Genomic DNA, 125,060 nt, shown 5'->3' with positions numbered 1-125,060 from the left:
TAGAGGCATCAATGAATGTTATTTAGCCTTGTCACGTCGTTATTACTGGCCTAAAATGAGGGAAGAAATTACTAAATACATAAATGAATGTACAATTTGCGGACAGACTAAATATGACAGAAATCCAATTAGACCACAGTTTAACGTAGTACCACCTGCAACAAAGCCCTTTGAGATAGTTCATATGGACCTATTCACAGCGCAAGCTGAAAATACCTTACCTTTGTAGATTCCTTCTCAAAATACGGCCAAGCATACCACTTACGAGATGGTACAGCTATAAGTATCATCCAAGGTCTATTAAATTTCAGCACTCATCATGGACTACCTTTGACTATTGTGACAGATAACGGGACTGAGTTCACTAATCAACTCTTTGCACAATTTGTTAGGCTACATAAAATTAATCATCATAGAACACTAGCTCATTCGCCTAATGACAACCAAATTATTGAAAGATTCCATTCCTCCTTACTAGAGCACCTTCGTATCCTTCACCTGAAAAATAAAGATGAGCCTGCAATAAATCAAATACCTTATGCAATCCTAGCTTATAACAGTTCAGTACATAGTTTCACCAAATGTAGACCACACGATATAATTAGAGGTCATTTTGATCCTAGAGACCCTTTAGATCTTAATTTAGCCGAACACCTTATGCAACAGTACATTATAACGCATAGAGACCAAATGAAGACAGTATATGAAATAATTAGTGAAGCTACAAATACTGACCGTACGAATTTAATGACTAATAGAAATAAAAGTCGCGAGCCAGAAACTGAATATGTACCCGATCAGCAAGTTTTTATTAAGAACCCCCTAGCTAGTAGACAGAAATTAGCACCGCGATACACTCACGACACAGTCCTTGCAGACCTTCCCATACACATTTACACTTCGAAAAAAAAGGGACCTATTGCTAAATGTCGTTTGAAACGAGTACCAAAGTCATCGAAATTGTTACAAGTACCGACTAATACTGGTACTGATTTAGGTAACTTTGGTTAAAGTTGATTGGTCCTTATTTGGTTAAAATAAAACTTCCTAATAATTCGTTGAGAAGAGGTGAAGATGGAATGTGGAATGTGTTTAATTTTTAAAAACTGTAGATTTATATACAAAAGTTATCCTACACTGGCCACTAGTGGTAACATGTGGTACCAAGATGCGAAGGGTGCGTAGACGATAAAATCGAGGCGCGGCAAAAAGTTGTCCTTTTCTGCGCGCAACCGTCGAAGCGTACGAACGTGTTCCTCTCAGAACAGTTCGATATCGTGGTCTAACGATGACGCAATTAACTGTTCTTTTCAGAACAAATTATTGTTTCATGACGATAACGTTTACAACTGTCCTTGTCAGGACACATCACTGTTTCATTACGACATGTACTAATCACCTACAGGATTCCCCCTCTAGCGAAGCGTACCGGCAGGCGTATAACGCGGCCTCGGCGAGTTGTTCTTGTAGGTATTGAGGTGTTCCCAGTGTCTTGTTGTTTCAGGTTGTTGTCATTTTGATGTTTCAGGTTGTTTGATGGTTCATGTAGTTCGCTCGCACTTGATGTGATTTGCTTGTTGCAGGTACTCGGTGTTGTATCAGTAGGCACATCTTGCTCGGCAATAGTGTAGGCAGGTTTGAGTCTGTCGATAGAGATATTCATTTCACGGTTAGGTAACTGCAGCGTGAATATCTTGCTGTCTCGTTTCAGCACGCGATAGGGTCCGTCGTAAGATGCTTGTAATGGCTTCTTTACGGCGTCTATGCGTACGAATACGTATTCACATGTTTGTAGGTCGCGGTGTACGAATATGGGTTTTGTGTTGCTGTGTGGTTGACTCGGCATTGGTTGCAAGTTACGTATTGCGTCGCGCAGCTGATCGATGTAGCCAGAGTCTATGATGACATCATTGCGGGTCGTTGATAAGAAATCACCGGGTAAGCGTATGTTGCATCCGTAGGTAAGTTGGGCGGCGCTTACGCCGGTGTCACTTCGCATAGCTGCGCGTAATCCGAGTAGGACGGTTGGTAGCTCGTTGATCCAGCTTCTTGCGGTCTATAGTCTTGTTTTTAATGCGGCTTTAAGGACACGGTGCCATCGTTCGATGATACCGTTACACTGTGCATGGTATGAAGTTGTACGCGTTTTTCGATCCCGAGTAAGCGAGAAAGAGATGCAAATACTCTGCTTTCGAATTGGCGTCCTTGGTCCGTTGTTATTGTTACAGGACAACCGAAACAGGAAATCCAACCTTCGTATACCGCTTTGGCGACGTCTTCAGCTGATATTTCGCATAGTGGGTATGCTTCGGTCCATCTCGTTGCTCTGTCGAGCATTGTCACGAGGTATCGATGACCGCTGGCCGCGGTAGGTAGCGGACCACCGATATCGATGTGAACGTGTTCGAATCGGATCGAATCGGTTGGTGAAAAAATTGATAATCGACTTGATGTGTGGCGTTGTATTTCGCGCTGACACTGTAGGCATACTTTTGCCCACTTGCCGACGTCTGCGTTCATTGAGGGCCAGAAGTAACGTTGCGTTATTAATTTTCTCGTAGTTTTTATTCCAGGGTGGCTAACGTTATGTACTGCGTTGAATGCGGTACGTCGGTATTCTTCTGGTAGGTACGGACGTAACTGTGAGCTTGAAGTTTGGCAGTGTAATTTGATGTTTGAGACGGGCAGGTTGACTTTCTTGAAACATAAGTTGGTTTGTAGACTGAGTGCTTTAATGGTATCGCTATCGCGTTCTTGAGCTTGTGCAAGTAGATTGTAGTCGATCGGCGATGGACAGGTGATTGCTTCGACACGTGATAATGCATCTGCGGCTGCATTTTGAGATCCACTGACGTGTCGTATATCAGTGGTAAATTCGCTGATATAAAGTAGCTGTCGGGTGCGTCTCGGTGATTCGCTGTTTGTATTTCTTTTTGTTTTTGTGTAAGCGAAAGTTAGCGGGTTGTGGTCGGTGAATATTATTATTTCTCGTCCCTCGAACATTTTGCGGAAATGTTTGACAGCCATGTAGATGGCGAGTAGCTCTCGATCGTAGGTACTGTAGCGAGTCTGTGCGTCGGTGAATTTCTTCGAGAAATAGCCGAGTGGTTGCCATGACTTGTTGATAAATTGGTTGAGTGCGGCACCAGCTGTTTTTTCGCTAGCGTCGCTGAATATAGCAAGTGTCGCCTGGTGAGACGAATGAGCAAGTAAAGCGGCGTTTTTTATGCTCTCTTTACATGCTTCATAAGCTTGCGATGATTCAGTGGTCCAGTCGATCTTAGTTTTGTCACGCTTCTTGACGTTGTGCAGGTAGGTATTTAAAGGCGCTTGTATGGTGGCGGCATCTTTGATATTTTCACGGTAAAAGTTTATCATACCGAGAAAACGTCGTAGTTCTTCTACGGTTTGTGGTTTTGGAAAGTCTGTAATAGCTTGTACCTTCTCTTGGGATGGCTGTATTCCTTCCGCTGTGACTTGGTGACCGAGGAATTTCACAGTTGGCTGGCCGAAAACACATTTTGATGGGTTGATGGTGATGGATTTTTCTAGTCGCTGTAATACGATGCGTAGATGTTTTCGGTGCTCTTCCTCGTCGATTGATGCTATAAGTAGATCATCAACGAAAGGGAATACGAAGTCGAGTTCGCGCAGTACTTCATGAATAAAGCGTTGGAAAGTCTGTCCGGCGTTCTTTAGACCAGGACACATGCGCGGGAACTCGAAAAGACCAAAAGGTGTGATGATGGCGGTTTTCTCCACATCTTGCTCGCTGACTGGCAGTTGTTGGTACGCGCGATTGAGGTCGAGTGTGGAGAAAATTTTCTTCCCTGCGAGTTGGTATGTGAAGTCACGTATACGTGGTATGGGATACCGATCGGGCTTGGTTATGGCGTTGAGCCTTCGGTAATCGCCACACACGCGCAGGTCTCCATTCTTCTTTGGCACGACGTGAAGAGGTGATGCCCAAGGGCTTTTGCTTGGTCTGCATAACCCTTGATCGATCATGTTTTGGAATTCTTTCCTGACCATTTCGTAACGATGCGGTGCAATGGACCGCTTGTTTCAATGAAGTGTTCAACGGAATGTTTGGGACTAAGCTTCATTGAAGTGATTCTGGTTGTGCCTGGGAAATCTGCTAGTATGCTGTGGTAATTTTGCTCAATATCAATACTACGAACTGTAGGTATGTCTGCAGTACTGAGTTGAGCGTTTGTTACCAGCTTTGTTTTCCCTTCGATCAATCTTCGGTTTTTGACATTGACAATGAGGTGGTCGTGCTGCAAGAAATCTGCTCCCAGGATTGCCTTAGACACATCTGCTACGACGAATTTCCATGTGTTTTTCCATCCTTCGGAGGTTAAGATCAAGTTGGAGTGACTTCTCTCCGTATGTTGGAATGACCGTGTTGTTGGCGGCGTAGAGTTGAAACGGCAGTGGTTTTTCGCGTGAGCCTTTTGTCTTTGGTAGCACGGAGATATTGGCTCCTGTGTCGACCAAAAAGGTAAGTTTCGTTACCCTGTCGGTAACGAAAAGGCGGTGTGATGATTCGGTAACGCCGGTTCCTGCCGCGGCCAGCGTTACTTTTAGTTTTCCGTCTGGTTTATGGGCTTGAAACTGCATGGTGGTGTGCATTTTTTCGCGTCCATACCGTAGCGATGATGGTAATAGCAGTACGGCATTGGAGATTTTTTCCGGCTTCGATCTTCCACCTGTGACTCTCGTCGGTTTTCGTTTTGATTTGTTGATGCGTTCCGCGAGCGTGATTGTAAATGGTGGCGAGAACGACTGTTGCGATAGTTGTCGCGAGGTTGTGCTCGTAGCTCGGCAACTTCCAAAGACAACCTTCTTATTTCACCGATGAGGGTGTCGATGGTTGGTTGTTCTGGAGGTGGTGGCGATGCTACAGGTACGTAAGGCGTTGCGACGGCAGCGATGTGTTGCGACGGCGTGTGGACTTCCATCATTTTGTCCGCGAGCAAGGTTAGGTCGTCAAACGTCGTTTTGATTTTAAACGCTTCGCTGACGGTTAGCACGGAACGAATGTGTGGCGGCAGATGCTCGAGCCACATCATTTTGATGGTGCTCTCGGGAAATTTGTCCTTGTTAAGCTGATTCATTTGCCTCATCAGCTGGCTGGGTTTCTGGTCTCCAAGCTGAACTTGCGACAGTAGCTTCTTCGTTTGTGCGCTGTTAGATTCTTCGTATAATGATATTAAACGGTCTTTAATGGCGTTGTAGTAATCTGTTTCCGGCGGCGAGCAAATGAGATCAGCGATGTTTTCGATATCTTGCTTTTCAAGCTCTGCGATGACCATCTGGGCGAGCTGGGCCTGGCTTCGTTTCAGATCGGCGGTTGCTGCTTCGAAACTGCAGAACCAGAGGAGCGGCTGGTCGCGCCAGAATGGTGGCAAACGGAGTGACAGTGAAATACCGGAGACTTCTTGGCTCGACGGTTGTGATGAAACTTGACGCTCTGCACCGGAATTTTCTGTGTTCGTCATCTTCAATTTTCTTGGTGTTCTTCTCGGGGTCACCACTTTAGGTGGTTTTGGTTTATGTTGATTGGTCCTTATTTGGTTAAAATAAAACTTCCTAATAATTCGTTGAGAAGAGGTGAAGATGGAATGTGGAATGTGTTTAATTTTTAAAAACTGTAGATTTATATACAAAAGTTATCCTACACTGGCCACTAGTGGTAACATGTGGTGGTGGTGTGGTGGTAGATGAAAAGGGTGCGTAGACGATAAAATCGAGGCGCGGCAAAAAGTTGTCCTTTTCTGCGCACAACCGTCAAAGCGTACGAACGTGTTCTTCTCAGAACAGTTCGATATCGTAGTCTAACGATGACGCAATTAACTGTTCTTTTCAGAACAAATTATTGTTTCATGACGATAACGTTTACAACTGTCCTTGTCAGGACACATCACTGTTTCATTACGACACGTACTAATCACCTACACTGACAATGACGAAGGCAGCAGACATAAAACTTGAGACTCTTGACAATGGACCTGGACTTTTACCTTTTAAACTTGGTCAAGCTAAGTTAATATCCCATCATCATACCTTTATATAATATTTAGAACTTTCGGAACTAGAAAATCGTATTAATTCTATAAATGAACAGTTAGACTATTTTAAAATTGAACTAGACAATACTACTTTGCCTATATATGAAATTCAGATTGATTATCTGTACGAGCCAAGGCTGTACATTTTGCTCACTCAGGCTTTCTTAGTTTATAAGCGTGATGATCCCTATGTACGTGCCAAGGTTCGTACATTCTTGCTCATTTACAAATTCCTATGTTTGTACGTGCCATGGCTGTACACATCGATCACTTATAAGCGTGACGATTTCGCAAATCGTCGGAGTTACGTCCCGAGAGTATAGCCCGACGCAAGCACTCTCTTCTACATTCGTTCATAGCAAACTAAATCATGGGAGTTACACCCCGAGAGCATAGCCAGACGTAGGCACTCTCTTTGACTGTTAAATTGTATTCATTCGGTATATAGCAATTAGCACGTCATTATTTCGCTCATATTCTATTGTAACACGCGAGTGGTAAATATAGAGTAAATCAATAAATCTCTATTATTTGAAGCATCCCGTTGACCCAGGAACCGTACATTTTGGTCCTTCGAGCTATCCGGGAATAGCGGGTCTTTCGCGTTCAGTTGATCGCGTTCGCGTTTTTCTCCGTTTTCCTGAAGATCGGCGCCGTGGAAAAACATCCCACTGCTGGTTCGTTGGGTCATCAAGCAAATCAAATACCATCATCCGCATCATTAGAAAAGAGGAGAGCAACGTATTCAAGGATCCAGACTAGTCCAAATATATCGGCGTCCTTTCAACCTAGAACAAGGCGACGGACGTCAATCTTCAATGAAGAGAGGTAAACTGCAGTAAGCCCTCTCCCAAATTTTTTCAAGAATCCAGACGGGTCAAAATATATCGGCGTCCTTTCAACCGAGAACAAGGCGACGGACGTCAAGCTCAACATATAGAGGCAAGCGACAGCGCTCGATACAGTAAGTCCTCTCCAATCGTTTAAAGCACAGAATGTATCCTGGAGGTACAAGCATTTACAGAGGAGCGTAGCAGAGAAGCAAGCAAAAGGTCTAAGAGGTCCCTTTAAAAGATAATAAACAATCCCGTATCCGTCAACACGGTGTGGCGGAAGACTTCGGGTACTAATCTACACGCAACATAACAAGAAGAGGAAAGCAGCCATTGCAGTAGGTAAGTCCTTTCCATTTGTTTTGAGCACTATAATTCTGAGAATTATCTCATTTATTCTGAGCATTTTATCAGGCAGAAGCGTATGGTAAGGCATTGTTACTACGTATTTTATAAAACATTCGTTTAAGAATTTACTAAGTATATTATATATAAACTAGTTAATAATATATACCATAATGGAGAATTTGTTCCAAGCTTCTTTCACTGACAGCCTGAAATCCTTCAGGTATTCAAAAAAAAAAACCGAAGAGTTGCTTCGTAAACAAGCAGCTTTATTTAGGTCCTTTGATAGTATGTTAGAACTATCTAATGGATACTCGTCATCGGATAAATATGATCTTGAAGAAGCCCTAGAAATATTAAAATTCCGATGGGGGTTAATCTTTAAAACCCATATCGAAATAGATGCTGATCTTGGAGGCTCCAACACGGAGTATCAGAATAAATTTTACGAGCAGGAAGCTATATATAGGCACCATAGAAGAGAGATAAATCTCAAATTACATTCTAAAAGCCTACAGAAGAATTTTCTAGAAATTCATATGGAATCACCGGTACTTAGGGATTCACATAATTCAAAAAATTCATTATATGCCTTGGAAATGGCTAATAATTAAACCGGACAAGATTTAATTGCAAAACAACAGCGACCTTCATCAAAATGTAGCATCAGCAAAAAATCGCAACAATATTGTCAATTATGCAACTTATCTAACCATGGCCTGTTTAATTGTCAATCATTTTTAGCAAAACATTTTAATGACAGGGTTGATACAATTTTAAGATTGCAGCTTTGCACAAATTGTTTACTTAAACATGAAGTGGAAGTTTGCTTCTCGCATAAAAGATGCATGATTTGTTCTCAAAAACATAACACGATCCTGCACGATGCACTATTTAATTTAAATTTAAATTATTCTACTACGCAAGAAGAGCAATCATTTCATTATAAAATGGAAAAGAAAAATTATTCGTCTTCGGCAAGGGTGGAAGAAATAGCAGGAAATGGTGACAAGCACAGTACTTATGCAGATATTGGCCAAGGAGGAGAATTATCCAAGTTAGTAAGGAGCGTAGTACAATCGTTATCTTCAGAGAGCATAGAACATCACAGCTTCATTTCCGGGGAAGGAGAGACCTTTCACAAAAGTACGGATCAAATTACGCTACTCTCTACTAAGGAAAAAACTGGTAGTAAATTACCTATGGATAAGCACAGTACTTATGCAGATATTGGTCAAGGAGGAGAATTATCCAAATTAGTAAAGAGCGTAGTACAATCGTTAACGTCAGATAGCATGGAGCATCATGGCATCATTTCCGGGGCAGAAGGGGGTTCCTTACAACATAATACAGGTCAAGTTACAATGACCAGTTGTTCAGTTCATAATAATAACCTCAATGTGAATACTAAAAAGAAAATTGATAGTAAATTATACATTGAATCCATTAGCAAGCCGACATGGCAACCCATAGAGCAGCAAACGCAACTTGATTGTAAAGTAAGCGGAGAAGATAAATCACATCGCGTTAATGTGGGTATCAAGAGAATGAAATGCTTACAAGTCAAACAAGAAACAGAAGATAATCAAAACTTGTCTTCGTCCATGTCTTCTAAGAATAATAAAAACCTAAATCGCAGCTTAGTATTCTCTAAACCTTTGTCAGAAGCACCGATTCAATTGCATACGCGACCGCATTTGCAACGCAACTTAACACAAGGATCCGACAAAGTTGTAAGAAACAATAGAATCATAACTAGAAACAGTAATAGGAAACGTTCGCATGGATCAGAAAAGGTGGTACACAAATTAAATGTTTTGCCTATCAATAAAGGCAAGAAATATATTAAGCAACAAGCATTCGTGAAAAAGCAGAAGGTTCGAAGTAAAAAAGGAGTTAAAAATAGAAAGGAAATTACAGGAAGGTCAAAAAGAAAGGTCAGAAAGAGTGATATCTTTCGTAAAAGGGGAAGATTGCGAAGCGTTATCGCTCCGCACTATCGCAGGTTCACCGATTCAGGATTTCATAAAAGTAACATACAGCAAACTTATTCAGTAATGCAATCCTATGAGTCCAATATGAGTAACCAAAGGAAAAGAAAGAAAAGCACCATCTATAAAATTATACTTAAAATTCCTTTAAGCATAAATAAATACAGTTCCATTTATGTATAACATACATCGTCGAAACTTTACATTCAATATTGAGTGAAAGTTATTATTAGAGATATAACTATTCATATTTAATTTTATAACGTGAAAAAGGATGATTAATATAATATCATAAACAATACATGGAATGCCAGTTCAGCAAAATATCATATGTTAGCTAGTGGATTGACCTACTGTGAAAGACGTCAAATACAATGAATAATATTATGTAGATATCAAATTACCGAGGTACGGTTGCATTTTATAACAATCATATTTAACCTAGGTCATGGTTTCATTCAACAAAACAGTAATGTACTTTTTATGCTCATGATAGTTCTCAGAATGTGCTCAAGACAGGTAGTGGATAGGACATTACGATCATATAAAGATCAAGAGACGTCATGGAGCAGTAGGTGTAGCATCAGCTGAAACAGCAACCGGTTTCGCAGTGGCGTCAGGGAGACCCACCCGGGACCGGACTTCGATATTTCTTAGTGTTAGTGATAGTGCCGTGGAATAGTATAAGAAGTGTTAACATAAGTTTAGAGACTTAAACATTTCCTTAAGTTAAGCATATAATGGATTCATCTTGTAAAGCACTACATATTCATCTTGCACTTTTTGCCTGGGGGAGTATGTACGAGCCAAGGCTATACATTTTGCTCACTCAGGCTTTCTTAGTTTATAAGCGTGATGATCCCTATGTACGTGCCAAGGTTCGTACATTCTTGCTCATTTACAAGCTTGACAAATTCCTATGTTTGTACGTGCCATGGCTGTACACATCGATCACTTATAAGCGTGACGATTTCCCAAATCGTCGGAGTTACGTCCCGAGAGTATAGCCCGACGCAGGCACTCTCTTCTACATTCGTTCATAGCTAACTAAATCATGGGAGTTACACCCCGAGAGCATAGCCAGACGTAGGCACTCTCTTTGACTGTTAAATTGTATTCATTCGGTATATAGCAATTAGCACATCATTATTTCGCTCATATTCTATTGTAACACGCGAGTGGTAAATATAGAGTAAATCAATAAATCTCTATTATTTGAAGCATCCCGTTGACCCAGGAACCGTACATTATCTTTATACTAAATTGTCAAAAATAGATTCTCAATTAAAAACTTTGGAACCTTCCAGTGTAAAAAGAGGATTACTGGAGGTTAATGGATTAGGATCACTAATTAAAGGTCTTACAGGAAACTTGGATCATGACTTACTTTTACTTGACTTAATGTCCTATAACCCCTAGGTGGGGCAGAAGGCGTCACTGTCTCCATCGCGTTCGGTCTTGAGCCTCGTGTTTCACCTCGCTCCAAGTCTTTCCGGCTCTCTTTGCCTCGTCCGCAACTGTTCGGCGCCAGGTTTGTTTGGGACGGCCACGCTTCCGCTTTCCTTGCGGATTCCAATCAAGCGCCTGCTTGGGATTATGATTGAGATCCCTTCGGAGTGTATGGCCTATGCAATTCCATTTGCGTCGCTTGATCTGCTGGCTGATCGGGGTTTCTCGACAGCGCTCCCAAAGTTGCTCGTTAGAAATCTTTTCAGGCCAGTAGATGTTCAGAATACGGCGAATACAGCGGTTAACGAAGACTTGGAGTCGGTGCGAGATTTGTTTGGTGACCTTCCACGTTTCACACCCATAGAGCAGCACAGATTTGACGTTGGATCCGAATATTTTAACCTTGATTCGACGCGTCAACATCCGTGACTGCCATATAGGCCGAAGTTGTGCAAAGGTTGCTCTGGCCTTGGCAATGCGCGAAGTGATGTCCTCTTCTGTACCTCCAGTTTCAGACACGACGCTTCCGAGGTAAACAAATTGTTGAACGCTTTCTATGTCCTCTGCACCCACCCGCATTGGGGTGCGATTCTCAATTCCAACACGCATTTCTTTCGTTTTCCGGGTGTTGATTTTGAGTCCCGCAAATCCCGCCTCGCGTTCCAGGTCGTCCAACTTAGATTGCATGTCGCGGTGCATGTGACTCAGCAGACAGAGGTCATCGGCATAATCCAAATCTTCTAAGATGTTGGTTAATCCCCACTCTATTCCGCGACGCTGGTTCTGATGTATGCGATCCATAATCCCGTCGAGAACAACCAGGAAAAGTAGTGGCGAGAGTAAGCAGCCTTGCCGGACGCCTGCGTGCACTTGAATATCGTCTGAGACGAGACCATCGTGAATCACATCTACAAGAATAGGTCCTATAGCTGGCCTTAACTAGGTTAATTATCTTTGGCGGGACACCAATATTAGAAAGTCGCGACCATATACTGCTCCATCTCAACGTATCGAAAGCTTTTTCGAAGTCAACAAAGGTAAGATAAATCTCTCTCTGCCATTCTGATGCCTGTTCGAGAATGATACGAAGAGTGTTAATTTGGTCGGTACACGAGCGGTTAGGCCGAAAGCCAGCTTGTTCTATGCGAAGGAGAGGCTCGACGGCTGCAGACAACCTGTCCAAGATAATTCTGCAGAAAACCTTGGAAGGGTCCGCTTTTAACATTTCTGCGGCTATTAAATCAAGCCCTGGTGCTTTACCAGTCTTAAGACCCATGACCGCTCTCTCCACTTCATCACGTGTAGGTGGTTCGATATCGATGTCTAGTGGCCTGGGTGGTGGAAATGTGTCTTGCATGCCTCCATGCGTAGCTGTGGGACGAAAGGTTTCCTCGAAGTGTTCACGCCAGCGTCGTAGTTGCCCTTCTGCTGTTACGATAAGTTGACCGTCTTTTGATTTTAGAGGCTTTTTATGCTGACTTATCTTTCCTGCCAAGATTTTAGTCGCTTTATACAGTTCTCCCATGTTGCAGGTGTTAGCGGCAATTTGAGCGTGGTCAGCAATACAGTCAACCCACAACCTTCTGTCCTTTCGCGAGCTGCGATAGATTTTCTTACGAATCTCCCGATACTGCTGTCTGAGGTCAGCTTGTAGTAGTTCGTCGTTGGTTCCTAGCAGTTTTAAGTGGAGTTCCCTACGATCGTTTATCAGTTGCCAAGTAGCTTGTGACATCCAATCCACGCGCGAGTGCTTAGTATGACCTAAGACAGAAGAGCTGGTCTGGTGTAGGCCACTTTGATGCGTTTCCACTCTCCGTCTATTGAGTCATCGTTGGCGTGAAGTCCGGTGAAGCGGTTACGAAGTTCAAGCCTGAACCTGTTCAAAATTTCAGGATCTCGCAGTTTAGTGACGTCAAACCTTCTTCCAGCTCTACCAGGGGCACCAGCTAGTCGCGCAACTGCAATCTTGAGTCGCATTTCGGCTACAACCAGATGGTGGTCGCTGTCAATATCAGCGACTCTTCGGTTTCGGACATCGAGGGGTGACGAGCGCCACTTCGAACTGATCGCAAGGTGGTCAATTTGGTTTTTCGTGGAGCCATCAGGGGAGTCCCATGTGTACTTATATACATCTCTATGAATAAAAAGTGTCCCACCGATGGTCAGGTCATGGTGTTGGCAAAACTCTATAAACCGTTCACCATTCTCGTTCCGTACTCCGAGTCCATGTTTGCCCATGTTGCGCTCACAGTTACTGTTTTCGCTTCCCACTTTTGCGTTAAGGTCTCTCATGACGATCACAATATCTTGTTTCTTAATACCTTTAAGTGTGGCATTTAGAGCGTTGTAATAGTCATCCTTGATGTCCTCCGCAGACGTGTTGGTGGGAGCGTAACACTGCACAATGGAGATCTTCCGTGCTCTTGAGTTGAAGTGGGCCCAAATGATTCGGTCTGAGATCGGTTTCCAGTCCAAAAGACTTTTCTTTGCGGAGTTAGAGAGGAGGAAAGCGACGCCATATTCAAGGTCGTCATCCTCATTTTCCTTCCCGGAGTATAGAAGAGTTAGGCCTTTGGACGTTCTCAGTTCGCCAAAACCATTTCTACGCACTTCACTTAAACCAAGTATTTGTAGATTATATCTTATCATTTCTGCTTGTGCTTGTGCTAGTCGAGTGTCGTTACTTAGCGTTTTTATATTCCAAAAAGCAATTCGTGTCCGTGATTTAATGCCAAAGGTCGTCGGTAAAAGATCGGTCCGGTTTCTCACTGTTTCGGTTTCTTGAATCGTTGGTTTTTCAGGCAAGCAGGAGATTAACCCACTGTGCCCTAGTCTGATAGTGGGGCTGCCACTTTAGAGCATCCAGACATGCTCGGTTTAATACGGGTTACCTCCCTAGTGAGTGGATTCTGTTTTAAGGCGCAGAATATTCGCCTTTTGCCCTGCATCCTCAGCTCATCTGCAGCTCTAGGTAGTGGGCACGCGTGAGCGTGGCTGCAGTAGGTCCCAGGGTGGACGACTAGGACGTGGATGACTCGGACTGGTCGGGGTTCTGCTTATACTAGTGTTCCACTACGTAACACAGCAGAAGGTTTTTTTTGGCTTTTTCTAGGCAATGCTGACCTCACTCCATCAGCGATTCCCACCAACACCAACCCCAACTTCCCACCCCGAGAGATAATCAGAATAGAGAATATCTTAGGATTTATACGTGCAGCGAGCACGCATCATAGTATGATAAGCATAGATAACTTAGAATATATGATTAGTAGATTAAGAGAAATATATAGTAATAATGAAATTTTAGATATTGATTTGAGAGAATATTATAATCTTATAAAACCAGGTAGTTATTTTATAGGTAAGAGAATTGTTATAATTTTTAGAATTCCTATAATATCTAAAGATAGTTACGACTTATTTAGGCTTTCCATTGTTCCTAATAAATTCCACCAGACCTTTATACCTATACATCCTTTCATAGCAACCAATGGGAAATTTTTCATGTACTTGCAAACCGAATGCCCGAAGATTGGCGAATACCTTCTCTGTGAGGAAAGTTCAAATTATTATCAGCCACGAGAGCACGCAGATTGTATCCAGAGTATCATCATTCATCAATCTTTAGATAAATCATGTAGCCCCACTGAAGTCTCCATCACAAGACAAGCTATGGAACAACTAGATGATAGACACTATACTATTGTCTTCCCAAAGCCTACGAAAGTCGAACTTCGATGTGAACGGCGCGAATATGTATCTTTATCAGGCAGCTACCTAGCAACCATTCCCCATGAATGTTCAACACGGACAGATATCTTTAAGATAACCAATAGTGAAGATGAAGTCAACGGACAGCCGCTGAAGATTACCGAGATACAAAGTAATTTCACTGAAATTCAAAATGATGAGATTCCACATATTACTCTAAATTCTTTAAATCTCGATAAATTACATCACCTGGAAAATAGAATTATGCTACAGAATCCCATACGTTTTACCCGCTTTGATTCTTCACTATACCATACAACGTTGCCTCTCTATGCACTTGTATCTGGTATAGTTATAAATTTTCCTTGTCTATATTCTCCGACGATACCTACGAAAGAACCTTACTACACCAGAAGGAGAACCAAGAAGCAACCCTATATATGCTTGTTCCTGATTGTTCTGAAAACCCTGGAGTACCAGCAACTTTTTCCCTCAAAGTGCTCAAATAGTTGCTGTTCTGAGGATGGAGGAATTACATACGGTACCCTAAAGAAGATCGCTGACGTCGCGGCACGTGTATGATCAATGTGCCGGCTTCGAGGAATCATTCTGCTGTTTCAACATTTACCGCATTTTATAAATTATAATTCAATAAAATATGTTAGCATTATATTCGTATCTAGCATCGATAACGGATGTAGTTTTTGTAACCTAATTATAACTTAATTAATAAAGTAGTTATATAATTATTGGTTTTTTTTTGGAGTCCGGGCTGTCGAATTCGTAATTGGCGTTAAAGGAATTGTAATTATTATTTTATGCATAGAAAACACTAAACATTATACAAATCTCCTGTATTGTATGTTTTTCCCCCATATTTTTTACGATTGTTTCACTTTAATATTGCCATAGAAATAAAGAAAAGACTAAATAGAGTATAAATTATGTTTTATTGAACATTTTCACAGAGTGACATTAATCGACAGGTGCAATGAAGAGTGCGGCTGCGTGCAAAATGGCGTTCTGCGGCGTGAAGTTAGGCGCGAGCGGTGCGCTCACTTCGCACACTAGCGCGTCCCGCGTCGCACTCGCGTACATTGCCAAGGTCACGCGACTAGTGCGGGACGCTCGACTCTGCAATTGAAAATCTTTCATTCTTTCATTTAGTTTTGCTACAAAAACTTCAACGTGGCGACTTTCCTCTCTTAGCGTACAGTTTACGTGAAATAAGTTTAATTCCGTAAGGAACACTGTTCAAGTATGAATTGTTTAATATGTAATTTTGAAGAAAAATGATTTTTTCATCAGAACGAAACGCTGCAAGATATTAGTGATAAATTATTTTTAATCACCTGTAATTCATCATCTCTCGGTACATATGTAAGTGACAGAGGCGGTGCAGGTAAGAAAGGAGGCGCGTGCGCATCGACCGGACACAGGCCCGACACGTCCCAACGACACCCGCTTAGCGACAGGCCGGTCACTTTCACGCTGTTTGAGCGCTCTTCATATTCTTAATAAATTAATTTAACTTTACGTAAACATCAATTAGCTAATTAAGATAAATAAACACAAAATATTAAAAACAAATGCTATGAATGATAATAAATTGAAAGCAAAATTATGGATAAAATGCTGCTAAAACGTGAATAAGTATAATAAACGCTTGGCATGCGGCTGTCAGTTGTCAAAATGTCAAAGTGGATTCGTTATAATCTGTGATTTTCAAGTTATTTGTATTTGTACCACTGACACTATAAAATCTATAAAGGGATGTAAATCCAAAATGTCCTGTAAATAAACCCCAACAATTATAATAACATTACAACGATAAATCAGTAAAAGACAATAAATTTGAGTAAGAAATACAAATTCTTCTTCGCTATTGGGGGGGTATTTACCAAATGAATATGAATACCTCTGTGGTCCCACTGGACGTCCAACCGCAAAGAGTGCGGTGCACAGCCGAGCGTCGCCGCGGCATTCGCCTGAACAGCCCGCAAGGCGCGGGCCGGGAATAGCAGGGAGCGAAGGTCCAAGTCTGTCGAAATCATTATTTAAGACAATTTACCTCTTCTTTGCATGTAGGTCAACCATAGTTATGATACAATAAAAGTAATCACTAAGAATTAAATTATTAGCTTTAAACATGAATTTAAGAAACTCATCCCCGATTTCGTGGATCCGATCCCCGGCTGAGCCCCAGACCTGTGAGAATAAGCTTGTAGCGCCGCGGCTGTGCACTGTGTGTGTGTGTGTGTGAAGGAAAACATTGTGAGTAAAGCCGGTTTACTTAGACCCAAAAAGTCGACGGCGTGCGTCAGGCTGGAGGCTGATCATCTACCTGCCTATAAAATTATACTAACGTTTAGGCATAAAGTTGTCTGCGACTATCTCGGTGAGTCGATTGGCGGACGCCCGCGCTCGGAAACAGAACTCCCGGATGTACTCGTCCGGCTTATCCGGCCCGGACCATAACATTTGCCATTCTTCTGGTACCTATGGACATTAATCAAAATTTACACGATATTCTCATTTTATTTAGAGTTTTCTGGTTCCTTCAACACCAGACTAGACATTTTATACGTAAAAATCACATTTCATTGAATATACAGTCGACTCTCGATAACTTTTTTTGCTGGTCCCTTGAGAAAGCTGATCCTTTGAAGTTGAAGGAAAATCTTCTTGCTGACCAATATGCAATAATTTGAAGTTTGGGTTACCCTACCCCTCTATAATTTGAAAAGTTTGTCACACTCACACCTGTCAATTGTATATACGTACATAATTGATATATGCGTACTGTCGCAGTCCAGTCTTCTGGTTTATTTGTAAAATCAAGTCTTTAAGAGCAAAATAACGTCTTAACGTTTACGTTATTGAAATAGCGTCATTCCATTGTATATAGAGTAACTTAGTAAAGCGTAGCACATATGTTGTATTGTAACTGCAGTCAGCCAGAAATGTCATCAAAAATATAAAGCGTAAAAAAAAAGTATTTCAATTTATTTTCTCCGTAAAAGTTGTGAGATCTAAACAGAGCGCACCAATACATGAGAACTTGGAGAAATTGATCGTGGTCGGTAACAGCTAAATAAAGCTTCTAACTCCTCTAGAAGTGCCTTTGAATTTGGATGATCGGTCAGTCAGTGACAAAACTTTAACAAGTTATAATCCTGAAACTACTGGTTCAATTTGAAACATAGCGTGTTTATACTGTTACGAGCTAAGGGGTCGGATAGAAAATGCCGTAGATTTATTCAAGGGTTTATTTCTTGGTAAATCAATGAGGAATTTATGGGCACAAATTAACCGCAGAGATGCACTAATTACACACACAAAACAATCACTAATTACTTCACTTATGCACTCTTTACACTGTAATTTATCACTTGTATTCACTTTGTTCGCACTTTATCGCTTCGGTGTTTTGCTCTAGTTATCGCATTCCAAACTAAAGGCGACTAGTCGCGTTTCGGCTCGCTTATATATCCCTGGGAATAATTCTAAACAATATTCGAGAACTTTCTAGGCGGGCTTGCTACTGAGTAGCGATTGCACAATTCTAGAACGTCCGCACTCTTTGTCTCTTTCGCACGTTGCTCCGTCCTTGTCGTACGGGGTTCTAGAGTGCTCAGTCTAGTTTCGAGAAAGTTCTGATTTTCTCTCTCTCTCTCTCGTATCATTTCGTCCTTGTCTCACACCTAGAAAGTTTGGTCTAGAATATTCCTTCATCAAAGGGGTATACCTAGGCCTGAAAACGCCTGAAAACGGGTCTCCTGAAAACTGCACCACTCTACTACACATGTACTGAAACCGACTGAAAAGAGGTTTCAGCTTCCTGAAAACTAGGGTAATATTATGGAAATTACAATTTTCTAATATGTGATTGACCCTCTCCTGAAATCATATTACAGCCTGCTGAAAAGTTCTCTAACTAGTGGAAAAATCTAGAAACATTGAAGTCGACCCGTCTCCGTAACAATACAATCACAAGAAAAGAAAAAGAAATGGAAAATTCAAGCCTCTAGTTTTATCGATAACGATGTTACAGGGGTTGGAAAATGTCCTGAACTGCTTCGAGAAAAGCATGGCACGGCCGTGTCGCCTTTCGCTCGACTTGGCCCCCAAACATATCATCCCTCAGTGACTCAACATACAATAGACATACACAATGTATATATATACACTTAACCGCTAACTGAAATTACATATAAGGCGCTTCTAAATCACAATAAATTACGTACGATATGCAAGTGAGTGTCGGTATGCAGTCGATGCGCATACGCAGCCAGCGTATGATGGATGACTCTTGCACTTCGCTTCGCGTCACTAGATTCACCTGCGCACACGCACGTCCACCAGTCGCTGCCACGCTGCGGACATTTTTATTACCGGTTACAAGAACACTCTGGGAAACTTTACCATATTGTCTAATATGTATTGTTATAAAATGTCTTTTTTTAAAGAACAGGGCGTAACCCGACAGGAGGCTAATCTGATGCCAAGTGATACCGCCTCCTATGAACACTCAATGCCAGAGGGCTCGCGAGTGAGTTGCCGGTCTTTTAGGAGTTGCTACGCTCTTTTTTGACGGAGCCCAAGTCGAATTGGTACATAGTGGAACGTCATTGTATTCTGCATCGACGTTCCATGATAAAATAATTTAATATTTCAAACAAAAGAAATTAGTTCAAACCACGCGACCTTACAACTCTAGTCTAGAGGAAAAGCAATATTTTATAAAAACAAATACTCTACCATTTCCACGGAGAAGTCCGGTTTAAGAAGAGGATTCCCAGTCATAAGTTTCTTCCACAGCACCAGAAGTGATTTTATTGGTGCTGTGCTTGTGTTTCTCTTTGAAACAGTCGAATTCATTTCTAAAAAATTTCATCAAAAATTAGTATACGTTGATCGTTACACAACATATTTATTATTAATAAGAGTTTAAGAAATCTTCCTACCTCTGAGACCCGAGACAATATTCTCAGCAGCCTTCCTCTCCCAGGCGAGGCGACAGTTCTTAGCCAAACCCAGAAGTTCAGGAGAATCCAGTTCCGGCAAGTTCTCAAGCGCCGTTATGTAATCCTGAACAGTGACTCTCATAAGACTTTCAAGTTCAGTTCGCCATTACTCATTTGTGAAATTGACATTTCAATATCTTGAATAGATGTTAAAACTTAAGTAATTAAACAAATAAAAACAATGTATTATTTTTCAAATTTTAATTTTTAAGTTAGAGATGTATTCAGCTGAAGCCGAGATCTACTTTCTGGCCTTTTCAAGAGAGCGTCCGTTTTCAGGCGTTTTCAGGCATTTTCAGGACTAGTTTTACCGCTTTTGATGAGGGAATATTCTAGAGCGAAGATTAGGATTAATTAAGATTATTACGGAGTTTTCGATCCGATCCTCTAGCTCGTAACAATGTCATTTTGAAGTTATTGACTGACAAAAAAAAAATAAATAACAAAAACAAACCTTTAGCCTCCACGGGCAACTGAAAAAGTTTATGTTTAACAATATGAAACGTACCTGCAAACTGTCTGCGTAGGGCAAAGGCGCATTCAGCCCGGGCAACGTATACGTATTCGCCTGAGACGAGTCCCCCAAGCTCGAAGCCACCAGAGCTCGAAGCACGCGTCTGTCGGGTGCCGTCGGGACGCGAGCCGAGTACACGGCCTCGCACAGCGAGCGCGACGTGTCCGTACTTTGGGATACGCACGCGCGCACAAGAGACACTTCGCCCCAACCCCACTCGTAGTAACGGCTCCAACCTTGATCATTGCAACGTGCAATAACAATATAAACTTAAGAGCTGCGATCGACAGTTAAAAGCTGAAATAACTCTCATCTATGGTATGGAATTAAAGACATTTCTCCTACAATTAAGTCCACACCCATATCTCGAAAACTATTGTACTGATTTCGATGAAACTTGGACTGTTGTCTAAGCCGAATCGCCTTTACGTACGTTTAACGTATAACTGTACGTTTACCTAACGGCACGTACGCCCTCCGTTCCAACACCAAAGCGTGCAATATCGCAAGGTTGACCAGACGCCTCGTCATGGCCGCGTTTTGTGAATTACTCCAGGTGCTCAATACGCTGCATACATTATGTTTCACACCCTCTGCAGCCTACAATTTAATGAATTACAAATAAGTCTATTTTTGTGAATTTTTTTGTTTGAGATTAAGATTTATAAATTTAGCTTTTGATATAAATTAACATACAAAAAGGCCATTGGTACGCACCTCAAGTAACACATTGACACAGGAACCGGATATCGCAGCCGGAACTTCGCGATCTTCGGCGACAATCCACACGCGGACGTCACTATTAAAATCTTCGACCTGAAATGCATCGACATTGTTAATCGGTTCATAAGAATATTTTCCGAACTTCGAAAAAATTATCATCAATACTGAGAACGATTTATCAGATCTATTATTTTTAATAAGCTGCTGTGGTCTCTGGCAGAATGACCAGCGCTGTGGAACAGTCTGCTCCTCAGCATAATGCTGAGCCAGGGCCAATTACAACCTCAGCACACACGCATTGCACAATTAAAAAACATAACTTGTTCTTAAAAAAAAAAATATCGCTCATTTTTTACTTTTTTATCTTTGACTATTGTTATTTTGTATGTTTCTGTGTGTATTTGTGTGTATTGTGTGTGTATTTTGTGCGTTTGTGTGTTTCTGTGTGTGTATTTAGTGTGTTTCTGTGTGTGTATTTTGTTAGTTATAAATGTTATGTCTATGTCTAATAAATCGTAGAGATTTCTTAAACAGAATGAAGATAATTCTGAGCCAAATTGTTATATTAATGTTTGCACGTTGCGTTTGAATATTCTTTAAACAACAGATTATACCGGTCGATTCTTCAGGTCATTTAGGAACTCCCTAAGAGCCCTGGAGAAGGGCGAAGCTCCGACGATGATGGCCAGCCAACCTCCTTCGCGAATGCTTTCGAGAGCTCCTTCCCACGCTTGACGCCCCTCGTCTATTCCCAACTGAAATTCATGTTCTTCACTTATTAAAACCAAATGTTAAACAGATAAAAGAGTACCTGACGAAGTAGGTCGAACACGTATGGGTGACATTACAGGATGCCTTGGTCTCAACGGCTGCTAAATTATGTGGAGTCGTTAAGAGTTAGAACATGGAGAAAGAAGCAAGAAAGGCAGTAAGCGAGAATAAGATCGTCTGTTTAAATTAAAATCGTATACACACGGCCCTACAATCAGTGCCGATACCGGAACAACGGTGATGGGGATGAGTCCGGTTCGTAGGTAGCGATCCAGGGTGCTCCCCACCACTTCTCCGACATTGCCTCTGATTAAGGCTTGCACGGCCCTAAAGTCCAATCCCGATTTATGCAATTGAATAATGTAATACGTATCTAAAAATCTCAGCAAGTGGTATCGTAAGATCTACAAAATGAAAGAGTTGTTTGCGTTTAAATGTTGACCTGTATAAAGCGGCGTGGATAAGCGTGTGCCTGCAACTGATCGGCCGCGTGAGTCCCCAGAAGTAGGACACAGCGCTGCGGTGATGACCAACGATGAACTTTGCGGATCTCATCACCGCCGCTCATCACACCGGCTCCTATAAAATTAATGAAATTACTCGAATCGGTTACCATGGAAATGTAGTAAATTAATGAAAAACTTGGGCATATTTGGAACACGTGTAGTAAACTGTGTCGGTGAAGTTAGCAGAGCACACAAAAATTAGAGTTCTGGCAGCAAACACGATAGTTCTAGAGTTCCTGATAGTTTTTAGAAAGAGTTCTGCACTTTTAAGTACAGAAAATATTTTTTTTAAAAATCGTGAAATGCTCTGCCAGCTTCCCGGGCACAGCAGAGCATTTCTTATCGATTTCGATTAATAAAGGTCTCACTAAAACAACAAATTTAATTTTAATAGTTCCTTATCATTTAAATACAAAAATAAAAAGGTTTAATTATAAAAAAAATAAAGAAGAGTGAGAAGAAGAAGGATTAAAAAAAACCATGTTGTCTAGACATGGTTTCTATTAGATCTTTTAGATGTCTAGGCAAAGCAATTGAAGCCTAGGCCAGAACTCTTCGTTTTCTCTCAGCAGAGCATACCTCTATGACGAAAATTGGCAATTTATCACTAATTTTAGAAAAATTAAAAAAAAAACACTTTAATACCAAAAGTTAATACTTTTTGAATTTTTCTGGTTTAAAAGAACTTTTGAACTCAGAATTCAAAGATGGGAAGAATTTTTTTTTATAAAAAACCATATATTTTAAAGACTTTTGTTGTTTGTGCTGTTCCGATCTGTTAATCTGACTTATCAGAAATATACTTTTGACGATTGAGTTACGATCGTACGTCTCACCTAACATTTGATCCACCAACAGGATCACGGCGCGGTACAAGCTGTTCGGCCTCAGAGCGGACACTGCCACGACCGTCTCAAATATTGTCAGCCCCAACTTGTTCATCAGTCTAAAGTCTCCGGACTTCATAAAGTCCAACCATAGCGTGTCATTTAACGAAAGCTTGTCAAATAACGCTTCGTCTTCCATCTGGAAATATAACTTATTGGACGCTTTCTATGTTAAATGTTCTTTTAAGTAAATTAGTTTGGACTGAAATTACTTATATGTAGGTAATGCATGAAAAATGTCTCAGGGAAGAGAAAATGTATTGAAAATATATATACTCAAAAATTTTACGTCGATTTGTATATTGGTATTGGATATTGAAATTTTTTATAGGACAGTGGAGACAAATCAGCCTACGGGACGCCCATAAGGGGCCTTCATCACAGCCCATAGATGTCCAAAAAACTATCATTCAGATCGAACAAATATCAAAAAGAAAATCAAGTAGAGTTAAAAAAAGGTCTCGTCTCGGACAAAGTCGGGACGCATCAAGATCTGGTGGTGGATGGTTATGGAAAATAATGGTAAATAACGTTGACAGCTCCTCAAAGTCAGTTTGATTGTCCTTTGCACTCACCTTAATGCTCGCAACTCTTTTAAGACAATCATCAGGAATCCAGTGGTGAACATTCTTAATTGCAGCAATTTCTCGATCGTCAATCGGTTCAAAGCTTCCTATAAACAATTGCCAGAGCTGAAACAAAATATACTTATAAGACCTCATGATGAAACGATTATTTCCAAGCAGCTTGATCCCTTGGTGTTGTGTAGAGAGCGAAGTGGAGTCTCTCTGCAACTTCCACCGCATTTACCACGGAGTGTTCCGAGGAGTTCGGAGTAATACCTGCTGCTAATTTCACCATGGGACGTCGAGGCAGAATACGAAATTCCAGACGTAACACGTCCATCGTTCCACAACTGTGTGGAACCGGCTTCAAAGTCAAAGTCAAAAATCATTTATTCATATATTTTCAAAAAAATAAATAAATATACATTAAATGCTTCTAATTTTACTTTTACTGCCAGTTCTCAAATCAAGGACGGAGAACGGAAGAGAAGAACTGGCAATAAACTTTCCGCCACTCTTTTCTTCTTACATAACGTTTATAAAGCAACCATTACACCATGTTCCACATGGAATCAGCAGGAGGCATGGTGAAATCGGAACACGCACTTACATTCTCGAGGGAACAACACGTAAATACCGGCTTCCCGCTGATATGCCGAACTTCGACTTAGGGTCCTTCAAGAAAAGAGCAAACCAATTCTTAAAAGGACATCAACGCACTCGCGATCCCTATGGCATTGAGTGTTCAGGGGCAGTGGTATCAATTAACTTCAGATGAGCCTTCAACTTCACAAACTTATTTATAAACACTGGAAGGAAGCAGGACAATCGCCCCAAAATTATCGTGATGATGCCCGATAGCTATGATATAATCCCACCACCTCCGACTCCGTCGATTGCCTTGGTGCAGACATCTAGTATTTATTAATTGATTCACCACACATACAACAGGTCACTGGGAAATTACACAATTCATAAGCCAACCTTTTCTGGTATCACTTCTTCAAACACTTGCTTCAGCAAATGCAATACGACACTATATTTGTCCTTTTTGTGCAAACTGAGAAGCACGCGCTCTACTGCTCTTCTCATCAGGTATTTTACGGCCTCGTTGCAGCTGATGTTCTTTACATCCTGGAAAAAGTTGCCTAAGTTTACTTTACGTTTTGGCTGATGAGTTTAAAGAAGCTGGTGGGAAAGAATGGCAGAAAAATGTGAGAGAGAGATGGAGCCGTTTGAAGGACGACTCTTTAAGAGGAAGAAAAATACAGCTGTTTGTATTAAATTAGTGGCGCGGAATAAATGTCGCTTAATTATTATTATTATTATAGTTTTTAACCTTTAATTGATTGGAATTCATCGCCACACGTGTTACCAAGAGTAGATTTCTTCTTGAATCAAAACTTGCAAATAAATTTAGGTTTTTGTCGCAAAACACACTGAACTAAGATTTTTTTATATATATTTACCACTTACAGTCCACTATGAGTCCCATATGTCAAAAACTTATTGGATTTTGATGATCAAAAGTCATATTCGACTCTAAAAGAGAGACTCCGGACACCCGACAGAAATGATAACTTAAATTAAACTACGTATAACTTGAGAAAAACTAATTTTACTAGAGTTTCCGGTAAGATAAAGGTAAGCTAGACTGACACGTAACGCGTTACGTAACGGTTTACCCTCCCATAAGAAGTTATAACTTATTCTTTGAATTTGTCCTAAATTAATGAACATACCGGGCTTCTTCGAACGGCGTCAACGTAAGCATCCAACATCGTGTCAATGGGCACTGAGACCAAAGGCTTTTTCGCAGCCAACTCCTTCACAGCGAGAAGCAAATGGGCCGCCTTCAGCGCGCTTTCTTCGAACACTTTGCACGAAGCTTTGAACTCTTCTTCAATACTTTGAGCTGCGCTCAGAGACTCCGATATAGTTATACTCGCGTCTCGGGTCTTGTTTAATGACGCTTTCAAGTTTGCGTCGTGTAATATGTCGCTGTTGCTCGACAGGTCTTTGAGAAGGTTTTCCTAATAAATATTTATATTTAATCTATATAATAATAATTTCACAATCATCCATATGAAAATAGTATGCAAATGTCACATTAATCCACCTTCCCTTTAAAATCTAATCACCTGTCGCTCGAAAGCCTTACTTGGCGGTGATCTTTAACTTCTGGGAAGGTGATTAAATAGTTTGATAGCAATGATGATGTAACATTTTTGTAAATACATCATGGTGCACCTACAGCCGTAATTACAAGCAAGTATCTTAATGTTTTGAATAATTTTGGATATTTCTTTACAGTCACAACCTCTTCTAGGATCTAAACTAGAAAACTCTTAAACTCTTTCCTCTCTTTCCATTTCATTGTATTTACTGCGCGATGAAAAGAGACAGATGAGTAGTTGTTTGACAACGTATTAAACATTGGCTCACCTGCAACTCGTGGAGTTGGTTTTGCAGCAAAGCCTTCTTTAACTTCATTTCTTTGATCTTCTCGTTCATTTCGGGATTTTGCTTTTGCATCGTATAATGTATTAATTGATCTACAAAAAAAGATTTAATTTATTTATTTTCAGTATTGAGAGGATTCGAAGCTTCGACCAAAAGATTGAAAAACCAACCGAACAACGCATGCAGCCTCGCAGTGAAATACAGAGGACTTAGAACCGCGAGCACGTACGCGGGCAGAGAGCGGACGAGCGTAGGATCGCGCGTCACCAGCAACACGTTTCCTTTCACCCCACCGCCCCACCACGAGGCGTGTACGCACTCCACGTCGTAAACCACCAGTGTACGGTTAAGTCTGTAATTTATATGTTAATAATAAACTTGGAATATTATTTCAGACAAAATCACTAAATTGCGGGAAATTCTGTGATTTTTAATACTTTTAATGAACTCCATCACCCAGGAACGTTGTTAGACAGACTATATGAATATTAATAAATTAGGTCCTTACATATGAAATTGGCGTTTTGTATGGGAGGAACAAAAAGACGAATATTTTTAAATATAATATATTTAATTAATCAAAGTATAAACCATTGTTTTCTATGCACTTTTGCCATCCCATAGGTAGTTCATTGATCCCTTTAATAAAAAAACCAGTCGGACGGGAATCAATAAAATCTGTGAAGGCGATTTGGACTGCCCCATCAGAGTTAAATTTTTTCCCTTGCAAGAAGTTGTCCAAATTTCGAAAAAAATGGTAATCTGTTGGAGCAAGGTCCGGGGAGTACGGAGGATGTATTAGACATTCCAATTGAAGCTCTTCAGTAATGTAACGCAGCAGTCGACGCGCGTTTGCCGGTTTGCTTCAGTCAATTCGTGAGGTACCCACCTTTCAAGCTTTTTAATATTCCCAATTTGCTTCAAGTGAATTAAAACAGTTTTATTTTTTAGTCCACGGGGCTTGTTCTGCAGGTCGAAATTTCCAGAACGAAAACGTTGGAACCAAAAACGAACTGTGTTTTTTTTTGTAACATGACCGCCATACACATCATTCACCCTTCGAGTCGTTTCCGCAGCACTTGTGCTACGGCAGAACTCGTACTCCTAAATAATGCGATACTTTAAGTTTTCCATTTTGTAAAACGAGTGACGCAAACAGAAAAAGACAAATGAATGACGGTCATCGAAGCACAAATACATGAGTAAATAGCTGTACAAATTTGAATTTGAAATTCCTAACCAAAGAGGAGGTATTTGAGGTCAAAGTGGTCAGTACGACAAAACGCCAATTTCATATGTAAGGACCTAATATTATTATAAGCAGACATTATGACATAATAAAGTACCTCTTTTAAATAAACAGTCTTATTCATTTATTAAAGTGTACCACATACATATTACAAACATGGTATATGTTACAAACTCTTTTATCTGAAAAAAAAAATAAAACAAAAAAAAATCCATCAAAACAACAAACACTTCTGTATTGCATCGAGGTAAGATTAGCTTTTTAGTTTTTTTTGTATTTTTTTTTGTGATTCTATAATTTATTTTTTTAAGATTTGGTTCTGCACTCATTGCACATTAGCCTTAATATTTTTTTTTTAGTTTTTTCCTTACTAGAGCTGCCTAGAAGAGATCGCATTGCATGACAATAATGTAAGTTATTTTAATGAAAAAACAGTTAAGTATAATTTAGTAAATTAACCTTCCACCATATTGGAATACTGAAAGCGAAATTACCTTATAGCATATTGCACAGCGGTCTGCAGCTTATCACTATTCTGCGAGACGAGCTCAAAGGTTGCTCCGTTGAGGGTCTTCTTGAGCCAGTTTATGGCTTCTCCGTCAGGGTCTATTATTAGTGGCGTAAGGCCACATTTACGCGAATCCAATATCTAAAAAGAGGTATGTCCACTGTTCAGTCAGTATTAAATTATTGTAAAACGGTTAGAATTCTCTATTTATGTGAAAATAAACCAAGATATTGCATTATAATGTATTCGTATAGAAAAAATAATAAAGTCTGATAAACATGCCTTAATTACCTGATCAATAAGTACGGCATTCTTGAGCGCAGACTGGTCCAAAGGCAATCCATCAGCTTCCCATTTCACCTGTTTCTCAGGACTAGACAGGAAGCTGATCACGGAGAAGCTTTTGGTTTCGTATCCTAGTAATTGGCACCATTTTTTCACTTGAACTCTGAAAGGTGTGTATTAAAGTGTATTTTTTAAAGAAACTTGGTAACAACTACTAAAAAACTGCAATGAAATTTTTGCTTTTAGAAATAGTTCTCGTCTATATTTAGAAAATGCTGGTGGGATGGAGTTGTCAAAGACCTCTAAACAATAGGGGTTCGCAATTGGACCCGGGAAGCACTGGATAGATGGCGATGGCGAAGTGTACTTGAGGAGGCTAAGGCCCACAAGGGGCTGCGTAACCATTGCTGATGATGATGATATTTAGAAAATAAATTACATTATTTGCGGCTTAAAAAATATTTATAGTTTTAAAAAAAATGTCCAGTGTTATAATGAAGCCGCAGTAGACTTTAAAAAATAGATTTTTTAAAGGCACAAGGTGATTCAATATAAATGAAAATGCGTAAAACGTAAAAAGAATAACAATTATATTAAATAAACTTACTCTGCTTGTGTCTCCGTGAGGTCAGGTAAAAATACCACGTATGCGGCCGCCAACAGCGATCTCTGATTTAGTTCCGATATCTCCCGAGATATATTTTGTAACTGTAATCAATATGTATAACTGTTATCATTAAGATTATGAGTCGAGTAGTTTAATCGAAGTACCTAACATCTCACATGGTAAAAACTCCTCTTCTGGCCTCGGCTAAGAGTAGATTCACGACAGAGCACCTCTTCTAAGAGTAGTTTCACGACAGAGTACCTCGGCTAAGAGTAGATTCACGACAGAGTACCTCGGCTAAGAGTAGATTCACGACAGAGTACCTCGGCTAAGAGTAGATTCACGACAGAGTACCTCTTCTAAGAGTAGTTTCACGACAGAGTACCTCGGCTAAGAGTAGATTCACGACAGAGTACCTCGGCTAAGAGTAGATTCACGACAGAGTACCTCGGCTAAGAGTAGATTCACGACAGAGTACCTCGGCTAAGAGTAGATTCACGACAGAGTACCTCGGCTAAGAGTAGATTCACGACAGAGTACCTCGGCTAAGAGTAGATTCACGACAGAGTACCTCTTCTAAGAGTAGTTTCACGTCAGAGTACCTCGGCTAAGAGTAGATTCACGACAGAGTACCTCGGCTAAGAGTAGATTCACGACAGAGTACCTCGGCTAAGAGTAGATTCACGACAGAGTACCTCTTCTAAGAGTAGTTTCACGACAGAGTACCTCGGCTAAGAGTAGATTCACGACAGAGTACCTCGGCTAAGAGTAGATTCACGACAGAGTACCTCGGCTAAGAGTAGATTCACGACAGAGTACCTCGGCTAAGAGTAGATTCACGACAGAGTACCTCGGCTAAGAGTATATTCACGACAGAGTACCTCGGCTAAGAGTAGATTCACGACAGAGTACCTCGGCTAAGAGTAGATTCACGACAGAGTACCTCGGCTAAGAGTAGATTCACGACAGAGTACCTCGGCTAAGAGTAGATTCACGACAGAGTACCTCGGCTAAGAGTAGATTCACGACAGAGTACCTCGGCTAAGAGTAGATTCACGACAGAGTACCTCAGCTAAGAGTAGATTCACGACAGAGTACCTCGGCTAAGAGTAGATTCACGACAGAGTACCTCAGCTAAGAGTAGATTCACGACAGAGTACCGCGGCTAAGAGTAGATTCACGACAGAGTACCTCAGCTAAGAGTAGATTCACGACAGAGTACCTCAGCTAAGAGTAGATTCACGACAGAGTACCTCGGCTAAGAGTAGATTCACGACAGAGTACCTCAGCTAAGAGTAGATTCACGACAGAGTACCTCGGCTAAGAGTAGATTCACGACAGAGTACCTCGGCTAAGAGTAGATTCACGACAGAGTACCTCGGCTAAGAGTAGATTCACGACAGAGTACCTCGGCTAAGAGTAGATTCACGACAGAGTACCTCGGCTAAGAGTAGATTCACGACAGAGTACCTCGGCTAAGAGTAGATTCACGACAGAGTACCTCTTCTAAGAGTAGTTTCACGACAGAGTACCTCGGCTAAGAGTAGATTCACGACAGAGTACCTCGGCTAAGAGTAGATTCACGACAGAGTACTGATAATTCAATCCCTAATTGTATGAGTTACTGCAATGTGTACTTAATTTCGCGTGGCAAGTGTTTGTCCTGATTTTGTGGTGTAAATAAAAAATATGGGAAGTCATTTCAAAATAAGGTTCGCTGTGTTTTAGGAGTTTAATATTTTTTTTAGAAACCCCGGTTAATAAGAGTCATTAAGTCACAAAATGAAAAATGAAAGGATACGAAGAGGTTATTGCTCTTTTCGTTTGCTCTGCGCCCTATTGCTTGCTTGATAAAATTAAATATATAATAATTAAATTTTAGATACATTTTCTTGACTTTCAAATCACGCTAAAGTGATGGACAAAAATGTTACCCACATCAGTCTCCCACGTCCGATACTCGTTCGCCAAATGTTGCAATAGGCCATTGGCGTGTTGGATGGTGTCAGTCACGGTTGTCAGTCGCATCTCAAGAGCTGCCGCGTCCCGCGTGTGCTGCCCGAGTTGCTCCTTAAGTGACATCACACGCTCCTCCACCGACGTCATTCCGCTCGACAGGACTTCGAGTTCGCTTTCCGCTTGTTGCAGGTTTCTGTAATGATAAAAGGTAAAATACATCGTAAATCCTATAAGGAAAATATACAAGAAAAAATAACACCGACTTGTGCAAGTGCCTCTGCTGCGCCTGCAGTGGCTTAACTCTGAGCAGCGCTTGCGCGTGCGCAAGGTTGGCGTGCACCCAGGCGGCCAGAGGGGCGCACGCGGCACTGGCCCGACGCGCAGTGGCCTGCTCGAAGGATGCTCCGCGCTTCTCCAACAGGCGCTGCACCGACTCTATCGCCTCGGGGCTTATGTGACTCGCGTCTAGGCATCTGCAGATGTTAATGTATTTATTTATTCACGTAATTACAAGCCAATACAATATTGTCGAGTAATATAATATTAAATACAAAAAATATATATCGCGACTGTGAACTCACTTTGCGATTTTGTCAGACACTATTCAGCATTCATTGGGCAAGACATTTTTTTATAGTTCTATAGAAATGCAATTTTGCCAAACTTAAAAAAAAACTAGCTATTACTAGAAACTGAATAACATTACCGTATATCCTCTTTGACGCCTCGCTTCGATAAGAAGCTCTTCATAGAATGCCAAGACGTATCGGCGATCCCCATCAGTCTCAACACCCCTTCCAGAACGTCTCGGACCACGTCTGGTGGCGCACGCAACGATCGCATCTGTACCAAAATTATTTATGTTATTTTTTGGTATTTTTTTGGTATTAAAACTATCTAATATGTTCATTAATAATAATCCAGTTCCGCTCCAGCCTTAAATGGGTCAAAGCCACGAGTCAAGTCAGCCACATGTCATCGATTGGATTTAGAGATGCCAAAGTTGGTGCATTTTAATCCGAGTCGTCGGGCAAGAAATGTCATTGACAGTACGAATGTACACGCCGCATGCAACCCGTTATCGAGCTAGCAAGCTCCTGCGCCTGCGCACGCACTCTGACTCCCGATTGGTCGTTACCAGTACGGGTTGACGTTTTTCTATAAAAATATGATTTTTCGTTATGACATTAATTACATTACTTACGTTTCGTTACGCACAAAGGTACGTACGTACATACGTACAAAGGAGAATTTATTTTCTAACGTGTAAGTGGGAGCGAGACAGACATAAATATGATTTATGACCCGAAGCCTCAGTTCATAATGCGTAGACTATAGATGGTTTGAAATGCGCAAATTTAAAGTCCATTGGTACACACCCAAGGATCAGACCTACGAGACCTCGGGGTTGATCGTTGCGGAATCCAAGCCAACACTGCTGCAATAGTTGTAGATAACCCTATACAAAATAGTTATTTCGATCAAATAACTTACTTCACTAAGAGATTCAGGTTTGATATCGCCCACGGCAGCTCGAGCAGCCGCAATCACAGGTTGTACTCCCGCTAACTCTTCTTCAATTTCTTGTTTACTGAAATTCACACACAAAGTTACCAAGCTTAATACAGATGTACACTTCTGTTTTATTGTATACATAATCAGAAAAGAATCTCATTTAGGCAGCCAAAAATTCAGTCGCATCGATTTAGGAAAAAACCACCCCTTTGGAAGGTTAAAACTGTTTTTTATGATAATAAGGATAACATGAAAATTAGTGTCGCTGGTAATCTATTTATTATTTAATTTAATTTACTTAACAACAGATAACAATTAAGAAATATATAGAATTTCGTATTTGATAACTATGTTGATTTTACGAAGTGAAACTTCTTTATGACATATATGCAACTTTACAGAAATTGGTTAAATAAAATTATAAAAAGTTTAACAAAAAGCTTTTATTATCATAGACACGAATATAAATAATACAATTATTTCAATTTACCTTATCACTACTAAGATTATTACAGAATTTCAATAAGTGTAATAGAATAATTACTATCATTAATGGCTTCGAATCTCTTCGAATCAACCGTGGTAGGGACAAGAAAAAGATGACGCGTAACGAAAAAATGTGACGCGTAACCCCAAAATGTGACGGTCAATTTTATTACACCGCCGATAAAGAAGTTTTACTTCAAAAAATATGTTGCAGTTTTTTGTCAAATATTTCAGTACAATTAGTATTCGTCTCTAGTAAATAATAAAGTAGTTTCCATAGTTTCTTCTGTTGCTTATTTATTTTAACACACCGTATTTGCAGCTTCTCATTCTCCGTCTCTATATTCTTCTTCAACGTCTGCATCTCCTCGTGCTTGTCCGTGTTGGCTCGCACCGTAGCGCCGATCTGCTCCAACGCTTTATTCGCTTTCTCCCTCTTATCGTTGAGTTCCAGCTCTTGTTCGGCCGCCTGCGCTTGGAGTGCGCCGACGTCGCTTCGGGCTCGACGTAGGGCTTCTACTCCGGCCTGACGAGATTATTTAACAAACAGACGAATATTTCAGAATTAAATTTATGGACGATCATTAAACTAAAAACTATTTCTATAGATCTAGTATTCTGTACGGATTAGACACTAGTCCAGATTTATAAATAAAGTAGAGAAGAAAAAAGACTCTACAACCATGACCGATCTGATTTGTGATAATCCGATCTTTTGGGTCTAAGGCATGCGCACAATGTCTTTTTATGAATGAACCTACACAAAGTATTGGTGTAATTCCGAGTTTCGGACCTAACACGTGAAGGATGAGAGTCTCACGCTGAAGCCGCAACATTTAAAAAAACTTACCGACAACATCCTTTGTCGTTGCACAAGTGTTGTCTTCTTTTTGGTGACAATATTATAGAATGCTTTAATGAAATGCATGTATCGATATGGACTCTTCAACTGCTCTTCTAAGCTATTGTAAATGCTGATCATTCCCTCCAATGGAATGTCAATTTGTTCGTCTCTCAATATACCTTCACCGTCTTCTTTAATCAACCTATAATACAGGAATATGAATTGAATCAGTGAGTGGGTGAATGAATGAATGTGCGAGTGAGTGGGTGAATGATGGAATATGGGTGTGGGTGGGTGAGAGAGACTCTAGAGACTAGATGAGTAGGGCACTAATGGTAGATGCCGACCAGGGCACTAATAGAAACGCCAAGGCATAAAAGGAACAGATGAAAAGATTCGAGTTGACTAATGAGAGGAATAGAAGAAAGTTTCCAAGGATAAAAAAAGCCAGTGGAGGATTATTGTGGATGAAAGCTAGACCCATATAAAGTTGCAGCGGCATTGAATGTATGATGTTTTTCAGATTTAGTAAGTAAATAAAAAGAAAATAGTGAATGCAAAGTACTCTACCTGATATGAAAAGGTGCTAAGTCACACTAGGTGCATGGTACAATGGGAAATACCTCTGAACAACCAAAGCCGGCATCTCTCTCAAAGTCGCCTCCGACCATCTCTCGAGCCATATTAACCTGCCCGTGTTAGACATAAATGGGAACTTTTCCAAAAGTTCCGATAAATTCTTTTGATCTTTGTGCAAACATATTAAAATGCCTAGGTTTTGTTTTATATCTGAAAATGACAATGCTATAGTTACACGTCATTTATGAGACCATTTGACAATTGACAATAATAATCAAACGATAAATGAAATCATGTACAAATGAAGAAGTCTTGACTTCAAATAAGGCTGTGAAACAAATCTAGGACCTTCAATTAGAGTATGGAAGAAGTCGACTCAATTAGAAAAATATTTTATTTTCATGACTTTATTTTGGTTATGAAATAGAAGGCAAACGGGCAGGAGGCCCACCTCATGTCGAGTGATAACACCGCCCATGGACACTCACATGGCGAGAAGGTTCACAAGTGCGTCGCCGGCCCTTTTTACTAGAATAGGTATCACGTTACTTCTACTACTACTACTTACTAATAAGCGTTTGTTCAGCATTCTGTCCAATAGATGGCATTACATTTGCCGGAAGTGAGTACACGGTTCCCGCGCGAATATAGGCTTCTATGATGGCCAAGTTATTTTCATCGGATGACCATTCCGTGATCATTAATAGAGTGTGGTTTCCTTCACTTGCAGACGTTAGAGACTGTATTATGAAGCGCGAAAGTAGGTACTTGTTACTATGGTTACCAATAGAATCGTAACCATGGCAACGAACACACGATTATAATAAAGCTAAATATATTTGATACTGTTTCCAATTGATATATCACAATTGAAAGCCAGAGATTACAGGTATAAGTCAATTGTCAAACGTCGAGAGGAGTTATGGTACGAGAGACACATTTGAGCAATGACATCCTGTCACAAAATATTATATATTTAGAATCAAAGAACAATTGATAGAATTCTTACGGCTTTAAAGTTGTTGGCAAACTGTGCAGGCAGCTCGGCAAGCACATAATTAGCAGACAGGGCTGCGCAAACAATACGAGCGGCTGCGCATGCGCCGGAGCCCGTCCCACTCACGCACGTTACCACGTTCCCATTAAGCTGGAAATAGATATGACAAATATTTTACTTCTAAAATACAAAATGATGCAAATTTTGGACTGGATTTCCACCTTCAAATATTTCTTTAAAGTCTTCGGTATGACTAAATTACTTACCGCCAGAGCAATTGAAGGACACAGCGTAGACAACTCCTTACAAATCTCCATGCCACCATCACCGAAGGCCTTTTCATCTTCAGTCACTGAAATATAAAAAATTTAACTACGTAAAAATAAATATGTATTATGTTTCCTAAGATGTCCGAGGTCCACTATGAGAGTACATGGTAACGATTTAGACATACGTCGCCCGAATAGGGGGTTGCGAGTGGAAGGGGGGGGGGGGGGTTTAATCAAAAGAATTCAAGAAAAAGTAGAGTATTGAATCTGCCAGAGTAATTTCAGTCAAAATCTACATTTTCGTAACACTGAAAATGTTTAGAAAATAAAAAAAAGCCTTTATGTAGAAAGTTGCCAATACTTATTGTTTTTACGGTCCAAAAAAAAAAAACAATTATTATCTAACCTAACCTAACAGGTTAGTATTTTTTTGCACGTTCACTTTGCAACAAAACCTTTTTTGACTGTTCGCTTAGCACTTAACACACAGTTCTATTCTCGGGTACATTAAGTTTAACATTTTAAGCAATTCCTGGCGATCAGTACGATTATTCCAGAAATATCAAATCTGCTCTCTTAGGTCTGGAAGGATTGAAGCTTTTTTGTAAGTTATACTCACAGCATTGGTTGATAAGGTTTAGTGTGTTCTGGTACCAAGCGGCGTAGTCTATGCCTTCTAAGTGGACTCCATCGCCTCTCAAAAGCATTTTGTAGTTCATATCTTTCTCCACATCAAGGTATTTATGGATTAAAGCATCAAAATCTGCTTTTTCCTCGTCTGTTAGGAGACGATCACGGAATATCATTTTCGCTTGAGAGTTGAGGGCCTGAAAAAACATTTAACCACGCTAAAACTCTCCTTTACAAATATGTAGTTTATGTCTTTTCAGTGTCAATGCATTTTGCCACAAAAAAAAATTTCTCACACTGACATCTTTTACTTAGAAAAGCTTCCTAAATATGACAATTGTAATGGTGGCCAGAAGGCTTGCGAGTGCGATGCCGGCCTTTAAAGAATTAATACTCTCTTTTTTTGAAGCTGGTTCCACCTAGTGGAGGTGCGTGGCAAAAACTGCATTAAGAAACGCTAAGTTGGGGAAACACGGACGTCGAGCTGATGAAGGTGGAATATCAAAAATTTTGCTATATAAATTACTCCGAACTCCTCTCAACGTTCACCGTGATAAAGCCGACGATGCAAAGAGATCTCACATCACTCGACCACTCTCTACCATTATTTGAGGATGATTCATTCGACTCTCTCTTATTCTAAAAATATTTCTTAAACACTCACTGCTACAAGATCTGCTGAAGTTGCGAGGCTGTACCACTTTATATTCTCACACAAAGTCTTCAAGTGGGAGGAGTTCCAGGTGTAATGTGGCTTCGCATCGAATTTCTCTGTTATCTGTGGGAAAATGTATCAAATATAAGGTGGAATTGCACCTGGCGAACTGCATGACAGAACTGCACTGCATTTGAACAATGCATGCTCCACTTACACATCCAGACGGCTCGCAATTGCGTTGCCGGGCTTTTACAGATTTGTTTTGTTTTATATAACAGGGACTAGCCGAGCTCACATTGCCAGTAAGCTCACACCCTTTGAATCTTTAATATCTTTTTGAAATGTAAAACGGGTCTTGTTAATATTTTTTTTTATCTCCAATTAGCTATAAATATATATAGTTAAATATTACTTCTTTAAACATTGACAGGATTTTCTTTGCCGACATCAACACGTCATCATCTCCAAAGTTCTTGGTCACATTTTCCTTCAAAGAACTTGTTACCAACTCCAACTGCTCTTCTTCCGTAGGTTCTCTGAAATGAATAATGATGTAAGTATTTAAATATTTATTTAATATACATTTAGAAATCCAACATCAAACTCTATTCAAAATGCCGATATTATTTCAGGTATCAATTTAATAAGTTTATTGTAATTGTTATACTTACGGTATATAAATATGCGCAAGCGCAGCCGCCAGTCTCGAGGCAATATTAGCGCGAGGTTCCGCTGTCGCGATGACGCTCACGCGCGTAATGCTATGCCATTGAGAACCATTTTCATCCGAGCTCCAGAATCCATTGCCTTGGATTAGCTGTAAATGTTAGGGTCAGACTGTGGTGACTGGACATGGACTTTTCTAGTTATGTTCGCGTTTAAGCTTGCTTGGTGAAGGAAATAATTGTGAAAAAAGGCATTGGACTGAAAAACAATGGCGTGTATCAAGCACTAAAGATCATCTTCATGTCGATTAAGAAGAAAATGCAGAAGTTGGAGCATGAAACCACATTGTAAATTTTATTGGTCAATAACATATATGTCGCAGATTCAACGCGATTAATAATTGCAAAATTGGTGTTACTACCGTCGTCCGACATTATAACACAGTCAGTGCGCACGTGCGGCGCAGGCGACGTTCGAAACTCAAGTGACTAAAGAATTCACTTACTGCCACGAAACAGTCGCGCCACTGACATTTGGTAGATCACACAGACTAGGCATTGTCAATTGTCAACGTTGACAGTCTTTATTTACATACCACACCGCATTCTACGACTAATTTCAGAGTGGCGGGAATTTTAAAATATTCATTCTCCGACATATATATTTAAAACTATAAAGACAAAACTGTTTTCATTTTATTATGTGACAGCTTAATTCCCGTGTTTTTCTCTAATAGTACGAGAATAGAAGATACCTGCAACAAGAAGGAATGGACAGGAGAAGAACCCCAAGCATCAACTCTAGCTCTGTGGAGAGCTCGAACCAGCACCACTACGCGGGAGTTTGAGCCACCCGCAGAGCGGACCACATTATTCTGTTAAAGTTTAATCATTATTACGTATTTTTAACAGTAATAGTCAGAAAATTTGTAATTGCAACTAAGCTTGTATGTAACGGCACTATAGGCAAACATTATATTCACTAAGGAGAAAGGAACAAAATAAAGAAAAATAGTAACTATGAATTTTAATATTTACGCCATTAAATTATTGTCTGAAAACACATAACAAATGCGTTGTTTTTAAACAATTATTTACTCTTAAAAAATTGCCTACTATGAGTTATTAGCCTTTAAAATTGTACAATTAAACAACATTTATTACGGTTTAACAACTATACTAATTTTATTATTAACGCCTTTTTATATTATTTTTTAAAATACACATTTTTTTACCGATTTTAAAAACCGGAAAAAGTGTTTCAATTCACCGTTGCCTTTCGTCTTCCTTTTAAAAAGATAGATCAGAAAATTTGTTTTATTAAAGTTGTTAATTAATGAACAATTGAATGATCTACATACTCGTTTTAGTTCAGAGATGATATCGGCCGGTTCCAATAACGGAGAACAGTCGATTGGCACAATCGTGGCATTTGTTTCCCTTAGGACGAATTCCGCCAAAGCGCTGCAAATTTCAGAGACGAATATTCCATATGAGAAATGCAATTTTTTGTTTAAAATTATGGACACTAGTCATTATATTTAAATTACGTAGTTAAATTGGTCAAATTTCTCAGATTATTAAAAAATATATAGTCACAATATATTAAAACGTATGTATAAACAAATGTAATCGAAGTAAACTCACTACTTAGCGCACGCCTCATATCCCATTATAACGGCGTGGGATCGTGCGTTGACAACTGCGCGTAAAGTCTGCGCGGGCGCATTTAAACGCGGCGACATTATCAAAACATCAGACACGCGCTCGCACAGGTGCGTAGTGGTCTGTGGTGGCGGACCCAAAATGTCCGACATCTGAAAGGAGTAAGACAACAACGACACTAACATCAAATCGCTTTTAACAAATAACAGAAGTGGTTTGACATAAAAAATGAACCAAACTTTATATGTTGAATTAAGGTTTAAGGTCAACATTCAAAAGGCAACTAAATTCACAACTTCCCCTTGAGTACTGTCAAATATGTCAAACTTTAGATAGACCAAAATGGCTGGACAGCTCCGAATTTTTTTTCCTGCCTTGATCAAGCAAAGCAATTATCAAATTAAGTAATGAAAAAATACGAAATAAACTTCTTTAATCCCTCACGCGCGTGAGCAGTGGTGGCCTAGTGGCTTCAGGGTGGGACTAACATTCCCTCGAACGGTGAAGACCAACATGACCGAGACCCAAAATAGGCCCAGACCTAATTGGCTGTAGTACCACCGCTTTTTAGTTATCACTCACACCTACGCAACGCCTGAGCTGATTTTGTACCAATAAATAAAAATTATAATGAAAGTGAAACGGAATTTCTAGACCAAGACCAGATGATTCAACCAGGTTTTAGAACAAGATGCAATAAATACTGTTACGAGCTAGGGGATCGGATAGAAATGCCGTAGATTTATTCAAGGGTTTATTTCTTGAAAAATCAATGAGGAATTTATGGGCACAAATTAATTGCAGAGATGCACTAATAACACACAAAAACACAGTCACTAATTACTTCACTTATGCACACTTCACACAGTACTTTATCACTTGTATTCACTTTATTCGCACTTTATCGCTTCGGTGTTTCGCTCTTGTTATCGCATTCAAAACTAAAGGCGACTAGTCGCGTTTCGGCTCGCATATATATCCCTGGGAATAATTCTAAACAATATTCGAGAACTTTCTAGGCGGGCTTGCTACTGAGTAGCGATTGCACAATTCTAGAACGTCCGCACTCTTTGTCTCTTTCGCACGTTGCTCCGTCCTTGTCGTACGGGGTTCTAGAGGGCTCAGTCTAGTTTCGAGAAAGTTCTGATTTTCTCTCTCTCTCTCTCTCGTATCATTTCGTCCTTGTCTCACACCTAGAAAGTTTGGTCTAGAATATTCCTTCATCAAAGGGTTATACCTAGGCCTGAAAACGCCTGAAAACGGGTCTCCTGAAAACTGCGCCACTCGACTATACATGTTCTGAAACTGACTGAAAAAAGGTTTCAGCTTCCTAAAAACTAGGGTAATATTATGGAAATTACAATTTTCTAATATGTGATTGACACTCTCCTGAAACGGTCAGAATTCATATTACAGCCTGCTGAAAAGTTCTCTAAGTAGTGGATAAATCTAGAAACATTGCAGTCGACCCGTCTCCGTAACAATACGCTAATGTATTAACTGACCTCTTCATGAAACACGTGAACAGCATTCTCCTTTAGCAGACCAATGACACTTTGCTGCAGAGATGAATATACCACTTCTTCCATTGAAAGATGTTTATTGTCAGTTTCTTGAGCTACGTATTCGAGTTGAGTGAAGATTTGTTGTACCTGTTTACAACATTATTTCATTATATTGGATTAAATAAAATTTTACAAAAGACAGAAATCTGTATGAACGCCATCTTTTGACAGTAACCAATTTTCTAATTATATTATATTAGACTGTTTCAATCTTCATTGTGAAGTACATATAACCCATATAATATATAGATATAAAAACAATTTTGTGTGTTCCATTATCAGCTATATTTTTATAAAATGAAATTTGTAATTTGAATAATAAAATTAATTAATCTTCTTACCATTGAGATTCTGTAAAATTGGAGCGTACTCGACTTGTGACTGTCAAACCATTTCAGACACCTTTGCACCACACTCTGTATCAATGCTGTGGCACCTTTTAACATTTCATCACTCTCAGCTTCCCTCATCCAATTTTGAAGAACTTCCTGCACACAGCATTCTTCCTCACTGACAACAAACAATGGGTTTCATCCACGATTTAACAAAACAAACTCTGACGGTAGATGGCGTTGTGCTCAATTAACCATTTTTTATGAAAAAAACTCAACTCAACATAAATGTTATTGAAAAGATCATTCTGTAATCACTTTCTTTGGTTCATTTCTATGATTAAAGGTATTTTTATAACTCTTTCTTGTGCTTTACCTTCATTTAACTGAAAGATTAGTAAACGAAGTTTAGTTAAAAAGACCTGCTCACCTCAACAAAATGATTCCCATCCGCGAAATGGTGGCCGGCGAAGCGTGTTCCAAGCTGTGCGTCTCAAAGATGAAGTTGACATTTTGTCCGAACTGGACTCTCCAACCGGAAGGCAGAGTCAACAACCTGTTGTCGTCCAGCACCGAGTTCAAGGCCTCTATCCACTCTGGGTCAATGTCGCCATCGCATACCACCCAGGAATGTACATCTGGAATATTTCATATATCATTTCTACCTAAATTTAAAGTAATAAATTTGTCTGCCTTTACACTCGTAGAGAGCACTGACCTGGAGGCTGCTGCGAGACCTGCAAGGCGATAGCGGATATGACTCCATCGGTCCACTGCCGTGTGTCGTGATCGACGTGCCCCAACAGACTCTCGCGATGAACCGCCTTTGGGTATATGACGTGCTCCATTACCGTCCGACCGCTCGATATCAGGGCCTGGAAATATTATTAATATTATATTTATTAGCTTAAGTAGATATATAGAAGTAGAAAACAGTCCAAGATCCATGTAAATCGGTTATGGAAATCTCAACAGTTTAAAAAATGGAGATAAGATTAATATTAACATTAAAATCAGTATTCCAAAGTATGTATTTACTTACATTTTTCAATAATTTTCTAATAGAAGTCTTCCCGGAGCCAGGCGGACCAACTATCACCACACCCATTCGTTGTTGCAGCTGCTCATACAGTTCCATACATTTCTCGGCCTGAGAGTTATTTTAAAAAATTGGTAAAGTGTTTTTTAATTGTAACAGTAACTTAATTTCACTGGGAACTACTATTAACTTTTAGTCAATAAACTTTTTAGTTTGTTAATATTGTGTCCCGGTATTTTGGTTTCTGTGATTATATGAAATGTGGTGTAAATCTTTAAAGCAAATAGCTTTTTGTATATATTCGTATTAATTAGTTTTTTTGGTTAGAATTTTCAGACAATTTTACCAAGAAAGATAAATTTAAATAAGACACAGAAGCTTAGGCCAGCCTGAAGTGAGAAAATGGGAAAGGGAGATTTCAAGTATTACGTAACGAATGGGGGGGGGGTTACCCTCTTGTAAAACGTTACGATGCGGGGCGGGTATTGAATAACGCATTATTGATAATATTATTTTCCACTTTACAGTACTTGACACCACATAATGGTAAGTTTTAGGTATAAAGAGTCACTGGGGGTGGTCACGAAACGTTTTACTATTGGATACAGAAAACGTTTCGGTGGCGTTTCATGGGGGGGGGGGTCAAGAATATCCAAAATTTGCGTGAGCCTAGTAGGACATTGGCAAACTTACACTCATCTTATAAAGGAATAAAAGTAAAACGAAACATGTCCATAGATTACAAAAAAATTGTAATTTTTATTTATTTTATTTTTTACCTGCAACTGATTATACACAATATACAGCGGTTCAAACGCAGACTGGACAGACACAGAGAAAGAGTTCTGGACCAGTTCCTCTTCAGGCACATCAGCGAACACCAACGATAGAATATTCTCGAATCTGAAAACGATGTAAAATATATTTGAATTTGAAAAAGGTTCAGCATTTGTTGTTTGGACTAACGTAACAGTTTGCTTTCTACGTGCAAACAGTCGTAATTGCTAAGAATCCTTTTATTGCAACTTAAAAGACTTACCTGTCGGCATCCGGCTTCGTCAATTTGGAGAGGTTGTTGAGTTTGAGCACTTTCCGCAAGATGGCGCGCTGTGCAAGTTCCTCCCGCACGCCTCGAGCCCTTAAGCCCTGCCCACAGCTGCCCACCGCCGCCTTCAGGGCACGCAGGCCCCAGTCGTAGTGACGCTGGCTGCTCAGGAGGTTACTGGTGGAAGTCATTTTCATTTATTTGCTGCCGTTTGACAATTAAAGCCAATAAAAAGGAAACAATTTTTTTGCCGGATTAAAGCTATTTGTATTATTATTAGTTTCGTATGCTCTACAACACGTCGTGACAAACCCGTCATCTTGTAGTCGATACCAACTCCGGGGAAATAAATACAGATAACACAACTTTCTCTACAGCTTTCATACTTTTGACATTCAACACCTTTTGTCTTCAGTCACCGTGACCACGCACGCATGATAGATGTTTTTTTAGCCTTTATTTAAATTTTTATCCTAAAGAATAATACTATCGTCGTAAAGGTACATAATTACACACAGATATAAATAACATTAGCTGCCTAAGAATAAATAAAACGATTTTTAACAAATGAATATCAAGAAAAACACTTTTTGAACGGATTAAAGCTATGTATTATTAATAAAACTTATAATTATTTACATAATCCTAATTTAAAAAAAAATTCTCTGACGTTTCGCGTGCTTTTCAGCGTGCGTGGTCACGGTGACTATCAATAATCTAGACCAACATATGTATATATATACCTTAACCAATCAAAACTAAATAAATAAACGTCTGGTTATCCATATACCAGGTTCTTACCTAGTTTGAAAACCAGTCTCCCAATACCTTCTCATTAGTAATCTTATTTATTCTTGTTATATGGGAGACAAAAAATAAAGTTAAAATTAAAAAAAAAAACTTAGGAACCTGGGCCACCGACTTGAGACACTGAATTTATTATTTTTAAATAAAAGAAATTACAAAATATATAAACCAACTTCAGATACCTGTCAAATTAACTTCTTCAAATCCCTTAACAGAAACTACTAAACCGATTTTATTATTACTAGAATATACGACATGACACACGTGCTTCAAAGCTTTATATAACTTGACAACACTTTTCGTAAGATGTAACACGAATAAGCTTTACACTATAGGACTCTACCTGGATAGAGTAAAAACGGAGGTCAAGTCAGCCGCCAGCCTGGTCGGGTGCGAAGCCCCATGGGCGGCCAAGAGGTGCGAGGCCAGGGGACCAGGAGTGGGTGTCGTAAGGGCCACGGGGCGAAGCACGCGCTGTAGGGCGGATGGCAATTCGCGACGACCCCCGTATCCACGACCCACTGGGTTCAGCGTCACCGCTATGCCGCACCAGGGTGACACGCAGACCTGTGATGTAAGAGAATATTTTCTCCAATGATGTTATAGCGGCCAAATAAAAATGGTAAGACTAAATACGTGATTCTCGGAAATTTGACAAGACGTTTGCTAATACAACCTAAATATTAGATATAAATGATAGTATATATACAATTTAAAAACAAAGTACCTAAAGATTATTAAACAACACAGTATTGATGAGAAACCATCACTGTCTTTATAAATAATTAAATGATATGGTTTTCTTTTACTGAGAAATAATCCACGACTGTAATCTCTCCTTTAACACGGAAGATTCGTTCCGCGTTATATACAAATGATTCACGTTTATCTTTTCTCGTTAGAGTGGATTTAAATCGAATATAAAGAGAAAACTATGTTACGAACGAAATATGTGCGACAAATCATTATAAATGTCACACTATAGAAATATAACGTGTGAACTGACCGCGTTATATGGGAGTATACCCATGTTAAACGAGGAACTGAAATCGCGTAATATGAAAGTGCGTAATAAAAGTGCCGTCATCGTAATGGGGTTTACTGAATTTTCAAACTTTAAGTCAAAGTAAACTAACTTGTTTCCCGTTCAAAAGGGCATCTTTATCTTTCTCCAACATCGCAGCGAGTATGGAGGTGAACTGATGCGAGACGGAGGCTAATGTTGGCGACGAGAGCCTGTTGAATTCGTCAAAGCAGCCCCAAGCCCCGCTCAAAGCTAAGCCTGTTAATAAGCGTCCCATACACTCGCCGTCCATTGCCTGCAAATTAACTACTGTTATATATTTAAGCTGGTCATGCAACACGATACCTGGACAACAGATGGAGATTGAAGACAAAACAATGGAAGGAAAAAGAAGAGTGGGCAGGCCAAAAGGACTGATGATGACGATGAGACTGACGATGGGCTGACTTAATAGCTGGAAAAGGCTGGAAGACTATTGGCAAAGATAAAGCCATCTGGAACATTTACTACTAACAATACTACATTTGATATGTTAATTATGGATAAAACATGGCTGTATTACTATTTATTTAAACAAAATGTTTCAGGACATTGTCAATGCACCATGATATATTAAAATTTAAAGCATCCACAAGGATCTCAATGTGGATCCAGTCCTAAATACAGTGAAATGGTTTGCCTTAGCTCACTTAAAAGAGGTTAATCATGTGGACGCTGAGGCAATTCAACTTTAAGATTCACCGGAAACAAAACGCCTAAAGACAACTTAACCTTTTGAGTTAATAAACTTAGTGTTAATAAACATTACCATAGTTTAGGCTATTTATTAGTATTGTAGAAAATAAAGTCAACATAATATTAGTTATTAGCCATAATTATTGTATAGGCTAGATTGTAATTCATATAGTCACACTCTTTAGTGACCCTTATTGTAAAAAAAAATATATTTGAACAAAAATGATACGGAATAAAAGTCTCAATTTTAAATATAAATATAAAATTTGCGTTATATACGATTTATATTGGACGGATAATAGAGTAATTTAAATGAAACTAAGCACAAATATTATGTCCTAAACATCTTCTATGGCGATTACCATCGAAATCATTAATACAGAAGTTCACAAAGCCCGTTTTAATGGGAAAAATTATAATTGTACATCACCTCATCGCAGTTAAAAATCAAGACCAAGCGCCCGACTAATCCTCCCAAAGCTTTCACAGACTCCGTTTTTCCCGTTCCCGCTGGACCGAACGGATTACCGATAAAGCCAAAATGTAACGACTGGAAAATTAAATATGTGTAAATGAAATGTAAATTTAAAACGACTGCATCGAAACTATTTTTGCAAATAAATAGTGGAACAAAAGCTAAGGAGATATCTTTAAAAAAATTGCTGTAGGTATTATTCAAAATTTGTTAACAGAAATAAGTAGTGTTTAATCATCATAGTTATCCATACTATTTACGAAAGCTATACATATACATAAGTTACTTTATACCTCTGACGACAATATAGTCGGGGAATCAGCGAAAAATATAATTAAAAAAAATGTTGTTGAGTGTTCGGTATTGTAAATAGTTTTTTGTAAACTACAGGACGTTGCTTGTTAAAAATATTACCTGCGTCAATATAAGAAAACATTCCTCGGCCAACTCGGTTCGTACGAATTGGCCAGTTTGAATCCCCAAATACTCATATGAGTAGGGAATTTCAGCTAAGCCCATCCTTGCTACAACTTCACCTTTTATTAAATAAAATCTGTGAACAGAACGTTCAATCTACAATCTGTGAATCAGCTTATTCTTATATCCTAATAACTTTGATGATATTATTTATTAATTCAATTAATAAGGGGAATGAAGATCGTATGAAGTTGGTTTTTGGAAGCCGATGTCAAAACGTAACTATATATATCGAATTGGAAAACTCCGTAAGTTTATCCTTGTTTATTTATAATGTAATGTTAGCAGTTTTGGCCTAGTGACTTCAGCATGCTACTGTTAACCCTGAGGTCGTAGGTTCGATCCCCGTCTGTGCAACAACGGACATTCTATGTCCGTGTTTAACATTCGCTTAAACGGTGAAGGAAAACTTTTTAAATATTATATTTTTTTAGTTACAGTATACAATTAAATAGTGGTTGTCAGGAAGAGCTTTAAAGAGATAAGGCCGGCTTTTCATTTAATTATGTCCATTGTATTATATTTATGCAACGAAGTGTTCATTATTTATTTATGAATGATAGGCTTTGATTACTGAAGTCACTTTGCGTATTATAATTAAGTTTATGTAAAGGTTCGAAAGGAGTTAACGCACTGAAAAATAAATAATAACCAATAAAGAGACACGAATATTCCGATACAAATAGATGCAGCATAGTGTAAGTGAAGAAACTACACTTTGCTTTGGTATTTGCTAGACGCTAGTGTGTAACTGCTGTTAGGTTAGGTTTTATTAGATGCGTTAGCATCACTAAAATATTAGTCTAAAGCCACAATAAGGATTTTAACACGACTGGATTATTAGTACTAAACAATAAGCTAGAAGACTCTCACCGCAACTGTTTCTGCCACACCCAATCACTAGTCGACACGACATTATTTTCAATAAGAGCAGCAACCACCTCCTTATAGTACGCGCATTGGAGTATCATCGCTTGCTTCTTAAATTTCTCGGCCTCATCCTCGAAATCGCTTGCATAACTTTCGTTCTCCTTCTCAATATCATCTTTTAGAATTCGTAGTTCTTTACTTGTGATCGCCTTTTCAGTTTGTTCGGTGAATCTAATATTTTGCGCTAAGCACATTATCTGCGTTGGTAGCGAAAACAAATCGAGGCTCGTGTTCCCACTTATACAAGTCAACGTTAGACTTTTCAACGATGATCTTATTTCATTCTCGAGGTTTTTAAGCCAATTCTAAAATACAAAACATATGTAATATATGATTTTTTCAATAATAAACGCTTGCCAACGCTCGGCACTAATACATTTATACAAAAAAATAAAATACATGTTTTTAATGTGAAAGGCAAACATAACATAAGAAGAAATAAAATAAAATATGAAAACTAAACGAAAATCTATTTCAAAGTGAGGGGAGCAACTTTGGATACCACATTTCATAAAACTAAACATTATCACTCTACCCTCATTATACATATTGGAAATCTGTAAATTTGCCCATACACACAAAGAATTTTACACCACACGCGAAGACATACAGACAAGATATACACTTCGACACAAAAAACGCCTAAACCTACCATCTTCCCGATTACAAATACATGCATCAAGCCAACTAGTCATGTCAATCAAAATTTATAATAAACTACCTGAGACACTAAGAAATGAAAAAAAGATACATATATTTACAAACTAACTAAAAAAACTTCTTATACGTAAATGCTATTATAGCGTTAATGAGTACCTAGAAGATAAAAATATAGCTTAATTTCATGATTATTAATCCCTAAATATTCAAAATTAAATAAAAAAAAAAAAAAAATGTTATTCTATGAAATTGGTACTAGCCTGGAGTGTAATGCCTTCTTTTGCTGTGCCCTAACAGGGTCCATAATATTGTACCTAGCTTTAAGCCTCATAAACATCTTTTGTAACGTTATGGAATGCAAATAAATACATGAATACATGATATCCAGACCTAACTCGTTCATCATAATGATGAGTGTTTATTATTTAGATATTGTAGTGTTGCTAACACAAATTATTATATATAATAATCGTATATGTACTAAAGATATAGCCAAAGATGGAATTATATATACAAAAGGTTCAAACATTAACGAAAGGAAAACAAAACAGTAGAATTATTAAATACATTTAACTAAGTAATATCCTAATCCAGCTGTGATGCAGGTGATTTAGCGCTATGCATATTCTTAGTAAGCATTTATTATTTGTTATTTATATAAATACTTTAGTATTAATGTAAATAGCTTAATGTAATTCAATATGTAATTACATTTTGCGACTTCGTCACTGGATATTAAAAAAAAACTACCAGCATCGAACTTGCATACAGAAACAGTATCACTGTTGCAACTGCAAGTTACAGCGTATGCGCTCTAATACAATGTCAAGTAGTTTTCTTAGTAGCCCTTAACATTCTTCGATTACCGTACACTACATTCAAAGAAAACAGTAGTAAAACAAACACTTTTAGTAGACGCACACACACAGACTCGACTCGAATGTGTTTGAAGTCCTTTTCAGTAATGTCAACGGAAAGCCTATTGACATGCTACAATAACAATTTGGTTTTCTAGTAATATTCACATATTTAATTTTATAGTCACCTCAACAGCACAATCAATGTCGACTGGCCGATTTAGTTCAAATGTTTCGTCGTAATGGCTGCAGAGAGTTGTTATAGACACTCCATCAGGCCCCAATACCACCCCAGTGATCCCAGGGAATAGCTTCTTCAAGTGAGTTTGGAGCACGGCCTCCCTGCCTTCAGCGCCTGATCGAGCCTGACCGAGCAACTCTAGCAAATCGTCGTCACTTAGGAAATATAGACGAGGGAATATTGTACGTTTCTCCTGAAATAACCTAATTAATTTAGAAACAATGGAAGGATAATCAAGTGGTTCAAAATAGGTTATTAGTAAGATTTGTCAATCACAAAAATCTCAACATCAGATTTCGATAATACATATTACATCCTATTTATATATCAATTGTAGCATATTTTAATTAATGTAACTACGTTCCAAACGTATTAACTTGATGAGTGTGTGGGTGTGAATGAGTGAGTCAGGTATGTTAGGTCCCAGTAGCATCTCCCACTGTGCGTAAGGTGTGTTCAGAAACCAACTCTTAAACCGTTTTACTTTCTTTTTAGATACAGCCTAAGATCATTTTTTTTTAAATATTCATACTCACATCAATATATTGATTCAGGGCTGACTGACAAGCATTGAGTTGTTCCGATATAGAGTCTAACATGGGCTGAAGTCTCGAAGACTGAATTAACGCAGAAAGCCTGGGGTCAGTTTCAACAATCCGCGCAACGTGTTTAAATCCTAGATCCACTTTGCGAAATTTAACTCCCAAATCGCCTTCGTCGTACAGTAATATTGGCTCTAGGTAGAGCCACCTGCAATTAAAAACGACTCCCTAAATGCTTTGTATAACTGGGAACATTTACTAGATTCTTCATCAGCTATCTCACGAAACTCAGTGTCGTCGATTACTTAATTACATTTATGAATTCAGGTTCATATCCTAATTCGTATCACAGTCAAGTCCTGAGCGCTGTCAAATATGTTAAAATGTCATACAGAAAAAAATGTTACACAGCTCTTGAAACTTTAAACTAAGTTTCGAGACATAATATGAAGAGAATTGACGACTTAGAGTACCATTGTTTGACTTAACCTTGCTGTGTTTATGTAGAAGAATAACTGAATTTTAACTAATGTATACAAGTACAAAAGGAGAGGTTATCAGTTCGTATACATACGCTAGCAAAGTATCATTTAAGATTAAACTGTTTCACCAATGTTAAAGCATGGAACTGTACCACCAATTATAGAATGTGTATGTGTAGTAAACACGTGATATGTTAGTTATTCATAAAATATTTCTAACTATTAATAGTCTTATTATTATAATAGAGATATCCTGTGGAACGGTTAGATAAAAAAAATTACTGCTCTGAAGATATTTATTAATCTAAACGAAAAAGCATATGAAAATTGAGTTTATTTATTTCAATTCAATAATTATGTAATTTAGAGAATATAAAATATACCTAAAAATATTGAACTTATTAATAACAAAACAAAGTTCTTTAATGCAGATAATTTATATTACATACTGATTAACTAAGAGAAATTGAATTCCTCAGAGTTTTAAATAAAACAATAATGTCATAGAAAATGTTTTATTAACAAAGATGCATCTATCTACATTTAAGTATTTGTGCCTTATTTTAAATATAAGTTCTTGCCTCTTGTTATGCCTCTTTAATCTTAAACAAAACACTAATCAAGACATAGATACTTATTGCTATACACACAATATTATTACTAAGATTACACTATATGGAACATATACTTATAATATAATATATTGATTAGAATATAGTTTCAAGCTTCATAAAGGCAAAAATACTTATGCTAAATTATTTTTAGAACTGCATATTTGATTAATTACACACCAATACGCTAACTAAAATTACTCTTTGGACTGATAAATTGTTACAATTGCTTATACAAACAAAGTTAAGATTATTTTCGATTCAATTCATAATATTTACAGAGCATACTGCATAGCCAGAAACTATAATGTAAAATAACTTAAGTCCTAGTAAAATGCATTGGTAATATACATTTAAATGGCACTGAGTAAAACTTGTTGTAAACATCTTATGTTGTGCACGATCTGTAGTTGTCTGATCGCTTTGTTATTTCCGACAGGTAATAATTCATTTGGGAGTTCAGTTCGCCTATTTCTTTTTCCAAGGTATTAAGCTGTTCGTTATGGTCATTATAAAGCTCCTCCATGTTGGCAAGAAGTTTTAACTGTGTTTGTGTGTCACTTGCAAGTTTTGTAGCCCTATTGAGCAAAAGCTGAGCCCTTTCTCTTGAATTTGACGTTTGGTTTGCTCTCTCAGCGAGCGATGAGTTCGTAGTTTTAAAATCTTGTCGCAATTGCCTTGCTTTCTGTTCAGCGGCTTCAGCTCTATTTACGACATCATTTGCTTCTTGCTTTACCTGATCGGCGTCGCTTTCTATTTTAAGAATATTTTTCTGTAAATCTGACAGACGTGTGCGCAAGCCCTCTACTTCATCCATAGTCTCATTTGCTTTCTTCTGTGCCTGTTCTGTTTCAATAGCAATCGGTAAGAGATCTCCTTTTGCCGCTTCGATATCGTTATTTGCTTTTTCAATCGCATTTTCTGCAGCATTTTGGGCAGCTTGGGCCTCATTTAATGCTTCTAAAACCTTATTTGCCATTTCTAAGGTGAGATTTGCCTCTTTATTTACGATCGTTGCATTTTGTTTAAGCGCATTAGCTCTGTCAAGATCAGGCTTGGTTTCTGATATAATGTTTTCGATGTTTGTTAGTTGGGATACGGTAGAATTTATTCTTTGAGATAACTCAGTAATTTCCTTAGGCTCAATTCTGATAGATAAATTAAGTATATCTTTGGCTAAAGTCCTTACATCAGCGGGCGTATTGGAATTGTTGGATAAAAATTCTCTGAGTTCAGAAGTTAAGTCTACGCTATCATTGATAACCTTTTCTGCAGATAATTTAAAATCACCGGATCTATTGAATAAATCGCCTGCTCTAGATTTTACCAAAACAGTATCTTGCTTAACTTGAGTTACAGATCTAAACAAGTCCTCAGCGGAAAGTTCATGTTCCTTAATTCTATGTTCTGTTTTATTTGCAAAATCTAAAGCTTGTTCTGCTTTGGTTATTGCACCTTGATCACAAGATATTCCACCACATTTTCCACAACCAGCGCCACCACAAATATCGCAGGTGTCACTTTCTTGTCCACACATTATTTCGTTTAATTTAGGGAAGCCTTCGTCAAACTGCGACAAAATGTCATGCAATTCGTCTAGCTTCTTTTCATTTTCATTTTGGGTATTATTAAAATTGTTATATTGCATTTCTATCAGTCTATCAGTATTTTTAATTTGTCTGTCAGCGTTCGCAATTATAGTCTGTACACTCTCTGCATCGTCACTTGCTTTGATAGCCCTTTGTTTTGCTTCACGGGTCAGGTTAAGTGCACCCTCAAGGTTAGCCTCTTGTAATTTTGTTGCATTATTGCCTAGCTCCAATGTTTTACTCTTCAGTTTTTCAATACTAGATCTTAAACCATCTAAAGTAACATTTCCTAAGTTTATCTTTGATGTAATAGCTGTAAGATTATCATTACTTTCTTTAATTTTTTTATCTGCTTCATTGAGATGTTCTTGTAGACTCGATATATTAGAAACAAGCTCTTTAACGGTTGTTTGTCCTAATCTAGCACTCTGGAGAGAATTTTCGACATCTGTTAAGGTTTTGGTCATTTCTTCAAAGTCTCTGGTATATGCTCCTGTAGCTCCAATTACTTTTATTTTACTGGCATTGCCAATAGCATATTCCGTCTGAATGCGTAATTTTCCAATTAATTGATCCCAATTATCGAAACATTCACCACAGGCATAGCATTCCGGAGCTTCACCAAGATAACCTCTAGCACACAAGTCACATTTATATCCTCCTATTCCAGGCTTGCAAATACAGGATCCGTTTTCTCTCATACACTGCTGAGATACAGAACCATCAAGGTCGCATTCACATTCATAACATTCTATGTTAGGATCTCCCCAGTGATTTTCTTGACATTGATCACATTGCCTACCACCGTGACCTGGCTTACAATCACATTTTCCTATAAAAGGATTACATTGAGGTGACAATGATCCTATAGGATCACATTCACATGGATCACATCCTTTTCCTAGTGCGATTCGCCAATGATTTTCAGTACACTGATCACAATTTATGCCCATTACATTATTGAAACAGGGGCATTGCCCAGTGACACGGTCACAATTTCCACGGGTGAAATTTGTTCCTAATACGTCACAATTACATATGTCACATGATTGTTCTAAAGCATCGCCATAATAACCGTCTTTACACAACTCACAGTGATCTCCGGCAGTATTATGCAAGCATTGTAGACATTTTCCGGTGTAAGGATCACAATTTCCTGGTTTTGTTATATCAATATTACCGTTGCAATCGCATTTTTCACACGTTCCTTTAATGGGATCACCGAAATAGTTGTCAGCACAGACATCACAGAGTAAGCCTGCATAGCCTTCTTTACAATCACAAACAACATCTTTAGTTTCTGCATCCAACTCACACCTATCTGCATGACTGCTCTTGTTTGGATCACCTTTAACTCCAGGACATGGACAAAGGCGACACGGTATATCAATGCCTAAACGAGGGTCACCATAGTATCCTTCTATACACCTTTCACAGCGATGGCCTTCACTATAATCTCGACATTCTTTACAAGCACCTGTTTTATCATCACATTCAATGGCATGTCCATTACAATCACACTGTTGACAATTCGGGAAATTAAAATAGCCTGGTTGACATAAGTCGCATGCTCGCCCGTAGGTGTTTGGTCTACATTTACATTGTCCACTAGTAGCATCACAAAAGTTATCTAAAGATCCAATACTATTACAATCGCAACGTTTACAACCAAACTTGCTAAAACCGTAAGTGCCTGGAGCACACCTATCACATCGTGCACCTACAATATTATCAACACATTGGCAATATCCAGTGTAACGATCACATTGATGACTTTTCGAACCTGATGGGTCACACTGACAGGATTCTGAACCATTCCTTATGTAAAATCCGATACTAGCATGATAATTCTTACAAATTTCTGGTACGTTATCTCTATTTAAATCATAATAATATTTATCTCCACAATTGTAGCGTTCAAATTCTTCTTTTGCGTCGCTGTTATTTGCTAAAAATGGCAAATCATCGACAGAAGGAATTAGAACAATAGAATCTATCAACACGGACGCTCTGCTGCTTGAAGTCCGGCCATCTTGTCTTCCTAAATATATGCGAACTTCGGTTTCTTTGTCTTTCTCGAGACAAATAGCTGGTTCGACTAAAACACTACGTTGATTTGCTGGCAACACTGTAGGTATTGTATCATCTTCAGGCCGAATACTGGCACACGGTGAATCTGAGTCAGGGCGGGGTCGCTTAACAAGTATAGTAGCTTCTTCCCATGTTCTTGTAGATTGCGGTTCATATCTTATCAGAACGTTATAATTCATGCTTGTTTTTAGGTTATTGATTGTAAACACTAACGTACTGCTTTCAGGTATCTTCATGAATCCGGGGCCAGTCCAGGTTTCTTTTCTGCCATCAGGGAAGTTTTCTCGAATAACAACATGACATAATTGGCTTTGAATAGCGTTATCATCAATTTGAGAATCACACTGGCTAGACTCTGCTTCGTATACCATTGAATCCAGTGCTCCAACGAAAAAGTTTTGTAATGGCTGGTCACAGCGTCTGCCTGTCACATTCGGTCGACATTTACATTGACCCGTTATAACATCACAATCTCTATCAATGGAGCCTCCGACGTCACAATCACAAGACGAGCACCCATCGTCAGTGTCTGACAAACCATAAAATTCGGGAAGACACTGATCACAATTTCTCCCTGTAACATGACGTTTACAAAAGCAATTTCCTGTTGCTGCGTCACATCCTCGTTCATTTATTGTGCCTAATCTGTCGCATGTGCAGGATTCACATCCCTCTGGGTTGTCCAAATTAAAGTTCCAATATCCATCGCTACATCTATCACAACGCGCTCCATCAACATTTGCTTTACACAAACATCTGCCGGCGGTTTTGTTATTAGCCGCGTCGGTTTCGTCATCACATAGAATTTCTTTATCTGTCGTTCCTTCTGGGTCACAATCACACTGTTTACATACGTCTGGACTTTGTATATCAAGAGATGGATCCTTATAGAACGTTGGTTTACATCGTTCACAGTTGACCCCCATTGTATTATGCTGACAATTATCACACACTCCGCCACTTATTTTACCAGTCTTATTATAAACTGCGGCGTCAAAATGGCACGAGGTAGCATGGTTATTACATGTACATCTTTTACAAGCGTTCGATGTTTTTCCAACGGCCGGTTGCCACGGTAAATCATTATAGAAATCTTCACAATATTCACAATTTAAACCACGTGTATTATGTGTGCACTCACAACGTCCATGGACCATATTGTTTTTTGCTTCCACTCCGGGCATGGGTAGACAGCGCGAAGCATGCCCATAGCAAGAACAGGAACCTCGGACAGTCATTTCATAAATAGAATAATAATATTTTTCTTGAATTTCAGCTCTATTATCAAGCAAATCGTCGCCGAGTGTATGTAATTTTGTAAAGTTTATTCTTAAATTTGTCATTCGTAATAAGTTTTGAACTTCTTCTGAATAAGGATTCGTTACGTTTATGTTCGGTGGTAACACTCTAAAAATTACCTCGCCCTCCGTCGAGGGCGCGACGCCTGAATAGCGTGATTCACAAACAACTTCGGTTAAGCTCCGTTGCGTATGCTTCGGTACAGAAGGGAAAGCTTCGTCGCAGTTATGCGCAAAGTATCGATAAACTCGCCAAGTCTTGCCAAAGTCAAAAGACCTTTCCACTAACATAGCCTTAGGGCGAAACGTTTTGAAGTTCATTATTAAATGCGTGAGATGGAATTCCGCCTCCATATCTAGTTGTACTGTAACATTCTCCTTTCCATTTTCGGATTGCCACCATGACTTCGTTCGTGTGCCGGGATGAAACTTGTATATAATATTCTGAATTCGATGGTTGAGCTGCGGACTGTTCACTGTGTTCTCCGTAGAATCGCACCAAAAACATTTTTTTCGCTCTTCCAAATGAGACACAATACAATATCGCTCGCGGTTGCGAACTCCACAAGTGGACGAGGCGAAGAGTCTCGCCTCCCTGCCGATGAGAAGATTTCCAGTCGCCGGATAACAGGAGCTTAGTTCACAAGCGCGGTCCAACAAGCGAGGATCGGCACGCTGTCGATCCCGATCTCTATTGTACACAGCGCCGCCGACAGTGATAAGCGCGGCAAAGATAAATACATCGTATGGAGCCATGGCGCGCACCGGCTCTCCGCGCGCCGCTTATTTCACTGGCCTCATGCCTGACCGGCATCGCCTGCGCCACTCTGCCCGCATCCCGCCCTCCCCCGCCCACCCGCCGCTCTCTAACTGCGGGCCGAGCTTTGTTGCGCTGACAGGGCCGCATTCAACTATTTTAATATATTTATTACAGTTTTTATTAATGTTTGAAAGTTTTTCAGCTCCTTCCTTTCTTACATCTTATCATGACATTTGTAGAATCTCTATATAACAAACTATATGAAAATGTGTATTTCTTAAAGATTTAAATAAATATGCGTAAGTGCATAAAGTCACTATATGGTTTTAGCGCCAATTATTATATATTTATTTACACTTCGTTATATTTATAGAAAAACAAATAACATAATACATAAAAATTATAAGGGATGCAACGGGAGGCCTTATCGTTGACAAGCGATCTCATCCAAGCAACTAAAGTAAGGAAAAATAGATAGAATCACGATCCTTAATCTAAAATAATACAAAAAAATCATAAAAAAAAAACTAAAAACTAATCTCACGAATGGCGATGCAATACAATAATTACAAAAGAATTATTACATTTTATGGCGGTCTAGCTTATTGTACTAGATAATTAGCTCACCTCAAATTATTGTAATAATAAATAATTTCATATATAATAAAAGTATAACTAGGAAGTAAATATGACGAATCCATGACACGTGTAATAATGACAGTTAATAATTAATATATATATTATAAACTATTGTGTACAATCCGTCCCCGAGCGAGGCGACGACCGCTCCCGCTTTCGTGTTCGCTCGTGCCGTTCTAAGAAACGAGCTCCACTAGGCAACTAAAATACAAGTTTTGGGATGCGCTTTTTGTTTTGATGCGGCTGCATAATTCTAATGGCGGACCGGTGTTCCAAATTGCCTCCTTAAAACAGAATGCCATTAAACATTTCTGTGTTCGAAAGATTTATATTGCGGTCCAATTATTGTACGATATTCACTCTTCCGTTCTGTACATCCTGTGTTGATAATTTGCGATCTGACCCAATGTTATTGCGGGCTGGTTAATTCAAATATTTTACGAAAATGCAAACACATCACTTGCGAGTGAATAAGTAGCCTATAATCTCATTAAGCTTAACGTTCATACATTTCGATAAATAAATTGTCTCTGGCAGAATGACCAGCGCTGTGCAACAACTCTGCTCCTCAGCATAATGCTGAGTCAGGGCCAATTACAACCTCAGCACACACGCATTTCACACTTAAAACGTACCTTTTTCTTTAAAAAATTGTTATCTCTCATTCTTTTTGATTTATTTTTTTTAACTTCGATTATTGTGTTTTTCTGTGTGTGTTGTTAACAATAAATGTTATGTGTATATCTCTAAATCACTGTTCTGTCTCTTTTCACCACAGCACGATAATTTGATAGATACGAATAGGGACTAATAACTAATTTGGCTATATAAAACGCAAAACAAAATCGCAGTTTCCATGTTTTTTTTTTGTATATAATAGAGGTCAAACGAGCCTAAATGGACGCCCAAAGAAGGCATTCATCGCAGCCCATGGACACCCATTTTTGAGGGAGTACACTCTAACTTTGAATAGTTCGAGTTAGTTCTCAAATAAAAGACCCCCACCGGGAGTCGATTCTACAGTTCGCTAGTTCGCAAACGAAAGTTCCTTGTGAAGCGGACTGTGGAAGACTTCCAGCCATCATCTTTTCCCAAAAGAAGTTGCTTAATAAGCTACTCTATTTTTATTATGCTTTCATAGCTACGGTAACAAAATTGTGAGTGCACTTAGCAAATACCAGGTAACGGTTAACGAACTGAATAGATTGCTCATTACAAGTCATTTCACGTTAATGAACAAGCATACGCACACAATTCACACAGTTAAGTGGGACATGGTATTTGCGAAACGATGACGTCACCAACCGGCCCGAATCATTACTATAATTAATAGTAAATACACTTCTTGAAACTTAAACAATAGAGGCCCCTCTAGCTATAGATAACCATAGTTTCGACAACTTTGCTGATAACCCCTTATCTGCTTCCAAGTTATAAAAAATATTTTAAACGGATATGTACTACGTAAGATAATTTTGAAGTGTCATTATTAGGGAAAAGGTAGGTATATAGTGTCAACTGAGACTGTTGGAGGCATTTTATTATATTTCAAATATATGACATGGTTTAGTGGTTATCAGAAGCATCAGCGTGAAATTCTCATCCCTGTTAAGTGAAGAAAAGCATGGTGAGAGAACCGGTTTGCCTTAGACCAAAAAAATTGACGGCGTGTGTCAAGCACAGGAGTCTGATCACCTACTTGCCTATTACATTAAGAAATTAAACATATACATAAATCTGAGGCCCAGACCTAAAACCGTTCTAACGCTACTTTTTTTCACAAATGCGAGTCCTTATTGGACTTTTTGGTAGGCAAGTGTCACTCATATATGTATACTTTAAACAAATCGGATTTATTATAGTATACATAAAGATATATATATATATAAATATATATATATATATAAAGACATGCGTTTATACATATATTGAAGTACATATTGCAATTATTTTATAACAAATGAAATCTGATATTGCAACACATTAAGACTTGTGTTTTTTTTGCCTCATCGGCACCATTTAAATTTTTAGTTGCCTGTTAATACAAATGTTTTACAACTAATATGAAAAACGACACGTTTTTTTTAATCTTTTTTTCTATCTTTTTATTTATCTATTAAAACTATAGGCAACTCAACCTACCATAAAGTTAGATACACAATAATCAAGTTAAATTTACATTATTAATAATTAACAAATTGCACAAAAGCGTAAAAATAATACAATATTTAATAGAAGCCTTTCGACACGTCGAGTTTTTTAACAGCATTAAATTACATTCATAATTTTAAAAAAATTATATAGTCAAATGCCAAACCTAAATGTATCCAAAAGTAGCTTTAAAAATAATTCTGCACGGTGACAATTTTACATTTATAATTGTAAAATATGTGTAGAGTCAATATTATTTTAACGTACAGGCGTAGAGGACCGAGGCCTGTCAGTATAGTCAAGTAACAGTGGCTGGACAGCTCGAATTTATGCCAAAGTAGCCCTAAAGAATAATTCTGCATTCGCAATTTTAAAGGAATGCGCCTTACGTTGGGACTCCCCTTTGGAACATATACAAAGTAACAAGCGTAGTTAACTAAGTAAATATCGAATTCCCAATTACATGTGTCATCGACTCTGTGAATGAACGCTTTCGTTTTGATAACGATACTTTTAAATAACGGTTATCATGTCAAAGTTCACGCGATAAGCGTCCGCACTGACGACCTGGCTTCTTATTTTTTTAATTATAAACCCTATAAGCACTTTTATAGAAATCAAAAATTAGCCATTATAATGCCGAATCGAATTATTAATATTAACTTATCTTTACTTCAATGAAGTGATTGACTAAAAAAAATGATTTATTATACATTATTGGAACATCTTAAGATGATTGTTAGTTTTATCGTTACAAAAATACATTTTTTTCCAATGTTTGTCGTGAATTAATTATTTATAATATAAGTATAGATGTTTAGTTACATTTGGGTATCAAACGCATTCTTTTTTCGCCGATTCCAGTTTCATCTCAGTGATTCACGAGTCTTGCTTTACGAGTTTTTATGCGATTTTAGGACGAGGTCAAAACTTTATGAATGGCGATTAACTTACGTAAAATTACAGGTTTTAAAACTACTTTGGCATATGCCAAAACATGTACACAAGAATTGCAATTTGGGAATTATGTATATGTAATTCGACTTTCGATAATGAAAACCAGTCCAAGCTGGCTAACGTATGAAAAAAATCAAAATGTTTTATTTAAATTAATCCAGATATTTTATTCAAAGGTGGTTTTACGCCGTAATTAAGTAAGCGTCCTACTTGTGTTATAATTGTTAATTAATTCACGACCAACATTTTAAAAATCAACCAAGGCTCTGTATTCGCACAGATAAGGAAGATATTTATAACGAATATATCGGTATTGGAGGATTCATTTAAGCTTAATTTAATTTTTAATGTAATGAAATTGTGAAAGAAACACATCTTAAAGAAAAAAGTATAGAAACTGTGCTCTGAAGCGAGAGTTTTACGAAACTTATTGAACAGTTACTAAAATAATTCTATATATGTATATTTCGTAAGTTTCGCAATAGCTATAACATAATTTTATGTACACGGTTTACAGCCCAGCCGCAGGACAGCTAAATATAAATACGCAATAGCTTCGTCAGACTTCCTGATATGTTTATTTTGTACTGTTTTTAGTTATTTAACAATATATTTATAAAAGTTTAAAGGAATATTAGGAGGACAATGAAAAACAAAAGTTTTGCTAAAGCTACCTATCCTAGTAAGGAAGTAGCTTTAGCAAAGATTAATAAAAAACCTATGTAAAAGCACAAAATCTTTAAAAGTTATAATTCTTCATGTTATTTATATACACAGTGGGCAGTTGAATTGTTATATTGACATACTTCGATAAGTAACTAAGATTATAATAAAAAATAATAAGTTGTGCTCATTTCGACTGAATATGAGAAATTAAGTTAAGTATTATTTTATAGAAAAAAATATATGGTAACAAATTTAATTGACATTTAAAGTAATAAGATTATTCATGATAAAATGATTCTAGTTAAATGACTTACACGCGACATAATATTCCATTACAAGACCTATTTTAACCCACTTCAAAAGAGGCGTGTATCATGCATCACTTCCACAAGTTGCACAAAATCAACTTTGACGTGGCTCTCACACTGTTTGACTGTATGTTAATTAATTCTTTTTTTATAAAGAATAATGTAAATCAAAAGTTTCTATAATATGTGCGAACCACATTGCGAACATAATACGCTACACTACATAATAATATTAACAAAGTTATCTGCTACTTTGTTTTTTTAACACTATTCATTCATTATTCATTTTAGTATAATAGTTTTTTTTTTGTTCTAGGTACATGGTTTTCACATATACAAAATCAATGTATACAAAATAATATAAAAACGATTTAAAAGAGTAAGTAAGGAGATTCTTGCCCATTTTACTCCATAAGTAACTTTTGGAAGGGGCAAATTGAGTAATTAAAAAAAACTGCCTTTTTAATCGGCCAATTGAAATAAATGACTTTGAATCGAAAAAGTCTTAACTTCTTAAGCAAGTTTCAACAAAATCAATTCATTAATTTTAGACATATATTATTATTATAAAGTACGTATTTTTTAGGTGGTTAGGTATTAAGTAATAAATGCCTTGATATAATACCAAGTAAACAACTTAAGACACCAAATAACATCGGTTATGCTGCACGATACAGGAATCACCACGAATACAGAAAACTTCCTCTATGTCCCATAGATGGAATTGTCGAGTTATATATAGTCGATCTTTTTGGTTTTATAGACAATTAACGTTAGCTCCGCGATGTACGATAGTTCAACGGCCTGAGCCTTATCGAGATAACTTTGGTTTCATCCTGTAAGCTCGGGATTACATCATAGGACATTGTCTATTTATAATGTTGCAACATATTAATAATCTGTGTATAATAAATCTCGCCTAGATTTTATTTAAGTTCTTATATCCCGAGTAATAAAGATAGCCTACACTCATTTTTTTTTATATTTGGTGTTTAAAAACGTAATAACTTCCATTTTTTAATAGCGATATTATTACGGCAACTCAGTAAATATACTATTAATGTAGAAATAATATAAATGACCAAACAATGTTTTGAGAAACTAAAAATTATTCCTTAGACATCTATTTATGAGTTTCATATCTATGTTGCTATATTTAATTTTAAAAAGAATTACACAATCAACTTTCATATTATTAAAACCAACCCATCTAAACTATGTTGCATAGCATATCGAATTACTAAGATATAACGCCAAATAGCACCGTTTCCACAATAAAATGTATTAAGCTATACTTGGAAGTCGTAAGTATTTTATCGATATATTTAGGTATGTTGTTTTTATTTGCTATAACAACAAAGCTAATAGCTTTGTCGACAGAAAATATGTATATAAATGTAATTTTTTATGTGAGGTTTCATTTATTTTTATTAATTCCTTATATTGTTACACCCTCGAATCCTTATGTGTCTTCATATAAGTGTTATTGATATTTTTTTAATTCAATAAGAATAAATAAAACTAAACTGGCCAAGGTCAAAAAATTATAGAAAACAAATTATTAACATTTGGACTTTATCGTCCTTAAGCTATACAATTCGTGGTAAACATCTGGTAGCCATATTATGTGGGCGAGACAATGCGATTAGACAATACACTTTGTAAAAATTAACATCGAAAAAACGTTTTTTTTTCCATATGCTCGAATATACAAGGTAAAGTAATTGTTTACTTCGAAGTTCTGATAAAAATAATTGTATTTATATGAATGATTATGTCGTAACTGTAACGTAAAATTGGGGCCCATTTGTTAAGCGCTACAGTCTTCCATGCAAACACACTGCTATAGGAACCGATTGATATTTGTAGAGCGTAAGAAGCACAAAGGTTTAAAAAAAATTACTAAATAATTGATCAATGCATTATGCTAGACTAACCTGCGTTGTACGTGATGCATAGCCTTTAACAAAGTCGTCGCAGTTCGCATCATATTGTCCCAATTGCCGCCCAATTCCCCGCCCAATGACCACACCACCCACTGTTGTTCTTCGACCTGCGAACAATTTACAAGTATTCATAAAATTATATAAATAATAATCCTCTTTGACTCAGCTGGTGACGAAAACTGAAAGATATCTTATGATAGAATGATTATATTGTAAAAAATCTAGTTATAGATCTTTTTGTTTATTTAGTTCTTCAAAACGTTTCCGAAAAAACGTGACAGTTTTTCCGCTCATACGAAAGCTGTGATCCAATATTTTTATAAGACATAAAAGCTTTTAATACACTCGAATTTTCATTTTATTTTTTGCAACAATCACAATAGTGATTCATCAAAGTAACTCGATTGGTTTGTGGAGGAAGGATGATGTACTGTCCCTCCAACCTAAAGGAGGAATCCTCAACCACTCTAAAGATTGACTGGTTCGAAAGCCCCAATGGCAGAAGTCGTTGCGTTTAGCGCGTTTCAGGGTCGTCATTGCAGTGATTCGTAAGCCCAGATGTCGCTACAAGTTCTATGACAACAACAATAACACAATTTGTTATCTACCTTCGTAAGAATATCCTTAAAGTCCTTGACAATGGGTGTGAGCTTTTTGGCCTTATCCGTGTAGTAAGTGAGAGTCAGCCTCGCACCGGCAAACCATAGCTCAAGTTCATTTAGGGCGGTTCGTACGGCTGCTTCGCTAGCAGCGCTCGAACTAATTTTCTGTAATATTTAAAGTAATTTCGCTGAAAATAAAATTATTTGTCTCAATGTGAGAGACGTCGTTTAAAAGCTGAGTTTATCGGTATGAAAAAAAAAACAAGCCGAAACGAATACAAATTTGGGAATTTTTTTTTATAAAGAACGATTAGTGAGAATTTAAAACGAATGATCGACAAACGACGGTGTCTTCCTTCTGATTATTTTGTTATAATCGGGAGCCAACGGGCAGTGGGCTCGTCTGATGTTAAGTCCCACCGCTTATGGAAACTCTCAACGACAGAGAGGTCGCCAGTGCTTTCACCACCGAATGCTGAATGTTCCGATGTTGGACAGTTCAGTTGGTTGGGAGGGATTCTCCACAGCGGGTACGTGTGATACCCCCTGGGGTTATCTGTTTGAGCCGCACTCTCATAATTTTTTCGGATGCCTGAGTCACCGCAAAAAATGCGAGTACAATAAGATGAGAACCTATTGCATCACTTCACGCCGGTTTTCTGTGAAACGGCCCCGGTCGTGCCTGACCTGAAGCCGTTTGACTGATAATTCCCACAATTACAATCGATCGCACTTTTGTTCGCTTCGGTCCCCTCTTTCGCTTCTAATTTCTCTACCCCAAGGTCTTTAAATCAATTTAGAACTAAACTAATTTCTCAAGGACAGGACTTTGGTCAATATAATATATAGTATTTTAATAATACTTGAAGGATTTGTCCTTGCAATAGCAAATGCCTACTTGATTAATTTTGCTCTATATTTTTATCAGGAGACAACTATTCACCCATTACTTAATATTGACTGTTTGTTATTCTAACCCTCCTATGCATTATGTAAAACTATTTTTGAGTTATCGTGTGTACATTTTTTCAAAAACAGTCATGAAAAATTTATTTAAAACAAAGTTCCGATTTAAATTTCATTTTCCGTCTGAAACACCACTTATTTATCAAATTTAAAAATACGAGCATAACACTGATTATACTCCAGTATTTCTGTCAAAAAATATTTTTAATTAATTTTAAGGAGATAAAACTAATATTGTATTTACCTACAAACCCGGATTAATTTATTTTCAAAGCTACTTACAATGGATATAATCATGAGCCATTAAACTAACTCGACCGTTAAACCGTTAAACTAACAACAGGATTCACCTGTAAAGCCCTCATCTGTTTCTTAATATTGACGGCAACCTTCAGGAAGTCATTCAGCTGCAATGTCTCCGGTTTCCTGTATTCCATCTCCAAGAGGTTGAACACTTCGCACCAGTGCCTTTCCGTGAACTCCGTGCCACGTATGTACTTCAACACTGCCGTGAGGTCCTACGGTGTAATAGGAAGAAATAACATTCATAAAATCATTCAAAATATGATCTTTCATCTTACCTCTTCGTTAGCCAACTTTACAAAGATTATCTAATTCTGATTGCATATCTCAATAACAGTAAAATTTACTGCTTAATTAAATAATGAACTTAATAATTTTAACTTCAAGTACTTTTGTTTCCAAGAACAGACTTCTCGCTTCGATAATGGAAGGTACATATGCTAACACTCAAAGACGTTTAGCGTCTCAAAAGTAATAAATATAAACACGAGACATTTTATTTAATAGCATTAAATAACATTAAAAAGTATAAAATAACATTAATTAGCATTAAATATCATTAAAAAGTATAAAATAACATTAATTAGCATTAAATAACATTAAAACGTATAAAATAACATTAATTAGCATTAAATATCATTAAAAAGTATTAAATAACATTAATTTACATTAAATAACATTAAAAAGTATAAAATAACATTAATTTGCATTAAATAACAAGCTTAGACTCACAGTATATTTGTCTATCTCCTGTTGCATGTACAGCGTGACCGCCGTGTACGGCTCGAGGCGGTTTTTCCATCGACACACGAATTCCTCCAACAAATGCAACTTCTTCTGAAATACGATCCACTCTTGACCGCCGATCGTTTCATATTCTATGACAAATTATAAAATTCACTTAAATGTACTTTAATTTGTTGTTAATTTCTACCAAATGAATCTAGATAATATCCTAAAAGCTTGATTTCGAGTTTATTTTTGTGATTCTTCTTCAATTGTTTCTAACTAAAATATAGAGTTTGCAATTGCATTTTGTATATTGCTCTACTCTAATGCAAGGCGCAGGATGTTATTAATGTAATCAACAATACACAGAATAAAAAAGTTAAAGAAGATCGTTCTTAAGAAGTATTTAATATGAAATACAGATTATTTCCGGCACAGAATAATAAAAGTCAACAAACCGTCATTATATTCTTTGAGAATATTCCACGTCTTGACGAAGTCATTTCTAAGCGATTCCGCCTCCTTCCAAACGTCGTTTACTTCAAATTCCATATTGAATTTCTTACATTCACATCTGCAAATAAAAGTTTATTAAGATAACCTTAACGCATCCGGCACAGGCCAAGACACGCTTCACGCGACTGACGGCCAACCTCCAATAATGGAGACGTACCAAAAGACCGCCGAAGAAGAGAACTTAAAGATGGGCACATTAACAGGGAGATGCCAAAAATATAGAATTAGTGTGTATGTCACCGTATTTTTTTCTATATAAATTTTTCTCGTAAATGATATTATATCCATAAATAATGCGTTTCTTTTCGTGTTAAATTATACAAAAATAATAAGAATCAATTCATGCCGTTTCCATATATTGAGTAAGTTATCGAAATAGTTATTTATCCCTCGAAAAGTCCGGATTTAATCAAAAGTTTTAACCTCGACATAAAAATCACATTTCACACACAGAATTTCACAAGTTTACAACATTTAAAAAAAAAATGTCTTATAATAACAGATTTAACAAAAAAAAATATACTTTTGTTTCTTTCTGGCAAATAAGTTTTCCGCCATGATGAAAAGAGACAGAACATTAGCTTTTTAAAGGTTTCCTAGTTTACGTTGATTAAAGTTAGTATCAATTTAAGGATATTATATTAATATTTTCCAATAAATATACAAAATTGCAATCATGATTAAACACACTTACACCAGCTCGTCGCGCTCTACTACGAGTCTATCGAAGTTGTCTATGGCTTCGAAAACAGAGCGACATCTGTCCAGAATATCCTCGAATCGTATTTGCCGCGTCTCCTCCAGGCGGGCCTTGGCCCGTCCCCAACGAGACACCCAGGCCTCCACGCCACTCGTAATATTGTCCCAATCGCCTGTCAAACTAGATTTTACCACCTCCGCCTGCAAAATATATCAACTTCTTTGAAGATCCGTGGTCTCCGTCTACCCTCCTACCGCTTCAGCAAAAAAAAATATCGCTATAGATTATACATTATATAGTATAAAGATAAATATTAAAAGAATAATCTGCACTTAAGTATGTGAATCACTAGTGTCACCTGTCGTTCAAACATTTGCAGATGCGCGTTCATCTGTTCCCGCATCTTGAACCACTCTTTAACCACGCTCTCAATTGAAGAGTCTCCACCCCAAGTACGCAACATGTGGCTCTTTCGCTTCAGGCCTTCCACCAACTTCTCCATCTAAATTACAGTGATGCCTAGATATTAAAATGTGTGCGTGTACACACGAAAATCACACTTCTTTATGACCTTATTTTTCGAAAAATGATCTAACAATTTATTTAACAAAAACATTTATTTAGTTAACTTAGATAAAGTTACACAAAAGGCTTTTATTATCATAGACATGAATACAAATAATACAATTATTTCAATTTACCTTATCACTACTAAGATTATTACAGAATGTCATTAATTGTAATAGAATAATTACTATCATTGTTATCGTTATTGTATATTTTTGTTATTAATGGCTTCGAATCTCCTCGAATCAACCGTGGTAGGGACAAGAAAAAGATGACGCGTAACGGAAAAATGTGACGCGTAACGGAAAATGTGACGGTATTTTTTTTCCAATGCCGATAGAGAAGTTTCACTACAAAAAATCATCATGACGACTGCTTTAAGATTATTTCTTGTAGAATCAACAGAAATGCTGGAAAAACGAATATGTTTGTTACTACTTCTTCAACATAGAAAATAGGTTGACTTATCATCACATCTGTATATTTGGACCATCGAAACAAACAATGAACTATCTCCTGGACTTTCTACAATAATTCTGCTACTCCACTACAAACGCCCGTAAACGAACCTCTGGGATTTTCTCACGAAGGGCCTGCTGCTTCGCGCTGATGTCGGCCAATTCCTTGGCATTCTTGGGCATGGTTTTATTCTCCAACAGCACCGTGGCATTCGCGATGAACGTGTCCAATAGCGAGGCATCACTGTGGCAGCCATTTTGGAGTGACGTCATGAGACACGCCCACAAGTTGCGCGACTGCGCTTCAAATTCGCGACGCAAGGAGATCGTTCCAACGGAAATCCACTCTATTTTTTCGTCATCACTGGAAAGATTTATTATCTGTGAGCTTTTCGTGTGGCCTATTGTCCGTATTGTATGAGACACTGTTACGAGCACTGAAAGTCTATTGGCCAAACATCGGACGTGTGAGTTATGTACGTCAAGCTTTTGGACAGTTAACTATTCGGAAACGAGAGGTATTTTAATATATTTATTACGAAACATCACAGGTAAAAAAGTAATGAAAATTATACAATAAAATAATAATAATCAAAAAAACAAAAATAACAATAACGCGTGATGTTGTACTAACGGCAATATGCTGAGACGCAAAAACAGAAAATATGTAAAATAATAATAAATTTAGAATATATAATATTAAAACATTTGTATCGCTACAAGTATTTATATATAAAAAAATGATCGAAGATAAGCTCCGAGAATAACCGGAGCTTTAAAGCACGATTTTGACGTTGTTGACTCCGGAGTCGTACAGACGGAGTTATGACTTGTAAATTGACGAAAACGGTTCCTATACATGTATACAATATGTCCACTCACAAGCTCATTTTGGCGACGGCCTGCCCGTACGCCTTGCAGGCCTTAAAGTTCATCTCCCAATGTTCGGGCTCGATGAGGTCGGCACACAAGGCGTCCAAGTCGGGAGCGCAGGCGACGCACGCGCGCACGCTCCACGTCTCGCAGGCCTGGCTCAGGCGCGACAGGGCCGACTCTATTTGATGGACGGCTTTGTTGCCGATCCACCCGTGTCTGAAATATTTCAATCAGGTGCTACATTTTTTTTAGGTCTGGGCTTCAGATGTCTAACTGTTTCAGTATCATTTCTCGATCTAATAGGCAAGTAGGTGATCAGCCTCCTGTGCCTGGCTTAGCCGGATTTATCACCGTTCGAGCAAATGTTAAATGCCATAACCAGGCGTAGGAGGAAGGGAGCATTCGTCATGCTCCAGTGCTGCAGAGAAGATTTGCAACCGCCAACACGAGGTCACGCCTCTTGTGCTTACACTTTTATTTGTGGTCTTCTCCCACGGAGACAGGTGAGTAGTGTTTCCATTTACGTCCCATTCCACTGCCACTACTTTTCCTTGTCATCACCTATGCTACACTATGTTAAATTGTTAAATTCTTACTTCTCCACTATAGACGCAAAGACGGCCTTGTCGAGCTGATTGTTGAGCAACGAGGGGAAGTGCGAAGGCAACGACACGAGCCTTCTCAGTTGCTGGTAGAGCTGGGTTCGGACTTGTTCCAGGGGAGGCTGCACTGTCACCGCTCGGCCGCTGGTATGCACAGATTATAATAATAAACAAAATTTATAAAATAAATTGTATATTTAATTTAGTGTTTTTATTAATTAACGTCTACGTAAAGTTACAGGAGACAAAAAAACGTATGATGACATTCCTTTTATTCCAAAGATCGAGTTTCTTCATGAGACAGGAGGTCTTAGGGCTTTCCAATGCGTTGCCGACCTTTAAAGTTATCCTGTAGGCCCCTAAATACTAGCAGTCTAAACCGACGTACCGCAGCACCAAGTCGACCCTCATGAGCGGGAAGTTGGAGTGCAACGAGAGCAGGGCTCGTATGTACTGACACTCCATCGCTTTGTACACCTGTATCTCCCAGTGGGAGCGCCACATCTCCGTGTTTTTGAAGCCGTTGCTTTCCACCTACGAACAGTACTGAGTGTTATGCATCATGTCTAGTTGGAGTATCACATTACCCAAGAGTAAGTGAAATTTAAAAATGTTAAAGCCTAGGTGATTAATGTGAGAGTGAGTGAATGAGTGAATTATAAATATCTTAACAGTTCTTATTATTATGACATTTGCCTGCCTATTTTAATATGGCTGACTGTGCGGTTTTTGGAATATTGTTATTCTATTACCCTATATTAGTACACTAAATGTTAGGCTAAAAAAAGAAAAACCTTAAAAAATACTCCACCTAAATAAATAATAAAAGAAGACTTATAAGGTACCAAAAAATCTAAACTATGATATAACTCTAGAACTCAAGAACGTCCAATACACGGCAATCTTTTTGCACTACCCTCAACTATTACAATAATTATTATTATTTTTTCCATAGTAAACATTAACTGTGTTCACCGTAATACTTGGTAATAGAGGTTAAAGCATTTAATATCTCTACAAAAGTCACTTCATTAAGTTCGTTTGTTCACACATACCCGTAATATGAAAACACAAACCTTCTCTATGATATCCCGAATATCGTGAACGCTCTTCTTCCATTCGCTTTGCTTGGCGAGAAGTTCCGTGTCCATCAGTTTCTCTACAATACCACGAATTGCCAGGTGTTGGCTGGTGAGGTGGGAATTCTGCAAAAATCAATATATAACTCAAATCATCTGTAAGTAAATAAATTACGAGGATTAGTTATGTTTGTTACGTTGTCGTAAAGAAACCAACCAAACCAAACCAAACCTTTTTTTAAAGTAAGGAATCTCGCTCTTGGCCTTAAGGGCCTTTACAGCTCAGCTCGGGCTGTTGTGGTGAGCGTAGTACGGCCTGAGAGGACCAAACCTTTACCCACGAGCGAGAGAGCACTAACGTTCTCGCTTACACGTATTGTTTTTTTTGTATAAATGTATATAGTTTTGAAAATAAATCATTCGATCTTCACCTTCTTCTTCTCTACAAACAATAAGGGAGTTTTATTCTATCATAACATATATATACAATATAGTATACAAACTTTAGTACACTAATTTCTATCTCAAGTAAGTTAGATAAAAATATTGACTATGAATTTTGAAGTTAATTATTGTACAAAAATTAGAATTAAATAAGACAAGCAAAGGAACACAGACATAAGAGCTAGAACAAGTGTGACAGACATTCTTAGTGAGATAGACACGTCATTTGGTTCATTTGGTCACGTCATGCTACTCTGAAAATTTTTGCAAAATATTGACGGAAAGGAGACGGAAGGAAGACGTCAATAACGCAAAAGATGGGAGGACGAACTCAAACTAACAGCAGGCTACAACTGGAGAAGAGTCGCAAAGGAAAGAGAACAGTGGAAAGGAGAGGAGAAGTTAGAGAAGGCGTTGGCCAAGAGGCACACCGAACTCCGAGGTATACTGCAGTGAAAAAATGTTAAAGATCACAAAGTTTTGGAATATAAAGGCTATACTATTATAATGTACAACAGAAACATTCTAGTTTTGTATTATGACGATTTTTAAAGTTTTGTAAATAATAAAAAATCAGTGAAAAGTTAAAGTTACCTGCGATTCTAATTTAAGCACCATTTTCTTCAAGTTTTCAGTGTATGCAGCAAGTTGTTCTTCATCGTTCCAAAACACGGGCTTCTGGCTCTGGACCAACGCGGAGAGGTCAAGAGCCGCTTCGAGCATCATCGGCCGAGTGGACGGTATCATTCGCTCACCCAACGTGTTGTGGAAGGATGCAACCTGAAATTGATTAGCAGGCGTTAAGCTCATGTGTTGCCAGATAGGACTTTACCCATGAGACACATGTTAGCCCTGAGCTATTTGGATACGATGCGATGATAATATCTCTTTCCAAGCCATACCTTTGCTACTCTGCACCTATTACACTACTTATTGTAACTCAATAAAGGAATACTTAAGCGCCCGTCATACCAGTCGTGATAACTGTTGATATATAGTATTGTCTTTTGTAAAAATTGATTTTACACATGAAGAAAAACACCTTTTGAACGGATTAAAGCTATGTATTATTATTAAAAACTTAAATATTTACATAATTCTAAATTTTTTCCGACGTTTCGCGTGCTTTTTTTTCTTCATTTCAATTCAAAAAGTGTTTTTCTAAACAGTTGATATAATTATATTTTATAATAAAACCAATAAAATAACATGAATTGATTTAAAAATTTTAACATGATATTTTAATTTATCAGAATGCTCAATCGGGATTACGGTGACTTAAGAAGAACGAACGAAAGTGCGACAAGGAAACAGGACAAGATATAAATCTATCGCCTACTTGTGTTCATTTAAGATGACAACATACTTGCGGTATGTTTGTGGACTCAGTTTCCGCACTTAGACTCTCAATAGGTCCATTGTGCGTAAACATACATGCGGTATGAAGTATACCAATGTTCGCACCGAGTACACTTCATCGAAAGTGTAGACGGAAAGGCTGGCGTATTAAAAGTTTGTTTTTCGACATGACAAAAAAAGGAGTTGAGCATGATAGTCCGGACCTATAACGCAAGTTTGACTCTATACATCGAGAGGAAACAAAGTATACGGCGAGAGAAGGTTGAAATATTTACTATGGCGAATAATAAATAGACCCCGGGCAGCTATTAGATAGCTTAACGTTAAGCTAGTCCAAGTCTTCGTCATCCGCTGTGTTCTGGGTATCTACTGATCCGAGAAGATCTCTAACGAGCAACTTTGGGAGCGCTGCCGTGAAACCCTGCCTCAATAAGCCTCAAGCGACTCAAGTGGAAGTGGATAGGCCATACACTCCAAAGAGATTCCAAGTATATAACCAAACAGGTGCTTCATTAGAAGCCGCAAGGAAAGCGGAAACGTGGCCGATCCAAGCAAACCTGTCGTCGTACAGATGTCGCAAAGAGAACCGAAAAGACTTGGAGCGAGATAAAATACGAGTTGAAGAATTATTTCTTAATAAGACTACTTTTGTTACATTAACACAAAAACACAGTAGTTTTTAAATGCCATCATTTAGATTGTATTATTCTGTAATCTCAAATCGCGAAATGCAACGCAGTCCAATCTTATATTTATCTTGGGGCTCAGATTTCAAACAATGGCGAATGCATCGATGAGGTCAAACGACGTATGGGCATTACAAGAACGGCTATGGACAAGATGCAAAAGATATGGAGAAACAGGAACATAACAAAAGCCACGAAGACCAGGCTCGTGAAGACTCTTATATTCCCCATATTTCAGTACGCGGCCGAAACGTGGACCTTGCGAGATGTGGAAAGACAGAAAAAAGACGCTCTGGAAATGTGGTGCCGGAGGAGAATGCTTGGGGTTTCGTGGACCGAGTTTCGTACAAATGTCTCGATACTTCAAGAACTCGGTATTAAGCATTCTTCGGACACGTATCTCGGCGTGGTATTCAGTCCATAGAACGCCTTGTCGTCCAGGGGAAGATAGAAGGCACTAGACCGCGCGTAAGGTCACCTACGCGTTGGACTGACCAGATCAAGTCTGCCGTAGGAGGTACACTCAATGAGTGTAGCAGGATGACCACTAATAGGCAACGATGGCGAAACGTCGTGAAGCGCATCACATCTGCTCCTTTGATTACCACTACTAAATAGCGAACACGACCGCTCTGTCAAGAGTGTACCGGATAAGAAGAAGATTATTCTGTAAAATAAGTAAATAAATAAAAAATATTTAACGAACCCAACCTAAAATATTACGAAATGTTTACCTGTTGCAAAGCCCTCGCATAACGCAATGCAATTGTCAGCTTATCCAGAACGTTAGCGGCTGGTGGTGAGGGCAGTCCTAGAGCGCAAAGAGACCTCGCCTCCAGCTCGATGTTAACCAAGCGAGGGTTAAAGTTGACCTCCATCAACCGAGTGGCGCTCGAAAACTCCACGACCGGTTTGTCAACTGACAGCTGGAGCGAACCATTCTTTACTTGAGCCTGGAACATGTGAGATCATTAAATAAAATAAAAACATCTGTTCCGTGACGATTTCTAAAATGCAAGTCGGTGATCAAGCTTCGGTGTCACACCGTCTACTTTATGGGTCTAAGGCTGATTTCGTCACGATGTTTTCCTTCACCATGGTGCACAGCCGGAGATCAAACCTACGACCTCAGGGATGAGAGTCCCACGCTGAAGACACTAGGCCAGCACTACTGCTTTCACAAACATGAGTTATGTATTAATTCGATTTAATACTCTTTATTATTACTATATTATTTTCGTTCGATTCTCTACGGATTTAAGATAAATGATGAAGATGTAGACATTTTCCACCTTAACAGAGAGGATGTTAGGATATATTTTAAGAAGAGGGAAAGCTTTATTTAACAAGTTCTTTTTGAACTTATACTTCTTTTGGCACGTAAGGGAACAATGATGAGAGTAAATTTTTATCTGATAACTTTAATATACACATACATTACAGAAAAAGCTATATTTGCACCTAAAATGCTATGTTGTGTGATGGTGTAAGGTAGGTACGTGACGATGTATGTGGGATGTGCTGGTGATGCAGGTGATCTAGCGCTATGGATATGCAATTAACCTGTAAATCTCTACACCAGTCCTCGTGCAACTGCGTATACAGAGTCTTCAGGTCCGTCAACATCTGCGAGGCCAAATGCGACACCTCTTTACTCTTCTCAAACTCCGTGAGGGAGTTGTCCACGCATTCTTGTATCTCCTTTACCTAAAGTGTTACAAACATAATAATGACTGCACGAGCCAATCCTGCACATCTCTGTCCGGGCAAACGGCCCACGGGACGCAAAAAAGATCAGTCTTCACAGTCCATGGACAGCCATTATTAGTGGGTGCGTTGCCGGCCTTATGCCGGCCTCAGTGAGCAGAGCGATTCTCTTTAACATTGCATATTGATATTGTTTTGATGCATTCATTTAATATTTTATTAGGCTCAGCACAAGTTATAGGAACGTGAGTTGGTTTATATAGAATGTCAAATTATTTTTTTGTCTTTGCTATACGCGACACCACTTTTAAATAAAGCTTATAGTTAAAAATATTTTATTTTATTTTATTTATTAACACTTCGTTACACTACAGAAAAAAAATTGAACAAAATTAAATCAAAGGGGGGGCAACTGGCGGCCTTATCGTTTTGAGCGATCTCTACCAGGCAACCACTGTGAGTAAAGAAAAAAATAAAAAAAAATGTATTAAATTACATAAGATAGGCAAGTAGTGCAAAAATACATGTTATTAAGTCAAAAACTAAACAGGAACAAAAAAAAAACAAACTAAACCAAAAAGATATTTATTAACAAATTAACAATTTAATAATAGGCTTTGTACCTTTGCCTCCATCTGCTTGGCCCACTGCACCTGTTGTACAGTTGGCGACATCTCGGGAGGCTGGTACATCTTCACGTCTATGTCATCCGAGTCCAATTGACCGCGGATGTTGTTCAACATGGCCAGAAGCGAAGCCACAAACAGCTCTAACTCATTGTTTAACGCATTTTTTATCATCGGTCTGTTTATTAACGTCTTGTAACGTGTGAACTCGTAAAGCATCTGTAACGTAGAAGAAATTTTCCACGATGTTCTTAAATTTATTTCTTACAGACTATGCCAATACCATAATGACGAGAAACATTAAATAAAATATTGTTACGAAGACGGGTCGAAAGCAATGTTTCTAGATTTTTCCACTACTTAGAGAAGTTTTCAGCAGGCTGTAATATGATTTCTGACCGTTTCAGGAGAGAGTCAATCACATATTAGAAAATTTTAATTACCATAATGTTACCCTAGTTTTCAGGAAGCTGAAACCTTTTTTCAGTCGGTTTCAGAACATGTGTAGTAGAGTAGTGCAGTTTTCAGGGGACCCGTTTTCAGGCGTTTTCTGGCCTAGGTATACCCCTTTGATGAAGGAATATTCTAGACCAAACTTTCTAGGTGTGAGACAAGGACGAAATGATACGAGAGAGAGAGAGAAGATCAGAACTTTCTCGAAACTAGACTGAGCACTCTAGAAGGCCGTACGACAAGGACGGAGCAACGTGCGAAAGAGACAAAGAGTGCGGACGTTCTAGAATTGTGCAATCGCTACTCAGTAGCAAGCCCGCCTAGAAAGTTCTCGGTTGTGTACGGGTTGTTACGAATTGACTCGACCATCTTCCCGAAGTGGGATGCTCGAGTCGGAGGAGGGAGTTGTGATTATAAAAGAGGTTGTAACACATGCGCACGGGCCTTTTCTTTGTACAAGTTTGAAGTTATACAGTTCACGTAAAATCAGTGAAGTATATTGCAGTGAATTAAGTCATTAAGTCATTATTGAAGTGTTTCATTTCCTACCCTAAGAACTAGATCAACTACCGCTAACAATCGCTACTGTGAATTCACTCTGCGAACATATAAATAGATAGTGAATAAATAAATAAATGATACAAACCAAACGAAATTTGAAGTACTTGTTGAATAATAAATGAGTGGCACTACAACCCTTTTTAGGTCTGGGCCTCAGATTTCTGTATCTGTTTTATAATCATTACTCAATTTTATAGGCAAGTAGATGATCAGCCTCCAGCCTGACGCACGCCGTCGACTTTTTGGGTCTAAGTAAACCGGCTTTACTCACGATGTTTTCCTTCACCGTTCGAGCGAATGTTAATTGCGCACATAGACAGAAGATCTATTGGTGCAGGGGATCGAATCTACAACTTCTTCTTTCGTTCTGCTCTTTAAATGATTACTGAATGTAAATGGTTTGTCAAAGCGCAATGGATAGAAGTTCACTAAACATAAACATAGTAGACAGGATAGTGGACATAGACAAAGTATTCGAAGTGGAGATGAACGGAATACATCTTGCGAGGAGCTGAGAAGTGGAGTGACTATCAGTTGGTACCCAAAAAGAGGAAAAAGGAAAAACGGAGTGTACAAGAGATGGGAAGATGAAATAAGAAAAGTCTTATGCAAGGCAAGGTTCGATCAAGAGGCGCGAGCAGAATGGAGACCTTGGTCGAGATCACCTTGTTTATAATTGATTGTAAGAAAAAGTAACTTGTCCGAAATAAAGGCTATTATTATTTAATATAATTAATTTATTATTTACAAGGTATTTGGCATATACCTTATTACAAACGTGGTTTAAAATAGTCTTTGTAAGCGACACAATTACTGCGATGACGCCATACCCTGAACCGCGCCATCAAAGTCATTCCGTCATTTGACAAGTGGGCTCTTTGGTCCAGTCACTTGTCATGTGAGGCCTTCGGGCCAATCAGTTGTTACATTTTTTATTGTATGTATTATATATTTATTCACGGGTTATTTGGACGAGTTACTTCAAGGATCAGCAGTGTTCAGATGAGCAGTGTTGGCCTAGTGGCTCAGCGTGCGACTCTCATCCCTGAGGTCGTACATTCGATCCCCAGCTGTGCACCAATGGAGTTTCTTTCATTTAACATTCGCTCGAACGGTGATGGTGAGGAAACCGGCTTACCTAGGACCCAAAAATTTGACGGCGTGTGTCAGGCTGGAGGCTGATCATCTACTTGCCTATTCTATTAACAAGTGATAATAACAGACACAGAATCTGAGGCCCAGACCTAAAAAAAGGTTGTATCATTGATTTTACATACAGCACCTTCACACCACACTTACCATTTTTTACATGGACATAACTTCCATAACCACTATGACAATAACGGGAATTTCATAAGTACAAGGTATATTTTGAGTTGCGAGTTTTTTTTTAATCTGACGGCAAATTATATTTAGCACTAACTTGTTTTGTGGATGTATTATGCAGCCTCGGTTTTAACTTCTCTGCAATTTTCGTCTCCGCAGGTCTTAGGTTTGCCGAAAATTTGGCAACAGCAGCGTCCCACGATTGCATCGGTCCATTGCATATCCATATATTTATGTCTGAAGTCCAAATTTAACTCATAATAATAAAAACTTTATTCACGACAAGGGTTGTGACAAAATTCATATATCGCTAGATATGGGTAATTAGATAACAATTGTTCCGTGGGACATGGTACATGGTACACGATTAAAACAGTTTTTGAATAAAAGTAGGTTTGTTACAACTAATCAAACACAAGGCTTGTGTTTCGTTTTCTTTTGTATTGCATCGCTAATCGCTATTCATGAATCTGTAAGATTAGCTTTTTAGTTTGTTATCATTATTTTATTTATTTGTTTATTTACACTTCGTTACACTACAATATATAAAAAAATAAACATAATTAAATCAAAATGAGGGCAACTGGCGGCCTTATCGCTTTCGAGCGATCTCTACCAGGCAACCACTGTGAGTAAAGAAAAAATAAAAAAAAATGTATTAAATTACATAAGATAGGCAAGTAGTGCAAAAATACATGTTATACACAGTTATTATAATTTTGTATTACTTAAGATTAAGGATTTATGAACACTTGGTTCTGCATCATTTTTTTGGTTTTTCTCTTACTAGGGTTGCCTGGAAGAGGTCGCTTATTAGCCATAAGGCCGCCCATTGAATCCCTTGTTACTTTTATTGAAACGAAGTATTAATAAATAAGTAAATAAGACATTAAGTATTTATTTATTCATGTATTTGCATTCCATACCGTTACAAAAGATGTTTATGAGGCTTAAAGCTAGGTACAATAGTATGGACCCTGTTAGGGCACAGCAAAAGAAGGCATTACAAAACCTGTTATATAGGTTTAGGTACTAATAGCAACAAAATATCACATAAAACTTCACACTCCAGGCTAGTACCAATTTCATAGAATAACATTTTTTTTATTTTTATTTTTATTTAATTTTGAATATTTAGGGATTAATAATCATGAAATTAAGCTATATTTTTATCTTCTAGGTACTCATTAACGCTATAAGAAGTTTTTTTAGTTTGTTTGTAAATATATGTATCTTTTTTTCATTTCTTAGTGTCTCCGGTAGTTTATTATAAATTTTGACTAGTGAGCTTGATGCATGTATTTGTAATCAGGAAGATGGTAGGTTTAGGCGTTTTTTGTGTCGAAGTGTATATCATGTCTGTATGTCTTCGCGTGTGGTGTAAAATTCTTTGTGTGTATGGGCAAATTTACAGATTTCCAATATGTATAATGAGGGTAGAGTGATAATGTTTAGTTTTATGAAATGTGGTTTGCATCTGTCTGTTGGTTCTATGTTAACTATGATCCGAATTAACTTTTTTTGAGTTGTGAATAGTGCTGGTGCGTCGGTGCTATTTCCCCACATTATTACACCGTAGTTTAGCCATGCATGCGCATAGGCGTAGTAGGTGGTTAGAGCGGTTTTCAGGTCCGTAGTCTTTTTAATTTCCCGGAAAGCATATACAAATTTTGATAGTTTTGATTTAATTTTTTGTATGTGTGATTTCCAGTTTATGTTTGTATCTATTGTTATACCTAGTAATGAAAATTCGTTAACTTGTTCTATTGTGTGGTTGTTAAAAGAGAAATTTAGAGAAAGTGGCTTTTTTTGACGGGGGTGGAATGCTATTGTTTTGGTTTTTTCAAAATTGATTTCAAGATTGTGTGCATTCATCAAGAGTATGTGTGAATGTGTGAGTGTGCGCATGTATTTGAGAGCGTTCGCTGTGTCTGTGTTATTTACATAATTCACTGAAATTATTAATAACAAAGAACACTTACTTTTAAAAGGTTCAAACAATTGGTCTGCATTTAATTCGCTCTTCTCAGCTTTAGTCAGCAATTTGCTAAGTTGATTATAAGTGGATCTAATGTTATGGACCTACAATAAAATGTTATTATGTATTAAAAACGGAGAGCAGATAATTTATAATTAAAATCAGATTTGTAACAATGTTATTGCTACCTGTTCTAAGTATCCAACACGAAAGTTTAGCCAGTCATCGAAACTTTTGAGGATTTAATAAATTTTTGTAATAATAAATTATTTGCGTGCAAATTTATCTTAAAAGGGATTTTACATAGCAGTTACATATTCTAAGTCTCTCAGAATCTGAGGGGCAAAGCTGTTTGTGAGACATCTACTCGTATACAAAATATGTGTAGAAAGCTCATAATATTACCTCTCGAAGCCTATTTTGAAAGTTAACACAAAATATTGGTACATAGGTTTTCCCTTTCCACGTGTGCAGCGCATAGTTCGGCCAATATGTACCAGTTAGAGATTGGCAAGCACTGTAAAAAAGTACGATAGTGATGTAATAAAAGGAGCAATATAATTGTGGTGGTAGTAAAACATTTTAAAACTACCGTCAAAACTGACAACTATTATTTAATTATTAAGAATAATTCTGTTTCGATTTGTATCTTATGGGTGGTAACAAAAATGTTGCCAGATTGTTTACAATCGAGCAATTGGAAGAACAATATTAAAATAGTCTCACAAAAACTTAAATCAGTTTCGCAGTACACTTTTCTTTACAAGACTTAGATGTCATACTAATATGTGGGTAAGAAAAAAATATGTATAGGAGGCAAACGCGCACGAGACTCGTCTGATGGTAAATGATGGCCAGTCGCATTGCCAGAAGGCTCGTGAGTGCGTTGTCGGCCATTTAAGAATTGGTACGCCCTGTTGTTAAAGGAACCCAAGTAGAATTGGATCGGAAATACTTCAGTCGGCAGCTGGTTCCACATGGTGGTAATGTGCGCCAAACTGCCTTAAGAAACGCTTAGTTGCAAAATATGTGTATTAGTTATGAAAAAGGTATTCAAAACATCTTAATTTTAATTCGCGATGATCTAATTTCCGAATATATTATCAACCTTAATGATTTAGGTTATTTAATGTCCGAATTTCATATTGATAATCAAATTAATAGAATGTTTTTTTTTTATATAAAAATCCATATAAATAAAAATGAATCGCAAAATATGTTGCTAGGCGCAAAAGGCGAAGACGGACCAAAGGATGAAGGTTTTATGGAGAGAAACATTAGAAATATATAGAAAACTAGTTTTATTTAAGTTTTTATTTCGGAAATACGAAAAGTCTGTATGGGGTTGCATGGCAAAATGTTTCATATGGTTTCATAGCCACTAACAAGTAGGTTAAGTAAAAAAAACCCTAAAGCTTAACAAAGATCGCCGGGGCAGCTTGTTTATACAATTTTGACTCACCTTACCCACATTTGTACAGCATTCAAGCTTTCAGATAATAACACCAATACATGGTTATCAAGTAGACCATCATACGCTTTCCATATATCTAGCTTGGTTACGGAGTTTTGTATCACTGTACACAGTGCGTGGCCTGAAATATATTAATAACTTTCTTAACGTATACAAAGTAGATAGTACTACACTATCAAGACGGCTGATCACCGCGAAAAATTATGACCAAAACCCTCCAAGAAGGTCATCACCATACCGCACAAAACAAACAATGAAATAAGTGTCTAAAATATAATATGGATGTCAATTGATATCAATTGATGACAACGAGAAATGGATGAGGAGCATGACGCATGAAAATAAGATCGGAGACGAAAGGAATTGATTCTCTGAGTGGGCGCGTCATGAAGCACGCCTCACAGGTACACAGGAACAGTAACTACATGGAGAGCCCACCAGGATAACGCTACAGAGGCAGACCCTACGCTCGGTGTGTTGATGAAATCGAAATCGCGGGTCCTCAATGGATCCAAATAGCTCGGGATAGGGAAAGACCTTACCTTTTATGATATATAACTAACTGAAAAATATATTTACAAACACAGAGGATAATTAGAAAATAAACGTACCAATGATATCAAAAATATGTATCATCCTCTCTTGGGTGTACACAACAGGAGTGTACCTCCAAATGTCATCCAAAATCCCAGCTATATTCTCAGCACAATCTCGAATTTCCTGCATATTCCCGGAATGGAGTGTTCTATTGACGGGAAGAAATTATTTTTCTTATTAATATTAAATCCTAAATCTATGTATGCCGGTTTGCGTTACGCGTCAATGTGTGTGTGTTAGTCAAGTGTTGAGATTAATAGAGGCAAGGTATTCTCTGCCCTGGCGCTTGTCTAATGTTGAGGAAGGATCGTGAATAGTAGTTTCCGAGTATAACGTCATCAACGTCAATAGCAGTGATTGCAACAGTAAAATATAGATGTCGCTACAATATTATAATAATCACTTATACAGACAATTTAAATATATATTTAAAATAGGTATATACCTAATCTCCTCAAAGATGTCTTCAAAGAGAACACAAAAAGAAGTAGCCGCTTCTCGTTCTTTCTTGCTCGTATCACGTAATTCACTTATTGTCTTCCAATATTCTACTTCATCACTTACTGATAAAATAACTGAAAGATATTTTTATTTGCGTTTTTGGTGTATCTATATTTAAAACTAACTAACTTTGTAAAAGCATAGACTATTCTTATATTTGCTTCAAATCTATTACGATAGATGAGTATTGGTAGAATAATAATTAAATAAATTTATAAACTTATGACTGGCAATATCATATATATATATTCTAGGAGACATTAATGCAATTGCATACCGTCCTTACTACTTACATCTTATAACAATGATAAAACTACATTTTTAATATGTTAAAAGTATAGTTATTTAAGACAAGAAGTTACCATTTATATTAGAATCTCCTTTCCCGTGTGTAAGTATTCTGAGATTTGATTCCAGTTCAAATAAATTATTCTGCAGTTTGTTTGAGTAAAGATCATCTCCCTAAAACATGTAGTAATACTCCATTGTTTTAAGCTGGTATAAAAGTATTTATTTACACTTTGTTACCATAATATACTAAATTATATACATATAAAAACTTCAGTATTGTATTTGAAACTTATCAGTGGATGTTTAGTCACATTTTATCTTAGATTTTTTATATTTTAAAACATGGAAGTGTACTTACTGTTGCAAGGAGAGGGCAATAAATTTGTCTTAGAATTTGGTACAAGGACTCCTCAGCACTAGTTGTCAATGTAATGATATTTATGTTATTTAGTGCATTTTCCTCAGACAAACTTTGAGCTACTGTTTTATAGAATATTATGGATTTTTTCACACCTGGTTGTATCTGATGAAAAAATTATAAAAACATTTCAAGTGTAATTTTATTCTCCTTTTAACATTTGATAATAACATAGTAATTAATTAAATTAACTTAATTGTTTACCTTAGTATAAAGCACTAATGAAGTATCGTTTACACTAGTCTGAATAAGTAGAATCTGGGAATTATGGATAAACTCCATCAAAATCTCCTCATATGTTTCATCTAATGTGAGGGTAGATTTGTAGAAACTTTCTGTGAATGGTGAAAATGTCAAAATTCGTATTTTCCTATAACTCTCCCACATTAACGAAAAGTAATTACCTGTTGTCGCAAAAAAGAAATCCCGAATCTCAGTCATGGCGGTATCCTCAAGCTTATTTAAAGCTGCCTAAAACTCTTTATCACAAGGGAATTTAAGTGTAATTTTTAACCCTTAACCTTTTTACTTAGTCGGTATGTCATTATTAAAATTATAATATCTGCTTAGTACCATATTATTTGTACTTATTTGATTATGTTGGTGCCAATATTATTTTTGTATTGGTCATATTTAGGAGGCGTTGCCATAGCAACAAACCAGCGAGGTCGTAAGTCATAACAATAACAGTCAAGCGAATCGCAATGCAAGAGGAAATTAAGGTGTACCAAACTTTTTAAATTTAGTTTTAAACTTTAATTAATATTGTGTATTCATATTGTAAATAATTTAAATAGTATTTTGTTGTATGTTTTTCGTCGTATGAACTGTATCGACGATCGAGTCGTTTTAATGAGACCTGTGTTTTATTGTCAACATACGCAAAGGAGAAAAGAAAAGTCAAACAAAATTCACAGACTATACATTCACAACACAACATTTGTTTTTGTTACTTTTACCTTATTTTTTTTTTCACCTTAACGTTTCACGACTTGATCTCTCTTTGGGGTTATATGGTATACCTCATCTCACCTCTCCTATTTGGCTCTATTCCAGAAATGTTATTTTTTGTTCTCATCTTACTTCCGTAAATTCATCAATAAATGTAAAGGATAATGATTAGTATTTGTTAACTCGGAAATAAACCAATATTTTTTTAAAATCATTTATTTTAGTCAATATGCCTTAACAGCATTAGTGTATATCTAGTAAGGCGAACAGTAAATTTGTATGAAAATGACAGTTCGTGTCGACAAATTTGTTTCAAGTGCTTATTGTTAAATGTATCAGTATAATAGATTTAAAGGTACTCTGTGGTTAAATGTCAGAAGTCAAAACCAAATCCGATCTATTTTTAATTACTTGACGTAATTAAAAAAATACTGATTACACATTTATCAACATTAGTGTTTAAATAAAAAAAAGAACTATTTTTTTGCACCATCAAAATGTTGCGCTTAAGACATGTAAGTTTTTTACGACACAAGTCTCAATAATATGGTGTGCTAATTATTTTTGTGAAATGTTAGTGTTAATTTGGTTTTTGTTTTCAGGCTGTCACTACTATAAAAATGATACAAAGTAGTCGATTACTAAGCGATAGTACACAATTTGTGGATACAACATATATGGAAATTCCTATCTACAATGTTGATAAGCCACAGACATTAGAAAAAAGAAAGGCGAGGTAAAGTGATACATATTTTTATTCATCTTGCTTATTATTCAAAGACACTGACAATTATAACCAGGTTCTCCAACAATTATTAATTCCGTTATCATTTCTCTATGATATAAGGAAATGTGAACTTATACTGAAAAAACCTCAATATTAACTACTGATTGATAATAATAGCAATCAAATCTATTACAGGCTTCATTATCAATCCCGCAAAAGAGGCATGCTTGAAAATGATCTTCTTTTAAGTACCTTTGCTAAGAAATACTTAGATGGGTTCTCGGAGAAACAAACCATATTGTATGACAGGCTTATTAATTCACCAAGCAATGATTGGGATATTTTCTACTGGATTGTAGAAAAGCAGCCAACTCCAAAGGAATTTGATAATGAAATTATGGATTTACTTAAAAAACACGCTAAGAATGAAGACCGTACTGCTTTGTCACAGCCACCCCTACATTAGAATTACAGACGGCCATTTAAAATTCATAAATTTACAATGATCTTCATATAGGTTAAAAATAGCCATAACCAAACTATTAGGAGAAAGCACTTATAGATATTATAAACTCTTTGTGTAAGTATTAAATCGTTATAGTATTTTTCATATAGGTCATATCAAGCCCAATGCTACTTACTTGTTTAAAATCTATTTGATCTATTTGTGTAAGCTAGTTAGTTACATACACTATGTTATGGTTTTCTTTTTTGTTTTAACAATTTTTATCCTTTCATAAATTAATAAGACATTCTAATGGCTTAAAAATTTGGTGTGTTTAATTTACTGAAAAATACACAAAATTTATATAAGAACAAATATGAATAGAGATAATAAAATACATTATTGAATAACATGAGATGTAATATTATATTATGATAGTAGTAATGGATGTAGCGTAATAGGAAAATAAATTCTTGCGTATCATATTCATTATTTATTTTATTCTAGTTACTCTACATTGTTTGACTGGCTTAAATTTCACGGTCACGCTGTTTTATATTATATAAAAATTCTCATAATCATGATTATGTTTATATTACATCTCAAAAGAATACAGATTATTAAGTTTGATTATGGCGACATCTACCGGCATCCATTGTCAATATTACAAACACATCTAATCTCTTAATCTATGTATAAACTAGATAATACTAACTTAAATAATACTAAATCGCTCCCAGTGGCTTAGTGATTAACAACCATGGCTTACAAGTCCCTACTCGATTCTTCTGTTTACATAGTCTAGCAAAAAAATAATTGTTTTGGGTACGAAAATGATTATAGCCGACAAAAAACTGAAATGTGTGACTTACCATTTGCAATAAATTGGTTCCTAAGCAGTTCCTGACACAGGTGGTCACATCTGGATTATTGCCTAACTTTTTCAGCTTGGAAAACTCTTAAGATAACTATAGCATTACTGAGCAATATACAAAAGAATACTTACGTTGTTGTTGATGTCCGTTTAAATTCAAATTCAAATTTTAGATCCTAACTAAATTTCGGGTATTTCTCAAAAATGAAAGTAGTAAAAATGTTAAAAAGGTTAAAAAAAGGATTTTAATTGGGCGAGCCTCTTGTTCATTTGCCCCCTGTCTGCTAAGAGGTCGTTTGTACATATTACACTACAATGGAAAGTTATATCACTTAGTACGCATCGACATTAGCATATCCATTTAAATGCGTGTAAAGGTGGATTGTTGACCCGTAGTCGTTTTCAGGAGGCACGCTGCCCACTTGTTTGTTAGCTCTTCCTAATTGTACGTAATCCCCATTTTGATATTTGTTATCAAAAGATGTTTTAATTTGCGTTGATTATGAATGACTACAACAAAGGTCAGGCCACAATCTTATCGTTTGCTCTTTAAATATATGCGCTGTTGTACAAGTTAAGCCAGTTAACTTAGAGCGACCGAGGAATAAAGATAACTGTTAAGTGAAGTGCTTGAACGTTTTGTGAGATCAAAGTGGAATCATAGTGAACACTTAAGATGCCTATTCGACGCAGTAAGGTAAGAAATACGGAAGAAGTCAGATAACTTAAGAAGAAAAGTAACAATATGTTTTTATTTCTTTATTATTGCTTAATATATATATATATATATATATATTAATATAAACTAAAAGTACAGAAAATACCACACAACCAACAACACAACTAAATAGACCTGACATTGGTGCTTGATGTTGATATGTTGATAATGTTCTTTACATTATATGGTAAAAAGAAATACAAAAAAAAACGTATGGACACTGGTCCACCCAACAATGCATAATTCATTTATATTATTACATAAAACAAAAAAATTAAATCAAACCTCATAATTTTGTTAAGAGTAACTTACATAATAACCTTATAAACTGAAATTTTGAGATATTATCGAAAACGCCATGCCATAAACCTATCGAAAGAATTTGTCGAAAAATCATAGGCGCTGAATTGCGCAAATGTAAATTACAAACTGTTTTTAACTATACCTACAATTATTTTAATAATATATGCTTATGCCTTATCTGAAAATGCCTCTGCATTTATTTAACGCAAATTAAAACATCTTTTGATGATAAACATATGACGACTGACCTAAATTCAGTAGCCATGGCACAGAGTACGTACGATGGTATAAATAATATGAAAAGACAAACGTTGAATGTACTTCAAATGAGAAGCTGATTGTAAACAATACAAACTACCCTCGTACTTTTAATAAACTTAGTTCCTTATGGTAAAAGGTGTTAGTTGTTAAAAAATCTGTAAAAATTGTCAATGGTCAAAACTACAGTATTTTCAAATTGCATGGTGTATAAAATTAATCCATTGTAGATATTAGTAAAATGGATCTACGAGAACCAACACAAGATGCAAACGCTCCGCCGTTGCAGTTCAACTCTACGGTACAAGGAGCTTGAAGAGAATGTTCAGGCATTGGAACACTTGGCTCCTCCCGCGGCGGAGGCGGCTCTACCCACCCACCAACCACGCCCCGATATCACACCTGATGTATCTTTCAAGGTAATTGGATAATAATAATTCTAGACGCAACACGATAATACATCAAAACAGAAAGTTTTTGAAATTTTGCAATAAGATTCACTTTTACAAACTTTAAATTACATAGCTTTTGAACCTGTGAAATGGATTTTGATCTTTATTACGTACTTAATAATTAGTACTTAATACAAGTACTATTCATTTAAAATGATGAAATCCTCTTGAATGTGTCAAATAGGTTCTAAAATCTCAAATTTTTATTGACCAAGAGGACAAGTGAATTAACCCATTTCGAATGGTTAATAAATGATATAATCAATCGATAAGGTTAAATCTATAAGGAATCGACCCATGACCGTATTATTGTATCAATGCATTTCAGTATGACGACCTGAAGGTTGCGTTGGCGGCGCCTTATCAATTGCAAAGGAAACCAGAGGCTGTAGATTTAGGCTTCGGGAAATATTTTACGGATCACATGCTAAAGATACACTATCATAGAGAATTGGGTGGGTGGCAGAAACCCGAAATCACGCCGTTTGAAAACTTGACTATACACCCGGCGGCGAAAGCGTTGCATTATGCTGTACAAGTATGTATTTTGAGTTGACTTAAACGTAATTTATATAATAGAAAGCTGAATATGACTGATTAGTAGAAACTGAATTGTCAGGTGGAGTTTTATGTACCCATAATAAATGTTAAATTTGACTGAAAAAGATTGACTTATTTTAAACTAACACAGAGTCAATAGATGAGTAAAATAATTTTAACAACTTATACGCATTTTAAAATAAATATATTAATAGTCATTTCGTTTTCAATATTATATTTGTTAAAAAATTAAGAAATTTTTCGTTTAAGTTACGTTTTGCATCTCTAGCATTTTATGTTACGCGAGGGGAAGTGTGACAGTTTTTCAACAATCAAAATTAGACAGAATATAATTGTAATTAATCATACCTAATATTCTAACTCGACATTTAAATAATGATTATAAAATGAATTACGTTTTCACGTCACACAGTTACACAACTCGCAAGTTATATAACGATTTAATATGCAAATATAATTAAGCAACTGAACGTGACAGAAATGTAATAAATATTTGCGTTTCAGCTGTTCGAAGGATTAAAGGCGTACCGGGGGGTGGATGATAAGATAAGATTATTTCGACCGGATTTAAACATGCACAGAATGAATTTGGCAGCCAAAAGATCTGGTCTACCGATGTTTGATGGAGATGAATTAATTAAATGTATTGTACGGCTAGTCCAAATCGATCAGGAGTGGGTGCCGCATTCTGAGACCTCTACCCTGTATATTCGACCCACCTTAATTGGAATTGAGGTAATTATTAAAATTGCTTTGTCATTTCCGTTTGTCGAAAGTCATATTTCATACAGGACATATTTTGACACAACATTTGTTTATAACACATCAAAAACTTATTTTTATCAGTTTCACTTTTCGAAATATTAAAGTAAAGATTTGAATAATGATATTTTTCGTTGATTTATATTAGATAGTTTAAATCGTTATTGTTTATTTTGTTATCGTAATTGTATTATCAAAATTTCTTAATAAACAATTGTGATGCTCGCCCTACATAGTTGTTTTCGCGATATAAATGGGATCACGATAAAATTAATTTGAAATGAAGCAAAATAACATCATGCGCGAACACGCGTTTTGATAATGTTTACCAGACTTGTGCCATCTCAAAAGATTTATTTTAATTCATAATTGGTGCGATAAGACTAGCAATGATTACATTTTTTTATTATTTAAATGATTATAAGTTATAATAAATTTAAGTGATACCGTGTAGAGACGCTATACTTTGAATTTCAATAGAACTTGCAAGGCCTTTAGGGATATGAGTGTCCATGGGCGTCGGTATTTGACAGATGAGCCTCTGGCCCAAATGCCTCCTGTTACATAAACAACAGCCGGGGCTTATACTGAGTTGTGTTGGCAATTAGGCCAATAAATCCGTTTATACGAGCCCTTAAATGGAGTGTACTATATGTAATTTCTCAGAAAGGTGTATTTGTCAACAGCCTACATTCGGCATAGTGGCTCCAGAGTCAGCCATGTTGTTCGCGATATTGAGTCCAGTCAGTGCGTACTATAAGACGAATTCAGATGGAGCTGTATCGATTTATGCCGATCCGAGTGTTGTGCGGGCATTCCCAGGTGGTGTAGGCAACAGGAAAGTGGGATCTAACTATGGACCGACGATAGGTTCGTATTCTAAATCCTATATTACAATCACACAAAGTATAATAATATGTTTTTTTTAAATTAAAATCTATGATAAATATGGTTGTGATTAGGGAGGCCCTGTGTTGTGCCATGTTTAAAACAATTTTTTTTAAGAAAAAGTAGTCGTAGTGTTACATCTAATCAAACAAAAGTCGTCTAAGACCTGGGGTATATAATATTATCTGTATTTGAGAGCTGTTATAAGCGTGCGCTGAGTCTGTATTACTTTTTGGAACCTCAGAGTCACGCCAAAGTATCAGTAACAACTATGTACTTTATACACGGAATCCAAACAAACTTAACAGCTTTTTAATTTCAATTTAGTTCTTTCAACATCAGTAGCGCCGCAATTTGGACAAAAATAAAATCCCATTAAGCTTTTTTACCACGTGATCATAAGAAAATAAAACCGTAAACTTTATTTTCTAAGCATTTAATAGGATACTTGGTGAAAGCTTAACAATTAAAATGAATAACGTTATAATCATTATATAATTAAGGCTTGTTTTGACTCCTGCTCCACTATCAAAAGACAGTTAGATAAACTTTGAGATGTTTATAGTGAAAACAATACGTAACTTTTGTTTAAATATTGCCTTTGATAAATAAATAATATTTTAGTTATCTCAGGTTATATTAAGACCTTGAAGATAATATCTTATAAATGTTTGGTTTGCGAATTTAAAGGTTTGATGTATATTTAAAATCTTGTACTTTTTATAACGCAAATGAAAGCATAGTTAAAGAACTATAACGCCCCCGTAGTTTATTAGAATTTATTTACATGGCCCTGATACAAGGCGATTGTGATTTCAAAATGCATTGTAGTGCGTTGTCTAGTCGCAGATTGGTATTAATGAAATAAAACAGTGTTTGCCAAATTTTCTAATAATATTTGAACCTAAAAAGTAGAAGGGAAAGTATTTCGATTATATATCAAATTTAACTTACCAATATATAGATATAAAGTTTTCTTAAATTAATATATTTTTTGCAGAGATAACGTCACAAGCTGCGAAATTGGGTCATCAGCAAGTGTTGTGGTTGTTTGGTCCCAACCAGGAACTGACTGAAGTCGGAGCCATGAACATCTTCCTTGTTTATATCAATGAGGAAGGAGGTGAGTGATAATTTTTGGTCTTATAATAAAAGTATATATTTAACCATGTTTCATATATAAGCATTCAGTTAAGTGACCTAGATATGACATATGAACTGGTTGCTCGGAAGGCGTTAGCCACGTTATCAGTACAAAATAAATTATTACTCTATAAACAACTCCTGATGCCTGTCACTTCTACATCAAAACAATCCAGCGATTACAAAACAAAATGCCCAGTTGTCATAGTCAATGTTCCCTACACATTTCGGTACATTCGCAATAATAATTGTCTTCAATAATGAGAATTTAAAAATTGTTTTTAAATGTATGACTATGTAATGTTTGTCCTCCCTTAAGATCGCGTTCATTCGTTTGTTTCAAGTAGAGTTCATGTTGCAGAGTTTTATTGAAATCGAATAACAGGGGCAATTTAGTTCAAAATTATAATGTATTATAAATGCTATACACAAAGTCTGAATATCACAAATAAAATTCATATTGAATTGATATTAACCGCAATTGCAAATAATGCCTCATGTTCGATCAATTTAAACACAAAAAGATTCATTACTGCTTCTACCCTACTCATTCTTAAGCGTTCGTTTAAAGGATACCGGTTTTACCAGATAATTTATTATAAATAAAAAAAAATTGATTTCATAGTTATAATGTCCAAGTATAGTGTTATCGCGGGTCGACCCTGTGACCGGTAAATTCTCGTCTCATCTGAAGTAATAAACGGGGTCGATCACATCATTATTGTCAATTACACTTAATTTTGTTTTAATATCTTACTTCTATATTTTTCTGAGAGCATATCATTAGTCTGTGACAAGATGAATAATATATCCTCGCGTCTGTAGCTAAAAAATGCTAGTCAGCTATTATAGTCACTGTCTATGATCTGAACGTAGTTATTTTTTTCTCTAACAGAAAAACAGCTAAGCACCCCACCCCTAAACGGTTTAATTTTGCCTGGAGTAACGAGGCGGTCTATATTGGAACTGGCCAGCCAATGGGAAGATATTACAGTCAAAGAGGAAGTCATCACCATGGACCGCGTCATACAACTCAACAAACAAGGCCGGGTAAGTTCAATTGTATTTCATTACAATGTGTTCGTGTATTATAATTTAACTATAAACATGATAATTACTCTGATGTAACAATATTCGAATATTACTTGTATATAAACAATAAACATAATAATAACATCATTTTCGCCTTCACATAATCGGCCCTCTGAGTAAACAATTGTCTTATTAAACCGGTATTTACAGTTAGTAGAGATGTTCGGTGCAGGCACAGCTGTCGTCATCACACCGATAAGTAACATTGGCTACATGGAGACGAACATAAACGTACCGACTATGGAGCAGGAGCATCCTGTGTACCAACGACTCAAGGACACCCTACTGGCGATCCAGTATGGGCACATAGAGCACCCCTACGCCAAAATTATCACGTAATCTTTACAATAAGTGAAATAGAGACCTAAAATTGGTGGCCTTTAGTGATAGTGCTCGGTCATGCAAGATAGCAGGTGCTAATAGTGATTTTCGTTGATTTTATAGCAAGTATGATAATTATCAAATTGTAAATATTTTGACTCTGTGATGTGTGGGAAGTACGTGTTAGATTTTAGTTAATTGCGCAATGTTTTTTCGCAAGAAACAACTAATGAAGAAATTAGTTTTATTTTATCTACACTGACTTACGTAATCTTTCTTTTGTAAATTGTATTTACGTAATCAGACAGGTTTAAGTTAAAATAATAAGTTATTATACGATTTACCGGCCAGTAACTAAGTTTAATTTATTTATTGTAGTAAAAGAAACTAAAAATATTTTGGATTTGTACCTTAAAACTTATATATAACTAACTATATTGGAGACTGGATCTTATGCGGTTATGTATATCTGTTAAGAGTCTAGTTCGCTCGCAATGAAAACGAATGGATATATATATTATTATATGACATTATAAGTACTTAAGGTGTTTACAGAATCTTATGAAAACACATTAATTATCAGTAAATAGTCAATGTCCGGGCTTGTTTTTACTGTTTATGAAAATGCATAGATTACGCTTTATGATTTCCTGTATTGAATGGAAAACTTTTCTCCCCGACTCTAATAACAAACATTCTATATAAAGCTGTTTAGTTGCATTTCGTTAAGGCCAATTTATCTAAATGCAAATGTTAAACACTATTTATAATATAAGTAAATTTTAAAGTATTTAAAGAAACCATGCCCAATTACTGTATTATGTGATCATAACTTGTACCGAAAAAAATAATAATAATTTGTATATATTTTTTACGTATATTGCAATACTTGTGTACTTTTTCTAGTCTAAGAATCTATGTTAATGTGATTAAATTATTTATTAAATAAGTATTTCGAATGCTATATTTTTTCTTTGGAAACTTTTAAACAAACCACTGTCACTTAACCTTGGCATTTTAGGCATTTTTTGCAAATCACAACTGACGTAACCCAAATGGAAACTAATATTAATTCAAATGAAAACAATTTACTGACCGAAAGGTTTTTTAATTAACATAACACAACGTTAACAATTATTCGTGTGAAAAATTACGAAAATCAAATTGTGAATATAGTTATTCCGGTGGCAGAGGAAGGTCGTCGTCAAACAAGTCTCTCTTTTTCTGCTGAATAGCAGAGCGAGACACAGCGAAATCATTTGCATCACTGCTGTTACTGAAAAATAAAAGAAAAACCTGTTACAGGATTTAGACAGGAAAACATCCCGATTGTATATATCCGAAACTGAACTTCAATAAGGATTTTTCATTTCTAAAATAATATATATTAAGACTATTTATGAAATATTTGAGCTAGTAGATAATGACGATTTCTTTCTTAAGACTCAAATCTTAAACAAATACAACATGCTAAATAAACCTATCATAGAGATAAGGCAAAATATGTCACAATGGCTCAAAAGGCCCATTTGTTGATGCGCAGTACTACAGTAGTAACTGCGCAGCCATGACACGAGCAAATTACGTCGTAGACTTATTTCAAATTCATGAATCGGAATTGATAAGTGAATGAAAGCTAGTTTAATATTTATGAGTTTGACCCTGTGACGTCATGTTCATGTCTGGGATCGGTGCCCAATATTTACTGCGCAGATTATAAGAATAATTAAGTGTCGGCGTTTCATTTAAATCGATACAATGATTAGTGATTTTTGTATCTATTGTCCTATTTAATATTTTCCTGACACACGTTAATCTTTGGGTCTAAGGTATGCCCCGGTTTCCTTGCGATGTTTGTCGTTGCACTTTCTCATGGGTAAACTTCATTAATATGAATGCACTCATGATAAAGTGTCGCTTAACAATTAAATCAATACTGCAAATATCGAAATAAATACTAGTTATTTACTTATAACAAATGCGTGTCCTAAACGCATAATCAGTATATTTTTTACAATTATTTAAAGCAATTTATGGTCATGTTTCTGCGTCTGTTAAGGGCAAGTAGTAATGCAAAACACGTATATATAGTTATATAATCTGGCAATGCTTTATAAAATTAGCACGCCTTTAAAACAAGCATCAAATTACGCAATAAAATGAGTAATCATTACAATAATAATACCTGGGTCTGCGACATTTTTTTTAGAAATAATACACACCATTTGTAATAGGGTGATATAAAAATCGGAGGTCCAATATTATTTTTCACGTCTTATCATGTTGTCAAGAACTAAAGCTAAACACGAATTGACGTCAGCTCGCAATCAGTCTTAAATATTTTTGCGACAAAGAAAATCTTATTTATTTTTATATGTATACACACCACACAGATTATACATACCAGTATAGACTGGTTTGTGTGTTATATAATTTTATACACTGTTAATACATTCAAGAGTTCAAGCTTTACTGCAATTACTGGTTATCTACAGTTACCAGTACCAGTGAAACTTTCATTATATTGGGTCTATCCGCAAAGCTATCAAATTTTAAAGGTTCTTTCGTATTGATATCCGACATGCTGTTTTTCAGATAACTTTACGCTATTCCTCCGGTCCGGATTATCGAAGGACCAAAAATATATCTTAGTTTATTAACATAAGAGATTCAGACCACATTAGCTAGGTCTAGAGTCAGAGACAAAGTCTATGTCCCATGGAACTTTTACTAAGGTAATATTTATAAAAACAATCGATTTGTAAGTATACTAACCCAGCTGCCGTATTGAGGCGAGTCTCACTAGATCGACGGGCCACTGTGGTGGCGCTATCTCCTCGTGATGTCGCTACAATACAGATAGGAACATTTTCGGTTTTTAATTACTTTACAAGACGTGATGTGGAGACTATTTTGTATTTGAAAAGGTTTAACGGAAGCTAAAAAAGGCGTTTCAAAGCTAAAATACGTAATGAATTAAGCGGGCATTCAATTTAGTTCACTTATACCATACTGTAGGTAGTTTCGTTAAACTACAATAAATATAGTTAATTGGACAGTAGATATACTTCAATACTTAGTGATCTATGATATCAAACTAATATTGGTTTGCATAATACAACAAAAATCTAGTAAGGGCAATTAAATGAAATTATATCCAGTTTGAACCAGACACAATCAAGTTCCGATGTATCCAGTTTCAAGCGCTCCAATTTCATAGGAACGCCAGATTGGTTATCGCAAAATAATTACTGGGTCAACCTTACCACGAATGTCTATTGGAGACTGGCTCAGTCCAGATGATATACTGCTTGCCGAAGTGATCGACGCTAAAAAGAAAAAAAATGTTTTGTATTTTACTGTCCCGAATGCTACAAAGGTCCTGTGAGTTCAGTACGAATCACAGCCGTGTGCCAATGCCTTTTTTTCTATGTTTTCTTGTTCATACAGTAAATGTAAACATCGTGAACCGGCATATTTTAGACCCAAGCATCGCTGGTAGTTCGCGGTAGGCGAAAAATACCGATCCCGTACTTGTTTATTAAGAAAAAATATAAAAAATCTAAAGGATTTTATGTTTGACGTAGGAAACGCATCTCTCGTTGGTTATGAGTACTTCTAACTTGTCCCTTCTCGAGTACTTCCTGGATTTGGTCCAGGTTTGACCGGCAAGGCCATCCACGGTGGTCTTGCATATCCTTTCTACGTTCTACTTGAGCAAACTCCCTAAGCATATTTCAGCACTCTCAGCAGGACGAATGAATTAAGTAGCAAAACATTTGACGTAATGTTTTGAATATGACGCTTCACGTTACAAATATTATTTGTTTTGATATTTTCAAAATTGGTTTAAGCAGTTACCGACGTCACAGAATAAATCACACATTATCGCGGTTCAAAGTTTGTGATAGTGCTCGCTATTAAACGTCTTTACACTGCTAACGAAAACAATTATTATTATTAAAACACGCTTATCAAAGGATATTTAGAGAAAATGAGAGCATTATGTATTAAAGATTTATTACCGTACGACTTTAATTGGTATAAATTAATATCTAGAACAAATACCTAGCTGCAGAAAATCTGCGAAGAAACGTTTCTATGTATGAGATAGGCTAGTTCTAGTTAAAAAAAATCATAATTACTCATCATATTTTCACCAGTTTAAAACCGAGTCTAATCAACATTACCTATGTTGGACAGACTTAATATTACAGACACTAACACTTCTACAGATATTGCTTTTTATAATTGCTGGTAAATTAAGCGTAACTGAACAGTTCTTTAATAATATAAAAATATATTTAAAAAATTTTTTCGTAAAACTGTGAGGCACACACATGAAAGCTTTATTACATAGTATAAGTAAAACAAAATCATTGCCGAAGGTCTATATATCTCTATATGTTAGCACTCTATATGTATGTGTACAAAGCAGTGACTAATACTTCGGTAATCAACCCACAGAATCAAAACGCATTGAATAAGAACAAATACCTCTTTCCCGCTGTTTGGCCTGCGCCTGCGCTCGTTGCAATTCCCGGCTCCACGCGTTTGTCTCAGCCAAGCCTTGGTCCCCACATAGTTTTACTATCAGCTTTAAGCCTAGTAAACATATTCAAATTAAATCAACATACTAAAATACATTAAAAATAAGTATGAATTGATTTACAAGAGAATCTACCACACTCAAATGCACGAAAATATAACAATAATTAAATTATAAAATGTGTTAAGCAGAACTTATTACGTCAAGAACCGTAAAATGTCAAATGGAAGAGCTGCCAACGACACAACGAAATCCTAGTGAGCTTTTTTTTAAATTAAACATCCTTTTTATTGTGTATAATAAAGTTTTTTTTCTTTCCTTCTTAACATAAAATCTTGATTTTCTATCTAAAGTTTTTTTTAAATCATTATATAATTTAAAAGCATATGTAGATATTTACAAAATTAAAACACAAATGATAAAGCTATTTGTTTAAATTTAGTGAAAGTCTAAAAAACAACACTATCAATTATATTTTCCTTAAAGATAAGTGATAAACAGACCGAACAAACAGATGTATGACCTTAATGTGATATATTTTATTATGTGTCCCGCCCTCGTCCAAATATATTCATTTATTTTTGTAAAGTAAAACTAATTAGTCTGAAGTTAGAACGCCCCAACGCCTCGGAGTACTACGTTAATATACTGCACCTAGGTGATATTGCGATCGTGTTGGACATTCAGCCTGTCCAGTAAACAGTTATGTGAAATAAAGTGTAAACACAAACCCATTCCAATGTAATGTTAATGTTTCTATTCAAATCTCGAAAACAAAAACGGTTTTCGGTAGCTTAAAAAAAAGTTACTAAACAGTTCTCAAATATTCTAAAGCTATTAAACTCACATTGAACATTATCTGGAAATCGCGAGTTGAGTTTTTTGTAAAGAGACAGTGCCTCTTGGTAACGACCACTTGCCCGAAGACATCCACCGATCAGAAGACCCCATTGCGGCTGTAAATTAATTTAAGCAAAACATTTGGTCCTTCGGGTCCTTTCCTCAAATACAAGAATTCATTTCTTGAACACATCTCATATTCCTCATACGTTTCAGTTGTTCTTTTCAAATAGGCGTTGTTTATAAATACTTTGACTAAAGCTCGTTTAAAACGTAACCTAGAACGTAGAAAACTCACGTTGTTGGGCTGCAATCGTGCCGCGCGTCTATAATACTGCAACGCTTCATCAGTTGACGACTCTCCGGCCAGCCATTGCAGGGCCGATAGTTCGCATGGCCACACCGCTTCCACCTTCGAAGGGGCATTATATTTTTATTAAAGGCTTTGTATAAAATATAGTGCAGTCATTGATTTTCCTCATTTCCTTGTTTACGATCGTGGAACCGGCACGTCTGAGCTGGCAACAGGTCCCAATAATTTTAGTGTTTAATAATATAAATGAAATTAGACTCGATAAACTACTCACGTATACTAACTAATACATTAAATAATTATTTAAAATGCATATCACGTTTAAAATCTTCCCGCTCGCCGTCCACCGGCTTCTGACACCGCAGAGTTGGAGACTGAGACTCTTTCGTGAGCTCACGCGTGCTACGCGTCGCGACATTAGGAGAATAATTTGTTGCAAATAGTTTAAAAAAAAATGTTTTATATATATCGCTTGCCCCGGAAAACAAAGTCGTAAAGCACTATTAATAATAATTATAATAAAAATTATGACAAAAACATAATAATAAAAATACATTTTAATTTTTTTTACGTTATATTATTTATCTTGTTCTCCTGTATATCCTATATCCTAGCTATCTTCAGTACCGTCGATCGGAAACCCCTAAACCCCTTCTCCAGCTTCTTCCCACTGACTCTGTCTTTTACTTTATTTCTCTATTCGTTTCCCGCTATCATTTCTATTTCTTCTATCCACTTTTTTAGGGCGCCCTCTTCTTCTCTTGCATCTTTCTACATTTTATCAGTGCATCTTGCTGTATGCCCCGCCCATTGCCACTTCTGTTTCAGGGCATACTGGAAGGCATCTATCACTTTTGTTTCTCATCTTATTTTTAGTGTTACGACCAGTTTAATGTTTTGTCATTTTTGACATAGTTGAGTGATGTATGCGTACTGTACGTAACTGTAAGTTTTTTCGGAAATTTCATTAGTATTACTTGAGTTTTCTTTCCTGAAAACAACTGCAGCAACCATTACGATAGTTTTACAAAATAATCTTAAATTTATTTGACAGTTAAAAACAAATAAAGGTAATACATTATTACGTTCTAGACATTCGTCAAGATTACCATAGTAATGTGCGGTTACTGTATCGTCCGTAATTATGTTCAAACAGTGAAACAATCGAAAAACGCTTTTGCTCTTCAGTTTAATTACTGTTATGTACATTTAGTAATTGTTCAACTATTAACACTAAATGCATAACAATATTTAAACCGAAATGTGTAAAAATAGCTTTCGTTTGATATATTTCTTTGTATATGTATTGTATTTAGGTAATGCAATCCCGACTCGAGATCGTTAATTCGAGATTAATTCGAGCGGGATTAGAGATATCAATCCGGCGGGATCCCGAAATTTTCGGGATCTCGTATAGTTTAAAAAAATAATTCACGTGACTGAATACGATGAAAACTGCATGTTTGTGATAGTGAGGTTAATTAAAATAAAATATTATTTGAAACAAAAACAAAAGCCTTTATCCTTTAACATTACGAACTAAATAACTAACAATTTTAATTAGATGAACATAATCAAAACAAAAGTAGGTATAGCTCAAGGAGATTAAAATTGGTGATTTTGAAAGTAACTTCTAAAAAAAGAGTATCTTCTAAAGTGTCTCAAGAGTGCTATCTGCTAACCGGCATCTAATGTCCATTGCAATGTATCCTATGCAACGTGCAATGTCGCGTGAAGCGTCCCAAGCGGATGTGTGTAGAATCGCTGACCATTGCAGCCCAATCCCGTCAATCGCGAACGGGATCTCGTCATATTATACTTCGGGATTGATCCCGAAAAATACACGGGATCTCGCGAGATTTCATTCCCTAATTGTATTATATGTGTTGTTAGTATATAGAATAGCATTACTTCCTTTTATTATTACTAAATAAATAGATTTTGCGTTTACGATTTTGTTCTCGAGGCCAAGCTATATACCTGTGGTCATAGGTCTAACAATGCTAAGCACCTACCTACCTATCATATTCTGACGTATGGCCACAGACATATATTACCTTTGTTACAGAAAAGCTGAGAACAGATTGGTTCCCAAATCTTACACATTATAATGCAAAATGCTAGAAGTGCAGTACAAAAAAGTACACTATGACAATAAGGAAAAATATTTATTGCTTTCCTCTATTAAAAAAGAACGTACATCTTGATAGTGATGCTTGGCCGTCTGTACGTCCCCCATTTCCGTGTGCAACTGCGCAAGCGCACAAGATACGCCCGCGTCCCAGGTACCAATCATACTGTACCTGAAAATTACCCAAAAAAAAAATAGTGAAGCCTATGTATTATTATTGTAAACTTATAATCATTTACATAATTTTAAATTTTTCCGACGTTTCGCGTGCTTTACAGCGCGCGGATGACCTTGGTGACCCCAAGGTCATCCGTTTAAAAAGTGTCTTCTTAAAGTGCCTGTTGTTTCATTCTGTCAAATTCTGTTCACCCTGTGATGAAAAGAGACAATAAAACTTTACTTAACGGTGGCATAGGACTGATTTATTAAGTAATTGTTTATGATAAAACGCCTTTAACGCAAAGTTTCAAAGGTTGAAGTTTGATTTCATATTAAATCGAAATGAAACATTTCCAAATCATAAAATTATTATAACTTCTTTAGAATGGAGCGAAAAGAATATAATTTTTTTTTCTTTCATATATATATTTATATAGAACAGAGGGCAAACGGGCAAGAGGTTCACCTGAAGTGAAGGAAACCCAACGACACTACCAGAAGGCTAGCAAATGCGTTGCAGGCCTTTTGATAATTGGTACTCTCCTTTCGTGAAGGACTCTAAGTCACATTGGTTCGGAAATACTTCAGTAGACAGCTGGTCCCACATGGTGGTGATGCACGGCAAAAACTGCTGTAATAAACGCTCAGTCGTTGTCACTCTTCAGCTGAGGCTTCAAGGAGAGTGTATTCGAAGAGAGGAGTGGTGCTTTTCTAGAGGAAACCGCGCAAACTTTTCTTCTTGGGGTTAAATTGGAGTAGATTTACTCGACCCCAGTCCGAGACTCCGCGTAGCAGGGCTTCGACTTTAGTCACGAGTTTGTACCGGTACTGACTCCAGTACAATATAAATATTTTTCATAATATATAATAATACCAATGGTCTGCACTTCCATTGCTGATATCAGTAGTGCGCGCGAGCCTCGCGAGTCCGGCCGCGGCCAGCGCCCGCAGAGTGGCGCCTGCGCTGGAGCCACTACGCATGCGCTGCCAACGGGCTTCGGCGCTACCGTCCTCGCCGCACATTTCCAATATTAGTGCTGCGGACGGTTTAAATAACTTCTGTGATTCTTAAATGTCTCAATTCATCGATATCAAAAAGAGCAATTATCTGTAAGTCTTTTTTTTTATAAAATAGGGGGCAAACGGGCAGGAGGCTCACCTGATGTTAAGTGATACCGCCGCCCATGGACACTCTCAATGTCAGAGGGCTCGCGAGTGCGGCAAGGCAATTATTGAATTAGTAGTATCATCAAATCAAGATGTCCATTCACTTTTGGAGGAGACACGGGTACAATTAGTCAACAGCAATAAAAAATACCACAAATTTAAGAACTACTTTATAAATCTCATCACGAATTTCAATGCGTAGACGCACACGCTGAATCCTGTTCACTTGTGAGCTAGTTAACCGGTGGATCAAGAACGTTTTTCATACTACACGCATACCCAGGTCATGCATCGCAATGAGATCAGCCGGATCCAGATGGGTGGCCGTAGTCAATTGGTTCAAGACGTTGGCCGTGCTGTCGGCCTGGCCCGAGGACATCTCCGCAAGGGCGGCCGTAACTCGCCCCGGGCATGAATAAGGATCATCTTTGCACGCCGCCTCGCTTAAGGATAGGGCTTCAGACCATTTCCCAAGCTGAACGTTAATTAATATAAAATAATAAAATTACGCCAAGTCAAATTTCTAACTTCAGTCCGTTAAACGTTATATTGTTTAACATTTAATTTAAATAGAAAATCTTGATACTAAAAATTAGTTTCCTCGTATCTCGTATTCAAGTTTCTCATCCACAAGACATAAAAATCTAACTAATAGCAACCACTTATACAGCTTCTACCCTCATTTAGTTAAAAAGACAATAAACATACAACATGAATAATGATGTTTTTGACAAACAACTTAACCAATTTGATAATGACACTGGAAGGAACTAGCGTTTAAAATACAGGCAAAGCCTAAAATACTTTTAAACTGCTAATGGATCATATTACGTATAAGATTAACCAAAATGAATAAATAATATATCTCAACGATTCGTTATCTGTTGTCATATAAAGTGATTTTTATTATTATTTATAAATATTGATAACTCACAGCATAAGCGACAAAAGCGGCATCAGCATTAGCTTCAGCACGGAGCACTCGATCGTTCGGATGCGCCCGCGCCACCGCCTTAAGCCGCTGCAACGCTCTGAGTCCCGCAGCCGTCCCGCTGCCGCCGGATGCTGCAGCGCCGCGAAGCGATGCAAGCGCACTGCCGAGTTCGAGCCGCGCTCCCGCCCCCCCACCTGAGTAACCTCGAAGTGCCTCGACACACCATGATGAACCACTGAATTTATCGAAATACTAATTAATTTCATTACTTACATATTAGAGAAATAATTGACTTATTTATCAATTATCATAGATTATCGCCACCAATTACGGAAAGGCTACAATATTTTTATTGGACACAAAGATCATTCAATCCAACCCAACGCCTCGAACTTAACAGAACAATTCTTTATAGACTAAAGCCAATCGAAACTAGCTTTAAAAAATTGAATGGTGACCGAGAACAGTGAGAAATATTACCCTAAATCATCATCCCTCATGCTCCGACCGGCAGGTCGCGCCAGGGCAGCAGCGGCAAGCGCGAGGCATCTGTCGGCGTGAGAGGCTGTGGATCGCGACCATCGGGACAGTCGATCTCCTCGCACCACGTCTCGAACTACGTATTCGTAGGCGTCGTTTTCCTAAGAGATTCTTATATTTCTAAAGTTCATCAGTATTTACGCCAGTAGGCAAACGATTTATTTACAATTGTGTCTGGAATCACTCTTGAGCACTCCCAAATGTGTTAAGTATTGATAATTACGCTGAGAATACTGGCCCTAATGTAAACATAGCGACAAGAAAATCCTTAAATAGGGGAAAGAAAATTAGGTACTTTTATCAATAATTTTGTAATCTACCGATCTATTTATTGAACCAATTTCAAGAACTTTATAGATTAAATTTATAACAGTACTTTTATAAATTAAATTGTAACAGGTGCTTCACTAACATTATAGGTAACATTCATGAATATAAGTCAGTGTCGTGATGAAACCCATAATTTGATAATTTGATTAGTATAAAGAAAGAGAGTTTAGTAACTGAAAAATGCTCAACTGAATCAGATTCGCAGTAGCGTAACTATACCATCCGGGGCCCGTGGCAATTTCTTTTGATGGGGCCCTATGTCCCACTAATACCACAATAATCACTCCTCTCTTAGGCGAGAGGGAATGGTTTGTAGTCCCCAAGCTAGTCCAATGCATATTGCATTCATCCATAAAACATAAATATCCCAATGCATTTATCATCTATTCGATAGCTTTTCGGTGAAGGAAACGTGAGTAAAATGTATTCAACAATTACAATGAAATAAAAATAACAATTTTTTGAGCTCGTGGACGCTTGGAGCCCATGGCATTTTGCCAGCCCTGCCAGCCTATTGTTACGACACTGCAGATTCGGTAGATTTTGGAAGAAAGGCATGAGAATAGCTCCTATATCTGGCGAGAATGTTTACGTTTTTTTTACTGCCTGCCATTGTGTCAAGGGAATTGTGGGAAGGGAAATATACATAAAAATAGATTTAATAATTTTGTCGCTGAACCGTTATGTACCTAAATTATGAGAGTACAGTACTCGGGACTAATATATAAAAGGATTAGTTACATCATCAATGGGTATGTCGTGGTGATGATTGGGTAACTCCACGTCCAACATCGAGTGAAAGGCCGCTTTACCCGCTTCTGGGTCTTCCAAAGCCACGGAACACAATACTAAGTGTAAACCTGTAAGAAAAACCGTTAACGAACGCTGTCTTGAATTTTCTATAGAAATAAACCATCAAATAATAAAACTACTTTGTAGGTATCTCTTTTCACCTAAGGGAAAACATAATTTGATAGATAGAGACGGAAAAAGTTTAAACAGTTTATTAAAGTATTTTAAAAATAAAACTACTTTGTAGGTATCTCTTTTCACCTAAGCGAAAACATAATTTGATAGACAGAGACGGAAAAGTTTAAACAGTCTATTAAAGTATTTTAAAAATAAAACTACTTTGTAGGTATCTCTTTTCACCTAAGCGAAAACATAATTTGATAGACAGAGACGGAAAAGTTTAAACAGTTTATTAAAGTATTTTAAAAATAAAACTACTTTGTAGGTATCTCTTTTCACCTAAGCGAAAACATAATTTGATAGACAGAGACGGAAAAGTTTAAACAGTCTATTAAAGTATTTTAAAAATAAAACTACTTTGTAGGTATCTCTTTTCACCTAAGCGAAAACATAATTTGATAGACAGAGACGGAAAAGTTTAAACAGTTTAATAAAGTATTTTAAAAATGTATGTTTTTCAATTCGATGGACTATAGGATTGAAACCAATACCTGTCTGAAAATCGCCCTGTTCCTGCATAATATGTTGGAAATTCGTAACAGCATCACGAAACTTGCCCATGCGCACTAACAACAATCCAATATTATGCATCACTTTCATTCTAAAAACATTAAAAAAAGTGCCCTTGATTACAATGAATATCCAAAAAGTTTGCAATAAGTTTTTATAATCAATTTTTTTTATCTCTTCGTGTTTATTGTTTGCCTATAAGATGCTTGTCACATTAAATATTGTATTTTATTTTTCTTGTACCAATGTCTCAACCGAGCGTTGACAAGCTTTTATAATTACAAAACAATCCCGCAACGTGACCACAGTGCTTATTATAAACATTGATAAAATTCAAGGAAAATAAATAATAAAGCTGATGGTATCACAAGATACCTCAAATCTTTCTCAGCAGTCGGTGTTTGATCCAGTGCCATTCTATACAATTTTAATGCTTTTGGATGTTCGCCCATCTTGAAGTAAATGTTTCCCATATTTACCTGAAGTAATTAATATGTTAAAACCCAAAGATTCGATTTGACGTTTTCTCAAAAAATTATTTATTTTAACTTCGTTACATTAATATAAAAACAAATAACATAAATTATAAGGGATGCAACGGGCGGCCGGCGGCTATACAGGAAATGTATAGCCAAATCTACATAAATAAAATTACAAATAACACTTAAAATAAAAATCAATAAAATCTAACCCATATTCACTTACCTTCAACCTATTCGCATGTGGGAATAACTTATTCCTCGTCAACAATTGATAAGTGTTCAATGCCTCTGTATACATTTCGTTGAGCGCATATTGGTCTGCTAAGTTGCACAACACCTAAATGTCAATCGTTATATTATATACTTAACACTAAAAGTAGTTTAGGTCCGAATCCTAAAATATAATGTTTGTAGAAAATCAAGAACGCTACTTATATGATTATATGACTCTTATTTGATACTCTTTCAAATACTTACTTATATTCACCACATAACGCTCATTATGATTTTTTCTAAAATATATGACAATTATGGTAAACATAAACATTACAACAAATCAAATTACACTTCCAAGATTTTACTAGTAATCAAAAAATTCGCCTAAGCTTATCTTCTCTCATCCATCTCACTTAACAATTTTTTTTTATTGTTTCATGATATCTCTTAAATCAATGGCGCTATAACTTTTTAAGGCCAGACCTTAAAAAGTTCAAGGCCTCAAATTTTTGTATGTTTCAGGATCATTTGTTAATCGAATAGGCAAGTTGGTGATCAGCCTTCTGTGCCTGACACACGCCGTCGACTTTTGATGTCTAAGGCAAGCCGGTTTCCAACTAATGCGGATGCGCAACGAGTTTTTTTTTAAGTTTTATATGTTATTCTATTTATTTCATGTTTTTTTCTTACAAAATTAGAATTTAAAATAACACTTATAACCTTTTAACTTCTTTAAACCTATCTACCGATCGAATATTTTTTTTCACTTTTACATAGAGACTGTAAGTAGGGTTATTTGGACACTTTCTAATGTTAAAATCCTTATTAGTAAACTAGGTTAGACTTAATTACTTATTAGTTTTAAGTAAGGCTAGATTGTATACATGTTGCCTGATGTCTTAATGTATGATAAAAAAAAGTGCGTGTGTACAAAGTACACATGTCAGAAGTGTGACTTCATTGGTTAACTAATTTTTAAGTCTTGTTCAAATTCATACAAATGTAAAACTTTATATTTCAGAGACTTCGGGAAAAGGAAAATATGTTAGGAATTTAATGAATTTAATTGTTATTCATTCAATATTAAAAGTGTCGAAAATTAATACAAATTAAATATATATTTTTTAAATATTTACGTTGGTATTGTTGTGACTAAAGCATTATGATAAGTAAACAATTTTACAATACTTACACAAAAAGTGAGGTCTAAATTATGTGAATCTCCTAAATTAGCTTGTTCCTGGCTTCTTATCAACTGTCTCTCAAGCGCCGAAGCCTCTTGAGCTTTTGCTAAGGCCTGGAATTAGATGTAGTGAAGCAATATTTTTTTTGTTCTTACTTATATGTTGACGTACGGTTACGTATACGATTTGAATAGTAGTATGACACATAAGTAAAAATAGACACCTTTGTAAGTTCTTGTTCCCTCTTGTTGCCTTCATCTTCTGTTGCTGTCCGAGCACTGAGCATACACGACTCTTCTACGAGCACCATTATTTTTGCCTCCATCTGTTTTATTTTATCTTCTATCCTGAAATATATAATCGATGTATGGGAGTGAGAGCGAGTTCGAATAGTCCATCAAGATGCATGATTAATGTTTGCTTAATGTGTCTTTATTATAAACTACGCGACTAGTTTAAAGAATTCTGTTTTCGAATTAAAGTATTTAAAACATATTTGATTATATTCTTTTTATAATTATATAATCATAATGATGCTTAATGTGTCTTTATTATAAACTAAGCGACTACTTTAAAGAATTCTGTTTTCGAATTAAAGTATTTAAAACATATTTGATTATATTCTTTTTATAATTATATAATCATAATGATGCTTAATGTGTCTTTATTATAAACTAAGCGACTACTTTAAAGAATTCTGTTTTCGAATTAAAGTATTTAAAACATATTTGATTATATTCTTTTTATAATTATATAATCATAATGTTTGCTTAATGTGTCTTTATTATAAACTAAGCGACTACTTTAAAGAATTCTGTTTTCGAATTAAAGTATTTAAAACATATTTGATTATATTCTTTTTATAATTATATAATCATAATGATGCTTATTGTGTCTTTATTATAAACTAAGCGACTACTTTAAAGAATTCTGTTTTCGAATTAAAGTATTTAAAACATATTTGATTATATTCTTTTTATAATTATATAATCATAATGTTTGCTTAATGTGTCTTTATTATAAACTACGCGACTACTTTAAAGAATTCCGTTTTCGAATTAAAGTATTTAAAACATATTTGATTATATTCTTTTTATAATTATATAATCATAATGTTTGCTTAATGTGTCTTTATTATAAACTAAGCAACTACTTTAAAGAATTCTGTTTTCGAATTAAAGTATATAAAACATATTTGATTATATTCTTTTTATAATTTTACATCAACTTCGGATTGTGGTCGGAAATAAGTTGTTACCAAATGAACAAATCTTATATGTAGGTTTTTTTGTAGTGGCATTTTAACGTAGTTTTTTGGTATTTTTATCTACATTACTTCGATAGCTGTGCCGTTTTCAATATTTAGTATTTGTTCAAAGTTTGTCACACAAGCAATCCGGATTTCAAGATCATTGATCATATATCGTTAGATTATGTCAAGCTGGTTGGAGAGTATCTAGAAGAGTGGGAAAGAAACCTAATAGTTTTTTTATTTAGATTACTAATGTAGAGTATTAAATAATCAGAATTGTGTTACTAATGAGAGTAATCGAATTAGATTTTTAAAAGACACAACACAGCTTAATAATCCACGATACATTTAAACAATTGCAAAAACAATATCAATATTTAATCACCTTTCTAGAAGGGATAGATCACTGCCCAGTAATGCTTTCAAGTTATTAGATTTTTAAAGGCAAGATACCTTAATATAGGAGAGTTTTAAGATCATAAGGTTTTACAACAATTATAAATATTTGAACACTATAATTATTAATATGATATTGACCTGTCTATTATTGTGTGGCTTACTGTGCGGGGATAAAAACATACGTTACTTATGTTAGTTATTTATTAAAGAGATCCAATATTTCTAATAATGTTAAGTAAAACTTCTTAAACGCTTTTAATTGCTGAAAAGCTCTCATGTTAATCGTCTCTTTATGTCATTTAGCAATGCTCACGTGTCTTCCTTTTTCTCTTCCTTGGCACTCGTATCACGTAGTGTTGAAGTGTAGCCAGCGGCCCTGTGTGCGGTAACTGGTCTCGTACTAGCTGTGCCTGCTCTGGACCCACCACGGAGGCTGGTGGTACCAATACGAAACATCTGTAAAGAAATAAATGTGTCGACTGAATCATATTATATAATATCAAGGGGGACACTTATAATATGTTACCAACACAATGTCGCTTGTTCGAGTGGGAATTAAATCTATGCCAAATATTTATATGTATTTTCTTTTTTCTAAAAAATATATTCTTCTTCATAGTAAATTATCATTATAGTCTTGACATAGAAGCGTAACACTTCTCCTTTACCGATCACTCTCTACAAGTCATAAAAAATATACTAAACTGTGTTGTCTGGGAAAAACTTCTCTTAACAGTAAGACTGCCCATTTACATCCTTTTATATAAAGGAAATCTTTTATTTTCCCATCTGTACGGAACTGTTTAACTGTGCTAGAAAAGGCCTGGTTAGTTAACAAAAATTAAACACCGGAACGAAAACTTTTGTATTTGTGCTACAATGATCTATAAACGAAATACAATTTATCACAAATGCAACTGACATTTGTTGAATGCTTCCTAGGCCTATAAAGTTTTAAATTAACACTAGAACTCCATCGAACCGCTTCACCAACTTCATAACAGCAGCGAAATAAAGCCAAGATCCATCCTAAAGCTACATTGTAGAGAACACATTACTCACCCCAGTACCCATCCTGCTGGGAGCTTGTCTTCCAATACCAGCGGTTCTCAACGTTTGCTGTAGGGCGGTATCTTCACGAATACTCCTTGTATCAAGAGCTGGTGGTACATCATTGAAACCTGCGTACAAGTCGTCATCGTCATCTATCACCACCGCCGTTCTTGGCTTCTCTAATCCCCTAGATACACTAAATCTTGAGCCTAACATTTTCAAATTACCCAAAGAAATTGGGTCAATGTGTTGTGACGCCGTAACCATGGATACGCGGAAACCAAAACAAATGTGACAGTTGAAAGGAGTTTCGTGTTAATATTACTCATAGACCTAAAACTTTTGCAGACTGCTATAAATTTATTTATAAGTGTACATTTAAAAATTATTATACTTCTACCTTAATGTATGAGTGTTAGAGTAGTGTGGACATAGGCGGTCATTTGGTTCGTTGTGCGTTACGGCCTTACAAAAGCTCAGAACTTCACTGTGCACTTCGCAGGCTTTACGGAGTGTAGTAGTAGCAGTAGTGAGGTCCCTCACTACTCCGAGCATCGGCAAACGAATTGAGAGTTTAAAAGAAAAACTTGAAGCATTTTCCATTTTTATTCCATAAATCAGTAATCCATTACAATCTAGTTCCTTCTCGTTGTCGTCAGACCAAAACATAAAAAACTATTGAATCGACATATCACTTACGCTAAACACAAACATATAAACAGTGTTGGAAGACACTGACCACAGACTACAGAATAAACGATTACACTTACTAAAATATACCTTTGTATCAAATAATATTCTTAACTAAACACTAACACTCTTCTGCCCACTCCTCAGTACCTTGCTGTTTACCATTCAAAATAGTGGATATAAAAATATGGGGTATAATTTTAGACCATACATTCAGAAAATCTTATTTACAATATCAGTTCAAACGCAATGTCAAATTTATTAAAGTGACCCTAAAGACTAGTAAATGATGGATAACATTTGTGTACAATTTTGACTTATCACTAGGATAACATGATAAACTAATAGAAAACTCTGAATTGATCTTTAACAGATGACTATGATTCATTAAATTGCGAGCTTTTGGAAATGTGCCAAACTGTGTCAAGTGTCTAACTTGCACCTTTATCCGTTTATATAAAGAAAATAATTTTATATACAAAAACCAAAAAAAAGTATAAATTAAAACATCTTAACTTTTAGCACATTTTCAAAATAGCCCTGTGTAACAATATAACACTCAATAATCATTCACACATTGACTTACAAAATTAAACCACATTAACATTTAATTTTCACCCAAAAACTACAACTAGAAACTGTACTATAATTTTTATAGTACAAAATACAGCGGCACAATTAATTTTGTCACATTGAACAAAGAAATGTATTTCTAAACGACTTTCTAAACAATTAATGTCAGCGTAATACACATATTTACACATTTTTCAAGTGCCAAAAGATTGTTGTACGACTGTAGACCAGGTAGTTACCATGACTATCAAAACTTGACGGATATAACATTACTGTTGGATTTGAGTGTTGCAACATTCACATTGAAAATGCAATGGCTAAATCGGGCATCATTTATGTTCTTGTGGTTGGTACTGCCTTGACCGCTCATGGTAAAACACTGGTGAATAAACCTTATTTTACCACATTCACTTATATAAACAGATTTATATCATTATCGATTACACTATGTAGTTTAATTTTGTTTTATTCATTAACACTGTACTATGAAGATAAAATGTTTTTGGTACTATTTAATAGCCTCATGCTTATAAACTACATTTTAATTAGTGCATACAATTTAAATTGTTAAGTATAAAATGCAAAGTCAAAAAAAAAAGGTTTTTAATATCTTTTCGCACGCAAAACTCAATAAGATTAAAATTAAACTTTCTTAACGGGAAAACAATGTGCAAACAATAGAACTATTGTCATATCACTGCAGGACGTCGATTTGACAATTGACAGATCAGAGTTAGGGTCACAGATCACATCGAAGCACCAATGTATACAAGCACTATGTTACGCTATATTGACTTCATTTTCCACAGGAGTAGGTCAAATGTGACACAAATATGATTCCGGTTTAAAGCGAGAAATTTTTGAGATCATTTTCGAAGTCTTATCACTTTGTACTATGTCCGGTTAAAGTTTGAGCGTGATTTGAGCTTCCGACACCGTGTCTGCTATTTGCAATTATGTGATGCCCGTTTTAGTAGTATTGTTGGAAATAATTATATTTCGTTAAACGCCAAACTATTTATGTACATAAAAACTAAAAGCCACGAATCTGCCAGCCTCTTCGATGAATTCAAGTTCGAATACCAGACAATTAGATTTATTTATTTTTGGACTAGACGTCTTTTGGCCTCAAAATGCTATAAAATATAATTTGTTTTGTGCGTTTTTAACAAAACGCCGCGATTGCAGGCATTTCATAGATTATAAACAGCAGACTCGAAGCAGTTTGGTTGACCGCAATCATATTCATGACACAGAGCTTAAATCGAGATAATATCTAAAGGGAAGCTGTGGGCGGAATGCCACTAGATTTGAGTGGAAAATCGCGGTCTGGGCAACTCGAAAACGTCGCCGTGGACAGAACGAGCCAATGCCTTGATGCTGGCTGCTATGTCCTGTGGCTCCTCCTGGTTATCATTATTTTTGTTAGAATAATATTTTTCTCAACTCTCTTATTTTTAAGAGCATTTGTCGTGTATCATTAAAATGACTTGATTTCTATTAAAATTCTATCCTAACATAATATTTGCATAATACGGAATTGAAAATTAATATTTTATTTTCATTCATCGAAAAGAATAAAAGTGGTGTATTGGAAATTAAAAAGTGAATTTTATATTTGACACCATGACAAAAGCCGTGTGTCAGGCACACGCTGATCACCCACTCGCCTATAAACATACATCTGAGGTAAATTATTTCAACAAATAAAAATATGGCGAGATGACTCACATAATCGTCGAGATCAAGTTGCGTGTGCCTCTCGGGGAAGTTGGGCACGTTGACGGGCAAAGAGCGCGCTACGTCTGCGCCTGCGCCAGCGCGGCCCCGAGAGATGTGGATGCCTTCGTCGTTGCTGTCCTCGGCTGTAGTCATACATATAATCATTTCATTTTCATTTATATTATTTTATATTATTTCAACAAGACAAATAAAATAGCGTCAAAAGATCCTATGTTACTATAAAAATAACAGAAAATTGGAGCAAAAAAGTACTAACTGGTACACAAGGTACAGCAAACAAAAAAGACAATTTAGAAGATGGATAGATGGTACATGTACCACCTGCTGTTTTTTTTTAATTTGGTACAAAGTACAAAGAGAAATGGCGGGATTTGGTGGATGCCTCTGCGAAAAAAAGGCACACAGATACCTTAAAGAAGATTGAAATAGAAACATGTTTAAATGTAAAAGTATCATAATTAAAAGGTTATTATTGTTATTACTTTAATTTCACTTGTTTCTGTTATATTAAGAACCAGTTATCGACAAACCATCCCTAATAAATTAAAACTAAACTTTCGAAAAATTTAGTAATACGTGGGTAACACTGAAAATGTTTAGAAGTGGCCAGTTAGAAACATTGCTAATGATTTTTTTTTTAATTTCATATTTAGAACTCTTTGGTAACCTAATGTAGTCTATTCCATTCATTTGTCATTTGTTTTTGTGAATTGGCGGCAAATCTAAAACTCTTGTTACACGTTAAAATGAACCTAACGCGAGAAAATTTTCGGTCAATGATTTATTATGACTTTCGTTGTGAGCTTAATCAACAACAAAGCTATGTTAGGCTGCGATTAGCATTACAACAAGCAATGAACGAACATTTAGCCGTCAGGTAGCTTTGTTCCAGATGGAATCCCCATAGTTTCACCGATGACCTTTGCACTGGACTGGTGAATATTTGACTATGGCAGCTGTCGAGATTATGAGTCATCCGCCATACAGTCCTGACCTGGCGCCCTGTGTGAGGTATTCGCTTTACGAGCTCTAAAGATGAGGTGAAAGCGTACGAAAATGCCATAAAAGAGACTCCTAAGGAAGAATTGGCCCACTGCTTTTCCAAGTGGTTCCATCGAATGCGACGATGTGTAGAGAGGAACGGAGATTACTTCGAAAAACAATAAAAATACTGGCAACTTTCCGTCAATCAAGTCGTTTTTCATTTTCTAAACATTTTCAATGTTACCTAGGTAACAATGATCCAGTGGCGCTACAATCCAATAAGATTCTGCATCCAATTTTTGGATTTGAGACATGCAGATTTCCTTTACTGTACTGTACATAAACATTAATCTATATACTGAAACGAATAATACTCACGATCAGAATCATAATCATCAAAGTCTGACACCATGTTGCGGGAGTCCATGCCTTCGAGGTCGAAGATGTCCTCAGCATCCAAGGAGTCTTCCTCTTGCGGAATTTGCGCTCTGGCCTGGAATTTTTAATTATAACATATATTATTCAAAAACTTATATTGCGCTTGGTTCCCGTGAGGACATTTATATTTACCTGAACTGAAGTAAGCGCGAATTTATTATGATTTAAAAATATAATTCACAATTATATGTTTAAAAAGATTTATTTCAAACGTCCAAAAACTTCCGTTCGTATTTGGTCTTAAATAGTAAAAAAGGGAATATTTAGCATATTAATAGAAACCCTTAATAAACAAGGATTTGATATTTTGTCCTTATCGATCACTCATTTTTTCACTTAAATTAAAAAAGCATAGTATATAGAATATTCGAAAACGTATTTAGATATAATAATAATTAATGTTGCATATTAGCCTATTTTAAAAAAAACCCAGTAGGTTTCACATTATTCAATACATCTGTTGGAGCTTTGGATCAATGTTCAAACCTTGTCGAGACCACATTAAGCTGATCTATACGCGATTACAAAGAAACATACCTTAATGTTGTGCGAGAACTTCTTGCTGTCTTTTATAGACGAAAGCCTTCTCCTCTGAAGGGGAGGAGCTAGGGGTGAAGGTGGTCCATTGACCACGCTGCTGTGCCAGCCTTCACTTTCGTTCGATTGTGCTTTGCTTATTATACTGAAACAAATGAGAAAATGTTATTGCTTACCTATCATAAATAAGCACGGAAAGGACAAAGGCAAGTGTTAAGATCATAATTTACAGAAAAGAAGTCAAGTAAAATTGATTGTGTGTATGTTTGTTTCCCCAAGGGGGACATAACAAATTTAAGGATTTTAATATGCCACTATCTGGTCAATATACTCTTCAAGCCTTGTTGTATGTCCAAAGACATATAAACGATTTTAAAACAAATGTTGAATTTCAACAGTATAATACTCGAAACAGAACCAATTTGTGTCGACCAACCAGGCTCCAGAAGTGGTAATGGTGGTGCTAGTGGTGGAATATGAATGGTATAAATGGTATCCGTTTATACATCAAACTACCAAGCTAAATTATAGAATTATCATCAAATAAATTCAAAGCTCTCATCAAACGTAAATTAATTAATAAAGCATTTTATAAATTTGACGAATATTTAAATGACCCTAATCCTTGGGATTGATTTGCTCCAGTTCAAACAATTTGTATGACTCAAAATTTAGCGATTAAAGAGTGGCGGATAGTTTCTTACCAGTTCTTACCCGCTCTACGCCCTTGACTTGCAAATTGGTAGTAAATATAAATTTAGAATTAATTTAACTTCTTTTCTGATGTTTATAAATGTACTTTTTTACCTATATGAATAAAGTTATTTTGACTTATATTCTAGTACAATATTTGAAGGTCCTTTTAACTAACTAAACTTAGCTTAGTTCAAATTAAGACGTCAATTTTAGCTTCAAAAATGGCCTAATTTTCTATGATACGTCATATTGGGTAAAAACTGACTAAAAATGAGTATGATTTCTCGAAGTCACTTTCTCCAGTTCTACGATCATCAGGGTGAGATCTGATGATGGGATAGAGAAACCGAAATCTCCGGTATTTTTTTAACCATATTCGGCCCAGTTGTAATCTGTCATGTTCAACATGTTTACATTTAAGGAACTGACGTGAGACTTATCTTAAATTATCGTGATTTATGTGTCTTTTTACTTTCTATCTTTAATGTATCTTTAATATTTTATTCCTGTTTAGTTTTTGTTTTAATAACTGTGTATTACATGTATTTTGCACTACTTGCCTATCTTATTTAATACATTTCTTTTTTCTTTACTCACAGTGGTTGCCTGGAAGAGATCGCTCGTAAGCGATAAGGCCGCCAGTTGCCCTCCTTTTGATTTAATTATGTTAATTTTTATTTTTATTTTGTAGTGTAACGAAGTGTAAATAAATAAATAACTTTTGTATTATAAAGATAAAGCAAACAAATATGTAGAGTTTTTAAAACTATTGGCTGGTATTGTTTCTAGCTCAGTACCTACCTAGTAACCTAATCCAACATTTTAATTAGTCGTGAAAACTGAGCTTTTAAATGATACATGCAATATGAGATTTGTCAGTCAGCATAATTTGATTTTTGTCTCATAATCTACTTTTATAAACACACTTTGCTTCGCGGTTTCGCCCACGATGCTTGATCGTTTATGATATTACGGTTCATTAATAGATAGTTTATATCTTAAACAATCTATAATGGTTTAAAACAAAGAGTGCACTAAGATATTGTACGCTACCTATCTTCTACCGTTTTTTTTACATAAAACATGTAATTGTATTAACATTCTGAAGTGAAATTAGAAAAGATTAGTCTAACAATACAGATGAAACCGCAGGGCATTATTAGTGTGGAATATATGTAAATGTACCTGCTTAAAATTTTGTGTTCCCTTTGTGCTCGTTCTCTGTATGCTTCATACTCTGCATACTTCTGCTCTTTGTATTGCCTGACCATATCTTCAATAGTTTCCAATTGATTTTGTAGAGACTTATTTAGCTGCTTTCGTAAACCAACTGCTGCCATTGAGGATAAACTTGTCTTATTACTCAGTATGTTGTTTGTGTCTACATTTTCTTTTATGTCTATGCTAATATTTGATTCTGGGACCAATAAGTTAAATACAGGGGAATAGCTGCTTGATTTCTTCAAGTTATTTATGTTCTCTTGAGTAGTCTGTGAAGTAAATATTCTAGTAACATTAAAAATACTAAATAATAATATTGTGACCATAGCATGCAAATTGTAGGTAAAATTCTAATAATTAAACACATTTTAATCTATTAACTTATTTTCAACATATATGTATTTATCATTAGTCAGGAAAATTATCATTATCCAAAACTAAATTTAATTACCCATTCAATTTACTTAAAAAATACTATATGTCTTTGTTTATTATCTAAATATATTCTTTGGTGGTAAATACATAGGTGAAACATACCATATGTTTCCTAAAAAACAACACTTAATACCTATTTCATATTTATGTTTCATTAAATTAAAGTTTAAAATACCTGTAAGGTGGTGTTAATAAGGGCAAGATCTTTCTCTTGAAGTTTGGCCACAAATGTCACACCACATGCCAAACATGATTCTAGTGACCACTGCCCAGCAGGCCTGCTGCTAATAAGTGATGGTTGGATGATAGTAATCTCCAAAGTACTCAGTTGGCAAGAAATCAAATTCTAGAAGGAACACCATAATAAATTAAAGTCTGTCTGTTTATTAGTATTTTACTAGAATCAGAAATAAATAAAAACTATATTCAATTAAAGTTATTATAAAACTGTAAAGTATCCAAATAACAATATGTCTAGAGATTAGGCAAGCAGATTTACTAGACCCTAGCTGCTATCTGCACCAGTGCAACGTTTTCATGTAAAAAAAGTGATCCATGACCAGAAGTTAGTTTCTTAGCTGTTTATTCACATGAACTCATTATTTGGCGTTTGTATTTGAACAAATTTAGACTTTACTATAATAGAAATATTCAAACTAATTCTTTTTTAAAACTGTATACTATATTTTTAATCAAAATAATATACTATTGCGGCATGTTATTTACCACCTACTTAGATAGGGCATAAACTACCAATCAGTGTGCTTGATTACTTTTCTTTAATAGACCTGCCTTCTATGATAACAAGCCATATAAAACTATTTAGTCTTAAGCCTCAAAAAATTGTAAATAGACCTGCACTGACTTAATCAACAGGGGAAATGCTTCTTGTGAGGACCGCTCCCAATTTGTGCATATTAAAATAAAAATATTAATTTTGTAAGCAGATTAGCAATGATACAGCTACGAATAAACAAGCGAAAATTTCACAAGTTTCTTCTATAAGTATTAAAGTCTTTAATCCAAATTATTTGTGTACCGAAACTGTAAAAAGATATACGGCCTGTATAAGTATCGATAAAAACATATTTGAGAGATCGTTATATAACGCCTACATTATCACAGAAAGCGAAACTACAAACAAGCTACCAAAATAACCTTTGTTAAAAATAATGCATTCAAGTAGCTGTTGTTTACTAGCGTCTATTCATATTTCCGCTAATAATCACTTTATAGAACCATTCCATAGATAATTACATTCTCTTTAAAGTTAAATTGATTAAATAACATACATTTCAAATTAATTTTCATATAATATTTTAAATCTATCGCCTCTATAAAGTCAAGGTTGAATTATGTTTACCAATTTATGTACCTCATTGAAAAAAATATCTCTTTGTTCGGTCGACGATAGGTCCCGTCTCTCAATTTCACTTATTTGGTCTACTTTAGCACAATTTATTGTTACATTAAGGCATTTGCAAACACAGAGAGCCATTTTTATTAAGAAAATATTAAAATAAGTGGCTAAATAAAAGTTAATTATAAACGAATCGAGCAAATGAATAGAAGTAGTCAACTCGGTGATTTAGTAGATAAAAAACACGTTTGTGTATTATATTATTATTATGTATAATCTAACGCACACTATCTTATGTCCTATATATCTTAGTATATAAGAGCGCGAGCTTGACAGAAGTAAGAACAAAAACATAATGTCAGCTGACTTTGACATTCCTCATTTTTGATATTGGAGGTAACATAACTCTGAGTGTCAATGATCATGACATTTCTAATTTTGATGACATCCACAACTCACTATATAGTGCCTACGATACAAGATTTCAATTTTAAAATTAAAATTTATATTTGAAGTCTATCTACTTTAAAATAATGTCGAAAAGAAGTCAGCCAAGCTGGAAGCCGCCTGCGCGACAGGATAGAAACCCTGTTTTAAAACTATACAATAGTCTTACTCGGCAAAAGGAAGAATTCATATGCTCAAATGGAAACCGCATCAATTGGTACAGCTGTGGCCCTACAGTTTATGATGCCTCTCATATGGGGCATGCGAGGTATTATTGTATTCAATAAACTTATTCACATATACCCGTACCCGATATACATTTTTCATGAAATCTTAGAAAGCACGGATAACCTCTAAAAACAGATGATTGTATATATATATAAAATATACTAAACATATAATTAATTTCAGATCATATATATCATTTGATATTTTAAGACGGGTGCTATGTAACTACTTTGGATATGATATACTATTTGTAATGAACATTACAGATATAGATGATAAAATAATTAAAAGAGCTAGACAAAATTACTTATTTGAGAAATACATTGAAGAGGATAGAAGTTTAGGTAATTTGTTGAATGATGCTACAACAGTTTTATCTTACTATGAAGAAGTTGTAAATAATACAGCTGATCAAGATAAAAGGAGTAGCTTACAAAAGCTTTTAGAAAAGTAAGTATACATATTATGTTGAATGAACTATGCTTAATTCAGAAAATAAAGAAATATGTAGGCTATGGTTAAAGATGAATTTTTTTGAAAGATAATAAGAAATTAACATTTTTTTAGTGTTGCTAAGGCAATAAATGAATTGAAACTTGCAGTTGAATCTAAAAATGAAGAAAAAATATCTATAGCTAAAAATGAAATGTTAAAATCAGCTAAAGATCCTTTCTCTGAATGGTTGGATGGTAAATATGGTGCTGAAGTTAAGGACAATGCAATATTTGCAAAATTGGCAAGATATTGGGAAAACGAGTTCCATAAAGATATGAAGGCACTTAATGTATGTATATAATTGAATATATAAAAACACTATGCACCTCAAACAATATCACAAAATAGGTTGTGGTATTTAGTCATTGTAACATCAATAGTGATGTTTAACTGAATCTTCTACTAAAAATCTTAATTAAGATAAATAGGAAATAAAGTGATGTATAGAGAGAACATTTGTATTTACTATGACAATAATTAGAGGGATAGGAATAGTTAATTTTAATAGATATTTGTGTAACACAGTATTAATATCTGTATTTTTTTTAGGTATTGCCTCCAGATGTATTGACAAGAGTTAGTGAATATGTACCACAAATTATTGCATTTATACAAAAAATAATTGATAATGGTTTAGCATATGAATCGAATGGTTCAGTATATTTTAATGTCAGTGACTTTGATAGCAATGATAAGCATCATTATGCAAGACTCGTCCCAGAGGCATATGGGGATACTAAGAGTTTACAGGAAGGAGAAGGTAACAATAATCAATATTTAGCAATACAGTGGTACTTTCATTTACAAGTGTTTTGATATACGAACATCCAAGCAAGCAAAACAGTTTCTCTAACCTTAAACTGTTCGCTTGTTTTCCTTTGTAACATTTTTGATACATTTGGTTCGCGTATTTTGTACATTTCAAAACATTATCACACTTATTTTTATAACCATGGTTCCGAAGAAAATGATATCTATTAAATTGAATCATGAAATCATTTTCTTATTAAAACAGCTGAGATGATGGAATGGATGAATAGCATTTCAATAAATTTATAAGAGAAAATTGCTTTGAGGTATGAGACATTTGATGACAGAAAGGTTACGGAACAAATTAAACTCGTATGTTGAGTTACCATTGTATTAGTAGAAGTGGTGGTAGTAGTATCTATATATATTCATAAATATGTGTTATTTTAATATTACGCTGCATGCAAGCTGCATAATATATGATATTGTCAATTTGAAGTACTTCCAGTTTAACATTAATCATAGGTATTAAAGTGTTTTTATAATGATTATGGAATTCATAAAGTTGAAATATCTTTCAGGTGACTTGATGGATGAGAATGCTGAGAAAAAATCTCCAAATGACTTTGCGTTGTGGAAGCGTAGTAAGGCCGGTGAACCTTCGTGGGATTCCCCTTGGGGAAAAGGTCGACCGGGTTGGCATATTGAATGCTCAGCCATGGCCGGTGACATTTGTGGGTCCAATTTAGATATACACACTGGAGGTGTGGATTTGAAATTCCCACATCATGATAATGAGCTGGCTCAGAGCGAGGTAAGATTGTTCATAATCTTTCACTACAATAGAGATTAACAGGACTGCTGTGGGTTTATATAAAAAACTTGATTATATCACTGTGTGGTAGTTCTTTTGTATAATAATACTATTAAAATTATGTATGTGTCTGTGTTTTTACAAATATTGGCTCACTATTTTAATGTGTTGCTTCGCCTTAATGAAGTTTTGTGTGGCTTATCTCCTAACGTCTTAATAAAATAACCAAAAACAGACATTCCTCATACCTATAGAGTTAATTAATATAAATTCTGTTATTTCCAGGCACACTTTGATAAACCAGGTTGGGTAAACTATTTCCTCCACACGGGTCATTTGACAATAGCCGGGTGTAAAATGTCAAAATCTTTCAAAAACTTCGTCACAATATCAGATGCGTTACAACGCCATACATCTAGACAATTGCGAATCGCCTTTCTGTTGCACGGATGGAAGGACACCCTGGACTACTCCAATAACACCATGGAAATGGCTATCCAAACGGAAAAGTTGTTTAATGTAAGATTGTTTATTTATTCTTATATTTGTGTACTGGATCTGTATCAAGTTGTCGCTATTCCTTATATCCATATATAATAATCATTGTATTTAACAATACATTTAGCAGAACTTTTCTGACTTTTTTGATTTTAAAAATTCTGGCTCAATTGACAATTTTAAACCTACTAGAGGTGCTGTATCCTGTAAGATTTCTCATACAAATTATTATTATACTAATTTTAATATAAACAATAGCTTATACAACCTTTTAGATCTTAGCTTCAGATTGCATCTATTTCTTTGATCCTTGTTATAGGTGAATGCGTACATCTCATTTGTGCCAGGATTTGAAGGCACAACTTCAGTGTTGAAAATCACTTACTAAGAAAGACATCTTCAGACAGATCTTTTTGTTTTCAGGAATTTTTCTTAACAGTAAAAGACGCTTTACGCAGTGGTTACGATGATGGTTGTGGAGGCTGCTGGGACGAGTTTGAGCAGCAGCTTTCCAACAAACTCACTTCTGTTAAAGCACAAGTCCATGCCGCTTTGTGTGGTATGCATAGATTTTTTTTAAATTAATATATGTGTCGTAAGTCTATTGTTTGCGTCTCAAAGTTAGCGTATAAAGCAGACGTAGCCTGCTGATTCAGTTTTGAGCTTATTGTTAAGCTTTCTTTAGCAGTTGTTCAGTTGAGAATTCACTCCGATTCACATAACGGATTTCGAGCTTTCGTCTGTAAACATTATTGCGTTCTCGTTGATATTAAGTTAAGCCACGCTACACTGACCCATGGGCTTATACAATTATTATAAGTATAAATATTTGTATTACATAAAGCTTATTTTTACATATACACTTGCGCTATGTGTTATAACCCGTTGTTGTGTGTATGTTTAGTGTAGTCGTGTGGAAGAGACCGCTTGAATTATTATTAAATAGTACACGTTCTTACCACAGATAACGTAGACACCCGCAGCGCAGTAGATGCGTTACGGGAGCTTATCGGGGCGTGTCACGTTTACTTGAGGCGGACGACTCCGAGGCCTTCGCCTCTCCTCGCCTCTGCCGCGAGATATGTCACGGACATATTGCATACATTCGGGGCCATTGAAGGACCTAGAGGCCTCATCGGGTTCCCCGTGGGAGATGCCAATAGTGCTGGCGTACGTGTTACTTTATAATTTTTTATCGTTATGGTTGTAATCATCTGTGTTTTTTCATCGCAGCGTAAAAGCAATTTGACAGAACGGGACGAAACAGTACAATCAGATCGACATATATTTATGTATATGGGGAGCTCCCAACTTACACTTGCTAAGATTAGATGGTCAGGCGCAATTCGTTAATTTAAAATGACCGTCATATGAACTCTACTTTTTGCTATTTCTAGTATACAATAAATGTTAACCTAAAAATTTGTCCAACTCTGCTTTGCGCTTTGTAAAGTACTAGTAAATCTTCGATCTATAATGTTACCATCACACAATATATAATGTATGAATCACATACATGTTAAGGTGGAGGAAGCAGTGATGTCCTACCTGGAAGCTCTGAGCACGTTCCGCGGTGACGTACGCGACGCGGCCCGTACGGTCGGCGCGACGGACGTTCTCGCTCTCTGCGACGCACTCAGAGATGTTGTCTTACCGGAATTGGGTGTGCGGCTTGAAGATAAACCCGGTTAGTCTACCGGCGTTCACCTACTGTACTACCTACTCGGTGGTAACCTCAAATAACTTAATTACAAATTTTCTGTTTCTGTTTTGTAATACTTTTTTAGACTTTGCCTTGTCTTTTGTAATTTGATTTTCACGATGACTTATATAACTTTATTGAAACCACCAAAGCTGGGACACCTGAAATGTTGAAATTTTTTTAAAACTTATTTTTTTTTTTGAAGTCTCGGTAAACTTGGTTTAAAGTTTTTTAAGTTTCGTTCCGTGAAAATCAAAAGCAGAATGGTTTATTAGATACTTCTTTTCTCAGATCGCACAATCGTCAAGCTGGTAAGCAAAGAAGAGATTGCGCGGGAACGAGAAGAGGATCGAAGCAGAGAAACAAAGAAAAAAGGAAGAGTTATTGAAAGCGCAGAAAGCGAAGGAAGAACAGAAAAAGATACCGCCGCAAGAGATGTTCCGACGGGAAACTGACAAATACTCTCAGTTTGATGATAAGGTATATTGATTGGTGTTTACTACAGTTTCGTAAATTAAGACGCTATTTATTACGTACAATCAGATTATTTAACAAATAATGATTTTCAGGGCCTCCCTACCCACGATCTGGAGGGCAAGGAAGTCAGCAAAGGCGCTTTGAAGAAACTGCAGAAACTCCAGCAGGCGCAGGAGAAGAAATATAACGAATATCTCGCTTCAATTAATAGTTAATTTAATGTATTTTAGCTTAATTAAGCATTTATTCCGCGTATTATTAAATTGTATTATTTTGTGTTCACTTATTAAAAAGGTACTAAGCTGTAATTATTGATGTTACCTAAAACTAGAATAACACTAAACAAGGGCTTTTTTATCAAGGTCTCATCTGATTTTAAGTGATACTCAATAGCCAGAAAGCTCGCAAGAGCCTAGTAAGAATTGGTGCGCTCTCTTATTGAAGGACCTTTTGCTCCTTACCTTCTACCTAGTAATGGTTCGCGACAAAAGCTGACCCAAACGCTCAGTTGTGGAACGACGGACGTCGAGAAGATACGGCGGAAAGTCTTGATGACCGGTGATGAAAATCTTGGTGACCATCGTAACGTGTGGGTTATATGTGCAAAATACGAACTACAAGCTTTTAATTAAAATATAATACGAATGCTGTCTCTAATGTTAAATGTTATCTTTTAATTTGGAATTATTAAAAATAAATAAATTTTTCCAAGTTGGAAATAAAGTAATTAGTTGCTGTACTTTAAATAGACTTGTATGAACCCGCATTTTAAACTTTAATAAGCTGACGTTGTATATATTGCTTAATTAGGTAACAGTGTTGAATCGCTAAATTTTTTACAGATTTTGTTTGTTTTATTAAATCCCAAATAAATACTTTTCTACCAAGAATGGGGCAATGTAATTATCAATCAATTTCAACTACTAAGGCTAATTAACTAACGGATTTTATTAAAAATATACAATGAAATTTACCTACTACCAGAACATATAAAAAAAATCAGTAGCGCTTTATAGGGCTGGGCCTCAGATTTCTGTACCTGTTTCATGATCATTTGTCAATCTAATAGGTAAGTAGGTGATCAGCCTGTGCCTGACACACGCAGTCGCAATTTTGTGTCTCTGTTTTTCTTCACCGTACGAGCGACTTGAATGCGTAGAAGAAAGCTGCTGGTGGCCCTCTAGATACCTCAAGAGCTGGCCATTAATAATGGATTCCATTATTTTGGAGAACAAGGAGGTTATAGCTATTGGACGGATCAGAGCAATCGCTTTTTTTAGAGATCGGACGTATCGAAGCGGTCTTCCAGCACTTCGGGACAGTGCCGACCGGAGCCAACTCAGGAGCACAAGTACGCAGCACAATTGGAGGGATACCATCCGGCCCGCTCGAGTTATGAATGTCCAAGGAAGATAGTGCCTTGCGAACAGCACGTTGCCGGAATGTGATTTCCGGCATTGAATAATCACACCGCGAAATCGTCGGTGGTGACCCCCCTCGGTCATCCAAAGTCGAGTTGGACGCGAAGAGACAGCCCAAGAGGTCGGCCTTCTCCTTCGCAGTGTGGGCGAGCGAGTCATCCTCCCTGTGCAGCGGTGGAATGGATGGCTGATAAAAATTCCCT

At 36.5% G+C, this 125,060-nt stretch overlaps 6 protein-coding genes across 7 annotated transcripts; 2 read left to right on the top strand and 4 right to left on the bottom strand.

The window, feature by feature from the left end:
* Window positions 1-15,355: 15,355 nt before the first annotated feature.
* LOC123714875 (cytoplasmic dynein 2 heavy chain 1) lies at window positions 15,356-83,617 on the bottom strand. The gene is made up of 78 exons (XM_045669502.1): window positions 83,227-83,617; window positions 83,027-83,157; window positions 82,763-82,927; window positions 82,476-82,575; window positions 82,058-82,187; window positions 81,627-81,760; window positions 81,004-81,136; window positions 79,947-80,058; window positions 79,546-79,645; window positions 77,661-77,800; window positions 75,221-75,442; window positions 74,454-74,597; window positions 73,625-73,843; window positions 71,440-71,625; window positions 70,399-70,527; window positions 69,711-69,856; window positions 69,317-69,466; window positions 68,727-68,936; window positions 67,956-68,208; window positions 67,178-67,321; window positions 66,814-67,019; window positions 66,062-66,177; window positions 65,607-65,752; window positions 64,922-65,089; window positions 63,612-63,770; window positions 62,995-63,110; window positions 49,500-49,713; window positions 48,911-49,156; window positions 47,149-47,510; window positions 46,213-46,351; window positions 45,754-45,873; window positions 44,701-44,883; window positions 43,908-44,131; window positions 42,752-42,934; window positions 42,492-42,615; window positions 41,716-41,823; window positions 41,392-41,548; window positions 41,104-41,311; window positions 40,683-40,851; window positions 40,282-40,428; window positions 38,759-38,928; window positions 38,473-38,575; window positions 37,867-37,986; window positions 37,118-37,263; window positions 36,859-36,982; window positions 36,453-36,566; window positions 35,778-35,985; window positions 35,156-35,241; window positions 34,902-35,039; window positions 34,461-34,632; window positions 33,937-34,102; window positions 33,320-33,515; window positions 32,781-32,995; window positions 31,963-32,059; window positions 31,175-31,311; window positions 30,732-30,941; window positions 30,448-30,661; window positions 28,510-28,610; window positions 27,909-28,065; window positions 27,604-27,758; window positions 26,031-26,212; window positions 25,843-25,952; window positions 25,140-25,430; window positions 24,382-24,531; window positions 23,407-23,523; window positions 22,781-22,970; window positions 21,881-22,017; window positions 21,282-21,422; window positions 20,662-20,760; window positions 20,403-20,544; window positions 19,939-20,180; window positions 19,371-19,494; window positions 19,165-19,286; window positions 18,651-18,779; window positions 16,770-16,902; window positions 16,322-16,444; window positions 15,756-15,916; window positions 15,356-15,537 (listed from the first exon to the last, which is right to left on the bottom strand). Exons 1-78 carry the CDS (start codon window positions 83,261-83,263, stop codon window positions 15,379-15,381), a joined length of 12,261 nt encoding a protein of 4,086 aa, XP_045525458.1. The 5' UTR covers window positions 83,264-83,617; the 3' UTR covers window positions 15,356-15,378.
* Window positions 50,489-56,362, bottom strand: LOC123714872 (laminin subunit beta-1). Its single transcript, XM_045669500.1, has one exon. It carries the CDS (start codon window positions 56,330-56,332, stop codon window positions 50,987-50,989), a length of 5,346 nt encoding a protein of 1,781 aa, XP_045525456.1. The 5' UTR covers window positions 56,333-56,362; the 3' UTR covers window positions 50,489-50,986.
* A 2,482-nt stretch (window positions 83,618-86,099) lies between the features above and the next one.
* Window positions 86,100-92,963, top strand: LOC123714873 (branched-chain-amino-acid aminotransferase, cytosolic). Its single transcript, XM_045669501.1, has 8 exons — window positions 86,100-86,516; window positions 87,329-87,517; window positions 87,879-88,088; window positions 88,616-88,846; window positions 89,560-89,743; window positions 90,762-90,884; window positions 91,800-91,954; window positions 92,147-92,963. Exons 1-8 carry the CDS (start codon window positions 86,496-86,498, stop codon window positions 92,333-92,335), a joined length of 1,302 nt encoding a protein of 433 aa, XP_045525457.1. The 5' UTR covers window positions 86,100-86,495; the 3' UTR covers window positions 92,336-92,963.
* A 446-nt stretch (window positions 92,964-93,409) lies between these two features.
* Window positions 93,410-109,806, bottom strand: LOC123715117 (intraflagellar transport protein 88 homolog). Of its 2 annotated transcripts, XM_045669951.1 has the most exons (20): window positions 109,749-109,806; window positions 109,358-109,476; window positions 108,609-108,751; window positions 106,868-106,991; window positions 106,653-106,757; window positions 105,468-105,581; window positions 105,138-105,241; window positions 104,744-104,853; window positions 104,022-104,140; window positions 102,891-103,051; window positions 102,411-102,645; window positions 101,756-101,951; window positions 101,184-101,346; window positions 100,220-100,322; window positions 98,005-98,118; window positions 97,714-97,822; window positions 96,815-96,922; window positions 95,584-95,646; window positions 95,093-95,165; window positions 93,410-93,593 (listed from the first exon to the last, which is right to left on the bottom strand). In XM_045669951.1, exons 2-20 carry the CDS (start codon window positions 109,367-109,369, stop codon window positions 93,494-93,496), a joined length of 2,256 nt encoding a protein of 751 aa, XP_045525907.1. In that variant the 5' UTR covers window positions 109,370-109,476; window positions 109,749-109,806; the 3' UTR covers window positions 93,410-93,493. The 2 variants fall into 2 exon arrangements, with proteins under 2 accessions (XP_045525907.1, XP_045525906.1); XM_045669950.1 differs by lacking the exon at window positions 109,749-109,806 and having other exon boundaries at window positions 109,358-109,581.
* Window positions 109,807-109,940: 134 nt separating this feature from the next.
* LOC123715118 lies at window positions 109,941-118,294 on the bottom strand. The gene is made up of 7 exons (XM_045669952.1): window positions 118,041-118,294; window positions 116,841-117,011; window positions 116,195-116,499; window positions 114,314-114,458; window positions 113,717-113,831; window positions 112,343-112,476; window positions 109,941-112,017 (listed from the first exon to the last, which is right to left on the bottom strand). Exons 1-7 carry the CDS (start codon window positions 118,161-118,163, stop codon window positions 111,916-111,918), a joined length of 1,095 nt encoding a protein of 364 aa, XP_045525908.1. The 5' UTR covers window positions 118,164-118,294; the 3' UTR covers window positions 109,941-111,915.
* Window positions 118,295-118,467: 173 nt separating this feature from the next.
* On the top strand, window positions 118,468-123,788 carry LOC123715518 (cysteine--tRNA ligase, cytoplasmic). Its single transcript, XM_045670563.1, is given in 12 exon segments — window positions 118,468-118,740; window positions 118,884-119,150; window positions 119,268-119,484; window positions 119,745-119,955; window positions 120,527-120,759; window positions 121,045-121,278; window positions 121,681-121,816; window positions 122,222-122,427; window positions 122,782-122,944; window positions 123,251-123,305; window positions 123,307-123,439; window positions 123,529-123,788. Coding segments are annotated over 12 exon segments (2,160 nt in total). The 5' UTR covers window positions 118,468-118,558; the 3' UTR covers window positions 123,652-123,788.
* The last annotated feature ends 1,272 nt before the right edge of the window (window positions 123,789-125,060 follow it).

The sequence above is a fragment of the Pieris brassicae genome, chromosome 10 (assembly GCF_905147105.1).
Source record: "Pieris brassicae chromosome 10, ilPieBrab1.1, whole genome shotgun sequence".
Lineage (NCBI taxonomy): Eukaryota > Metazoa > Arthropoda > Insecta > Lepidoptera > Pieridae > Pieris > Pieris brassicae.
Note: the sequence above shows the minus strand (reverse complement) of the source record. Positions and strands in the feature narration are given on the sequence as shown.

Coding starts and splice junctions, on each gene's coding strand:
- LOC123714872 (XM_045669500.1), bottom strand. CDS start 56,332: ATGGCTCCATACGATGTATTTATCTTTGCCGCGCTTATCACTGTCGGC.
- LOC123714875 (XM_045669502.1), bottom strand. CDS start 83,263: ATGACTGAGATTCGGGATTTCTTTTTTGCGACAACAG. Junction 65,753..66,061: donor TCTCAAAGAATATAATGACG/GTTTGTTGACTT, acceptor AATTTGTCATAG/AATATGAAACGATCGGCGGT. Junction 65,090..65,606: donor AGGAGATAGACAAATATACT/GTGAGTCTAAGC, acceptor ATTACACCGTAG/GACCTCACGGCAGTGTTGAA.
- LOC123714873 (XM_045669501.1), top strand. CDS start 86,496: ATGCCTATTCGACGCAGTAAG. Junction 87,518..87,878: donor CACCTGATGTATCTTTCAAG/GTAATTGGATAA, acceptor AATGCATTTCAG/TATGACGACCTGAAGGTTGC. Junction 88,089..88,615: donor CGTTGCATTATGCTGTACAA/GTATGTATTTTG, acceptor TTTGCGTTTCAG/CTGTTCGAAGGATTAAAGGC.
- LOC123715117 (XM_045669950.1), bottom strand. CDS start 109,564: ATGTTAGGCTCAAGATTTAGTGTATCTAGGGGATTAGAGAAGCCAAGA. Junction 105,242..105,467: donor CACATGCGAATAGGTTGAAG/GTAAGTGAATAT, acceptor TAATTACTTCAG/GTAAATATGGGAAACATTTA. Junction 95,647..96,814: donor GGCCAAACAGCGGGAAAGAG/GTATTTGTTCTT, acceptor TTTTCTTTTTAG/CGTCGATCACTTCGGCAAGC.
- LOC123715118 (XM_045669952.1), bottom strand. CDS start 118,163: ATGGCTCTCTGTGTTTGCAAATGCCTTAATGTAACAATAAATTGTGCT. Junction 116,500..116,840: donor TTATTAACACCACCTTACAG/GTATTTTAAACT, acceptor TTTACTTCACAG/ACTACTCAAGAGAACATAAA. Junction 112,477..113,716: donor TGATGATTATGATTCTGATC/GTGAGTATTATT, acceptor GTATGACTACAG/CCGAGGACAGCAACGACGAA.